The sequence below is a fragment of the Prionailurus bengalensis genome, chromosome D2 (genome assembly GCF_016509475.1).
Source record: "Prionailurus bengalensis isolate Pbe53 chromosome D2, Fcat_Pben_1.1_paternal_pri, whole genome shotgun sequence".
Classification (NCBI taxonomy): domain Eukaryota; kingdom Metazoa; phylum Chordata; class Mammalia; order Carnivora; family Felidae; genus Prionailurus; species Prionailurus bengalensis.
Window position 1 is genome coordinate 17,374,069 of NC_057351.1, and position 111,536 is coordinate 17,485,604.

General features: G+C 49.6%; 1 protein-coding gene across 3 annotated transcripts; it reads right to left on the reverse strand.

Moving 5' to 3' along the window:
* Positions 1 to 46,031: 46,031 nt before the first annotated feature.
* CAPN9 (calpain 9) lies at positions 46,032 to 91,107 on the reverse strand. 3 transcript variants are annotated; one of them, XM_043596331.1, is made up of 20 exons: positions 90,895 to 91,107; positions 84,009 to 84,078; positions 79,604 to 79,722; positions 78,014 to 78,147; positions 73,779 to 73,947; positions 72,802 to 72,885; positions 67,798 to 67,883; positions 65,365 to 65,442; positions 63,249 to 63,409; positions 62,086 to 62,243; positions 61,721 to 61,929; positions 58,810 to 58,846; positions 57,687 to 57,767; positions 55,911 to 55,968; positions 54,133 to 54,197; positions 53,588 to 53,656; positions 53,189 to 53,267; positions 51,964 to 52,080; positions 49,267 to 49,325; positions 46,032 to 46,414 (listed from the first exon to the last, which is right to left on the reverse strand). In XM_043596331.1, exons 1-20 carry the CDS (start codon positions 91,105 to 91,107, stop codon positions 46,388 to 46,390), a joined length of 2,073 nt encoding a protein of 690 aa, XP_043452266.1. In that variant the 3' UTR covers positions 46,032 to 46,387. The 3 variants fall into 3 exon arrangements, with proteins under 3 accessions (XP_043452266.1, XP_043452267.1, XP_043452268.1); XM_043596332.1 differs by lacking the exon at positions 65,365 to 65,442; XM_043596333.1 differs by lacking the exons at positions 79,604 to 79,722; positions 84,009 to 84,078.
* Positions 91,108 to 111,536: the final 20,429 nt, after the last annotated feature.

Here is a 111,536-nt window from a genome sequence, read left to right on the forward strand (position 1 = left end):
TGAGTCCTGCGAGTGAGCGCCCGGTTTCAGTACCAAGGTGTGTCTTTTTAAAAATGCGTTTCTGTCTCATACGACATCCTTAAGTGGTTTCCACAGCGTCCAGGGTAAAGCACGTGGCGCCTTATTTTCCCCAGGAAGATTCCTGCCAAAGCTGCGGCCTGGCCAACTTTTGGCTGGGTTTCTGCCAATCGCATTATGTCCCTGAACCTCTCATTTGGCCCCTTGGGGTTGTGGATGTGACCTTCCTACGTGGGTGACTGGCTGCGTTATGGCAAATACAGATTTCTTCGTGTACCATTTGAGGATAGTTGAAACGTCCAAGGGGAAAAAAAGGCTCAGAACGTGGCGGGGACGGAAAAGGGAACTTAGAAATCCCAGCCGGGGAGCCAGCCCCTCGAGTCAGCCACTGAGCCTCAGAGCCGGGCTTCCCACCTGCCTCCACTTCCAGCCTGGAGGGCAGTGCACTGTTTTAGAGCCCGCACTTGAAAACAGGGTTCCTTAAAAAAAAGAGAGAGAGAGAGAGAGAGAGAGAGAGAGAGAGAGATGTCCAGGTGTGAGTTTGTATTCGTTGACGCTGATGTGGCCAGGGAGGAACTGCACCTGGGGACAGTTAGCCCACAGTGATGTGTCTGTTCTCTTGCGAGACAATTCTGAGGCCTTTCCGACTTTCTCCTAAAGCCCGGTTATTCCTTTCACAACCCCCCCACCCCGCCCCCCACCCCAGGGGGCTGCAGGGGCGCAGGAGGTTGTTGAAAGCCTCTGCGTCACCCGGTGCCGCCCAGGGCCCGCTACCCCGAGTGTTTAGTTATCTCTTACGACAGGGCGTAATGTTTCATGATGGGGCAGCCTCCTGAGATGAAATGTAAAGTCACAACTTAGGAAATCCTCAAGCCGTGTGGCTTTGCTCCGCTTCTGAGAAGGAGACAGACGTGAAGGGGCCCGGAGGACACAGGCTGGCGAATCCCCATCCCGCCTGACCTGCGGATCCTGGTCGTAACCCCGGGCGGTCTGTGTAAAGATGGTCAGTAAGGAAAAATTCAGCTCTTAGGTTGGCCACCTCCTCCCCACCCTCCTGTGTCAGGATGAAGTCCCTAGAACCAGACGTTTATATGTATTATTTTAAAAAGACACACTTTTCAACTGAAGCCTGTATTTGGTTTTGGGGTGTCCCCCGCGCCCCCTTCTGCGCACCTGGGATTTAGCTCAAGGATTTAGCGTCTTGCTTCGGGTGACTGTGTTTCATAAACTCTCCCCCAGGAAGTCAGAAACCAGTTTCCGTTCTTCCCCTTGGGGGGGAGGGGAGGGTCCCCACCCCGCTCTCTGGGTTTGGGGGTGCTGTCCACTTGGGGACCCCAGCCCTCGCCGCGCGCCGGACCCCACGTGGATGTCAGAGCCCCCCTCCCTTTCTTTGATACACGTTTTCCAAAAAATGAAGAATTCTTACGACTTGTAACTTGGTTGTATTTTATATTAATAGCCTTTAATAAAGCCATTTAAAATATGTGAGGTGTGTCTGTCTGGGGGCTCTACTCGAGTCGGGAAGCCCCTCCGGATGACCGCTGTTGCGCACAGAGAAGAGAGGTTTGGTGCTAGTTAAGCAAGCGTGGGCTTCAAGAAGCCCACCGGGCACGGGCTTGACGCGTGCCCCCTGCAGGTTGGTGGGAGGCGGTGGCCGAGGTGCACAGGCCCGTAGCTGAAGGGTAGACCGGACCCCGGAGGGAGGGCTCCTGTGTAGCCCCCAGGTGACCAGGAAGCCAAGGCAGGGGTTCCCAGAGACCAGCTTATCGCATCCAATGACTGACTGAAGAGCAGATGGTATCTCCCAGAAAGCTTTCACCTTGAATCTGGTTGAAATGGATTTTCCTTGGAAAAAATAACAAGATTAAGCATGGCCGATGAACCCTACTGCATCCGTTAAAGTGCATGTGGTGAGTTACCAACTACAGATGGAAGGGAATTTAAAAAAAAAAATTTTTTTTAATGTTTTTATTTATTTTTAAGGCAGAGAGAGACAGAGCATGAGCGGGGATGGGGCAGAGACAGAGGGAGACCCAGAATCCGAAGCAGGCTCCAGGCTCCGAGCCGTCAGCCCAGAGCCCGGTGCGGGGCTCGAACCCACGGACCGTGAGATTGTGACCCGAGCCGAAAGTCAGACGCTCAACCGACTGAGCCCCCCGGGCGCCCCGGAAGGGAATTTTTAGATGTCAATTTTCCAGATCAAAAAAACTTTTAAAACTAATACCTCTCAGGAAAATGGTGATCCAGGCCGACAGACTTCTGCCTTACGATCCTGCACCGTGGGGCCTTGCTGCCTCGGGGGCCCAAGATTCCAGCAAGTGACTGTACTTGCTGACTTGCTGACTGTGGTGAAGGTTCTGAGACCCACAAGCATTCGGATTGTCGTGTAGACGCATTGTGAGAAGAGGCAGAATAACTCCCGGGCTCGTAGGTTTGACAGCTTAAGATAGTTCAGTATGTGATACTAATATCCCTGTATTACATACACGTATGTATAAAGTTTCTCTGCCGGAAGGAACCATCAACGTAGAGGCAGAATATACCTGGATGCATTGTGGAGGCAGGAGGAAGATGTTGAATCTGGGGGGACAAGGATATCCTCTGTTGGGGTGGGGGTATTCATGGTGCTTTTCCAGCATTTTCTCCGGTCTGAGCCTGTGCTCATATGCAATTTCCTGATGAACTTATCAGCCTTGCAGGTGCCTCGATACCAAGAGGGAAACACCTTGGGGGGTGTCTGCTCAGTGATTCTGAATCCAAAGTCAGGCAGCGAACGAGTGAGCAGCCCTGGATAGAAGATCAACTTCTGCGTCTAGAGTGGCAATACCAACTAGAAACTTAAGTAGAAACATACCAACTCCTGATGGCCGTCAAACACGTAAAGTATCCAGGAATCAACTTCAACAGGTATACAAAAACTTCTTTCCAACGGTGAAAAGGAGACAGAAGACGTAGAAAAAAGATCTGAACGATCCCGGGTGGGCTAATGTAGTGATATCAAAACGTTCATTCCCTCCAAATCATTTTGTAAGAGTTAGCGCAACGTGAACCAAAATCATGGTTGGATATTTTGAGAAATTTGACAAATTGGCACAAAGTCGTGGATGGAGAAATGATAGCTCACTGAGGTATAAGAGGGGGGGACTTGCTGTGTCACTTAGGAACACGTTAGAAGGCCATCGAAATGTTGTCTGTGGGTATTGGTTTGAGGATAGATGATCAGATCAAATAGGGTAGGGAGCTCGGGACAAAGCCGTGTGTATATGAGACCTCCGTTGAGGGTCAAAGTGGCACCACAGACTGGCAGGAGGGAGGCTCACCCCCGGGAGAGATGTGAGCACAGATTCTTACCCAACGCTGTATGGAAGATGGGCTCCTACTTTGGATTCTGCGTCTCCGTCTCTCTCTCTCTCTCTGCCCCTCCCCTGCTTGTGCTCTCTTTCTCTTAAAAAGAAAGAAACATTGGGGTGCCTGGGTGGCTCCGTCGGTTGGGCTTCTGGCTTTGGCTCAGGTCATGATCTCATGGTCCGTGAGTTCGAGCCCCGCGTCGGGCTCTGTGCTGACAGCTCGGAGCCTGGAACCTGCTTCGGATACTGTGTCTCCCTCTCTCCCTCCCCCTCCCCTGCTCATGTTCTGTCTGTGTCTCTCTAAAAAATAAATAAACATTTAAAAAAAACCTTTAAAATAAATAAACATTAAGAAAAAATTTTAAAAAAGAAGATGGGCTCCATTTGGATTCAAGACCAAAGGATAAAAGATAAAGGGGTAAGGCTAAGAGAGGGAAGAAGTGCCTTGTGACCCAGAGCAAGGAAGACTTTTTTTTTCAATGTTTTTATTTATTTTTGAGACAGAGAGCATGAGCAGGGGAGGGGCAGAGAGAGAGGGAGACACAGAATCCGAAGCAGGCTCCAGTCTCTGAGCTGTCAGCACAGAGCCCGACGCGGGGCTCGAACTCACCGACCGCGAGATCGTGACCCGAGCTGAAGTCGGACACTCAACCGACTGAGCCACCCAGGCACCCCAGGGAAGACTTCTTGCATAAAAGTTTAAAAGTACTAACCGTAAAGCAACGTATTGAGGAAACTCCTACCTGGAAACGTAGGATTTCTCTCAGCAAAGCACACACGGAGAGAGAGTTCAATGGATTGGTTGCCTGTGGGAGGATGGGAGGTGGGAATTAGGGCAGCAGAAAGAAATACAGCAGATCGGGGCACCTGGGTGGCTCAGTTGGCTGAGCGTCTGACTTCGGCTCAGGTCATGATCTCACGAGTTTGCAGGTTTAAGCCCCACGCTGGGCTCTGCGCTGACAGCTCGGAGCCTGGAATCTGCCTCAGATTCTGTGTCGCCCTCTCTCTCTGCCCCTCCCCAGCTCATACTCTGTCGCTCGCTCTCAGAAAATAAATAAATATTTAAAAAAAAAAGAGAGAGAGAGAAAGAAAGACAGCAGGTCTGGAGTGCACCAGTGGCGATCGCATGCCATAAGTGCCTGCTTGCATGAAATTTGCTATCTCTCATAATCGAGGTCTGTTCTGATCTCTCACTTCAGACAAGAGACTCATTTGTTCAGCTGGTGGGTTAGGTCAGAGGTGGCCCGTGGCCAGCATTGGTTAGCTCTTTTGTGGCTCGTCTCTGGTTGCATTTGGTGCCACCGAAGTTGCGCATCAGCCAACACCTATAAAGCCTCCTGGATTAATCCAGGTGCTTCTGTAACACCAGCCGGGGACCACTGAGCAGATTGGGAGGAGAGTGAGGGCAGGGGTTAGTGGTACCTGACGCCCTGGTCCTCGGGGGACAGAAGTCACACAGGCTGTGTGACATTGGGAGGACACTGCAGAGAAGATGATTCTGTCACTTGGCTGCCTTTACCACAGCCATCTGAAGTTTATGCCCACCAAGAACTCATTAGGCCATAAAACCATAGACAGTAATATGTGTGAGGGTCTCTAAAAATTATTTAAAATTTTTCTATGTTACAGAACGTGTGGAAAACACTGTCTACTGCTTTAACACAGAACCAACTTTCTTTTTTTTTTTTTTTTTGCAAGTCTCGTATGGTGAAAAATGTCCGGGTCCAAGTAAGCATGTGGGAATGGTCCTGGCTGGAAATGAGATCCAACTGCAAGTCTGGCAACCACATGGGCCCTGGCAGTTCTCTCTGTGCCGCTTCCCTCCCTCCACCCCCTCGTCGTGTCTCCCTCCGCCGATTCGGGCCAACACCTAGCCCCAGGGTTACAATAATCCATCCTTTGCTTCATAGTTCTTACCGTGTTGCAGCCCAGTGTTGGGCACTGTGCATTCAGTAACACAGTTACTCATGGGGCTTACATTCTCCTGGAGGAGGCTGACTGAGCATACGACCCCACAATTTTATGGTTGAAAACCACGGAGAAGTAAACGAGATTTCTGCTTCTAGCCATGATAAAGTAATCCAGATGAGACTTAACCCCCTTGTTATAAACCACTAGAACACTGGAGACAATAGGTGACAGACTACGCGTGGACTGGACAGCAGGCATTGCAGGACTGTGATCCCAAGAGAAGGAAAGCAAGGGGAGTAAGCCTTGGGATTGTCCTGGCTTTCTACCTTGAGGCGTTTTCTAGACCACGTTGCAGAAGCCTCACCCAGCTGAGGAGAAAGAATTGGGGGGCGGGGGGGGGGGAACAGATGGCTGGAATTTGCAGGAGAGAACTGTGCGGAGAAGAAGCTCCAGAAACATGCCTTAGGATTCCCCTTGGGTATGTTGGAGACAGTTTCTGGACTGCAGCCCAGCGAGGGGGGATCCGGACAGAGACTGGCTATCTTGCTGAAATGAAGAGAATGAGACTGGGGAGGCCAAGAGGGCTAGAACTGAAAAGGCAAAGTTCCAGAGAGTAAGATCTCCAGAGGTCTGCACAGGGGCTCCCTTAAGTCTCTGGCGAAAGCCATGGGGGCACCTGGGTGGCTCAGTTGGTAAAGTGTCTGACTCTCGATTATTGGCTCAGGCCATGATCTCGTGGTTTGTGAGATTGAACCCCGTGTCAGGCTCCACAGTGATAGTGTGGAGCCTGCTTGGGATTCTCTCTCTCTCTCTCTCTCTCTCTCTCTCCCCCTCTCTCTCTGGCCCTTCCCTGCTCGTGCATGTGCTCACGCTCTCACTCACTCTCTCAAATAAACTTAAGAAAACAAAACAAAAAGGCCTCTTTGGCCTCTTTGGCCAACCTGTGCATGTGTGGAGTGAAAGGTAGGCAAGAATGGCCTCCCCGAGTTCACATGAGGCCAGGAATCAGTCAGGTTCCCTCCAGGTAGAGTACAGGCCAAGTTGAGTCTGTGGGGCCCTCACCGGAGATCCTAGAAGAAGCTTGCACTAGAGACAGGGCTAAATTAGCCTTAGAATAAAGGATGCTCCTAAAACAAGACGTGAAAGGATCAAACCAATTCACAAATAACTTAGCTGCCGCCAGAATATGTCCAACTAGAACTCTATAGGAATGCTACCAAATCTAGCAGTAAACCCAAAATTCACACTGTTCAGCCAGCAATCAAAAATTACTAGACATACAAATAAGCAGGGAAATCGGACTCCTACACAGAAGAACAGCCAGTCAATAGACCAACCCAGAAACGACAGATGATGGAAGCAGCAGACAGGATTTCCCAGCCACTATTAATAAATATGATCCTTATCCTCGAGGATGTACTGTAAAATGTAAAGAAGAGAGGAACAGAACTGAGATGAAACTCCCTGAAATGATAATTTCACCGGAGTAGAATGAAATTGGATGATACGCTGCAGAAATCAATGAACGGGGAGACAGCAGTAGCTTCTATCCAAAATGAAGCAAACGACGGGAAAAATGAACTGCGGAGTCATGTGGGAAGATCCTAAGTGATCCAGTTACAAGTAATCAAAATCCCAGAAGGAGACGAGAGGGATGGAAAAAATATTTGAAGAAATAATGGCCAAAATTTCCCAAATTGATAAAAACTATAAACCCACAGATTCAAGAAGTTCATTAAGCCCCGGGTAAGACACACACACACACACACACACACACACGGGTAAGACACACACACACACACACACACACACACACGGGTAAGACACACACACACACACACACACGGGTAAGACACACACACACACACACACACACACACACACCCGGGTAAGACACACACACACACACACACCCCCGGGTAAGACACACACACACACACACACACACACGGGTAAGACACACACACACACACACACACACACCCCATGCCCCAAATAACTGAAAATCAGTAAGAAAGAGAACATTTGTAAAACAAAAACAAAACAAACAAAAACAAAACAAAACAAACAAACAAACCCAAAAAACAGCCAGAAGAAAAAAAAAAAGGCTTCTCCCAAGCTTGAGTAAACGGAGCAACATCTTTAAAGCGCTGAAAAGAAAAATAGAGTTATTGACCTAGAATTTAACAACCAGCAAAAAAAAGTCCTTTAAAATTGAAGGCAAAGTACTTTCTACACACACACACACACTGAGAAAATCTATCACCAGCTGGCCTGCATTACAAGAAATATTAAAGTTATTTGGACTAAAGGAAAATGATACTTAGAAGTTCGAATCTGCACAAAGAAAGGAAGAGTACAGAAAAAAGTAAATAGGCGGCTAAAAGCCTTTTTTTTTTTCAGATTTAAAAACTTTTAGGAAGATCGTTGTTTAAAGCAAAAATAATAACAATGGATTGTGACATTTATAACATGTAGAAGTAAAATGTGTGACAATAATGGAAGAGATGAGAGGGAGAAATAGAAATATACTGCTGTAAAGAGCTTACATTATACATAAAGTGATGTCATATTATTTAAAGTAAGACTAGGGGCGCCTGGGTGGCGCAGTCGGTTAAGCGTCCGACTTCAGCCAGGTCACGATCTCGCGGTCCGTGAGTTCGAGCCCCGCGTCAGGCTCTGGGCTGATGGCTCAGAGCCTGGAGCCTGTTTCCGATTCTGTGTCTCCCTCTCTCTCTGCCCCTGTTCATGCTCTGTCTCTCTCTGTCCCCAAAATAAATAAAAAACGTTGAAAAAAAAATTAAAAAAAAAATAATAAAGTAAGACTGAGAAGTTAAACGTGCACAGTGTAAACCACATAGAAACTGCTAAAAATGAAAGGACAGACGCACAGATAATAAATTGTGGAAGCCAAGTGGAATGCTAAAACGTATCAGAAAGCGGGAAGAGAGGAAAAATAGAAACCGAACAAATGGAACAAATAGAAAACATATAGCAAGATGGAAGGTGTATGCACAACTGTATTGATAATTATGTTACAATTGATAATGATTGATAATCATGCAAGTGGCCTAAGAACTCCAGTTAAAAAGCAAAAATTGGGGGCACCTGGTGGCTCAGTCAGTTAAGCATCCAACTCTTGGTTTCAGCTCAGGTCATGATCTCACGGTGCCTGAGTTCGAGCCCGGCATTGGGCTCCTGCTTGGGATTCTCTCCCTCTCTGCTCCTCCCCTGCTCATGCTCTCTCTCTCTCTCACTCTCTCTCTCTCAAAATAAATAAAACTTAAATTTTTTTTTTAAAAAAAGCAAAATTTTTAGACTGGATAAAAAAGCCAGTCCCAACTAGATGGTGTCTACAAGAAATGCACGCTAATACAAAGACACAGATAAACTAGAAGTAAAAGGACACAAAAGAATCTCCCAGGTAGCTGCTAATCACCAGAAAGCTGAAGTGGATGTATTTTTGTCCGACAAATTAGACTTAGTACCATGAATATTGTCAGGGGGTAAAAAGTACATTTTATCATTACGGGGGGCTCTATCAATAAAGAGCACATAGCATTCTTTAGCTGTATGCAGCCAACAACAGAGTTTCAAAATACATGAAACAGAATGAAAAAAGCAAAAAGAGAAATAGACAAATTAACACGTAGAGTTTGAGGTTACAACGCTTTCAGTAATTGATAGAATAAGGAGATGGAAAATCAGTGAGGATATAAGAGAATATCATTAATCAATTCGACATAATTGACATTTGTAGAACACTCTCCCCAGCAACCACAGATTACAATTTTTTTTCAAGGGTAGGTGAAAAATTCACCAAGATACAATACGTGCTGGGTCATGTAAGTCTCAATAAAATTAGGATTGAACTCATCCAGAGTATGGTCTCTGATTGAAACGCATTAAATCAGAGAATCAGAGCTGGAAGATGTCTGGAAAACCCTCACGTATTTAGATATTAAATATTATATTTTAAAATAATTCATGGGCCAAAGAAGAAATCACAAGGAAAAATTAGAAAACATTATGAACTGAAAATACGGCATATCAAAATCAGTGATACACAGCTAAAGTAGTGCTTAGAGGGAAAATTATAGCTTAAATGCTTACATTAGAAAAGAAGAAAGATCTAAGGCTTTTACCATAAGAAACTAGAAGAACAAGTTAAGCAAAGGAGGAAAATAATAAAGAGCAGAAATCAATTAAACAGAAAATGGTCCAGCAACAGCGAAATAGTTGATATTTCAAAATCTAGGTCTTTGAAAACAATTAGTAAAATTGATAAAATGCTGGATAGGCTAATTTAAAAAGAGAGACACCTCATTTACACACACATGCAATGAAGCACAAACTAGTAATATCAGGAATGAAAAAGGGACATCACTATAGATCCTTTGAATATTAAAAGGACAAGAAAAGATTATTGTAAACAATCCAAAGCCAAATCATATAAGTTAAATGGAATGGACTGCTTCACTGAAAGACACAACCTACTAAAAGTGACTCAAGGGGCGCCTGGATGGCTACGTCAGTTAAGTGTCTGACTTCAGCTCAGGTCATGATCTCGCGGTTCATGAGTTTGACCCCGCATCGGGCTCTGTGCTGACAGCTCAGGGCCTGGAGCCTGCTTCAGATTCTGCAGGAAAAGTGACAAAATTCAACACCCAATCATGAGAAAAGTTCTCAGCAGATGAGAAATAAAAAGGAACTTTCTCAACCTGATAAAGGGCACCTATGGAAATCATACAGCTAACATATTTGAGAAAGGCTGAATGATTTTCCCTTAAGATTAGGAATAAGCAAGGATATCTACTCTCACCACTTCCATTCAACATTTTGTTGGCAGTCCTAGCCAGCTCCGTAGGACAAGAGATATAAATAAATGGCATGAAATTGAAAAAAGTAAAGTTCTATTTATTTGCTGTTGACATGACCATACACGTAGGATATACATGTGGACACCTAAGGAATCCACAGAAAATCTACCAGAAAAAATATGCAAGCAAATTTGGAAATATCACAGCAAAGAAGGTAAATATACAAAAACCAATTGTATTTCTATATACTAGCAATAAATTGGAAAATAAAAATTTAAATGTCATTTACAAGATTATCAAAAAACACAGAATTATAATTAAATATGTGCAAGGTATATACACTAAAACCTGCAAAACATTGCTGAAATTTAAAAATACCTAACTAAATAATGAAATATACTATGTTAATTCTTCGGAAAATTCAATATTGTTAAGATATTAGTTCTTTCCAAATTGATCTATATCTACAGATTCAATGCTATCCAAATGAAATCCTGGCAGGTTTTTTTCTTATTGTTGTGATTGTTTCTGTGTAGAAATTGACAAGCCAATTCTATATGTATATGGACATTCAAATGACCTAGAATAGCCAAAACAATTTTGAGAAGAACAAAGTTAGAGGACTTAGTCTGATTTCAAGACTTACCGGTAAATCTACAGCATCAAGATAGTGTGGAATTAGCATAAGGATAATTAAGCAATGAGAAGCCCAAAAATAGCCTCAGGCATATATACTTGAATTTTGGGGGCAAATATGTCAAAATAATTTAATGCAGAAAGGACAGACTTTTCAACAAGTGCTGCAAGAATATCCATTTGGGAAAAAAAAACAAAAAACAAAAAAACAACTGTCTTGACCCTTACCTCACACCATATATAAACATTAACTTCAGATGGATTATAAATGGAAACAGAAAAACAAAAACTATGTCTGGAAGAAAACATAGAAGGAAGTGGTAGTTGTACATACTGGAAGGATGCTGGGAGAACCCACCACCATGATGTAGGGAGACTGAACAAATTGGCCCTGGGGAGGGTCAGGAACTAGGCAGTTCAGTGGGTCTCTGCCATGAGGACTCTGGGATCTTCTTTCTAGGATGCAGGAGAAAGTACACAGCACCACCTGTGAAGGAGCCTGCTCCCACAGCTCCCCAAATTTAAATCGGAATCTAAACAAACCTCTAGAGCTAACCTCCATCAATAGGAAAAGCCAGACGGGAGAGAGACAAGATTCATGGCACCACAGAAAAGCACACGGACAAGACAAGAATATGGGGTATTCTAGGGCTGTCAGCTTAGGCCCTCTGAAAAACAGGCTCCAAGATAAGATGAGCCCTGTAAGAGATGTATGGGGGAAATGTCTGTGAGGGAAAATGGGAAGGGGCTGGCCTGGGAGAACCACTGGGTGACAGTGCAGTTCTAACCCGTGCAAAGACAGACGCAAATGAGTTGGGTCAGAAAAGTCTCAGGGTATGCAGTGTCTGCATGGTCTTTCCCCAGGGTGTCGGCAAAAGTTGACTTGACTCCAGCCGCCTTCCAACCAGTTAGTAAATTCTGGGGAGAGAGACAAAAGAGAGAAGAAAGCTTTTGATCCAGGTGGCCACGGGATATAGCAGAGTGCCCAGATTCATAACCCACTCCCCACCCACGGTGGATGGTCCACTCTGGTCCGTGCTTCTTCTCAATTTGTGTCAACTGTCACCAGGAGATGTCAGGACGTATCACTCCAGCAGATCTCTGGAGAGGAGTGGGGTAGGGCTGGAGTTGGCTTGGAGGGATACCGCTTACGCAGTATTAACAGGCACTTTGCAATTTAACACTTGAATGTTTTTTTCCCATCAGCTCAGGTAAGTAGGTTCACTCACCTTGACCTACAGTGCCGGATATAGATGTTTGTCTTACTTAGGTCATAGGAGGTAATCTTCTTTACGTCCACTTGTCATCATGCTTCCCTAGAACTTCATGGGGTTTGCCCTTAGGCAGATCCTGATCCCAGAAATATCCCTAAAAGCCTGAAAGGGAACATGAAAAAAGGAAGCTTTAAGCTGATCTTAGCACGTGATAATGGCAGCTGAATTTTTCCCAACTCCTGGAAGGCTGGTCCCAGCTGAGTGGACCACGTGAATGGAGAGAAAGCTCTTGGTAGTTCAAGCTGGGAGCGTCAAGCAGGGGCTGGGCCCCAACAACCCAACCGACCTGATTTGCATCCACTTGAAGGCATGGTGAGGGACGAGGTGGCCTATCAGGACCCTTCCTCCTTATATTCCAGTTAAATTGAATGTGAATAGGCTGGTTTATTGAGCCAGACACTCTGGTGGAGCTTTTTTTGCACAGCCAATTTGATGAAAGACCTTTTGATTTTGAAGGAGCTCTTCGAACACAGCTGCATGAAAATGTCTGTATTACTATGAAAATCGCCCTTCATTGTTGATAAGAAGTGTGCCTTCCAGGGACCTCACCCCATCTCTCACTCCCAATGATCACCCCTAAGGTGGGCATCTGCAGTGGGGTGAGGCCCATGAATTGGTTGAGGATATGTGTTGGTTTTCTATTGATGCTATATAAAAAAAAAAACTCACCACAAACTTGGTGCTTTAAATTTATTATCTTACACTCTTGTAGGTCAAAAGTGGAATACACATCTCATGAGCTAAAATCAAGGCGTCATCAGGGCTTCATTCCATTCTGGAGGTCTGTGGGAGAATCCATCCTTCCCTTTTCCAGTTTCTAAAGTCTCCCCCCTTCCTTGGCTCATGACCCCCTTCCTGCATCTTCAAAGCCAGCAGTATATTTCAATCCCTTTGACTCTTCTCTTCTGCTTCCTTCTTCCACTTCTAAGAACCTTCTTGATGACATGAGGCCCGCTTGGAAAATTCAGGAAACGTCTTCCTGTCTCAAGGTCAGCTGATCAGCAGCCTCAATTCTGTCTGCAAGCTTCATTCCCTTTTGCTATGAAACAGTCACAGATTCCAGGGACTGGGACGGAATATGTTGGGGGTAGCATTAGTCTGCCAACCACAGGACATGGTTTTAATTACCTGGTAAGATCGCCAGAATGTTCCTGAGGAAGGGACGTTTAAACCAGGTGAGTAGTTGGAAAACCGTCGCAATCAGTAGTTTAGGCAAGAAGTAATGATAACATGTGGCCCAGATGGGCAGTGGTGGAGATGGAGAAAAACGGATTTAAGGGACATTTGGGCGGTAACTTGACAGAATGAGTCACTACTCCAGAGCGATGGGACCTATTATCATCCTCCACAAACACAGATGAGACCCTCAGTTTTGATTGGGAGGAGATAATGTCTAGATTCAAGCTGACCCGATCCCTCAGAGTCAAGGCCAGACAGGAAATAGAACCATTTCATCAGCAGTAGGCTCTTAGCCAAGCCTGGTTGTCACTGTCAGGTTTCATCCTACATATTATTTACCTGGGAAACAAAAGCACTTGATCGATCGTTTGCAAAGGTGGCTTCCAGCAATTCCTTGCATCCCTGATCACAATATCTGTCCCTCCCAGCAAGAGACGGAGTCCATTTCCCCTCCCTTCGGATCCGGGCTGACCCCCAGACTCGCTGTGGCTAAAGGAATATGGTGGAAATTATGTCGTGTGACTTCTGAGCCTCAGCCTCCAGAAAGCGGGCTGCCAATGCTCTTGCTCTCTTGAAGTGTTTCCACCCCTGTACAGAGAGTGGACTTCTGGTGGATGGGTGGCTTTGGAAGAGAGCCAACTCAGTCAGTAGACCAAGCCAACTGCCTTACGAGTGAGCAAGGACATCGGGACCAGCCGGTCTCCTGCTGGCTAACTGTCTTGGCTCAGGCTCTTCTAACGCATTACGGTTGGCCGGGTGGCATGAACCACGAACTTTTATTGCTTGAAGTCCCAGAGACCGGAGAGCCACGATCCGGGTCCCAACATGGTGAAGGCTGTCTTCTCACCGTGTCCTCCCGTGGAGGAGAGAGGGCTGGGTTTCTTCCTCTTCTTATGAGGACACTAATCCATCACGGGGGCTCATCTTTCATGACCCAGTTCCTGCCAAAGGCCCTGCCTGCCAACGCCACCCTATTGGGAGTTAGGGCCTCAACATACGAACTTGGTTGGGGAGGATGTAGACATGCTGTTCGTAACACCAACCGAGGAACTGAGAGGAACCGATCCAGCTGACCCCTGCCCAAACACCAACCCACGGAGTCACGAGCAAGTAAATGCCTGCTGCTGTAAGCTGCTGAACGTCAGTGTGGCTTGACGGACAGCCAGGTAACTCATCTGCTTTTCCCACGACTCCACCTCACCCAAAGCCGACAAGGAGGTTATGTTTTGAAAAGGGCGGAATACATACACACATACGTAGCAAAAAGCTGAAGCAACCTTGTCTAACCAGATAAATGCCTTGTGCAACACAAGCGCTCAGTGATTATTTGTACTGTGGTTCATTTAGTGATGATACACGGATAGATGCACAGCCCGCCCCACCCTTGGAGGGCCGTGGCCATGTACAAGGCACTTGCCTTCGTCTCTGTCCATTACTGAGATGACAGACGGCGCCCACCTGGGCTGTAGGCAGAGAAGGAGCCTGGGATGATGAGGAAGGCCCCTGACAGAGTTGCTGGGGGCTGGTGACTCTGTGCTAAGGGGGTTAGACGACCAGCGGGTGCACACTCCCCTAGTGCCGGAACCTTGGCGGAACACAGAGACGCCTTGACGTGCTATCCCTGCTCCTGGGAAGTCAGCTAGACTGACTGAGCTGCCGGTGGAAAGGAGTTTCCTGTTACCCTCTGCGTGACTGTAAGTCACTGTCAGCTACTAACCTGCACCTGTCAATGCTTGAGATCTAGAGAAAAGTCACAGAACAGAGAACAGGGGTGGAGGGTGGTGGGGAGGCTCCACAGAAGAAACAGGATTTCACTTTTTATGCTACTTTAAAAAGATGTTTAGGTATTTATTTTGAGAGAGAGAGAGAGAGAGAGAGAGCGAGCAGGGGAGGGGCAGAGAGAGCGAGGGAGGGAGAATCCCAAGCAGGCGCCAAGCTCAGCACAGAGCCCGATGTGGGACTTGATCTCATGAACCATGAGATTGTGACCCGAGCTGGTATCGAGTCAGACGTTTAACCAACTGAGCTGCTCAGGCGCCCCTCTGTGCTACTTTTGACCTGTCACCTCTTGGTGGAACTGCCTCGGGAAGCAAGTTGGCATGTTCCCCGTGACTATAGAGTGGTGTGTGTGGCTCATCATTTGTGGCTGAGACGGCAAGAGCTCTCTGATACTCCTGAATTACTCTAATAAGAGCTATCATTTATTAAACATCTAACAAGTGCAACTGACATTTTATTATGTGTCATTGAATCCTTATATACTTTAATAATTTATACTATATACTTTAATCCTTTAATACTACCTGTGAGGTTGGTATTTTTATTAATCCCATTGTACAGATCATGAAACTGAGGTTCATACTGGTTAAGGAACTTCTTCTCTCTCTTTTTGTTTAATGTTTTGTTATTTATTTTTGAGAGAGAGAGAGAGAGTGGTCAGGGGAAGGGGCAGAAAGAGAGGGAGACACAGAATCTGAAGCAGGCTCCAGTCTCCGAGCTGTCAGCACGGAGCCTGATGCGGGCCTCGAACTCACAGATGGCGAGATCATGACCTGAGCCGAAGTCAGACGCTTAACTGACTGAGCTACCCAGGCGCCCCTTGGTTAAGGGACTTCTTAACCACAGCTTAGTAAGTGACCAAACGGGGATTCAAGCCCCCGTCCATCTGACTTCCATCACTCGCGTGACCACTCGGCAAAGGCCATACTGCCCTTTGAACTCAATGATGTAACCCTTTCCTAAAACAGAAATCAGTTGACTCCGAAACGTCTTTGTGCTTCTTCTTTTATAAACATCAAATTCACTGAGCTGCAATTCATAAAACGTGCACATCCTTTCTCCTCGCAGAGCACAAAAGTTACAAAGAACTCATTTTCCTGAGCATCACGCTGGCCCTTCTTTTCTCCTGCTTATTTATTACAAAGTGAAAAATTAACCTGGTCACTTTCACACCCAACTTGCTTGTCGAGTGTTGATCTTTTTGTTTTTCCTCTTAAATAAAAGCCGTCGTTCCCTGGTCCTCCACGGGGTCCTCGGTGGCTTCTGCTGAGTGCCCACAATGGAGGCGCACTGTGGCCGTGCCTGTCACGGGGAGAGGGGACCCGTATCCACAGAACACCTCTGGGAGGAGAAAACACCACCTCCTCTCAGGGCCGAGTGGCCCAGCTCAGGAGGACGGTCACCAGAATATGCCACCAAATCAGCAGCGGGAGTGGCCGGCCCGGACCTGCTCTCGTCCTAGCTTCCAGAATTTTGTCCAATCATCTCCCCTCTGTGAGCTGCGTTACCCTTCTCTGCAAATTAGTGTGAGCATGTTATCACATTTTTGAACTTTCTGGCACAGAATAGTCACCCAGGCAGTGTTAGACGAAGCCACACTCCCTGATATCATGGTTTCGGGCCCGGAGGTGCGTTTAAATATGCCCCTCGCCAAATATACCTACCCATGAGACATTTAAAAATAACATTTAAAAAAACTTTTTTAATGTTTATTTATTTTTGAGAGAGACAGAGACAGAATGTGAGTGGGTTAGGGGCAGGGAGAGAGGGAGACACGGAATCCGAAGCAGGCTCCAGGCTCTGAACTGTCAGCCCAGAGCCCGACGCGGGGCTCGAACTCACGAGCTGTGAGATCATACCTGAGCCCAAGTCGGACGCTCAACCGACTGAGCCCACCCAGGCGCCCCCAAAATGACATTTTTAAATTGGATAGTGCTTTAGATGTTACAGAGCACATGTATTTATTTCAAAGCCCGGATTACACAGCCTAGGATGCATGTTAGAAACTTGTGTATCTTCAGACTTCCGAAATCTGAATATCCTGACAGGTGCCGGGGCCTGGCCCACATTTAGACTCCTTCTAACCGTGATTGCTGGGGCTCACGTGGTGGTCTGGTGGAAGCCCAGGCGCCCCTGAGGCAGACAGGTGGATGTGTGCATGATCTGGAAAAAGTAACTTTTCCTCCTCTGCTTCCTTCTCTGCAAAATGAGTCCAAATCATTGCATAGTGAGGCTTTGTTGTTGTTGGTTTTTAACGTTTATTTATTTTCGAGAGACTGCAAGCGGGAGAGGGACAGAGAGAGAGCAAGAGAGAGAGGGACAGAGGATCCGAAGCAGGCTCTTTGCTGACAGCAGTGAGCCCAATGTGGGGCTCGAACTCAAGAACCGTGACATCGTGACCTGAGCCGAAGTCGGATGCTCAACCGACTGAGCCATTCAGGCACCCGGTGTGTTAGCGAAGCTTTGTAAGCACAGGTTTGCAAACCCAAGCCCTTGGCGGGCGTCAGTACTCCCCACCTGGCTCTTGAGGTGTTGCAGGGGAGGTCGGAGAGGTGCACTGAGTCATGGCCACGTCCGGGGTGGGGTGGGGGGCTGGCCTCCACCAGTGGTTTGCAATCTGTGATTTTTAAATTCTTACAATTCCAAGGGGTGCCTCAGGGGACACCTTGAAGAGGCTGGCTGGTCAGTCTGACCTCTGTAGCTAGGGAGCCCTGATTTGATCTCTTTGCTACATTGGAGCTTTGCGTCCAGATCTTTGTTGTGGAAAAAGGTTCCGGTGGAAAAAAAAAAATCAAGGTTGGAGGCTACTGGGCAGTGTAAGCGCTCAGGTTGCTTTGGCTTCTCACATTCTCCAAGTCCTCTGAGCTGGCCTTGTGTAAGTGCACGGCTCTGCCCCAGATTACGTGGCCTTACGGAAGGGACAGAGCCGAGCTGTCCCTTAGATTAGCCACTGGCCATAGGTGGCTTCTCAGCACTCGACAGGGGCCAGTATTACTTGAGATGTGCCGGGAGGACAGGGTATGTACTGGATTGGGAGGGCTTCGTACAAAAAAAGAGAAGGTAAAATATTTCATCGATAATCTAGTTGTATCGGTGACATGTTGACATAATATTTTGGGTATACAAGGTTCACCGAATACAACCTTGAAATCACTTCCATCCACTTCTTTCTATGTTTTTTTTTTTAAAGTTTATTTATTTATTCTGAGAGAGCGAGAGAGAGTGCGAGCAGGGAAGGGGCAGAGAGAGAGGGAGAGACAGAATCCCAAGGAGGCTCCACTCTGTCAGCGCGGAGCCGGATGCGGGGCTTGAACTCATGAACCTGTGAGATTATGACCTGAGCGGACATCGTAAGTCAGACGCTTAACCAACGGAGCCCACTCCGGCACCCCCTCTTTGTACGTTTTTAAATGTAGTGACCGGAAAATTACAAACTTCCCAAAGAAGATACACAGGCCGAGAGGCGCATGAAAAGGTGCTTAACGTCACTCTCAGAGAAGTGGGAGTTAAAACCACAGTGGGATACCCCCTCGCACCTGTTAGGATGGCTGTGACCAGTCAGACAAGAAATAAGAAGGGGTCAGCGAGGATTTGGAGAGAAAAAGAACCCTCGTGCTCTGTTGGTGGGAATGTCAACGGGGTCCTTCGAAAAATTAAGAAAAGAACTCCCATATGATCCAGTAACTGCATTGCTCGGTATTTATCCAAAGAAAACAAAATCACTATCTCCAAAAGGTATCTGCACCCTCTTGCTAGGAGTATTTACAATAACCAACACGCCGAAACAACCTAAGTGTCCGTTCACAGCTGAATGGATAAAGAAAGCCTGGTGCACGTCTACAATGGAGTATCATTCGGCCATACAGAACAAGGAAATCCTACCGTTTGGGACACCATGGTTGAAACAGGAAGGAGTTATGCTAAGTAAGGTAAGTCAGATATTTACAAGACAGATATCATATGATCTTATGGATCATATAATCATTTTAGATACATGGGATCTCAAAAATACTGAACTCACAGGGGCGCCTGGGTGGCTCAGTCAGTTGAGCATCTCAGCTCAGGTCGTGATCTCACGGTTGTGAGTTCAAGCCCTGCCTTGGGCTCCATGCTGGGGGTGGGGCCTACTTAAAAAAACAAGAAATACAAATTTAAAAATTAAAAACACCGAATGCACAGATATAGAGAGCTGATTGGTAATTGCTGGAGGTGGGGAGGGCGGTGGTGTGCGAAACGGACGCAGATGTTTAAAAACTTGCGTCTGTGGCTCGCCTTGTATTTCTGTTGGGCAGCATAGTATAGAGCTTCCTCCCCTTCCGGAGTGCCTTCGCGTACCTTCTTCCGTCTGACTTGTACAATAGTTCTGTGCTGAGGTGGATGAGTCCTGGATGTCCAGGAGTCACGTGGACAGAAAGCTGAGATTTCATCCTGCTTCTGATCCCGGTGACTTGGACCACGTCTGTGTGTTCTCTGTAAAATGCGGGTTGCTGTAGCCACACATGGGTTCTTGGGAAGCTCAGACCAGACAAGGTACAGGACCCTCCAGTGCAGAAGGGGTGTCACGAGGATGAGAAGGCCCGGCCCAGAGAAGTGAAATGGTGTTCCCGTGCTGGGCATGAGACCTGTCCCTACTGGGCCAGCGTCCCTTCCTCTCCTCGGCGGGGAGTCCACCATGAATGTCAAGGTTGTACATCGGCTCCCTCCCAACCTGATGCTCCAGTGACTTGTCAGATTAATTTGAGAGAAGAGGGCCCCTACAAAGGGCAGATTTGCCCTTTGGCCCATCCCAACCTTTTGGGATTTCGAGTCAGAAAATAAACAAAACTGAGCTCAAAGAATTGGGCCAATTGGCCCTGGGTTAAGCAGCTTCTCGATGAAACAGCTTTGCTTGCAAATAAGCAAAGGGTTTTGAATCTTTACCAGGCCAACTTTCTTTCTTTTTAATGTTTATTTATTTATTTTGAGAGAAGAGAGAGAGTGTGAGTAGGGAAGGGCAGAGAGAGAGAGAGAGAGAGAGAGAATCCTAAGCAAGCTACGTGCTGTCAGCACAGAGCCCAACATGGGACTCAATCTCGGGAACCGTGAGATCATGACCTGAGCCCAGATCAAGAGTCGGACGCTTAACCGACTGAGCCACCCAGGCATGTGCGAGGCAGAGGCCGAGCAGCTGGCCAAGGGCAGCCTGTGACAGAGGTGGCAAGAGGTGGCTCCTGCACAGGTAAGTGGCCACGACATTCGCGCTCCATGAAGGAGTTGTCTCTGAAACACTGGTGGGTTGGACACACCCTCTGTCTGGGAGAAGAGTCAGCGGCCCTTCTCCTGGGTGAGATGGCCTCGGGCCGTGGTGCCTCACTCAGCCTTCCCTCATGTCCCATGGGAGTGCCAATGTCGGGGCCTGGAGCGTCCATTCCAGACGGCCCTTGGTGGAGGCTTCTGATGGTGTTGATGCATGGCTTGCTCCAGAGTAAGCAATCCAGGGAGCAGCCACATCCTCTAACCTGCAGCTTCAAACCCATCCCTGAGTGCTCAGGGTTGGGTGGGGAAAGGGGACACGGACCGAGACTCCTTCCCAGCTGCGTGACCTGGTGGGTTACGTGACCTCTTTAATACAATGGTTGCTGGATCAACCTCACGGGGTCGCTGAGAGGAAGGACGAGAAAGCTATTAACATAATGCCTGGCACGTAGTAAGCACTGGGCACCCAGCAGCCCTGATTTCACGGCCCAGGGAAGCAGTGGGAGGGGAAGGGGCGCAGGGGGGTGGCTGTCCTCTTGGTGCCTAAAAGAGATTTCTACACAGCTAGCCGTATCCCTGTCCCTCTCCTGGCCACCGTGTCCGAGGCAACGCCCATCCCCGAGGGATCCTCTTGAGCGAGGGCATGATGTCCTTGCGTGACTCAGCTCTGTCTGCAGGCTGCCCCCAGTGGGCACTCTCCTCTGCCTTCTGCACACCACCTTGCTGGCCAGGCTCCCCGAGGCAGGACCGGCTTCCCCGCTGTGCCATTTTCCCGACTCCCAAGGGCTGACTCTACAGAGGGGGTTCCTAAGTGCCTCCTTATTAGGACGCGTCACTTCATTTTTCTGCTCTCCAGGTCCCTCACGTGTCCTGGGGGCAAAATAACAGGCGTGTGAGGACGGGGTGAAAACATAAGGCCAGCAGGGCACACGGCAGCCACTTAACCCGCGTTATCGCCAGCAGCGAGCTCGTGGTGAGAGCAGCCTGAGATCGAACCCCCTGCGCCTCTCTCCCCCTGCGGTTTTGTGACATCCGTATTCTCTAGCTTGGATCACTGCTCACAGTTTCGCTGTCTCGGGATTGATCTTACGTAGCAGAGGCAAACCCAAGCCGCAGACGGATGTTGAACACGCTCCCGGTGCTAGGTGTCCCTCGTTTTTCTCGCCGCCTGCCGTTCTCGGCTGAGCCACCTGCCATCTTCCCCGAAACACAGTTCTGATAAGTGACTCCAAGGAAGGACCACTGGGCCTCAGAAGGCCCTGAAATCCATCGGGGAGATGGACTGGACGCAGCGGGAAAAGAAAAGAAGGCTCTGGGCTGGATCCTGAGTCTTGCTCTGCAAATGGCTGTGCCTCAACCGCTATCTCCAACTCCAGGAAAACAGACGACAGGGGTTTAACCTGCCGTCCATACTGAGGCTCCGGGGAAACTGAGAGCTCGAGAATGATGTGCATATTTTTGTGGGCCCATAGTGTTCTTTTCAGGTTCTCAGAGGGGTCCCTGACCCCGAAATAGAAGAACCACTCTACAGTGCGATCCCTAGGTTTCTTTCCATCACATACATTCTAGATTCTTGACTTACAGGCCCTCAATGCTGTCCATGGGTTTCTAACATCGATAGAGGTATTGTCCGAAACTGGCCCCTGTCAAGTAGGGCTCTCAAGGGCCCCCGGGGGGTGGAACTCTGGGGGGGCTTGGGGGGTGACTCTTGAGGGGACCCAGGTGATAGACGTGACTCTGAGGGGAAACCGAATGGGAGGGTCTGTTGGATCGCACTTGGATTTCTTCCTCGCGTCGTGGAAGAAAATGCACTGTCCAGAGTGCCGTGGTCTTCCCGAGTAGTTGGACACGGATGCTTCTGTTAGAGCCATTTCCTTTTGTTCCTGGGCCACAGGCTCTGGGCGTCTCCTTGGGCGGCAGCTGGCCCCAGGTCCCCTCTCCCTCATCCCGTCTTCAGGGTGCGATCCGGTGTGGAGAAGAAAAATGGTGCCCGTGGTAGCTCACTGTCCCCCTAAGCCACCCGAGCGTCTGGATGCACAGATAGGGTTTTGTCAGTTTTCTCCACAAAACCGTCTTTTTCCCTGCTGTCCTCAGGACAGGGCGGAGGTTCATAAGCAGAGATAGCCCGGGGCCTGGGAGACTCAGCCTCACAAACTGGATGAAACGAACAACCAATCTCTGGTGGCCTCTCTTGTCTCCCGCCTCCCACCCGTCGCGGCCAAGACCCTGGCCGGGCCTCAGTTCCGGGCCGGCCGGCCGCCGGTGGAAGCAAACAAAGAGAAATATTTGAACCTCCAGAGGCAAATGATCCCACCTATGGGTTCCCCAGTCTTCTGGGGAGAAAAGCCCCCCCCCCCCACTTGCTGTTTCTGGAAATCCAGGCCAAACCAGCCCGCAGTCCCCACGACTGCCAGCCCAGCCGTCCCTTGGACCCTGGAGCTGCTGCTTCAAGATTCACACTCTTGCAGGCTCGTTTTTTGTACGTTTTGTTTTTCCTCGGACAAGTCTTAGCCCCCCATTGAAAACAGGCCTGCCAGTTTGAAGATCCTTCTGGCAGGAGAGGTCGGGAGTTTTATTTTTCCACCCAAAGGCCTCACGGTTAATACCCTGCCAGACGCCGGGCGGCCTCACCAGCCGGAACCTAGCTGTCCCCGAGGACAGAGGCCATATTTTCCCTGGACAAGATGAGCAAGAAGGCCTTTTCCAGCAGACCCCAAGCTCCTGGGTCCTGTGCCATAAACTACCCCCGCGTCATTGACACTGGCCTTTCCACCAGCCAGGCCCGGGCCTGGGGCAGGGCGGGAGCCAGGCATCAGAGGAGAAGTAAGACGGATTCTTCCTCACCACATGGATGTCATCAAATCTTGGGTGGATTTTCTCGTCTCCCACACGGCGAAAGATCTCGTAAAGAAAGATCTTGAAGATCAAAGATCAAAGAAAGATCTTGAAGGGACAAATCCCTAGGGCCCTGACGCCTGGGGTCACCTGACCCCGGGGAGTCATCATCCCTGACCTTTGCCTTGGAGTTTGCCAGGACGCTCTCTCCTGTGACCTGGACAGAGCTGACGGCGGGCCAGGGCCGCATCCCCGCCCCCTGGTACAGGTGCCGCCTCTGGTCGCATCCTCCTTATACGGGGCCTCTTCCCCCGTCACCCACACCCGCTCAGCTCCGCGGGGAACCTTCTCGTTTGCCTTCTCTTCATTTGCCAGGTCCTCAGCCCTCTGCTGGATTTCCTGGCTTCTTCCGCCCCTCCCCCGGAGATGTACTCCCCATCCCACCCCCACTTTCAATTCCTAGGCCGTGGGGTCTCCTGCTAAAGCCCCGGGCCCCAAACCTCCCCCGACGGCCCCCTTGCTCTGGCCTCTGGGCTGCTGCACAGAGCTGCACGGGCCCCTTGACCCTCTCCTTTTTCCTCCTCTGAGGGAAGCCTCGCCTCCCTTCCCGTGACGGCCGGGTCGCCTCAGAGTCCCTCCCTCCGTCCCCTGTCCGCCCCTCTGCAGCTCTCTCCCTCCGTAGGCCTTTCCTCTGGCATTTCTGGAAAGGGAGGCCGCTGCCCGGCCTCAGCGCTCCTCTCCTCCCCTCGCCCTCGCTGCCACTTACGATGTGATGCGGGCCGGCCGTCTAACTCCTTCGTGACCTGCCTTCCTCCCCTGTGAGGGGTGACGCTAGTGCCCGCTCTAAGTTGTTCCTGTGAGGACCGAGTAGCAGGGAGCGGGGAAGGGCCCGGCCCGGAGTCATCGCCGTGAGAGAAAAGGAGTGAGCGCTGCTTTATTCCGGAACCTTCGGAGACGACACTGTTCAAAGCTTGTCCTCCGCGTAGTCTCTTAGTTCATCCCTCCCACCCAGGAGGACTGGCTTCTCTGCATCCCCACAGGACCGAATCCAAGCTTCTTGAGAGTGGCTTCAGGCCCCTCACAGGCAGGCGGCTTGCCCTGCGTCAGGCCCGAGCTCTGCCCTCACCGATGGCCGCCCCACTGTCCACTCCACATGCTTTTGTCTCCCTGTGATCTTGCCTGTGTAACTCTGCATCCTTCCCCCCCTACTTTTTTGGGGGTCAGTCCTGCCCCCCCCCCAGGATAAACCAAAACAAGGCTCCCTTTTTTTCTCTTCAAATAGTGTATCAGTTATCTACGGTCACAAAACACGGCACGAAAACACAATTCGGTAACTTAGAACAACAGGCATCTTTTTAGTGCGCAGGTCTGTAGGGGTGAGGGTTTTGGGGGTCCCAGCAGGCATGTCTGCAGTCAGGTGGCATTAGGACATCAGGGTGACCCGGCCACGCATCTCTCCTCTACCCCCAGGCTAGCCCAGAAGGTTCTTTCGGTGGGAGCAAACAAGCCCACATGCGTGAGCCCTCTCAGTCCTCCAGTTGGGTCCCATTGGCCGACACAGAGCAAGTCGCGTGACTGGTCCTAGAGCCAAAGGGGAGGCGGTCCTAGTGACGGGGTCAGGAGGGTGCAGTGTGGGGCCAAGGCAAGCACCCCTCCCCAGACAGCACGTTTCGCAACGTGGCTGGGAAGGCATCGGTCTGTCTGTGTTATCGTGGTCCATCGAGGCATCTGCCTCGCCCACTGGCCCTCAGGCTCCAGCTCCCGTGGGGGCAGGAATGGCGTTTTATTCACATCGTGTCTCCACCACTTAGCACAGGGCTGTCCCCCTGAGGTCCTCACCTGTGGTCGACTGAATGCAATTTGTTCTCCCATCTCAATCTCGGTCTCAAAGAGCTCGTTATGCTCTGCTTTTAAACAGATGTCCTCTCTCATCTTGAGTCAAGTGGCTTCCCTTGCCATTCTGAGTCCCCCGCTGACGGGTGTCACGTCCTCATCATCAAGTCGCTCGACTGTGCGGTCTGGAACCACCCTTCCTCCACACCCCCTTGCCCACCCGTAACTGGACTTTTGAAAGCCAGTGGGGCACCTTTTACCTCAAACTACTCATCCGCATCTCGAAGCCTCTCTTCCTTGTTAGCAACCTGTGGTTGTCTCCTCTTCAAAAGGTTCTCCTTCTGGCAGCATAAGACTGTGGACAGAGCTTGGCCTCCGGCCTCAGAGAGACCCATCTCTCTGAATGAAAATCAGACATTAGAGGGGCGCCTGGGTGGCGCAGTCGGTTAAGCGTCCGACTTCAGCCAGGTCACGATCTCGTGGTCCGTGAGTTCCCAGCCCCGAGTCAGGCTCTGGGCTGATGGCTCGGAGCCTGGAGCCTGCTTCCGATTCCGTGTCTCCCTCTCTCTCTGCCCCTCCCCCATTCATGCTCTGTCTCTCTCTGTCCCAAAAATAAATAAAAAAAAGTTGAAAAAAAAATTAAAAAAAAAAAAAAAAGAAAATCAGACATTAGATTGGAACAGACCAGGATTCAGTTCAGATCCCTCCCTCCTCCACACCACAAAACCCTGGGCCACAGGATGCTTCTCATTTTTCTCCGCCGGTCTCCTTCTCACTCTCTCTTTCTCTACCCTTCCAAGTTTCTCCTTCCTTCCGTGTCTCAACGTTAGGCTCCTTTAAGGTCCTAGCCTCTCAGATGTCCTCTTTTTATGCTCATTTTCTTGTGAGAGCTTGACTTGTCAATGGCTTATCTAAATTGGTATCTTCCAGATTTGAATGACCAACTCTTAGTGGGAATTTTCCCACTAAGGATCCACTCCCTCATTCCCACTTCCTGTCAGGCTGGTTTCACATTGGTACTCCATAATTACCTCAAATCCCAAATGGAAACAGGCTCCCCGGCCCGATTTACCCATCTTGGTTAGCCGTGCCATTTCCCTGCCCTTTCCGTGTTCACTCGTCCGCCATCTTTGTTTACTGCTCCCATTTTCTCTCTTCCGTCGGGCTTGGACCGGCAAGCCACATCTACTCTGGAAGGTTGTGGAAACGCTAATAAGTAATCCTTTATGGGTACATTTTCGACCCGCTTCCAAAGACAACATTACGGTATCTGCATTTATAGGGTGAGGGAATGAGGTACCGACTGGGTTTTGTCTGGGCTATCTGGTCAGCGAGACTGCGGGCAGTGCCCAGAGAGTTAAGGTGTAAAGGGCACAGAGAGAGACACCGAGAAACAGAATTCCCCGGGCTTGTCTTTTCTCCTCCTTGAGAATGACAAGCAGCACCAACCCCACGCCCGCAGTGAATGAACACAAGAAGCCTTGGCCTCTGGCCTTTTGACATCCTCACATTTGTGAAGGAGGGTGGGATTTTTTCCACTCCTGGCCGAGCTCTTTCCAAGAAAGTGATCTCATTTATCTTGGTGAAAGGCTTATTTTTAAAGTGCACATTTCATTTTCCATTATTTAATAGGCACATAATGTCCTTCAGCTTCCTTCTAAGTGCTTTCATACATGGGGATTATGTGCATTGTTCCATTTCATATATGCGCCTCAGTGAATCTCCAGATATTTCTTTCAGCGCTTTGGTGATAAAAATACGTTGGGCGATGTGGGCCTGTGGTTTGGTTTGTTTGAGGAAAAGTTTTAGTCTGGAAAATACATGCTGTGGACTTAGGAGCCGCGGCTGCGGGGGAGGGCTGGGCAGCAGATGATCGGGTGCCCCCCACTCCAGGCGGGGCTTGATGTGGGTGGGAGGGGTGGGGGCAGGACATGATGTCCGTGGAAAGTTATTTGTGGCACTTGGCAAAGGCAATAAGGCAGATTTTCTGCAGGCCCGGGGTGATAGGAGCTTGAAGTCGGGGAGAACCTTGGGGCTCAACTCTGAATACAATAGAGAAAAGTGGAAACTTACAGCAGGGAGCAGGGTGGGGAGGTCAGTGCATGGAAAACTAAGAGGTCCCATCAGGATAAGGAAGGATTCTGGCTAACCTGACCTAATAGGGTTCTTCTGAGCGCTGGAAATCAAGAGTCAGACACTTGGGGCGCCTGGGTGGCTCAGTGGGTTAAGCATCTGACTTTGGCTCAGGTCACGATCTTGCAGTTTGTGGGTTTGAGCCCCGCTTCGGGCTCTGTGCCGACAGCTCGGAGCCTGGAGCCTGCTTCCGAGTCTGTGTCTCCCTCTCTCTGCTCCTCCCATGCTCATGCTCTGTCTCTCTCTGTCTCTCAATAATAAATAAACGTTAAAAAAATTAGAAAAAATGAGTCAGACGCTTAACCGACTGAGGCAAGTGAGCTTTTATAAAGAGGAGAAAAAAATATTAATTAATCAAGTTCCCTTGACTCCGTTTCTTGGAAATTGGCCCTAAATTTTCCCAAGAAACCTATTTTTTCAAAATCCACCCCCCCTTCCCCCCACCCAAGTGTTCTTCGGAATCGCCCGATTGAAGTGTTCTTTTTATAGTCTGAGTGTTTTAATAAACTTTATTTTTCGAGCAATTTTATGTCTACAGAAACACTGAGCAGAAAGTACAGAAAGTTCCCATATATCTCTTCCACCCCTGACTTTCCTTATTATTAACATCTTGCATTGTTGTGGTACATTTGTTACGACTGTTGAAGCGGAGTTGATACATTATTATTAACAATGTCCATAGTTTACATTAGGGTTCGCTTTTGGTGCTATTTTTTTTTCTCGTAATATTTTTCTTTGTTTTTGAGAGAGACAGAGAGAGAGACAGAGCACAAACGGGGAAGGGGCAGAGAGATAGGGACAGAGACAGAGAATCCGAAGCGGGCTCCAGGCCCTGAGCTGTCGGTGCAGAGCCCGACGTGGGGCTTGAACCCACAGCTGTGAGATCATGACCTGAGCCAAAGTCGGACCCCCCAACTGACTGAGCCACCCAGGCACCCCAGTCCTGTAGGTACCTTCTGCTGTTTGTGGAAAGACGACAAGAATCCATTCAGAGGAGACTCTTCGGGCCTAGAAAAAAATGCCTGAGGCCTGAGGTGATGGACTGTTCACCTGAATACGTGTGGTGTAGGAAATTCTCTCTGGAAGACTCTCATCCTTGGGATGAACAACCCCGTGCACATAGCCACCCGTGATGGGGAATTACAAGTCGATGTTTGTGTTTCTCACCAAAGACCCCTCTGGTCATGTTCTCTCCAGAGGGCCCACCTTCACGACCCAAGTTGCATCTTTACTCGGAGTTGGAAAGGTCCTTGGGGAGCCACCGTGCTCCGCAACCGTCACCAAGCCCGGGGCCCTGGGCCGCTGGGAAAGGAGGAGAGGTTTTGGCGCTCCTCACGGGGCAGCGCGCTGGCTCAGAGGACTTCTGTGCTCTCTCCCCCCGCGGAGCCACTCTGCTCTGCCCGCACGCCCTGGCTCTCTGTTCCCTGGAAGAGTGGGTAATAGGATCACTCGGGGACCGGCATCCCCAGGCCGGCGTCCGCAGGGTCACTGCATTCAGAGGTTGCGAGCCGCCTCTGCATTTGCAGCCCGACCCGCGTGCAGGGCCTGTTTGTTGCAAGGCGCTTATCTCTCGGGCGCACGCTCGCCGATGCTGAGGCTGGCTCTTTGCAAAACCCATTTCTGCTTTGCCAGCTGCTCCCAGTTGGGCCGTGCCAGTAGGGGGTCTCCACGGAGACTGCAGGGCCCGTGGGTGGGGGGAGACGGGACTCCCTGCCGCCTGCCCGCGTCCTGCGCACTCGCTGCCCCTGTGCGCGTCCCCGTGCAACACCTCTCCCCCCACCGAGGGCCGCAGGGCCTTCCTAGGGCAGCAGCAGAAGCCGGCTTGCAGCTTCCCCACCCTTGCAGAGCCAGCCTAACGGCACCCTCTTCAGATGCCACGCTGCCCTGAGGCCTCACCCACTGCCATCCAGATTTTTAGCAACGCTTCCGGGGCTGGGGGGTGCGCCCACTGACGACCGCATCTGGTTCCCTGTTCACCCTTCACCCGCTGCTCTTGGCGCATCGCTTCCGCTGGTCCGAAGCAGGAGAGGTGAGTGCAGCCAGAGGCACCAGCCCTGGCCCCACCTCTGTAGACTGCGGGCTGCCAGGCGAGGTGACCGTAAACTATTTCGCACTGCCAATAGGAGAGAGGCCTGGGAGACGATCAGAGCACAGAAGGAAGGGAGAACCTTCCATTTCTGGTTCTGGCAGCGTGGCATTCCCGGCTGTTGTAAGAGCAGCAAGAAAGGCGTCATGCTGGAGCAGAGGTCAGGATGATCTGGAGGCTGGGAGGCTGGGAGAAGGCAGCGCCTGTCTGGTGTTTCCTGTCTTTGTGAGACCTTCCGTGGTGCACCAGCCCGGGAAGGCTCCTGGGTCCTGTAGGCTTCGTGTGTGGAACAGACACGAGTCTGGGGGAAGGTGAATTGTGTAAGGCGTAATAACAACCCCTCAAAGGTCTTCATGCCCTAATCCCAGAAAGCTGTGGCTATGTTATGTGACCCGGCAAAAGGGATTTTGTAAATGTACTTAAGGTTAAGTAGGCATTGTATTCTAGGTTTTCCGTAGAGTGTGGAATATAAACCATAGACTAAGTGCTAATAGAGCTTAAAACCAAGATTCACAGGGATCAAGCTTATTTCGAGTAACAGAGCTATGCTCCTGAACAGACCTCAAGAGTGTCTATAGGGAATACGATAACATTTAGCAACCGAGGTAAAAGTCATAATGTTTAGCATTCAATAAAAAATTATCAGTCATGCAAAGAAGTAGGAAAGCACATCTTGTAATGAGGGAAAGAAATCAATCCGTTGAAGCTGCTCCAGAGCTGACACAGATAATAGAATTAGTAGAAAAAACATAAATGTTGTTATAACTATACTCCATGTGCTCAGGAAGTTACAGAAAAGACGCAACCTGCTAAGTAGATGCGTGGAAAATGTAAAAAGACCCAGAATGAACTTCTAGAGATGAAAATCACAATGGGTTAGAAGAAAAAAAAAATACAGGATGGGATTAATAGAGCAAACAGTAAGCTAAAGCAGTACCTTTGAAGACATAACAAAAGAAACTATCCCAATGAGAGAGAAAAAAGACGAATAAAAAAATAGATCATCTAAGCTGTAGGACAACTTCAAGAAACCTTAAAGTGCTCAAAGCAGAATTCAAAGGTGAAAGGACAAAAATATTAGGAAAAAAAATAAAGACTGAACACTCTCCAAATTCAGTGAAAACCGTAAACTCACAGACCCGAGAGGTTCAATGGACATTAAGCACAAGAAACCCAAAGAAACTACAAAGGTACATTATAGTCACATTGCTGGTGGGAAGAAACTACAAAGATACATTACAATCACATTGCTGGCAGGGTGCTTGCTTGGATGGTTTAGTCAGCTGAGCATCCTTCTCTTGATTTTAGCTAAGGTCATGATCTCACAGTTTGTGGGTTCAAGCCCCCTATTGGGTTCTGTGCTGTCAGCTCGGAGCCTGCCTGGGATTCTCTGTCTCCTCGCTCTCTGCCCCTCCCCGACTTGTGCTTTCACAGGCGCTCTCTCTCTCTCAAAAATAAACATGTACACATTAAAAAACACATAAAATATATGTTGTAGCAAGCAATGCAATCATATATACATATTCTATATAATCTATAATAATATCTATATAATCGCACTGCTTGCTATAAGTGACAAAGAAAAAAAGTCTTAAAAGAAGCCAGAAGTTAGGGACACATCATATACAAGGAAACAAAAATAAAGATGAAAACAGCTTTCTTTTTTTTTTTTTTTTAAACATTTATTTATTTTTGGGACAGAGAGAGACAGAGCATGAATGGGGGAGGGGCAGAGAGAGAGGGAGACAGAATCGGAAACAGGCTCCAGGCTCCGAGCCATCAGCCCAGAGCCTGACGCGGGGCTCGAACTCACGGACTGCGAGATCGTGACCTGGCTGAAGTCGGACGCTTAACCGACTGCGCCACCCAGGCGCCCCTGAAAACAGCTTTCTTATCAGAGATATTGCAAGGCTCAAATTACTAGAGTTGGAAATGCCTGAGGGAACAATTGGATACCTTGCCTGAAATGAGCAAATTTTCAGGAATGCACAATCTATCGGGGCGCCTGGGTGGCTCAGTCGGTTGAGCGTCCGACTTCGGCTCAGGTCATGATCTCACAGCTCGTGAGTTTGAGCCCCACGTCGGGCTCTGTGCTGACAGCTCAGAGCTTGGAGCCTGCTTCTGCTTCTGTGTCTCCCTCTCTCTCTGCCCCTAACCCACTTGCATTCTGTCTCTGTCTCTGTCTCTGTCAAAAATAAATAAACATTAAAAAAAAATTAAAAAAAAAAAGAAATGCACAATCTATCAAAACTGACTCCCGAACAGAAAATTTGAATAGAACTCTAACAAGTTAACGAGATTGAATTTGTAATAATAAAAAAAAATCTCCCAACAAAGAAAAGCCCGGAAGTAGAAGGCTTTACTAGTGAATCCTACCGAACATTTAAAAACTTAGCATTAATCCTTCTCAAACTGTTCCAAAAAACTTGAAGGGAGGGAACATTTCTTGACTGAGTTTATGAAGCCAGCATTACCTTGATAAAAAGCCAAAGACACCACAAGCCAATATCCCCGATGAATAGTGATATGTAAATCCTCAACAGAATACTTGCAAACCAAAGTCAGAGGCGTATTATCATTATTCACCATGACCAAGTGGGATATACTCCTGGAATGTAAGGATGGTTCAACAAATGAAAACCAGTTAATGTGACACACCACATTAATAGAATGAAGAAAATAACCTCACATGGTAATCTCAAATGCAGAAAAAATATTTGACAAGATTCAACATAATTTAATGATAAAAACATTCAATAACTAGGAATAGAAGGGAACATCTTCCACATGATAAATCCATACATGAAAAACCCTACAGCTAACACCATAGTCAATAGTAAAAGACTAAAAGCGGGGCGCCTGGGTGGCGCAGTCGGTTAAGCGTCCGACTTCAGCCAGGTCACGATCTCGCGCTCCGTGAGTTCGAGCCCCGCATCGGGCTCTGGGCTGATGGCTCAGAGCCAGGGGCCTGTTTCCGATTCTGTGTCTCCCTCTCTCTCTGCCCCTCCCCCGTTCATGCTCTGTCTCTCTCTGTCCCAAAAATAAATAAACGTTGAAAAAAAAAATTAAAAAAAAAAGACTAAAAGCTTTTCCATTAAAATCAGGATAAGACAAGGATACCTACTTTCACTAATTCTATTCAACATAGTCCTAGAAATCCTAGCCAAATCAATTAGGCAAGAAAAAGAAATAAAAAGCACCCACACTGGAAAGGAAGAGGTGAAATTATCTCTCTTCACAGAGAGTCTGATCTTATACATAGAAAGCCTTAAAGATTCCACAAAAAACCCTGTTAAACTAATGAATGAAATCATCAAAATTGTAGGACACAACAAAAAATCTGTTGTATTCCTACACACTAGCAATGGACAACTCCAAAAGGAAATAAAAAAACCGTAATTCCATTTATGATAGTCTCAAAAAGAATAAAATACTTAGGGATCAATTTAGCCAAGGAGGCCAAAGACTTGTACACTGAAAACTGAAAAAACATTACTGTAAGAAAGTAGACATAAATGGGAAGATATCTTATGTTCATGGATTAGAAAACATAATTAAGATGTCAATACTACCCAAAGCAATCCACAGTTCCACCACGGTTCCTATGAAGGTCCCAAGGGCATTTTTTTTTTACAGAAATAGAAAAACCCATCCTAAACTTTATATGAAATTTCAAGAGTGATAGCCAACACATTATTGAAAAAGAAGAACAAATTTGGGGGACTCACACTTCCTGGTTTCAAAACATACTACAGAGCTACAGTGATCAAACAGTGTGGCTTCAGGATTGATGTATATAGACCAGTAGTATGGAATGGAGAGTCCAGAGATAAACTGTCACATATTTGGTCACTTGATTTTTGGCAAGAATGCTAAGGTCATTCAGTGGGGGAAAGGACAGTCTTTTCTACAAACAGTGCTGGGAAAACTGGATATTCACAAGCAGAAGAATGAAGTTGGACCTTTACCTTACACCATATACAAAGTTTGACTCAAAATGGACTAGGGACCTAGACTTAATGGCTAAAACGATAAAAACTCCTAGTAGAAAACAGGGGGAAATCTTCACAACACTGGTTTTGGCTTGATCTCTTGGTTATGCCATCAAAAGCTCAGGCAACAAAAGAAAAAAAAACATACATTTGACTTCATCAAAAGTTAAAACTGTTTCATCAAAGCATGCTGTCTGGAGAAGGAAAAGACAAGCCACAGAATGAGAGGATATGTTTGCAAATCATATATTGGATAAGGAATTAACATCTAGAATAATAACTTCTCCAGCTGAAGAATAAAATTTAAACAACCCAATTCAAAAAATAGGAAAGGACTTGAATCGACATTTCTCAAAAGAAGATGCTCAACATAATTAGTCATTAGGAAAATGTCAATCAAGACCATGATAAGATACTACTCCACATCAAATAAAATAGCTATTATCAAAAAAAAAAGGAAAATTACACGGGTTGGTGAGGATGTGGGGAAATTGGAACGCTTGTGGCATATAAAACGGTGAAGGCACAATGGAAAATAACTTAGCTGTCCCTCAAAAAAATTAAGCATAGGGGCACTTGGGTGGCTCAGTTGGTTAAGGGTCTGACTTTGGCTCAGGTCATGGTCTTGCGGTTTGTGAGTTCGAGCCCCCCGTCGGGCTCTGTGCTGACAGCTCAGAGCCTGGAGCCTGCTTCGGATTCTGTGTCTCCTTCTCTCTCTGCCCCTCCCCAACTTGTGCTCTGTCTTTCTCTCTCTCACAAATGAACATTTAAAAATTAAAAAAAAAAAAAACAACAAACCTAAGCATAGAATTACCACGTGACCCAACAATTCCGCTTCTAGGTGTATACCCCAAAAGAATCGAAGGCAGAGGTTCAATCAGACATTTGTCGCACACGCACATCCGTAGCAAGTGGCATTGTTTACGATAGCCAAAATACAGAAACACCCAAATCTCTGTCAACAGAACATGTGCTGCGTACGTAACTACGAAACACTGAGCCGCAAAAGAGAAGGAAATGCTGACACGTGCTACAACTTGGAAGAACCTTGCAAACGTAACGCTAAGTGAAATGAGCCAGATACAAAAGGACAAAACTTGCATTTTTCTACTTATTGGAGGTCCCTGGAATAGGCAAATTCACAGAGACAGAAAGTAGAATAGAGGCCCCCAGGGGCTGGGAGCAGAGGGAAATGGGGAGTTAGTGTCGAATGGCTACGGTATTTTTATCTGGATGATGAGAGTTGGGGTGATTGTGTTCAGCCTCATTCGCGGTATGGATTACCCTCCGTTCCCCACCTGTGTGTCCCGTGGACTCCATCAGACGGGGGCCTTGGCGGCCTGTCCTGTCACTTGACCCTCTGGTTGAGGAAGGCTTTTGCCCAGATGTCTGAGAGTCATCCCGTGGGCGCCGGGTCATCCTGCCCTGGACCTAAGTACCTCTTTCACTCTGCCTGTGGTCTATGGTCGGGCACAGTTCGAAATCCGTGTTATCTCCGTCGAGACTTAGGGAAACATGTTTCTCATTAGTTTCTAGGGGTAATTCTACCTCCTGTGGATCCTGGTTCTGAGTTTATACTGAGGCTGAGTCCTTAGTAGCAGGCAGTGCGATCCTTTGATAATTGTCCTGGAGCTGTTTGCTCCCTTGACCTTCGTCTCTCAGGTCAGCTCGCGCTAAGACTGCAGCGGGCCACTGGAGGTTTCCTGACTTGGGGAGGCCACCATTTCTGCAATTCTCTCCTTCCGTTTCCGGCCACTTACGGAAACGCTAGAATTGTATTTCTGAATTTTATGGGAGAAAACAACCCCTCGGATAGAATGATCAAGGCAGCTCATTCACGAATAACAAGGCAATTAGGACCTTCTCCTGCGTTTCATTTTGGCTGTCACTTCGACGTTACTCAGTATCTTTTATTGAATAATAAGTGTATTTATTTATTTATGCTGTTATGAGGGTCCATTTTGCTTTAAGATACGCGGCTATCATTGAGAAGAATAAGTGAGGTTTTTTTGGTTCATGATTTCTCAGGCCTAGCACACACAATTCCTGAGAAAGGAGGAGGAAGTATGTTATAGTGACAAACAGCTGTTGGGAGACAAACTTGGCTTTTGTTTTGACCCTCAGTATCTGTTTTCCCCTTTCTCCCTCAGCACCTTAAGATTTCATTTCTTTCTTTTTTTTTTAACTAGCAGTTTTTCTTTTCTTTAAAAGAATTTTTTTTAATGTTTGTTTTTGAGAGAGACAGAGAAAGAGACAGAGCACAAGCAGGGGAGGGTCAGGGAGAGCAGGAGACACAGAATCTGAAGCAGGCTCCAGGCTCTGAGCCATCAGCACAGAGCCCGATGCGGGGTTCAAACCCACAAACTGCAAGATCACGACCTGAGCCAAAGTCAGATGCTTAACCGACTGAGCCACCCAGGAGCTCCTATTTATTTGTTTTTGAGAGAGAGGGAGAGCACAAGCAGGGGAGGGTCAGAGAGAGCAGGAGACACAGAATCTGAAGCAGGCTCCAGGCTCTGAGCCATCAGCACAGAGCCCGATGCAGGGTTCAAACCCACAAACTGTGAGACCATGACCTGAGCCGAAGTCAGATACTTAACCGAGTCACACAGGCACCCCTAACGGTTTTTCTTTTAAATGTTTATTTATTTTTGAGAGGGGGGAGGGGCACAGAGAGAGGGAGAGAGAGGATCCCAAGCAGGCCCCGAGATGACAGCAGACAGCCTGATGTGGGGCGCAAACTCATGAACCGCGAGACTGTGACCTGAGCTGACGTCAGACACCCAACTGGCTGAGCCACCCAGGAACCCCTAAAAATATTGGGATAGGGGGCGTCTGGGATTGTGGGGCATCGGACTTCAGCTCAGGTTATGATCTCGTTGTTGGTGAGTTCGAGCCCCACGTCGGACTCACTGTTGTCAGCGCAGAGCCCGCTTCAGATCCTGTCTCCCTCTCCTTCTCTCTCTGCCCCTCCCCTGCTCATGCTCTCTCTCTCAAAAATAAATAAAACATTTTAAAATAAATAAATAAATCAAATTTTGGAATGGGTTTTAGAAATGTCAAGGCTTATAAGAAGCCTTGGAACAGCTCGGCGAGAGCCCCATGAATTATTATTGTGCGTAACGCCCTGTGATAATGATGCCACCCACGGCGACATATGTCCCTGTGCTTCTGGCTCAAGGACGTTCTGTTTCTGCAGATACAGTGGCCAGCTACTGGCAAAAGAAATATCGGCTTTGCAAAAAACAGACTGACTTTTATATATTTCTACCAAATGCAATAATAGAGGTAACCATGGGACAAGGTTTCTGTGGGACTCTTTTCTGACTTTGCCCGGGACTTTCAACCAAGCAACTGAATGCTGCTCGGAGAGGGTGATTTTTAAAAACTTGTAATTATTGAACACAGCACGCACGTTCCGTGGACGGCACGATGACCCTTTTGTTTAGAAAAAGGGACTGGCATCTGTTTTCTATCAACGTTTTTCACCATCGTGCTCCTTGCTTCAGCAAAGGCCACCCTGTGCGCTCGAAGTTTCTTGTATCTGGAAGGCATCCTGCCACCCCTTGGAGCAGAACACCGTGCATGCTCTTTGAGCAAAGAGAGCTGGTATCGCGTGCTAACAGACAGATGCTCAAGACGCCCTTTGTGTATCCACAAAAGCTAAGCCTATTGTGACCGAGCAAAGGGATCTAAGGAGCATGTATCTCGGGTCCGATTTCCTTTCCTCCCTGCTTGTGGTCCACATGCGTTAGAGACAGAAGGCCCAAACATGAACGTGGGCCAGAAGCTGTGCTGGGCACTTGGGGAACACAGAGGTGGGTAGGACTTGACCCCGTCCCCGCCGGTAGGTCATTCCTGGTCTACAGGGGACACCCACAGTGGGCAGGAGTGCACGCACAGTAGAGGCAGTACTGTGATCCAGCTAGGCTAGGGGATGGTTCCAAGCGAGAGGACAGAAGCCCGGCTCCGGGCTGCGTCCCGAGAACACGCTGAGAGGTGAGCAGGGCCCTACTGAGTTCTGGGCGTTTTCCTGGGAGCAAGGAGGAGGCCTGACTGTATTTGAAGCAGGAGGGTCACAGAGCACCTGTCATAGTTGGGAGCTGGGTGGGGGCACATGCAGACACGATTCTCCTCTGCAGTGTGCTGTCGAGGAGCTCAGGAGAGGCCGGGAAGGGGACACGGGGCTGGGTGCAGAAATGGTGATGGAATCCACGAGCACACAACATGAGGTGTGTGCAGAGTGGGATGAAAGTACTGAGTGCCAAAGACGCCAATGTTCAAGTCCAAACAGAGGAGAAGAGCACGGACGTGGGACTGGCAAGGGTGGCCGGGAAGGCAGGGGAAAGCCAGAGGGTAACCGTGCCCAGAGCGAAGGAGTGGGTTCATAAAGGAGGCATGGCCGGGAGCCTCCGGTGCTGCAGAGACCTCCCACAGGAGAAAGACCCCGGTGTCCCCGGGGCTGGTGCTGTCCCAGCACAGGTGCCAGCACAGTGGTGGGAGGAGGAAACTCCTTCCAGCAGTGTGTTGAGAAGTGAGCACAGGGGAGACCTTCTGGGTGGCCGACTGTCTTTGTAGAACCTAGAAGGTCAACTGTGAGGGCCGACAGAGGAAGCTAAATCGTATGGATGGTTGGCTTCTGATGAGTTTGGAAGACAGAGGAGCATGTTGACATGCTGAAAGGAAGGAGGAGGACAGAGAACTTCCTAGAAGCCAGGTCCTGATGTGGCCCGGAGAGACTCCTCTGGACGGTCTCCTTCTTTCTCCGAACGCTGGGCTTTGTCGGAAAATCAGATCAGTGAAGTCTCAGGCTGACCGGCCCCACCTCATCTGCATCCTCCCGGCCTCTCCGTCCACCCCATTGGACCAGGACTGAGCCACATGTGACTTGCCTTCAAAGCCCCAGAGTTAGAGAAGGAATCACATAATTGCACAGGGCAAGGCAGCCCAGAGAAGCTGAGTGATAGGGTTAGAATCACACAGCTAGCTGGAGGTGAACTGCAGACTAGAATACAGGTCTCCAGATTTTAAATCCAGGGCCACTGCGTCACATGATCCTACATTTGTTCCACGTGGTTCAGCGGCCTGCCCCCGGAAAGAGCGATTTCCCTCCTGGCGGGGTTCTATTGGTGGTGCACAGAGAGAGCTCCTCCTTGAGAACATCACTGGGCTGTGTTCTTCCATCCAGGGCCACCATTCAGGGATGGCGGAAGAGTCTCTAAGTCTCTCTCTCCTATCTGTATTTCTTTCACGCACTCCCTCTCCCTCTCTTGTCCCCTCGGCTCTTTGTCCCCTTCCAGAAAGGCACTGCGGGGCTGGGAAAGTGCCCCAGGCGAGCATCAGTGGCAAGCACAGCCTCCTGCTGATTCACAGCTGTGGTGCCCCCACAGCCCCCACACTGGCACTTGGCAGACCGTCTTGGCTGGCCATAGAATGGTGCTTTGTTACCATGAATGATCCAGAGTACTGAGTCGAGCTGGCACCACTGACCCCAGGACTTGTGCCAATCGGCATCCTGCTCTGGTACTTTCTGAAGCCCCGGCACCTCAGGGCACTGCGTGGCTCCACACAGGGCAGGGCAGAGAAGAGCCTGGAGCGTTTCAGATACAGGTGTCTCTGGCCCGCAGCTCCCTCCCGGTAGGGTCTGAGGGGTTTGGTCTAAGGATCTATGGGAAAAGATTTTCACTCTCTGGGTTGCGTGCAGCTCTTTGCATGTGACCACAGGGCTGCAACTGATGTCAGGGCTGGGCGGGGGGGGGGGGGTGCAGGCAGCCCTGTGAGCAGAGACAGTGGGGAGGTAGGTCAGCTCTGCTCTCTGAGGTCTCCCTCAGAGTCCATGCACGTCTTTATTTAGAGAATCCCCCCACCCCCCTTACGTTGTCCTTTATTGAGGGCTTACAACGCATCAAACACTGCTGTCACGTACAGGAATTTCAGTCCATTGGCCATTGTAGACTTTGCGTCCAGCAGAGTTAAAATACTCGGGGCACAGCCACCCTTCGTGTGCAAAGCTGGCCCAGGTCAGCAGGCAGCTGCTTGCACGCAGGGGAGGAAGTCCTCGCTGCTGCACGATAATATGTATCCTCCTCTCTGGACCTGAAATCTCACCGAGGAACATCACTCCTTAAGCTTAAAGCTCTCATGGTGCTTCAAAATGTCAATACTTGCTTTACAAGTTTACTTATTTATTTTTGAGAGAGAGAGAGAGAGAGAGAGAGAATACCAAACAGGCTCTGCCCTGTCAGCACGGAGCCTGATGTGGGGCTTGAACTCACGAGCCATGAATAATGAATGACCTGAGCTGAAACCAAGAGCGGGACGCTTAACTGACCGAACCGCCCAGGTGTCCCAAGATGATAATACCTTTTAAGTGTCATTAGTCATTTATACTATTATCGGAATAATTTTCAGGTTACTTAATAGCATGATAGAATCTCAAGGTTGAGAAGGACTTCACTTCCTCCAGCCAGGACTTGAATATCTTTATTCAGCTTCTGCTCAAACAGGGAGCAGTCAGGATTGTGTTCATCACTCTCAGCTGCCCGGTTTGGGTTGTTTAAAAATCTGTTTCACGGGGATGAGAAAACCAAACGTGTAGGGTTGTCTGAGCATTAAATGAGCTCTTTGTAAAGTATGACTTGATATTTTGAATGAGTAGGGTGAAATCAGAAAACAATCTTTTTTTCTTTAAATGAATTAATTTATTTTTGAGAGAGAGTGTGTGTGCAGGGGGAGGGGCAGAGAGAGAGGAGAGAGAATCATGCTATCGGCGCAGAGCCTGACGCGGGGCTCGAACTCATGAACCGTGAGATCATGACCTGAGCCGAAATCAAGCATCAGACGCTTGACTGACTGAACTACCCAGGTGCCCCAGAAAGCAACCTGATTTTTGTCTTTCGTTGTCATTCAAAGACTAGGTCTCATTCATCCCCGACCCTGGATGAGAAGTCGGGTGGGCCTCTTGCCGTCACTGGTCTTCCCCAGGAAATAAATCCGCTGGCATTGGAGGTCAAGAAACACACTCTCCATGGGGCGCCTGGGTGGCGCAGTCGGTTAAGCATCCGACTTCAGCCAGGTCACGATCTCGCGGTCCCAGAGTTCGAGCCCCACGTCGGGCTCTGGGCTGATGGCTCAGAGCCTGGAGCCTGTTTCTGATTCTGTGTCTCCCTCTCTCTCTGCCCCTCCCCCATTCATGCTCTGTCTCTCTCTGTCCCAAAAATAAATAAACGTTGAAAAAAAAAAAAAAGAAACACACTCTCCATACAGTAATTAAAATGTCTTGTCCAAGGTTCAGATGAGCAATTTGAAGCTGAATCCACTGAACATGGGGGTCCAAGCAAATGTCCATGTGGTTGTTAATGATTTGGGGTATCACCCTCGCAGTCAGGGAAGGAGTGGGGACCTGTCTGGAAATATACCTATCTCACTCAACCAAGCTGATGTCTCTACTATTAAAAAGTTGGAAACTAACGGACAGATTAGCCTACTTAAATGTACTCAAACTCAGCTCAAACTGTGTTTTGTGAAATTGATGGCTACCGCCCTAAGAACTCTTGTCCCATCAAAGGTGAGTGAAAGCAAGTATTCTTGAAACTAAGAAAAAACACGAACACGCATTATCATTTTGACTGAATTAACAGAAACCAGTCACTAAGGTCGATGGTAATTAATTCACTATTATTTATCTGCTTGTGCTCTCTCTCAGGTCTCTCTCTGGTCTCACAGATCATGTACTTTTTACTAAAGGCTTTATCGAGGTATTTATTTATTTATTTATTTATTATTTTATTATTTATTATTTATATATATAGAGAGAGTGAGAGACCGTGCGTGCGCATGCGAGCAGGGGAGGGGTAGAGGCAGAGAGAGAGAGAGAATCTTAAGCAGGGTCCACGATCAGCGTGGAACCTGACTCGGGGCTCAATCCTACAACTCTGGTATCATGATCTGATCTGAAATCAAGAGTCAGACGCTGAATGACCTGGGCCACCCATGCGCCCCTCTTGAGGTATAATTTAAACATCACAAAACACACCCACTGTAAGAGTACAAACAAATGCTCCTTAGTAAATGTATAGAGTTTGCCACGATCCAATTTTAGAATATTTCCATCACCCCACACTGTTCTCACGCTATTCCGTGAATCCTCACTTCCGTTTCTAGCCGCCCAGCGACTGCAGATCTGTTTTTTGTCTCTACGGATTTGCCTTTCAAAAGAGTTTTATGCACATGTGAAATTGAAAAAGCATATATCAACAGTTTATTTTACAATATTTACATTTCATTGTGATGAATTTTGTTAAACTATTCCCCAGTGGTGGGTTGGGTTCATTTTTCTTTCCGGCTTTATAAATAAATCTTCTACAGAGCATCATATACAAGTCTTGTGTGTGTATCATGTATTTTCATTTTTCTTAGGTAGGTCATCGAGAGTGGATTTGCTGATGTACATGGTAAGTATGTGTTTAACTTTTAAAGGAAACCCAACTGTTTTTCAAGTAATGGTACATTACTTCCCCCCCAGCAATGGATGAGGGTTGCAGTTTCTTTTTTTTTTTTTTTTTAATTTTTTTTTTTCAACGTTTTTTATTTATTTTTGGGACAGAGAGAGACAGAGCATGAACAGGGGAGGGGCAGAGAGAGAGGGAGACACAGAATCGGAAACAGGCTCCAGGCTCTGAGCCATCAGCCCAGATCCTGACGCGGGGCTCGAACTCACGGACCGCGAGATCGTGACCTGGCTGAAGTCGGACGCTTAACCGACTGCGCCACCCAGGCGCCCCAAGGGTTGCAGTTTCTATACATCTTCACCAGCACTGGGTGTTGTCAGTCTTTTTCATGATAACCATTCCAGTGGGTCTGTGTGGTATCCCACTATGGCTTCCAATGTGACAATGTGTGCATTTCGTTAATGACTGGTGACATTCAGCATCTTTTCATGTGCTTATTTCCATTGGCATATCTTCTTCAGAGAAAGGTCTGGTGAAATCTTAGCCCATTTAGAAAATTGGGTTATTTACATTAAAAAAAAAATTTTAAAAAGGGGAGGGCACCTGGGTGGCCCAGTTGGTTAAGCGTCCAATGTCAGCTCAGGTCACGATCTCACTGTTCATGAGTTTGAGCCTCTTATCGGGCTCTGTGCTGACAGCTCGGAGCCTGGAGCCTGCTTCGGATTCTGTGCCCCCTTCTCTGCCCCTCCCCCACCCTCTCTCAAAAAGAAAGAAATTTTTTTTTTTCAACGTTTATTTATTTTTTTGGGACAGAGAGAGACAGAGCATGAACGGGGGAGGGGCAGAGAGAGAGGGAGACACAGAATTGGAAACAGGCTCCAGGCTCTGAGCCATCAGCCCAGAGCCCGACGCGGGGCTCGAACTCACCGACCGCGAGATCGTGACCTGGCCGAAGTCGGATGCTTAACCGACTGCGCCACCCAGGCGCCCCATAAAAGAAAGAAATATTTTAAAAAATTAGAAAATCAGGTTGTTTGTTTCCCTATTGAGTTGTAGTTCCTTACATATTCTGGAAACGAATCATTTGTCAGACGTCTGATTTGCAAATATTTTCTTCCAGTTTGTGGCTTTTCTTTTTATTATTATAATGGTGTCTTTTGAAAAGCAAATATTTTAATTCCAATGAAGTCTAATTTGCCAAAGTTTTCTTTTATGAATTGTGCTTTTGGTGCCATATCTAAGAAAGCTTTGCCTAATTTAAGACCACAAAGAATGACTTCTATGTTTTGTTTTAAAAAATTGATCATTTCAGTTCTTACATTTAGGTATGACACATTTTGAGTCGATTTCTGTATATGGTATGACATGACTGTTTTTGTTTTTGTATATAGCTATATGGATATTCAATCATCCCAGTCCCATTTGTTGAAAAGACTATCCTTTCCTCCATCGAATTGGTTTGGCACCTTTGTAAAAAATCAATCGACTATAAATGGAGGCGTTTATTTCCTGACTTCTGCTTAATTTATCTGCATGTTTGTCTTTAAGCCAAAACCATACTCTATTGATTACTATAGCTCATACTAAGTTTTGAAATCAAGCAGAGTAAGTATTCTTACTTTGTTCTTTAGGTAGATTTTATGCACAATATTCAGGAGTTTTTGTTGTGCACAGATTCAGGTCATCTATGAACCTGTCAATAGGTTTACTCCTTCCTTTACAGTCTGTTTGCATTTAATGGCTTTTTCTTGCCTCTGTTACACTGGGTAGAACCTCTAGTGTAGTGTTGAACAGAAATGGTGAGCACTGATATCTTTGCCTTATTCCTGATCTTTGGGGGAAAGGATTCAGCCTTTTACCATGGCTCTTCCCAGTAAGTATGACAGTTGTGGGTTTCTTTTAACTGCCTTTTATAAAGTTGAGAAAGTTTCCTTTTACTCTCAGTCTTTCAAGAGTTTTGATCATGAATGATGTTGGATTTTGTTGGGGATTTTTCTGCAAATGTTAAGATGATCATGAAGCTTTTGTCCTTTATTCTCTTAGTATGGAGTATTACCTACATGCATTGAAACTTGTTTGATTGCCTAGTATATGATGTAACCTGGAGAATGTTCCATCTGCTTCTGAAAAAAATGTGTACTTATTTTAGATAGAGTGCTCTAAAATGCCTATTAGTCAAGTTGCTTGGTAGTGTTATTTAAGCGTCTGCATCCTTGCTGATTTTCTGTCTAGCTGTTCTATCAATTACTGAAGTGGGATATTGAAATATCTAATTGTTAGACTGTCTATTCTTTCAATTCTATGCATTTCTGCTTCATAAATTTTGAGGCTCTACTGTTAGGTAGTGTTACGTTTATAATTGTTATATATTCCTAATGTATTCACACTTTATGATCATGCAAAATCTTTATGATCATGCATCCTTGTCTTTAGAAATACTTTTTTCTGGAAGTTAATTTTGTTTGATAGTAATATCATCTCTCTGGGTCTCTTATGGCTACCATTGGCCTGGTATACCTTCCTCATCATTTTACTTCTAACCTATTTGTGTCTTTTTGTGTGAAGTGTGTCTCATGTAGACAGTAGCCATTGAATCTTATTTTTTTAATCCATTCTGATAATCACTGCCTTTTGATTATAGTGTTTATCCATTTATATTTAATATGATTATTGATGTGGTTGGATTTCGGTCTGCCGTTTTGTTTTCTATTCCTCATTTTTAAAATATGTTCCCCCTTACTGCTTTTGTGTTAAACAACTTTTTTCTAGGTATACCATTTCAATTCCTCTGTTGCTTTACTTCATTTTTGTTATTTTCTTAGAGGTTGCTTTACAGATTAAGATATGCATATAACTTATACCATCTACCTCGGGTTAATACTTGCTTAATTTCAGTAAAATATAGCAATATTGTTTCAATATATCTCAATTTCCTCCCTTTCTTTTGTGTAATTATTATATCTCCAAGAATGCTATAAACCCAAGGATATAGTGTTATAATTATCGTTTTATATAATCTTACGTGTTTTAACAAAATTAAGAGAAAAGAGGTTTAGAAAAGAGAAAACATATATGTATAGGCTTCTGTCTTTGCCCACGGATACCATTTGTAGTGCTGTTCATTTCTCCTGACACATTTGAGTTATCATGTGGTGTGAGGCCAGCAGATCAGGAGACAGTTGCTGTTGAAAAGGTAACCTGTTATACTCACAGATCCCAAGAGGAGGGGCCCTGCCATGTAGGACCATACAGAGACCCCCCAGGGTTGCTCAGGAAGTGGAGGGAGCAAGAGGAAAACATGGGCAAGAGTCTTAACTGTGGTTTCCATGGGAAGAATGAGTGAGGCAGAGTAATTTCAGCAGGCTCTGGGGCATAGAGGTGCCCCTAGTTGTATGGCACCTGGCCCCGTGGTGATTAGGGCTGGGGGGGGGGGGTTGGGTAGAGGCCTGGAGTGTGAAAGCCCCATAGAGGAGATGGTTGGGGTGTGGGCTCTGGATTGGGTGGCTTGTCAATGCAAGTTGTTTGCTCTCTCTGGGAATTGACTAGCCCTGAGAGGGGCAGTCCCCCCAGGGACAGCAAGGCCTCAATGTGTCAACGATCAAGTGCAGAAACTAGAAAATATGGCTGTTGCACGTCGCTCTTGTCCTGCATCCATTGCTGGGTGAGCTCAGGGAAGGGTTGGGAAGTGAGAGAGAAGACCGTGTTGCCCTGACACCTTCAGCCGGGGGGGCAGGGCTCTTGATGAGGTTTTGTTTCTACCTTCATGTTCATCCCAACCATGCTTCCTCCTTCCCTCTCTGAACACCTTTCCATGCCACCTCACCTGCCACAGGTATATAAATAAGAAAGCGAGACCTAGCATTTACTGAGGCCACATCTTATCATGTTATTTTCCATGATCCAGTTTGGTGGGATTTTCCTATGCAGGGTCAGGGAGCTAAAACAAGACTTCTCCACTCTGTTCTTCCCCCATCATGGTGGAAATGAATGCAATCCAGTCTGACCTGAATCTGGACTCCCGAGAAGAAATAACATTGCCTTTGGCATTTCTGACCCAAAAGCTTTAGACACAAAGAGTGTCTGGACTGGATGGAGAATTAGTTACCACCTCTTGGAGGAGGAAATAGAGATTTTCGTGTTGTTCCGCTCCTACAAGTAAGCATCCGGAATTCCCTGTTTGCCCCCAGTAAGCAAACACACCTAGGATGAAGAAAATGCTTAATTATGACATCACACCTTTCCCTTCTCATCCCCAACGTACTTACAAAAACATTGTCCTGTGGCGCCTGGGTGGCTCAGTTGGTTAAGTGTCTGACTCTCGATTTCGGCTCAGGTCACGATCTCAGGGTTTGTGAGTTCAAGCCCCGCATCAGGCTCTGCACTGACAGGGTGGAGCCTGCTCTCCCTTTCTCTCTGCCCCTTCCCCACTCGTGCATGCACACACATTCTCTCTCTCAAAATAAATAAGCTTCAAAACAAAACAAACCAAAACCAAAACCAAAACATTGTCCTGTGTCAGATGTTTGAGTATAATGATGGATGCTCCGTTGAAGCCAGGGTTCTATGCACCGAGTTACACTTTGGATAATTAGTAGTGGGAAGAGGTGAAGAAGGAAGGGGGAATGCCTGAACCTGAAGGTAAGGCACCAGCCATCTTCGGGAAGTGATTGTACAGAGAAATAGCATAAAATCCGAGGTCAGAGCTGTGTCCATTTCATTCTTCCAAGATCAAGATGGTGGGGCGGGGGGAGGAGAAGGTTGGGTCATGGGAGGAGAGCTCTACACCAAGAAACGTTCTGAAGTTCGTGGTCCAGAAGTCAAGACTCAGCCGGACAGAGTGCGTCCTTGCCAGGGAAGCCTCAGATGTTCATTGTCAGCTTGATGAACTGGGAACAAAAAGGAGAAAGAAAGAGAAGGGCTGGTTATCCCTCTCGGTCCCCGCCAGCACTGGCTTGTTGAATCCATGGCAACTCTGCTATGCGATTGCCTTGCCTGCGAGTATGGACTTCTGCTTCGACATGAAATATTAAAAAAAAAAAAAAAAAAAAGAATCCTCAGCACTTTGTTTTCCCAGAGGTCCTGAGTTCTGAATTGGCTCAAGTCAAGTGCAGACGGTGAGAGAGAGGGAAGTGTGTTTTCTCCTGGCAAAGCAGACAGCCTTCCTGAGGCTCTTCAGCCGTTTCCTCTTTGACGAGGGCCCCCCTCACGGTGAGGACACAGGTGGTCCTCCATCATGTGGAGGCTGCGGGCTCAGCATCCGGGCTCTTTACAAGTGAGCTGGTGGAGAAGTTGCATGCAATTCTCATTTCCTCCATCCTGCCTCTGCCTCCCCACCCCCACCCCAGCTTTCCTATCACAGCATGGTGACGTGGGGGACCGTGCTTGTGTGAGATGTTGTTTTCTCTCCTCTCTGCCCCTCTTCCTGGGCACAGCACGTGCCGAGGCCAGGGTCAGGGAAGGCGGCTGGGTGAAGGATGACGCACAGGCTCTTTTAGCAGAGTAACTGTGGGTGGGGCCAACCCAGGCAGGGCAAGGATCCATTGTTACCTAGGTGGATGGGGGAGGGGGGTCCCAACTGTGGCTCTTGAACTTGGCCGTATATTGGACTTTTCGGGAAATTAAAAAAATATCAATGCTTGGGCATGCCTGGGTGGCTCGGTCGGTTAAGCATCTGACTCTTGACTTTAGCTCAGGTCATGGTCCTAGGGCTCTGGGATCGAGCCCCACCTCAGGCTCTGTGCTGAGTGTAGAGCCTACTTAAGATTCTGTCTCCCTCTCCCTCTGCCCCTCTCCCATCCTCTCTCTCTCTCTCCCTCCCCCACCCTCTAAAAAAATGTATCAATGCTTGTGCCCCACCCCGAGAGATTTGGACTTACTTGGTCTGGGTCATGGCCAGGCCACTGGGGTTTTGAAATCTCCCCCAGGTGATGCTAATGTGCAGCCGGATTTGAGGATGATGGGCTTGCAGGGAGAGAGAGGGAGAAGACTCAAAGATCTTCGACATCTCCCTGTTGTCTTGGAGGTGAATAAGGGGCCGGGGGCGGGAACTTACACGAGATGGCTTGGGTCTGCCGAGGGGAGGGCAGACAGGAGAGAGAGCTCATTCCAGCCCCCACACCCGTGGACACTTGGTTTGGAAATGACACCTTGATGCTGAGGCAGTGCGATGCTTCTATCATGCATCTGGTGGCCTTTGGCTTCGAGGCCTTTGGCTAAGAGGGTATTGAGTACCACACCTGCCCACTCTCCCCCCGCACTGGGGACAGGCGGAAAGTGTCCTTGGCTTAACAGAGGCCAAACCCTGACGAAACTGAGAAATCTGTCTAGGAGTCCCTCTTGTGTGATACGCACAGGGTGAGTACGCACGTCTTTCTTTGGAATCCTCAGGCTAAGGCCTTGATCTCTCTGCCAATGGCGACGCCGAGGCACAGGGCAGGTGAATGCGTCAAAGCACGGCCCACACGGCCATCAACCTCTTCGTCTTGATAGTCAGTAAAATGCAACCCAAATCCAAAGTTGCTGTTGAATTTGGAAAGGAGCCGAGTGTCTGCGGTGTGAATGTGAAAGAGGCAGGGGAGGGGAAAGGGCCCAAGGATGGGAAGGAGACACAGGCTGCCTCCTTTGCTACTGTTAAGTTCAAGGGAAGGCAGAGCTGGAGCGGAAGACACGGGGAGGGAAAGGAAAATAATGGGAAATAAAAATCGTGGGAACCATTGGAGGAAAGCGCTCCATAATTTTCTCCCTCCCTGCCTTGGGGCAGGAGGATGACCAGCCAGCACTTGCAAACCTTAGTACGGGTAGGAATCCCTGGGGATCCTCCTAAAACAAGATCTGACTCAGCAGGTCGGGGGTGGGGCTTGGTCCTCTGCATTTCTTATTTGTTTGCGTGATTTTTTTTTTTTTTAGTTTTATTTATTTTGGCCACATATAACTGACATGGAACACCGTGTGAGTGGAGGACGTACAACGTGTTGATTGGATACGCTTATATGTTGCAGGGGGATTATCACGGTGGCGTTAGCGAACACCCCTTTTAGGTCACGTAACGGTCATGTCTTTTTTGTGACGAGAATAGTGCAGATGGTGTCTTTTAGCAACTCGGGGGCCTATGGCAGTCCTGTGGGCTGTCGTCCCCACGTGGCACTCTGCTGTTCCTAACCAGCTCGCCTCGGTGAATGCCCACGCTGCGGGTCTGCAGACCACGCTCTGGGCAGCGGGGAGAGGACTGTCTACACCTGGGGCGCCCCTTCCGAGCCTCTGAAACTCTGATCCGTGTTCTGCCCTCCATCGCTTTGGCTGTGGTCAGCCCCTGTCACTGGCACAAGCTGTGTCTTTCTCAGGGTTTTTGAGGTGTGTGCGCACGTGTGCATAGAATCATGAGACCCGCAGGACGGCATGAGCAAGGGGAGTGAACAAATTGGAGGCTACAAGGCAGACAGGCTGAGGAACCCGTATGGCAGAAGGCAGAGAAGCAGTCAAGGTTTGCTGGCTCACTCTGTTCAGGTGATTAAGCTCTTTATGCCTCAGTTTCCACTTCTGCAAAACGGGATGCTATGAATCCTTAGCTCACAGGGCTCTGGCAATGATCGCATGGACTGCTAACCGACGGGTCCCTAAACATATTAGCAAGTTTACTGTTGTCACTGCCCCCGTGGCTCAGTGTAAACTTCACATTCAGTCGCGCATTGAGCAAGCGTTTACACAGCATGGGCTCTGCCTCGCGCTGGCCGGATCGTACCTCGTTTATGTTGAGATGAATGAACTCCTTGTTCTTTGTACTGAGCGCCTGGAACACCCCTAACGGAGAGAGACATGAGAAAGGCATCATTGTGGGGACGGTTCCTTCAACAGGTTGAAGGGTTTCCTGTGACCTTGGGGCCTGCCGGGCTGCTGGTGGAGGAAATGCTCCATCTGGTGGTGAGCACGGGTCTTCTAGAACAGCAGGCCAGACTCAGGCTGACTCCGCGGGGATCTCTCGCGCCTGGGGGAGGCTCTTGAATTCCTGGGATGGCGGAGCTGGTGGCCTTACCATTGGGTGGCACCTGTTGTCATCTACAGTGTGCCAGTCAGCCGGCCAGCTCCCGGGCCCCAAACATCTCCCCTGTGCTACCTTTTTGGGGAGCTACCGATCCCCTGCAATTTACAGACCTCCTCCCCAGAGAAAGAACACACGTACATAAAGTTTTGCCTGAGTCTTGAGAGCCGTTCAGCCTCCATGAGCCCCTTATAAGAACATGAGCCCCCAGCTGCTCCCACACATAGGAGCAAAGGTAAGACAGAGAGCCCTCTAAGCTGGATGCCATGGCTGAAGCGCTGAATAGCCTGGGGGTTACTTTCCTCTCTGGGCCTCAGTCTCCCCATCTTAGTCAAAGTGGCCGAGCCACTCAACCCCGGCTTCCCCTGAGAGTCACCCGGGAACTTGAGAAATACAGCAAAAGGGGGGAAGGGTGGCTGTCCTAGAACAAAACAGACAGGGCCCGACAGCCCAATGCAGTTGGGTACCTCCCGAGACCGGCAAGCCAACGTGGAAAGACGGCCTGCGGAAGTTGAGCAGGGGCCAGGTCTTAGATGAGGTTGAGGGCTCGCTGAGAGCCTGCCTGTCAGAGATATCGACAGGGGAAGGGACTCAATTTCTGAGGTCTGTTATTAAATAATTCAGGAAAAAAGGATGCGTTAGAAGGACGTCTGAAAGATCAGCAGAACGATCGTTGCTGAGGCTGGTATAAGGCCCTAGAACTCCCTGGGGGAATTTCTATAAATACTGACACTGTGTGTCGCCCCCCGGATTCTATTCAGTTGGCCTCCCGGGCAGCCTGGTCATCACAAAACATTATTTTTTCTTTTAATCCCCTTCTCCTATTGTGCCCGTCCCCCCCACACTCCCAGGTCATCAAAAAATGCTAGCCCTTCCCCGGGGGCGGGGAGGGGCTTTGTAGTGGGTGGCAAAGCTTGGAAACACGGGTGCAGGGCACACGGGGACCGATCGTCATTCTTTCTACCTATGTATGAGTAAAAATTTCTAGAGTAAAAAGTTTAAATGATCCTGGGGTAAAACCCTAGCCTTGATATTTTAAAAACGGTCTCCAGGTGGTGAATCTAACGTGAGGATCCCGGAGTAGAGGGTGTTGGGGCAACCGTGCCTTCTCCCTAATAGTCCTCCGTTGTAAGAACACGTTGAGCACCCCTTCCTGGGAAGGATCAGCTCAAGGGGACTCAGGACAGGGGCAGTTGAGAGAAGAGAAGCTACCAAGTCTCATCATTTTTAGGTCGGTTTTGGCCACTGCGTGATTGTACTAAGTGACGATCTTTCAGGAGGCGCCTTCCTAAAATGCACCTCTTACCAGCCGCTGGTGACCGCCTACAGAAGACGCAACCTCCCGGCTTGGCGTACAAGGCCAAGGACCTGCTTGCCTCTCTCAAAGCAACACGAGCAGCCAGCAGAAGTGTCTTGCTTGTCTCCTAAGCCCAGCCCTCCCAGGGATGACAGCCTGGTGGAGACAGGCTTCAGCAGGGAATCACCTGTGACCTAAGCGGCACAAAAGAAGCCGAGGGGGGAGCCCCAGCGCCCTAGAACCGAGGAGCACGGACCCTTGCTCCGTGTGCCTTGAAGTCACCTAAGCGAGCACCCTTTAGAAAATGCCAAGCGGAACGGGGCCCTGATCTGCGGGGCCCAGCGCAAAATGGAAACGTGGGGCCCCCTGTACAAAAATGATTAAAATTCAAGATGGCGACATCAAAGCATTAAACCAAGCGCGGGCCTCCTCAGGGGTGCATCAGCGTGCATCAGCGCATTTCGCTCCCCTCCCCCAACCCTGACAGCCACCCCGGTCCTGGGTTACAAGCCCCCGGATGCGTTTCTTTCAGCTTCAACTTTGTGACAGTGACGAGAAACTATGAGCCCCAAGGACCCCCTGCACATAATCTCTTGAGTAACGACTCTTGTCTGGGATAACTGGGTCAGCGTTCAGACAAGGGTTTGGACAAGACAATGTTGAGTACAAGACACAAAGGTAGGGTGGAGGGAGGGGGACGGAGGGAGAGGGAGAAGGGGAGGGACTCCCCTGGTTCTGTGTGCTGTGATAGATTTGACCTCAGATGGGGCCTTCCTCAGATAAGAGGCAGGAGCCCGCCCCCCCCCCCCCACCACCCGTGGCCCTGTCCTCCCACGAGGACATTGTGAATGCACTCGAGGAGAATGGCTCTTAGCAAGCGGAAATGTGCTGGGCCCATAACCCACAGGTCATGCACGAAGACGCCCCCACCCCCACCCCTCAGTTAACCACACACAGCACAGAGATCACACGATGACAGCCGTCTGTGGCCTATCCTCGCCAGGATTTCTGGCAGGTTATCTCTCACCAGCTCTTGGAAGGGAGCCCAGGGGTCATGGCCCCCCTCCTGGGGGCCCAGGGGGCGCAGCCCCGACGACACTCACGGCTCGCGTTCTCCAGCCGGACCAGGCAGTTGAGGAAGTCATCAAAGCCGAGCTGGAGGTTCTCGTCTGTGTACCTGAGGACAATCAGCTGCAGGAGGCGACCGCTCAGCTGGAAGCCTGCGGGGAAGAGCGAGGAGACCCCAGCCCGTCAAAGGCCGGGCCCCGCGGGTGCACCTTCGGGAAGCGCCCGGCGCTCTGTCCGAAAAGTGCGGGTTCTCAGGCCCAGCGGGGGGCTGCCGTCCTCAGACACTGCGTGTGTCCACTAGCTGACGATGTTTCTGGATGTTTGGTTTACCTGGGAGGGAACCACATTAAAAACTCTGGCAGGGCTCGGGGGGCCTGTCTGTGAGGCATGCTCTGTGAGAAGCACCACGCAGCTTGGCAGGGGCTGTGGGCTGCAGTGGCCTCAAGGCCACGGCTACGTGCAAAGGACGGCCAACCCCAGACACTCAGACCGCCATGGTGGGGACTGTGGGAGGATGAGAGACGCCCCCTGGATCCCGTCCTTTGTGTAGGGAGCTCGTAGATGTTAGGACTGAATCATCTGGTTTGGATTCAGTCTGCTGGTGACAAAGCCAGGGACAGGGTGGCAGATGGCGGAGGAAATCTGTGAGCTCCTCCCTGACCCCCAACCATGGGATCATCCATGATAATCACTGTCCTAGAGTGCAGTTAGAGGCTTGGAAGCACCACGGCCTGCCACCAAAGGGCCACACGTGCCCCCGCTTGGCCAGGAAGCTCGGCCAGAGGCTGAGAGAGGGGGTGAGGCTAAGTTCAGCCCTAGTGGGTACATTTGAAAGACTCCAATATTGCACAGCAGTTTAAAACACGGGTCCCGGTGTGCGGGAGTGAGTCCTGAGCCCGAGGCTTGCCTCCGGCACTGACAGGGCTGTGCTCTTAAGAAGCATGAACTCAGGGGCGCCTGGGTGGCTCAGTCGGGTGAGCCTCCGACTTCGGCTCAGGTCACGATCTCACGGTTCGTGAGTTCGAGCCCCGCGTGGGGCTCTGTGCCGACAGCTCGGAGCCCGGAGCCCGCTTCGGGTTCTGTGTCTCCCTCTCTCTCTGACCCTCCCCCGTTCATGCTCTGTCTGTGTCTCAAAAATAAATAAACATTAAAAAACATTAAAAAAAAAAAAAAAAGAAGCATGAACTCAGGTTAAAGACCGGCCACCCTCCAGGGCTCCAGAAGCAGGTGGCTTCTAGTCTCTTCTAGGCTTTTCTTTACCTGTGGCTTTCAGGGCGGTCCGCAGCTCATAGGAGGACATGGTGCCAGACTTGTCAGCATCGAACTGAAGGAACAGGTTCTACAGGGAGGGCAGAGGCATTGAGAACCAGAGGGCACCCAGGGGCGCCAGCCAGCGCCAGCCCGCGCGGGAGGACAGACTCCTCACGGGGTCGGGCGAGGCCTTCAGAACAGGCGGGTCCCTGTGATTTCCCTTTTCAATTTGGGCGCCAGCGCTGTGGTTCTTTGGTAAGCCTGAGACGTGACCTTGGGAATGGAAATTCCACCATAATTACTTCCCTTCTGCCCTCTCCTGGCCGGCAGCACCTTGACCGTTTAGAACCCCCTCCTGCTCTAGGCTCGCACGATCCCCAGAGGCCAGGCCCCGGCCGGGTTACTTACTCTCCACTTCTGCAGCTTGTCCCAGAACACTTTGAACTCCTCGAACTCCAGCTTCCCGTTGCCGCTGGTCTGTGCCGAGAGCATTAAGGAAGGAAGGGAAGAAGGCAGGTGAGCCGGGCTTCAACCCGGTGCCTCGTAGGACTCCAGAGATGAAGGGGCAAGGGGCTGGCCCCGGGGGACTGGGGACACAGATCCAGGGCTCTCAGGGAGGCGGCTTAGTTACAAACCATGCATCTCTGAAGAATGAAAACTGCAGGGGTGAGATGGGGAGGGCACCAGACGGCTCGAAAAAGCACATTATAAAAAAAACTCCCTTTATTCTCTTAGAGAGGACCCCAAAGTGGTAACAAGATCCCCAAGTCCCTTCAAAATCTTCCCCCCACTGGCCAGTTCGGGCCTCTTGATTCGGTTCCAATTCTAGGGGCGGCCATCTTGGGTTGTTCCCCGAGGAGACGCCTATCCTACCCGTGAAGGAGGTCACATTCTAGAAAGGTCCGCACTGCAGGAAAGCACAGCTATTTCTGCCCGTGAACTTGGAAGGATACGTCCGTTAGAGAAATGATGTTTTTACAGGAAATCAGGCTGAGCTTCTTGAATTTGACGTCCTTTTCTGAAATCACACACGAAAGCAGAATTCATGGGGCATGTGATAAGATAAACCTATTTCCAGCGGCTGGAAGTCCTACGGTGTGGTCAGATCTGGGGCTGGTGAGGGGGACACGTGGTCACTCCCAGGATGCTGGTGACAGTGGAAACTGACAGGGCCCTTTGTGAGGAAAATTTGCTAAATATAAAAAAGATGCCTTAAAAATGGGAGTATCTTTCCGTTCCTTATCCTAGTTTTAAGACTCCCAAGCAGGGGCGCCTGGGTGGCTCAGTCGGTTGAGCGGCCGACTTCGGCTCGGGTCATGATCTCGCGGTCTGTGAGTTCGAGCCCCTCGTCGGGCTCTGTGCTCACAGCTCAGAGCCTGGAGCCTGTTTCAGATTCTGTGTCTCCCTCTCTCTGACCCTCCCCCGTTCATGCTCTCTCTGTCTCAAAAATAAATAAACGTTAAAAAAAAAAAAAGACTCCCAAGCAAAGAATTACAAATTAAGATTTTTTTTTATCATTTGGTCATTAATAATGGCAAACATTTAGAACAGAAAGGGGCAACAATGCAAATGTCTCCCTGTGAGGAATAAACGACACCTGGTATATTCTTACAACAAACATTATCTGGCCCCAAAAGGGATGCAGTGATCCTGGTAAATACTACAACGTGGATAGATTTTGTGAATGTTATGCTAAGTAAAGAAGCCCATGAAAAAGGACTCCCTATTACATGATTTTTTTTTTCCTAAGTAGGCTTCATGCCCATGGTGGAGCCCAACACGGGGCTTGAACTCACGACCCTCAGATCAAGACCTGAGCCGAGATCAAGAGTCGTCGGATGCTTAACCGACTGAGCCACCCAGGCGTCCCACATGATTCTTTTTATATGAAAAGTCCAGAATAGGCCAGCCTAACAGAGACAGAAAGTAGATAGGTGGTTGCCATGGGATGGGGGCGATGGGGAGTGACAGCTACTGGGTACAGGGTTTCTTCTTGGAGTGATGGAACGTTCTAAACTTGGTGGTGGTTGCACAATTTTCCGAACATCCTAAAACCCGTGGGGGGTGAATGGTATAGTAGGTGAATTATATCTCAAAGCTGTGACATTAAAAAATAAAATTGTCAAGGGGCACCTGGGTGGCTGAGTCGGTCGAGCATCTGACTTCGGCTCAGGTCATGATCTCGAGGTTCACGAGTTCAAGCCCCGCATCTGTGCTGACAGCTCAGAGCCCGGAGCCTGCTTCGGATTCTGTGTCCCCCTCTCTCTCTGTCCCCTTCCCCACTCGTGCTCTGTCTCTCTCTCTCTGTCTCTCTTTCAAAAATAAATAAACATTAAAAAAATAAAAAATAAATGAAAATTGGATCTATCACTTAATGACAATTATGTGTGTGCACATATATCCACACACTGAGAGATACAGATGACACATACATGAAGATACCCACACGTATCTTAACAGTGGTTATTTATGGGCAGTTGATTATTGGTGGCTTTGGTCATTGTCTTGGGGCTTTTCTGACTACTTTAGAATTTTCTGCCATAACTGGCTTCGTTTTTGTAATCAGGAAAGAAACAACAAAAGCTATTTTTAAAGTCTACCTAAGGCCAGCCCTGGAAAGCAGGGAACCTGGGAGAGCTGGAGGAGAGCCAGGAGGTACGCAGTCACAGGTCACACGTCCCCTCCATAGGAGCCCTGGGGTCCCCGATGGGTGGTGGGTATGAGCACTTACTCTTTCGCAGCACAGCGTTTAAAACATATTCCAGTTTCTCTGCAGTTACCTCCATATCCTGTGGGAGGGGAGATAATTGCTTTTGATGGCCCATAGCACCTTCTTTGTGAGCTGCTTCCAGTTCTGAGCTTGATTTGGCTCAAGCAATAGCCCGGCCCTCAAGGACCTTGCCACGGGCCCGTGTGCCCACGTCGTGAGTGACTGCAGCCTGCTGAACTTCTCAGGGACTATGGTCAACCCAGAAAGGACGGGAAGGCTGGGCCCCACAAGGCAAGCTTCCCCACTAAGCTAAAGTTCCCAGGTGCTTATGTCAGAGCACATTTATGTCTGGTTCTCCAAGCCTCTGTGCAGCAGAACCGCCTGGAGAGTATTAGAAATGTGGACATGGATTATTCCCATGGATTATTTTCAAAACCTCCAGGGTGAATTTCAGAACCGCTTCTCTAAGGCCGTCTGCTCAGTGCGCTAAATCTCGGCCTCGAGGACACTGAGAAGCTGGTTAGAGATGGGGAGGTCCAGGCCCCGCCCCTGACCTCCTGGTGAGGAAATCTGCATTTTCCCAGGATGCTCAGGCGATGTGTCTGTACGTGACTGAGCAGCGTGGACTTAGGGCTCCTCTGTCCAGGGTGTTGAACCAGCATGCGAAACGATCACCTGTGAAGTTACTTCCGCACACACCTGCCCAGGTTCCACCCCGGAGCTTCTGAGGCCCAGGTGCTTTTTGGTCGTCAGTACAGTTTGAGAGAATCTCCTGCAACGTTCCTCACTTCCCTTTCCAACCCGGATCTCCAGTTCCAGCAACTTCTGTCCCTCCTACGCTGGGAGGGGGTGCTCACCCAGGCCCGTCCTCCAGATGGCATCAGATGCCGGAAGTTAACCATTCACTCCCTTCCCCACCCGGCCAATCAGCCCCGGAAGGAGAACGGATGGCTGCTTTGCCTGCACGGGCCCCCACTTTCCTCCACCCAGACTGTTGTCCCCAGGTCTCCCTGACCTCCCGTTTATGGCACTGCTTGAAATCCCACTGTTAGGGCTTCGACCCCAGGGGCAGGTGTCACACGGGTTTTACGATTCAGGAGCCCCATTGGGGCAGGAAGCTAATGAGGTCATTAGCACCGGCCATGAAATGGTTAACTCTATTTATGGCTACCAGGGAACACAGGTGGGGACAGTTTCTAGGAGAACGGAGGGGGCCGGGCCAGGAGATACCCAGGGCCCCCAACAAACAAGCTAAGTACTGAGGGGGCAGGGATGGGGTCGGGGTCAGAGAGCGGGAAGTGAGGGACAGATCTTCTCCTTCCCCAGTGGCTGGCCCCGGCCCGAGCTGCCAAACCTGGCCACGCTGCTGATGTCACTGGACAGAAATCATGTTTGCAATTTAACGGTGACGTCCAAGCAGCGCCACCCTCCCCCGGAGCAGAGAGAACATTTTAATGGCGGTGGTGTATGGGTAGATTTCAATGAGCCACGTCTTCCAAGCTGTCTCTAGCCTTTCACAGAACACCTCTGGGCTGGGCTGAGCTCCTTTGGGCTATTACCCCAGGGACAGTGGCAGACCGGCGTGAGAGTGCGGTGGGGGAGGCGGTCCTGAGAGCCTCTCAAGGGACTGGGGCTGGTCTTCCAAGTGACCTGGGCTGGCCTCACGTTGGAACTAGGTCCGCCAGGCCCCCGGGAGGCGTTGCTGACCAGCACCCTGCTGCATCCCTGGGCGGAGGAAACCAGGGCCCTGAGCTCTGCAGAGGATCAAGGCCGAGTGCAGCTTGCGGCCAGCCCTACCTCGCCGGCAACTTGTTCAAACAGGGCCCGGACCTGCAGTTGCTCCTCTGTCTCCTGGCCAGCTGGAGTCGGCTTCGGAGGCTAAAAAAGCAACCAGAGGAACTCACGTTGGGCCCCACGAGAAAGGAACTTGGCATTTGCTTTCCCAAAGAGATAGCAAGAACAAAAGAGGCCCGCCCTGGAGACGGTGTGGCCCCGTGGGATACGCTGGGACCTCGCTGCTGTCTGGGGCGGGGTGGGGGTGGGGGACAGAACTGGCCACCGTCTGTGGCATTAGGAACAGCGTCCTGATTCCTTGCAATGGCTCTTGAGAGGGAGAGTCTGGAAGGACTCATTAGTGGGACTTTGCAGGTAAGAGCGACAAAGGAGGCCAGAATCCTGACCGAGTTGGGGTCCCGGCCAGGGTGGTCACGGCCCCCTGTCTGACCCTCACCACTCTTGACTGCTTGACTCTTACTTGCTTCACCATCTGTGTTGACAGGTGGTAAACTCTTTGAGGGCAGGAGTCTGTCTCTAGCCGGGAGCCCAGGGCCTCGTGCGTGGAAAGAGCTCAGTAAATGTTTTGGGTGTTTTGTCCTGTGCGGATCCGAGCTGACTTGGGAAGCGTCAGACTGTTCCGGCTACACCTCAGCACCTCTCGAAAGTCTCAGAGCCCTTGGACAAGTATAAAACCCGCCCCTCCCTCTCCCCCTCCCCACACACGTATCATCAGGAAGAAGTAACGTGTTGCCCTAAGTCCGCTGTAAAAGAATCTACCAGCTACTCTCTTTTTCCTCTTATCGCTTATTTTTCTTAAACTGAATGCGCTTTAAAGATAATCCATCCCCTTCGGAGGCAGCAGCCACCTCTCAGGGAACAGAGCGAGTTGGTCAGCACAGAGAAAGATCGGTCCAAACAGAGCTTCCTTCCGGGCACCTACCTCGTCCCCGTGCCTGGTCCTGGTGGGATACGAAAGACTTAGAAGGTACAAAGCCTCTTCTCCAGGAGGTTAGAATCGAGGTACTTACCTGATTGCAGATAAGACACTCCCCAAACTCCAAAGTTTTGAATGATGCTGTGACTGAAGGAAGCTTTCAGGACAGACACTGAATCCCACCCTCCAGAGTAACATGAGAAGGCTCACCTCGGGAAGGTCAATGTTCACATCTCCATCCATGTCCCTGGGTGGGGCGGGGAGGGGGGCAGAAAACACACCGAGTCACTTGTGGATTCACTTCCTCCCTAGGATCTGTAGCACTAACGGGGGCCCAGAGGGCTTGGAAGGCTCTGGCCCATTGAAGCCGTTCTTTTTCCATGATGTCTATGTGTCACAGGGTCTGCAGACCCCTGCGTTGACCTCCCTCTCTCTCCCCTATCACTCAGACCCTGCCCAGCAGGAAAATGAGAGGGAGGCAGTGTAACCATCAGCCAAGGAGAACTCGTGAATCCTGAACTTCTAGAAGTAAAAGAAACTACCAGCTACCACCGCCTGTTTCCTGGATGCGCTTTCGCAAGGGATATTTATGAAGTGAGGGTTGGGCTGTGTGTGTACGCGCCTATGTTTGGGGAAAAGAGGAAAACTAATGGAAAGGTTTATTTTGCTGTTCACATATTTAGGGGAACCGATAGTGTTTGGAAAGCAATAATATTGGCAGCAGGAGGGGGCTTCAGCTTTTAGTGAGACAAAAACATTTGGAAGAATCCAATGTTACAGAGGAAACTCGAAGCACTCCCCAAGAAAAACTGCTAAAAATTCAGAGGGAAGACGCATAATCAAACATTAAAATGGAGCCCAGATTTGCGGGGGGGGGCGGGCAGAACTGGCCGCTGCCTGTAGCATTAGGAACTGCAGACTGAGTCCTTGTGAAGGCTCTTCAGGGAAGAGTCTGGAAGGACTAATTTAAATTAGTGGGACTTTGCAGATAAGAGCGACCAAGGAGGCCAGACTCCTGACCCAGTTGGGGTCCCGGCCATCCCCTGGGCATGCACAAGAGAACCCTTTCAGAACTTTTTAATTGTTTAAGATCCTCTCAAGAGGAAGAAGGCCAATGGCAGAACTGTGATTCTTCAGTTACTGAGCTACAGAGCTGGTGTGTATGCTCGAGATCACAGCAGACGAAAGTACTTCGTTTGGAGGCCCCTGGGTGGCTCAGTCGGTTAAGCATCCGACTTCGGCTCAGGTCATGATCTCACGGTTCATGAGTTCGAGCCCCACGTCGGGCTCTGTGCTGACGGCTCGGAGCCTGGAGCCTGCTTCGGATTCTGAGTCTCCCTCTCTCTCTCTCTCTCCCCCTTCTCTGCTCACACTTTGTCTCTCTCTGTCTCTCAAAAATAAATAAATATTTAAAAAGAAAGTTAAAGTACTGTGTTCAGGGCAAACGTGAGTATGGACCCTATTTCTGCCATGTGTGAGCCTTCTATGAATGCCCGGGCTCTGATCTCACCCCACTGTTGGGGCAGGGAGCATAAAATGTGGGATGGGCACAGCCTGGTCTCCCTCTCTTGTTACGGCTGCCCACAAAAATCGCCCATCTTCACGCCTCTCGTACAGGTGCTCTTGCGTGAACAGACACGGGGCTCGTAGGGAGAAGGCCGGAGGACAGCTCTCCAGCAGGATTTTTTAAAAAAATTTAAGATCTTATTGCCCCTATTTAGCTGATGGGAAAGAACCACGCCTTTTGTAATCAGCTCGGGAAACCCAGCCAGACTTGAGAACCGAGAGTATTCTCAACGCCCGCCACCAGTCCAACTCCATGCCACGAAACACAAGATAAAACCGGAGGCCACGAAGTCACCGCTGACTCCATCTTGTTTTCTCAGGTCGGTCCTCAGTGGGGGGTGCATCTAGCTCAAATACAGAATTCTCTGCGATCCCTCGAATGCCTCTAGAACGTCGCCCTGATGGCGAAAAGGGCAGCAACGGGAAATTTTTTCTTAGAAGTATCTGATACGGTCTAATTTTTTGCTAAGACGCTGCAAAGGGGAGGCGGCAGAAAGTTGGGTGTACAAAATGGAGGGCAGCCTTGGGTAAGGTAAGCACTTGACCATTGGCTTTGGTGATTGTAAGTGCCTGACATTGCGTTCTGGACTGTCGAGGCATCCATTTCAAAGACCGTCATCTCAAATAAACACATCGCGAGCGACATGGCTAGATAAAAAGCCCAGCTACCCCACCCATGAGGTTGCCCCTTTTTTTAGAAAGCTCTGGTAGACCATTTGACCCACTGCTTCCTTTGCCTTCAAGCATTTTAATTCACCAATAGTGACCCTTTTGAAACTCTAGGCTCCTACCCTCGACCCCAATAAAGGCAGAACCCCAGGCCTGTGCGCACGCTCTCTCTCTCTCTCTCTCTCTCTCCCCTCAAGATATTGCTGTGTGACTCCAGGGGTGCTGTGTACCCTCCAGAACCTGTGAGCAATAAACCTTGTCCTTTCCAAGTTCCCTGGGTCATTGCTGAGATGCGTCTGCCCTCAATGTTGGCTCCAGCTGGGGAACCGTCTAGGGGGGCTCACCACAGGGAGTACGGGCCCAAGTGAGTGCCCTCAGATGTTCCCAGCTGATGGCATCACTGTCCCTAGGCTGAGACCGACGACCCCAAACAACTTGGCAATATTTATTAACTGACGCTGAAAGAGCAGGTCGTGCTAGAAACTTCTAGAAACCTGTTCTAGAAGGAACTGGTCATTGTAATAGCCACCCCCCTTCACTTTGCTCAGAAATAAGTCCTAGCATTTCTAAATGTGGGTCCCACTCCAGAAGCTTCTTGGACATAGGGTTTGGAAAATGAAGCGCTCCACCCGAGGGGGTCTGGTGAGCATGATTCTGGAAGTGGTTGGAGAGAGCAGCTTTTCAGTGGCCTGTTTGAGGGAAGGAAGGAGCAGAACCAAAATAGAAATGTATCCCACTTTGCAAATGGGTGAAGAGACCTTCCTGCCTGCTTTCTCAGGTGCGTCGTGGAGAAGAGAAGAAAGGGGTCAAGGCTCCAACAGTCCCCTGGTGACTTCTCGGGGATTGAACCACTAAATGAAGAGGGATTCTTGAACCTGTGACTCACTGGGTGATAATTTTCTTCTCCGTAAAGATCCTCAGGCAGAAATCAGCTTCCTGATGGGGCTCAAAAGTGCTGGGTATCAGGATATACTCCCCAGGGGGCAGCTGGAAGCGGTCGGAGACTTCTCTCAGGTTGATGAACGTTTTGCTTCTGGCCTGGGAAGCATGGTACCTGAAGAAGTCTTTGTTCAGGTGTTCGTCTTTGCGGGGGCTCTGCAGTGGGAACGTAAGAGGGTGGTTCTATAAGGAGGGCCATTGGTCTTGGGTATTTGGACACAGTTTGGGGACTGACCATTGAGTCTCAGGCATGTGGCTGAGAATCCAGCACGTAGGTGGTGGGCTCTAAAGCTCAGCTTGGTTCCTACCCACCTGGTAAATGGCATAGCCAATGGTCAGCATGTTGGCACCAAACCTCTTGAGTTTCCTTCGATCTTTCTGCATCAGGGCCACAAGGAAAGTGCAGTCTTCCTGCCCCTCATCTTTCTCAATCAAGGACAGTTTTATCTGTGGATTGGTCCAGAAGGTATCTGCCATTGAAAGAAGTGAATTATTTCGCCTTCCTTTAGAAAAACACAAAGGACACCCCCCTACACACACACACACACACACACACACACACACACACCATCCACCCCCACCACAACCTCCCAAACCCGAGAAAGTCATTCATTTCTTCTCTCCCTGTTCTGATGGCCTTCGTGCCCCACTTCCCATAATCCCAGTGAGAATGCCAAGTGCTCTCCCTTTTCATTTCCACCTTCTCTTGAACCATTTCCCACAGAACTTTTAAAAGACATTCTTCTGGGTCTACTCAACTACAGTTCCTTCCGTCTTATTTTGTCCATGTGGTATTTCAAAGGAGAGTGCGGTGCCCTTGGAGTTGTGCAACTGGAACAGAATCCACCCCACTCCGGCTCCAAGGGTGAACGCTGAGTGATTTACGTTCGCCCCTGTTGCCTCGGACAACTGGAACAAAGCCAACCAGCGTGTAGTATTCACCAGGCAATATGGGCTCAAGGAATTCCCAGTAGAAGGGAGTTGAGGACTACTGTTGGATGACCCTCGGGAGCTCTCACTTTTCATGCAAACGAGGGCTCAGGAAGCCCTGAATGCTGCTGCCAGCCCTCCTGTGACTCTCAAGAAATCCAGACTGAGGAAAAAGTCAACAGAGGGAAGAGGGCAGAGCAGAGGATTACAAACAGAACTATGCCTGAAGGCCACCCCGCTTCTCCTCTGAATTTTTCAGTTATGTAGGGGAAAAAATCCCTTTTTATTGCTAAACTAGCATGAATTGTGTTTTCTATTATTTGTGCTGGAAAAGAACCTAAGTGGGAAAACAAGGGAGTTTCCTCGAGCAATTCTTATCCAACTTCCTGCTCCTTCTTTGCAGCCCTCATCGGCCATCTCTGAAATCCTACTGTCTAAACTCTACACTTCAGGCTTTCTCCAGGGTCCTGGCCCTGATCCACTGACGTACCCCAGGTTGGACTGGACACTTGCCAATGACAGAGAGTGACAGGTGGACGACCAACCTAGAAAATTGCGGCAGCCCCCGGCGGTGGAGCCCCGCACCCAGCTTCCTTGATGGACCGTCACCTCCCATTTGTGGACAGCATCCTCCTCCAGGGCGTCAGGAGTCAGGTTGCAGATTTCTACCTTGTCAAAGTGGGTCTTGAAGTCCCTAAACGCCATCCTACAACAAGGTGGAGAGACACCAAGGCGTAGGAGGTGATGGTGATGCCATGATCCACTCAATCGCTTAATCATCTAACCGACCACTAGTGAGTGTCTGCATCTGTCCTCAAGACTCAGGTGTGGGCAGACAGAAAATGCACAAAGGTAAGGAAAACCCAGAGCCTCTGTACTCAAAATTCAAGGTAAATGTATCTCTAATTTCCAATTGAATGGCTTGTTAATCTCTCAAGCTTGTGGATCCTACGAGTTTTCCACAAATTTCTTTGACTCGTGACCTCATGGTTCCTGAAGCAGGCCACCAAAGTTCACCCATCAAAACGGGGCCAAGGACTGCCACCCACTCCTTCCATCTAGAGTGGGGTGTAAGCAGTGATGTGTGGGTCAAGGCTGTTGGGAGTGGGGGTGCCTTCTCCAACCTTTCCTGTTTTTCCTCTTCTGCTGGCTTCCTGCAGGTGACTGTGTGACCCCAGGGGAGGGGGGAGCCATACAGAAGAAGGGGCTTGGGTCCCTGAATCACTGCACAGAAAGGGTCACCCACAGAATAAGGGTGTCTTCCTGGACTGTTATAATGAGTGAGAGATAAACTGTATTGAATTTGAGTCTTTATACATCTTGAGTCTATTTGTGACAGCAGCTGGTGTTACCCTAAGTCATTGGTGCCTTGAAGCATGGAGCTGCCATGACCGAATTCTAAAATCTGTGATATCAGCTTAGCATATGGGCAGGTTTCAAGGACATATTGGAGATAGAAAATGGATATTCATGTTAGGAATGGCAATATATTTATTAAAACTGTAAAAATAGGGGTGCCTGGGTGGCTCAGTCGGTTAAGCGACTGACTTCGGCTCAGGTCATGATCTCGCGGTCCGTGAGTTCGAGCCCCGCGTCGGGCTCTGTGCTGACAGCTCAGAGCCTGGAGCCTGTTTCAGATTCTGTGTCTCCCTCTCTCTGACCCTCCCCCGTTCATGCTCTCTCTCTCTGTCTCAAAAATAAGTAAACGTTAAAAAAATAAATAAATAAAACCTGTAAAAATATGGAAGACAGAGGCTGTGCTCCAGGGGAAGAGAATGGAAAAAGCTGGAATATTCATACATACCGGTTTTTGCTTAGGGTGTTTAAGAAGGTATCTAAGAAAGAGGTGAGCTCAGGTAAGAATTGACTGGTTTGCTCACCAGGGAATAAAGCTAGAAATCCGAAATTTGTGGTCTTACACAGGGGAAGAGCCAACTGTTTTCTGAACCCCACAGGAAGAAATACGATTTAAAAAAAAAAAGCTTCTAGAGATGAAGGTCCATTAAAAACTTTCAGTTAGGGGCGCCTGGGTGGCTCAGTCGGTTAAGCGTCCGACTCTTGATTTGGGCTCAGGTCATGACCTCACGGTTTCGGGGGATTGAAAACCACGTCGGTCTCTGCGCTGACAGTGCGGCTCCTGCTCGGGATTCTCTCTCTCCCTCTCTCTCTCTCGGCCTCTCCCCCACTAGTGCATGCTCCCTCTCTCTAAATAAATAAATAAACGTTAAAAAAAAAAAAACTTTCAGTTACGCGAAGAGATTCTACCCTGTGGAAAGTCCAGATTAGGAATGTTTTGTGCCCACTTCAGTCTATATTCAACTCTCAAGGTCGCTGCCTTCAGGGGTCCTTGTCATCAAGTGGGGCAAAGGAGTAGCCCGGGGAGCAGTGGGGCTGCCTGCCTTCAAATTCATGGTGCAAACTCGGATGATGGGTAGTTCAGGGGAGGGGTGCCGGGCTGCAGACCCAGGCTCGGCCGCACGTACAAATCAAATTCTCTGCCAACCTGGGTGAATGCGAGGGGGTTGAGACAGATGCATTTGCTTTACCAGAGAAATCAAACAAAGACAGACAAAGGAAACATGCAAGTAAGCCAAGGGCCATAGGGCACTCTCATACCCATTATGTCGTTAATACAGAAAGGAAAACAGGCCAGCACCGTACCAGAATTCCCCATCGTCGAGAGAGGTGTGACACAGGCGCTTCTGCTCAGCTGCCCCGACCGAAAGCCACTCGGAGGAACTAGGGATAAGCAAAGTCAGGCTTTAGGTGGAGGGTCTTGCACAGCGGCCGAAACAACACTGGCCTTGGTGGAGAGGAGTGTCCCTCCTGGGGAGGCAGGGTATGCGGCCATGTGGGGAATGGTCCTGGTCAGAGACTGCTCCCTGGGCCCCAGAAATGCCCCAGGGGAGCTGGAGGCTGGTTGAAAAGTGAGCGTCCAAAAGCAGCCGATGGAAAAGGCCCTTGGGGTCATTTGAACCTCCTCCATGGGGGATTCTCATGGGGCCGTCATAGGATGTTGAACACCAGCAGGGTAGCAGAAACTTCCAACTGGAAGCCACGAGTGGACTGAAATGCGTGCCCGGGAGCACCTCCTGGCCTCGCCTCTTCGTTTGTAAGCGACGTTTTGACAAGTGATGGTAATAATGCCTTATGTTCACCTGGGCTTGAGATTCCACACCCCAAACAGCTTCTTTACGTGACCGTGCTAGGAGGCCAGGTGGGGATCTGTGAGGTTCACGGGCCCATTTCGTGGACCAGGGCACCCAGGTGGGCAGCCGTCACCACCCGCCTCCAAACCCAAGAGTTCCACCTCGCCTCCGAGTTCGCTGTGTCTCCGCGACCCCCGCGGCCACCCCCAGAGAGTTCAGGCCGAGTCACCACCACCGTGGTGCTCAGCCAAGGCTGCCCACCTCACCCACGCCCTGCATGGGCCCCTCCCAGGAGGAAGGAGCCCCTCTCCAGGTCCAAACAGGGTTGGAACAGCAGAACTAAGAGCCATTATTTTCTTTTTGAACCATTACCTTCGATGGGGCTCACCCCCCTGATAGCGGGCAGACTGGCTAAGGAGCACTTTCAGCACTTCTGTCGTAACAGGGGGTCGGGATCAGGAATCAGGATGGGGACCTGCCCTCCATCACCCCAAGGCTGAGCGGGAGCGGCTGGCCTTGACCCCAGGAAATGCACTCTCCTTATTTCGCCCTCTGCGTGTTTCGCAGGAGAAGGAGAAAGGGGCCCCTTGCTCTTTTTCACCGCGCGTTCTCTAAACTGAAGGACGCGATGAGTCTACGCAGGATAGGAAGCCGTCTCGTTCATTTGGGTTTCAGTGTTTCTGTGCTTTCCATTTCTGCCAGGAGAGGGAGGCTGCTCTCTTCCCTCCTGTGATGCTGCTCGGGTGTGAGTCCATCTCGGCCACAGCTCCCCGGCTCTGAGGAGGCAGGAGCCCCGGAACCGGGGCGGCAGGTAGGGGCACAAGAGCAGCCATGGGAGGCCTGGCCTCCGCGGGGGCGTGTGCTGTGCCCTCGGGCTGGAGTCAGGGTAACGGAGACACAGACGCGCTGACGACTGTGCCGCGGTGGCTTTGTTGGGAGCAGAGGACGAACACGAGCTCAAGATCTATTCAGGTTCGAGACTAGCTCAAGATCTATTCCGGTTCGAGACTTGCCGGAGGTCTCCCCAGGGCCCCACGAGCCATGAGCGGGCGGGGCTGGGACAGCAGGACCCCAAGACGGCAGGGGCAGGGGCAGGGTGGGCCCCGCCCAAGCATATCTAAACATTCCCTGGTCCCCGTCACCTGGGCCGCTTCCCGAGGGACAAGGAGGGGACACACACCTGCAAAACAAAACTTTCTTTATAACTGGGGACCAAATAAAGAACCCTGGCTGACTGCTCTGTAATGGATGAATTTCCTGTCTCGCTTCCTCTGTCTCTCCACTGGGCCACCGGGCCTCTGGCCGGCGGTCACTGACCAATGAGAGAGAACCCCGGAATGACCTGCCTGGTGATATTTCAGGGATCCTCACACCCAAAATACTCATTGCCACCCCCACCCCCACCCAAAACACATACATACCAAATATCAAAGCTACCATAATTGGAGATCAAGCCTTTCACAATGCCATGGGGATATGAACTATTCCCATGGGAGGGAATACATCCACTGACATAAATACAATTATTGGAAAGTTTAAAAAGACATTAGGGGCACCGGGGTGGCTCATTCGGTTAAGCGACCGACTCTGGCTCAGATCATGATCTCGCAGTTTGTGGGTTCTGTGCTGATGGCTCAGAACCTGGAGCCTGCTTCAGATTCTGTGTCTCCCTCTCTCTCTGCCCCTCCCCCACTCTCCCTCTCTCTCTCAAAAATAAATAAACATTAAAAAAAAAAAGTTTAAGCCATTATAAGGGTGTTCCATTTTGACTACATGATGGGCCAGAGGGCTAAAAAGGGAGGAAGTAAGGCCACCCAGAAGCAGGACCCTGAACAAGAGTCAGGAGGGAACTGGGAGCTGTAGACCAAGGGCCCCTTCTTCATACATCTGCACAAACCAGTGCTGGCCCTTCTGTGCCCCAGAAGGCAAGGAGGTGGGGACTGACCTGTCACTCCAGGACCCGTTCCACTCAACCTGGCCCCAAGGGTTCCGGACTCTGATGAGCTCCACGTTCCGGCCTTGGAAGTTTACCTGGAGGGGAAAAACACCAGGGAGATTATGTATTCACGTGTGGACCTCAGAGTGCTTCACCTCCAGCCCGGGCTGGATTTACTGAAAGCCTCTTGACTGTGACACGCTAAAGCCATGTCCAAACTCATCAATTCTTTTTTTTTTTTTAATTTTCAAACGTTTGTATTTATTTTTGAGACAGAGAGAGGCAGAGCATGGGTGGGGGAGGGGCAGAGAGCGAGGGAGACAGAATCCAAAGCTGTCAGCACAGACCCCGGTGCGGGGCTCCAACTCGTCAACCACGAGATCGTGACCTGAGTCCGAGTCTGCTGCTCTGGTGACTGAAACTCATCAACTCTTCACTGGCCCTTGGAATTTTCTAGTTCCTAGCGAACATAATGGCTAGCGTTACCAACACCGTTACACCAGTCACCCACGATGGTTGCACTGCAGCTGGGAAATAACGTAGAATTATAAATAACAAGAAACTAGTCCACATGAATCTTCAGATGAACGAGTTTTCTCTCTGGACTGGAATCTCCCTGGACGCGGAGACCAAGTCTTATTTATCAGTGTACCCTCAGCGTCTAGCACAGCGAGCGGTAAAGAAGAGGGGCCAGAAGTACTCATGGAGTGAGTTTTCTTCATCCTTAACATCTTACTCATGGGTCAGTGAAAAGTATGCAAGCACACACAGGAAATGCAACCAATGAATAAACAAAAACCACTTGCAAGCCTTCGGGATCCAATCTCCCCCCACTTCCAGGTGTCAGGTGAAGATTTCTGCTGTCCATATGGAGAACCCTTGGGCCAGTAAAGAAGGATGATGCAGTCGTGGCCTTCATGCTCTGCCCTGGACCAGGAGAGAGGGCCAGTGCATTTAGAAAGATTTCGGAGGAAAGACAGAAGTAAAAGACTTCTGTTCATCAGTGAACCAGAAATTTTAGCTCAAAACTCTTTACCCTCATGCACTGGGCACAAATTATAGTTTTGGCGTGTAAAAATTAAGTTAGTGTAGCCTCTCCAGGGTCCAAGATGCAGCCCGCAGCTCATCATCTAAGATGTCCATGAAGAGAATTGTTCACGGAAGGTAAATCCCTTATTGGTGGAGAGAAAGGAAAAACAACTGAACAGATGTGATGAAAGGTTTCTATTTCTTAAAATAATATTTGGAAGATGTAACATTAAAAAATCACCCGCCAAAAAGAAAAAAACCACCCGCCTACCCAAGTGAGTGATTGGCCAGGCATTATGGGTGGGAAGGAGGAGGTAAGAACACTTTGCAAACAGTTTTAATTCTAAAGAATGCAACTGTATCCCCTGGTGAGGAGGAAGGACCGGCTTCCTTCTGCATGCACTCCTTACTCCCCACTCCTCTAGACTGGGTTTCTCAAAACATGGGTGGCAACAGGAGGAGACCAGAAGTGCCGGTGTCCTCTACAAACCGGGTTTGAGACTTGTCCAACAGAAGCATGAAGTGGGCAAAGACAAGCCTTCGGACTTCGTTGAACTTGAACCTGAGAGGATACAGCCCTTGGCTTCTTGTCCTCCTCTTCCAGGTCATCCCCTTTGCTTCTCTTTCCCACGTGTCCCCCCAGGAGCGCTTGTCCAAACCAAGCACTCCCTAGAAGTCAGGGTGGTGTGCATGTGGGTCTGGAAGCCCCTGGGAATCAGTTCCACCCTGGACTATAGCTGCAGAGAATAGGACTTTTGAAGGTTAATTTTATGCGTCACCCTGACTTGGCCACTGGTGCCCAGATATTTGGTTATACACCATTTTGGGTGTGTCTGTGAGGGTGTTTCTAGAGGAGATTAGGATAGGTAGACTGAGTCAAGCAGATGGCCCTCCCCAGTGTGGGTGGACCTCATCTGATCAACTGAAGGTCTGAATAGAACTACAGATGGTGGAGGAAGGGGAGAATTCACTCTGTGTCTAACTGCTGAGCTTGGACTTTGGTCCTCTTTTGCTCTGAGACCAGGACTTGTACCCTTGGTTCTCCTGGTTCTCAGTCTTTTGCACTTGGGCCAGAACATCATCCCCAGCTTACAGATGGCAGATCACAGGACTTCTCAGACTCCATAATCATGTGACCCAATTCCTCATTATCTATCTATCTATCTATCTATCATCTATCTATATTTTTAAATTATTTTTAAAGTATATTTTAAGAGAGAGAGAGAGAAGGAGAGAGACAGACTATGAGCTGGGGAGGGGCAGAGAGAGAGGGAGAGAGAGAATCCCAAGCAGGCTCTGTACTGTCAGCACAGACTGTGAGATCATGACCTGAGCCAAGATCAAGAGTTGGGCACTTAACCAACTCAGCCACCCAGGTACCCCTCATCTATCTATATCTTTTTTTTTATTTTTAAAAAAAAAATTTTTTTTTCAACGTTTATTTATTTTTGTGACAGAGAGAGACAGAGCATGAATGGGGGAGGGGCAGAGAGAGAGGGAGACACAGAATCGGAAACAGGCTCCAGGCTCTGAGCCATCAGCCCAGAGCCTGATGCGGGGCTCGAACTCACGGACCGCGAGATCGTGACCTGGCTGAAGTCGGACGCTTAACCGACTGCGCCACCCAGGCGCCCCTCATCTATCTATATCTTATTGGTTCTGTTTCTCTAGAGAACTATGACCAGTACAAGACTTATAGAATTAGGGTAGAAAAAAAAGAAAAAACAAAGCCCAGGCTCCCACACCAGCTAAACAGGGTTGTTACTCTGGTGGAATCACATGTTTCTCTCTCTCTCTCTCTCTCTCTCTCTCTCCCCCTCTCTCTCCTATTTTGCTCTTTTGAATTCCAGCTGTCTCTCATCCTTTAGATGAGACATCCTCAAAAATATCTGCAAGTGTGGTTTAGACTGTGATGCCCTGAGGGTTGCTTCAAGATTCACAAATCAATCAGTAGGATACACCACATTAATAAAAGAAAGTATAAGAACCGTATGATCCTGTCAATAGATGCAGAAAAAGCACTTGCGAAACACAGCATTCATTCTTGATAAAAACCCTCAACAAAGTAGGGATAGATGGAACATATCTCAACATCATAAAGGCCACATATGAAAGACCCACAGCTAATATCATCCTCAATGGGGAAAAGTTGAGAGCCTTTCCCCTACGGTCAGGAACAACACAAGGATGTCCACTCTCACTGTTACTATTTAACGTAGTACTGGAAGTCTTAACTACAGCAACCAGCCAACAAAAAGAAATAAAACGCATCCAAATCGGCACGGAAGAAATCAAACTTTCATTATTTGCAGACAGCATGATACTCTACGTAGAAAACCTGAAAGACTCCACCAAAAAATCGCTAGAACCCATACATGAATTCAGCAGTTGCAGGATATAAAATCAACTACAGAAATGTGTCGCATTTCTATACACCAATAATGAAGCAGCAGAAAAAGAAATCAAGGAATCAATCCCAATTGCAATTGCACCAAAACCAGTAAGGTACCTAGGAATCAACCCAACTAAAGGGGCAAAAGATCTTCACTCTGAAAACTATAGAAGACTTATGCAAGAAATTGAAGAGGACACAAAGAAATGGAAAAGTATTCCATGCTCATGGATTGGAAAAACAAATTGTTAACATGTCAATACTACCCAAAGCAATCTACACATTTAATGCAATCCCTATCAAAATACCACCAGCATTTTTTGCAGCGCTAGAATAAACGATCCTAACATTTGCATGGAACCACAAGGACCCCTGAAAAAGAAAACCATCCCGAAAAAGAAAAAAAAAAACCTGGAGTCCTCATCAGGGAAATACAAATCAAAACCACAATGAGACGTCACCTCACACTTGCCAGAGTGGCTAAAATTAACCACACAAGAAACAACAGGTGTTGGCGAGGAGGCGGAGAAACGGGAACCCTCTTGCGCTGTTGGTGGGAAGCAAACTAGAGCAGCCACTCTGGGAAACAGTATGGAGGTTCCTCAAAAAAGTGAAAATAGAACTGACATATGATCCAGCAATTGCATTATTAGGTATTTAACCAAAGGATAGAAAAATACAGATTGGAAGGTGTACATGCACCCCCATGTTTATAGCAGCACTATCGACAATAGCCAAACTATGGAGAGAGCCCAAATGCCCATCGGCTGATGAATGGATAAAGAAGATGTGAGATGTATAATGGAATATTATTCAGTCATCAAAAAGAAGGGAATCTTGTCATGTGCAACGATGTGGACGGAGCTAGAGTGTATTACACTCAGTGAAATAGGTCACTCGGGGAAAGACAAATACTATATGAGTTCGCTCATATGTGGAATAAGAAACAAAACATGAAAATATGGGAGGGGTACTCTTAACGAGATCATACTCTTAACGACAGAGAACAAGCTGAGGGTTGATGGAGGGAGGGAGGGAGAGAGGGAGGGGATGGGCCAGATGGGTGAGGGATATTAAGGAGGGCACTTGCGATGAGCACTGGGTGTTGTATGTAAGTGAGGAATCACCGCATTCTACTCCTGAAACCAATATTGCACGGTATGTTAACTAAAATTCAAATTAAAAACAGAAAAAATAAAATTTTAAAACCCTTGAAGTCATTGGCAGTCGGATACATACAAATTAAAACAATGACGCAAGACCACCTCATACCCGTTTGTTTGGCAAAATGCAAAGACCGGCTGTTGGCAGAAATTTGAGGAGGGGACAATTTGACACGTGCCCTGGTGGAATCGTAGCGTGTTGCGACCATTCTGGAGAGTAATCTGGCACTATTTAGGCAATTAAATACACGCCTCAGATCCCGCAATCCCACCTCTGGGCATGCATCCTCCAAAACGTTTTGCCTAAGTGTCTGAGGAACCATGTTAAAAAGAAAAAATACATATAATGTGATGCACTAAATAAGTACAAGGGACTAGCACGACCGAGGCTATTCCTATACCCTGTCCACAGGGGTTCACATCGCCTACCTGGTCAATTCCTGTCACACTGTAGGCATGGCCCTTAATGAGACCAAAAGGTGTCCGGGCTTCAGACTCTGTAGCATTTCGGATCTGGAACATGAAAAGAGCACCGTTGGACCCATTGGGGACCTTAACCCTTCCCTCCCTGCCCAGACCGAGCTCCAGGCCGGGGCTGGCCCCTTCGAGCCATGTGCCTGAAGCATAGCCTCGCACCAGGGTGAGGAGACCCTGAATCCCGCGACAAGTTCACTGTTTGCCCCCAAACAGAGCAACTTGACCGCCCCCATCATGCAGTATGGCACAAGATAGAAGATCCCATACACCCAAGAGAGGATAGCCGGCATTTAGCAGTAGACAACCCTATGTCACACGCCTGAAAGCGAAGACGAAATGGATAATTTAGTAGCAAAGAATACATGCCCAAGGTCGACCCAAGAGGAGACAGAAAGCTTGAACAGGACTCTAGCAACCAGCTGGGATAAAATTATTTGCGTGTGTGTTTGCACGCACGAAGACATTGGAGAAATACTGTCAGAGTCCTCTCTACAGATACAAATTCTTTAATGATATACGAAGCAAAAAAAAGAAAACAAATTCAGGCAAGTATAAAGATTCCATTTAGTAAAACCAAACTAAACTTCTGCTGTGGTTGTGTATGTATGTGCATGCCTGTGTGTACAAAGAAGAGCGGGGCGTGAAGGGCACACACCCGGTGTCACAGGGCTGGGACTTGGGGAGGGAGATAGGGATTTGCCTTTATAGATCGCACGATTGTCCCACTGGCTACAGTAAGTACACCCCAACTTTGTAATTTGGAAAACATGAAATTAAAACCTCTGTTTTAATGAAAATAAATAAACATTGACACCACCCTCCCACTGCCTGAAAGTTATGTTCTTCCTCACCCGGGACCAGGGCAGCTGGCCCAGATCCCCAGCCCCAGGACAGCGGGGGGCATGTGAACAAGCCAATGAACGACTCACATCAATGGAGCAGCCCACGAGAGAGCCCCTCTTCAAAGCCTTCTCTAGAATCTCATAGAAGTTCTCTGGAGCCTCTTTAGTTGCAAAGGTCTCTGCTACACCCCCGGTGAAGTCTTCCATGGCCTCGATGGCGCTGCCTCCCTTCAGAGCCTCGTAGCTACCGCTCAGCCTAGAAGGGCGGCAAGGAAGCACGGACACCGTTGCAGGGAACCAGGAAGACCACCAGGTGGCGCCTCTTGGCCAAAGATTTTCTAACTTGTAGGGCCCGTCGTTCAGGGCCTTGCCCTGGGTGGGTGGTGCGGAAGGAAGATGGGAAGCAGGCGTAGGGCTTTACCTGGAGCTCCAAGGATCCAGGCTTTCTGTGAGACAGGCAGTTGGCTGTGGTGGTAAAGGGCGTGGACTCTGGTCCCTGACCGGCTGCAGGTTCAAGGGCTGGTTCCACAATGTACAAGCTGAGTGCTCTGGGGACACCTCCCTTACCCAATGCTTCAGTTTCCTCATTTGCAAAATGGGGGTGATGGGTGGTGTATGCTCCCTCCCGGGACTGCTGTGAGGTTTAAATGAGTCTCTCTCTCTCTCTCTCTCTCTCTCTCCTCCCCTCTCTCCCTCCCTCCTTCTCTCTCATCTTACACACAACAGGGCTTGACCATGAAGGTGTCAGCTATATGTAGACCTGAGACAAAGTTGAAGATCTTTTTCTTCCTTTCTGGTCTTGCATAATCCCAACCTTTTTTCTCATAGTTGTATTTTTTATGAATATAAGTTTTATTAATATAAATTCATATAAGATAAAGCCCTATGCCTGCTTATATATTATATATAAATTTATATTAATATTATTATATTAATTTCTATTAATATTAGTTGTATTATATTAATATTATTAATATAATAAATTGTATTAATATAAGTTAATATAATATAATATAATTAATATACGTGCACACACACACATACACACACATATAGGCATCCTGCTTGAATTTTAAAACAAACTTTCCCATTTAGAACAGTTTCAGATTTAAAGAAAAAATTGTACATAGTACAGAAAGTTCCCATCTACCCCCACCCAATTTCCCCTAGCGTTAACATCTTACGTTAGTGTGGTATACTTGTTTCCAGTGACTGAACCCATACATTGTTATTATTAAGGTCCTTACTTTCTTCTTATGTCTTTAGTTTTTACCTAATATGCTTCTTCTGTTCCAAGAACAGGATATCCCATCCAAGATATCACATCACACTTTGTCCTCATGTCTCCTTGGCTGTGACAGTGTTTCGGACTTTCCTTGCTTTCTATGACCTTGACAATTATGAGGAATACTGTCGGGTGTTTTGTAGAATCTCTCTCAATTAGGATCTGTCTGTTGTTTATCTATTGGTTAGACCGGGGTTATGGGTTTGGGGGAGGGAGACCACAGAAGGAAGGTGTCCTTCTCATCACGTCACATCCAGGGTCCATAGCATCACCATGACTTATCGCTGCCCATGGTGCCTTGACCACCTGGGTGAGGTCGTGCCTGTTAGGTTTCTCCACTAGACAGTTACTCTCTCTCCCCCTGTCCACGTCGTCCCCTTTGGAAGGATGTCATTACGTGCACCTAAGGAGCAGGGAGTTTTGCTCAACCTTAGATGACTTGCAATTCTTCTACAGGGTAGATTTATTCTTTTCTCCAATTTATGTATTCAGTCATTTGTTTATATCAGAATGGACTCATGGGTATTTGCTTTGTACTCTGGCTTATAATCCAATACAACTTTACTTATTTTGTTCCTCACAGTGTTCTAGGTTTGGCTATTTTCAGCTTCTCCAGCTGGCTCCTGGGTCCCTTTGACATAACCCCATCAGTGTGTGTGTGCGTGTGTGTGTGCGTGTGTGTCTAAAACGTGTTCTCACTCCTTACTACTGCAAGATGCTGTAGGCACATCTTATGAATTTCCCACCCCTGTCCTACAATAAGCCTTATCTCCACGGAGCCTTGGTTCCTTTCACTGGAAAATGGTATTTAGAGACCAAGACCCGAGAAGTAGGAGTGCTTGTTGCTGTGGGGCTGCCATTCTTTCTAGGCCATCTCTGCTGACAAAGTGGGGAAATAATGTATATACACTGACACTGTATATATACATATATCTTTATGGAACCATCTCTTTCAAACAAGACGTGAGTTCAGCCTGAGTCGCCAGCCCTAACCCATGACAACATGCATTATTCCAGCCTCCTCCCCTTGCTTCTTTGTAACCTCCTCTCTAACTGTGAGGAACCTAGCTCGACCACCTGCCTTAATTGTTCAATTCACAATTATATACATGTATCACATATTATATATGAAACATATATATTACAAAACATATATATGATACATGTATATATGCATGATATATGTATTATATATACACACATGTATAGCACATATATCATACACACACACACACACACACAATTATATATGTATAATGGTATCAGAATGTTGTCCTGTGCCCCATGAGAAACAACTTTATCAGCCCGAGTAGAATGCTCATGTATAATTCCTCTTGCCGTTAATCTTACAGACCCCACTCATCTCCACCGTTACTCAGGTTAGCTCCCTTTTCTCCTACCCTCCAGTGAGTTTGTCTCATAAATTTGTGATATAGTTAGATGAAATGCATAGCCCGCATTTCATCCTGGGATTCTTCACCCTTCTCGATGATTTTTAAATCTTCTTGTATTAAGCTTCATTGTTTGTGCCGTAAAGGGTTATGGGCTTGGTAAATGAATGGCATCATGTATTTACTATTACAGTATCCTACAGAATAGTCTCGCCACCCTAAAAAAAGATCCTTTGTGCTCCACATATTCATCCCTACTCCCCTCTGTCCCTCCCCCTGAACTCCTGGCAACCACTGATCTTTTTATTGTCTCCATAGTTTCGCCTTTTCCAGAATGTCATACAGTTGGAATCATACAATATGTCGTGTGTTCAGACTGGCTTCTTTCATTCTGCAATATGTGTTTAAGATTCATCCATTTCTTTTCATGGCTTGATAGCTCATTTTTTTAAATCACTAAATACTGTTTCATTGCCTGAAAGTACCACATTTATTTACCCATTCATCTTGAAGGACACCTTGGCTGCTTCCAGTCTTTGACAATTGCGAATGATGGGGCTAAAAACATTTGTGTTCAGGTTTTTGTGTAGACCTAAGTTTGTATCCAAGTCATTTGGGTAGAAATGACTTTTTACCCGACTCATCTACCAAGAAATGTGACTGATGATTCATTAGGTAAGAGTATGTTCAGTTTTGTAAGAAACTGCCAACTTGTCTTCCAAAACGGATGACCCATTTGGGCCAGCATGGCTCCCTCCGTGGCCATTCATTGGCTCCCCCCACCAATGAATGAGAGTTCCTGTTGCCCACATCTTTGTCAGAAATTGATGCTGTACGTGTGTGGTGGTATTTCGCTATCGTTTGTAATTTACAATTTCCCAGTGACAAATGATGTTGAGCATCTTTCCATGTGTTTATTTGTCCCCTGTCCATGTTTTCTGGTGAGGTGTATCCCAATCATCTTGGGCCTCTTCTAATGACCAAAAACCAAACACAGATTTTCTTTTTTAGGAAACTTATTCTTCACTCTTTGAGTGAATACCCTTCATATTCCACTGACTCCTACAAGCTGGAATTCTTGACCCAAAGCCTTTTCCAGGGCTTCCGGGGGAGGATTTCCCTGTGCTGGGCTCACCGAGAAGGAAGCTATGCCCACCCAGCCCTGGAAAGCACAGGCTGTGGCCCCTGGAGGTGACGGTTGCACAATAATGTGAATGCACTGAATGCCACTGCACTGTATACTGAAAAAGGATTAAAATGGTCAATTTTACCACAGCCCAGATGTTTGAGCTGTAACAGCGCTCGGTGGGAAGTCGGGAGAGCCAAGATCTGTCAACACATCCATAATTTCTTCCACCTCCCCTCCCAGCTCTTCGGAAGGCCAGACTCGTGACACAGGGAGAGAAGAGGGATATGTGTCACCACTCTGCCCAAGGATGGGCACAGCTAAGCCACGATAGGAAAACTATCCACACTTTCCTTTTCCACCTCCGAGCCTGACCGAGCCCCAAGAGGGTTGGCCACACGGAACCACACCTGTGAACTCTGTGTCCCTTGTCATTGAAGCTCTCTGAAAAGGCTCTAGGGATAGAGACCACTTCTTGGACCTGCCTGGCCCTTGGCCTGGCCCTGCAGGGGACACTCACTTGGCGTAGGCTTTTTCCAGCAGGGCACTCCAGAACTCTCTGTGGTCGGCCGAGTGGAGGAAGATCAGGCGGTCCCTGAAGGTGGGCAGTCGGTCATCGATGACCACATCCAGCCATTCGCTGTGCTGCCAGAACTGTTGGCCGGATGGAGATGGAAACCATGGGGGTGAGGCACAGGGGAGGTCCAGCCCCATCTGTAAAGGCTTGGCTCTTTCTCCCACCCTGGGCTCCCTTGGCAGTTCCTCCCTCAGGCCAAACCTCCCTTAGGGTCTTGAGGAAACTCACACGTGGGTTCCATGATGGGTCCCCTGGACTTTGTCCACCAAGCATCCCACCCCACCGCTGGCAGTGGATTGGAGACCCAGTGTCGACCCATCAGAGCCAGGGTCACACGTGGACACTGTAGGGTGGGCCGAGTTAGCTCCTCTCTCCCAAGCGAAGGGGGTCGTGTGGGGTTTGCTCCGCTCCTGCCCAGCTCGCGTCTCCATGTCCCTCTCTCCACCAATCGCAGGTTATCTTGGATGTCCCTGCCTCTTGAGTTGCCTCTTTGCCCGGGGGCGGAAACTCTATAACTGATCTCTTTTGGCCATTCACACGCAGAGAGAGGCTGTGGTGGGGCACACTCGTGCCAGGTGTGCCGACACCAGGTGAGTGTGCGTGCACCCGTATGTACGCGCGCACGCGTTCTTGTGTGTTCACACACGTACCCATAAGTGAGTCCAGCTACGTGTGTGAGCGCATATGTTCACATACGTGTACGCGTGCATTCGTGTGCATGCATGCACACGTGTGTGAGTGCATCCATGTCAGAACTCAGATTGCCGGCCTTGGGGACGGAGGGGACGGGGCTGGCCCAGGCGTGTCGGGACAGAAATGCGTGCCTGCCCCGTGCTGCCCCCTTCATCGGATCCTTTTAGTTCTGTGAACACCCCACGAGCTCGACATCAGTCCTTGTTTCTCCAGACAGCTTGTGAAGGCCGGGGTCCCTAGGAAATCTGCCTGAGGTCACCCACATAGGCACAGGGACGGGCGGGCGTCCGTGGGTGGGCAGCTCTGCACGGGGACTACGGGGAGAGGTGGGGAGAGGAGAGGGAACAGGGTGGAAAGAAAGCTGCAAACCGATTCCCAGGCAGGCCGTGCCCACGTGAGGCTCTGCGCGGGTCCCACGGGGGCGACGCGTGTCCTGCCGGGACCCCAGCAGGTGACGTCTCAGTGCTTCTCTCTGCTTCTATTTCTTACCCTCACACACGTCTCCAAATCTGTGCTTCTTCAATAAGGAGAATCTCTCGGTTTGAGAAAAATATGAGAAATAATCCAGTCCCTGAGAGGTCTAAGGGTTTTAGGCCATTTATGCGGAACGCACAAGATATTCCAAAGACGAAAACCTGTAGCGTGGGCCTGCAGACTTGCCAAAGTTCTACTGGATATATTCCGAACGCGGTCCTTTGAGTGCGTTTAGACGTTAGCCCTTGACAAAGCCCAGTTTGGGGTGCGGCTTTCCCACAGATGGGGGCGCGTTCCTCCCGGGATTACCAAGCAGCTGAAGAGGACCCCAAAGACCTAGCTCTATCGGTCAAGGCCCCCTCTTACCTGGAAGTGGAATATCCCTGCATAACCGGGTCCAAAGCTTTGGTCCTGGGGGACGACTCGAACCAGAGCTTTTTCATTCAGTGTCAGGGAGGCGATGGCAGCTAATAGCCAGCAGTCGCCTGCGAAATGAAGGCCATAAATCACAGTTTTCATCGCCCAGTTCACAGTAAATTGGGAAACTCTATACGCCAGAAGGAGAAGGGGAGGCGTTCCAGATGTGGCCGCGTCTTTTCCGCGTTTAAGGAAACGGACAGAATACCACCAAATACCTCTGCTCCCCACCCCCCCCACCCCCGCCACCTTCTGCCTCCCTTCCTGGCTCTTCCCTTGCCCGGTTTATCACGCACGGCTGTTGTCGGCTGGCCAGCGTTATGGGATACGCTCACTTGGGTTTCAGACATATGCTCCATTATGCATCAGCTCTGTGCGGTTCCAGAGACTTCCCCTCCAGAGGGCGAAGCCTCCATATGTCAGTGTCAGCGTGCGCTGGGTAAATAGGCAATTCATAAGCGCAGCCCAGGAAATTGGGGGGCCCTCAGAAATAGCCCTTGCAAGTGCCTGGGGAGTATATTTACGGCACCGAGGCCTCCCCACAGCCCAGACTCCGTGTAGTTAGAGATCACAGTAGCTCCAATTATTATTTTTTAAAATTGTCTTAATGTTTATTTATGAGAGAGACAGAGACAGAATGCGAGTGGGTTAGGGGCAGAGTGAGAGGGAGACACGGAATCCGAAGCAGGCTCCAGACTCTGAGCTGTCAGCCCAGAGCCCGACGCGGGGCTCGAACTCACGAGCCGCGAGGTCACGGCCTGGGCCGATGTCGGACGCTCAGCCGACTGAGCCACCCAGGCGCGCCTCCAATTATTTTTCATTGTCAAGATTTGCTGACTGATCTACGGATTTCTGCAGCGATGTCTTCATGATGACACACATCTAGAGGACAACTGCAAGGTGCAGTCAGATCTCAGACCGTACTGATCCGCGCTGTACCAGACGGACGCAGCCACTTGCCCGCGTTGAGAATGGAATGAGCCCCTCTCTTCATTGCTGCTTGGGAACTAGGGGTGAGCAGATATTTGGAAGTATCCATTTAACCAACGGGAACCCCTCTGTTTTCTCCCAGATCTGTTTGCCATAGATACCACCACCGTCGTTGGAATTCAAGACCCCGTCGCCCTCAGCCGGGATTCCCCGGGGCTCACATTTCTGGAAAAGACCATATACCCCATGACCCCTTTCTGATTGTTGTGCACAGGCAGGAGAGACTCACAGAAGGCCTAGCATCAGGGAAACGACTCCCAGAGTCGCTCTGCTTCTGGCTTTCCCTACGGTGTCCCCCAGGGGGCACATGCCACAGGTTTCGAACGCCTCAGCCGCTCTTTGGCAGCCTGGGGTCCGGCCTTGGGGAGATGGTAATGAGAAAGGACACAGGATCATTTGTTCAGCAAGGTTCACTGAGTGCCTCCCGGGAGGTGGTCCCTGCTTTCAGCTCTGGGGTCTGATGGAGGGGCCCCTGCTGTGGGGCTGACCTCCTCCCCACTCTTCTCCAAGTTATGGCTTCGCCTGGTGCAGGAAAATGCCTTTCTTTTCCTGAGAGTGTGGCAGATCGTGTCTCTTCAGCCAGGAATGCCCTGAGCGTTTGAGGGAAGAGATTCAGAAGCCGGTGCTATTCACACGACTTAAACCAAAGGGGAAGACTCAAGAGCAGAGCAATATTGCTTTATCTCTGCTGGGCCCGTACGGATGCAGGGTATTGCTTATCCCAGCGCTATGCCCAGAATAAGGGTACCCTCTCAAGGTCAGTTTGTTGGGCAGCCGGATGAACAGACAATAGCAGGCAGGGGGCCGCCAACCGGGAGAGGTGGGAGATGGTGATGTTCTAGCTTGTATTTTGGGTGACAGACTCACAGCTGTTCATTTTATTGTTAGCCCTCATTGTGCACACATATGCACAGTATTTGGAAATAATAAAATTGTTATAAAGTACTAGTTACAGGGGCACCTGGGTGGCTCGGTTAAGCCTCTGACTTCAGCTCAGGTCATGATCTCGCGGTCTGTGAGTTCGAGCCCTGCGTCGGGGTCTGTGCTGATGGCTCAGAGCCTGGAGCCTGCTTTGGATTCTGTGTGTCTCTCTCTCTGCCCCTCCCCCCCTCATTCTCTCTCTCTCTCTCTCTCTCTCTCTCTCTCTCTCAAAAATATAAACACTAAAAAACTAAAGAAAACAAAATAATAGTTACAATCAACACCAGCTAAGGTTAAATATGCAGTTGTAATTCCAAATGGGTGTTTGCACTCCTGTGACAAACCAAAACTTTGAAACACAAAGAAGCCTGTACGATGACTTTCTAAGCGAGGGGGCAGTGAAGGGAGATAGAGGAAGAGTTTGGGGGTGAGATGAGAGAGAAGATGAGGAAGGGACAGACAGAGTCTCCCGGAGAAGGCTTACCCTCAATAAATGAAGACCAATCTGAATGTAAATAGTTTCGGAAGGTCAAAGTTCTAGCTAGGCTGTCTAATTCTATCACCTATGTACAGTTGACCTTTAAACGACATGGGGGTAAGGGGCACCAATCCCTGGCACAACTGGGAACCCATGTATAACTTCTGGCTCCCCCTAAAATGAACAACCGGTAGCCTACTGTTGACTGAAGGCCTTAGTGATAAGTCGATTAACACATATTTTGGATGTTACATGTATCCTGTACTGCACGCCTACAGTAAAGTAAGCTGGAGGGGCGCCTGGGTGGCTCGGTCACTTATGCGTCTGACTTCGGCTCAGGTCATGATCTCACGGGTCGTGGGTTCGAGCCCCACGCCGGGCTCTGTGCTGACAGCTCGGAGCCTGGAGCCTGCTTCGGATTCTGTCTCCCTCTCTCTTTCTGCCTCTCCCCAGCTCGTGCTCTGTCTCTCTGTAATGTTATGTGTAAACATTTAAAAAAATTTTAAGTAAGGTAGAGAAAAGAAAATGTTAGTAAGAAAATCATGAGGAAGAGAAAATCCATTGGCAGTACAATACTATATTTATACAAAAAAAAAAACCATGGGTAAGTGGACTCATGTTGTATTATTGTATCTCTCTTTGTATCTATCATCTATGTATCTATGTATCTATCATCTATGTATCTTTTATGTATCTATCTACCATCTATCTATGTATCTTCTATCTATCTTCATCATCATCATCTATGTATCTTATCTATCATCTATGTATCTTCTATGTATCTATGTATCTATCTATCATCTATCTGTGTATCATCTATCTATCTATCTATCTATTTATCATCTATGTATCTTCTATCTATCTACCTATCATCTATGTATCTTCTATCTATCTATCTATCTACCATCTATCTATTTATCTTCTGTGTATCTATGTATCTATCTATCTATCATCTATGTATCTTCTATGTATGTATGTATCTATCTATCTATCTATCTATCTATCATCTATCTATGTATCTTCTATGTATCTATGTATCTATCTGTCTATCTATCATCATCTATGTATCTTCTATCATCTATCTATCATCTATCATCATCATCATAATCTATGTATTATCTATCTATCTATCTATCCATCTATCATCTATCTATCTACCAACTATCATCCCTCTAGGTTTGTGACTCTGGGTTCAATGTTTGGGTAGCTGGGTCATTGAGCATGATCAGCTGTGAATCCGGGCCTCATAAGCTTACAGCTCCACTGGTTTGTTTTTTTTTTTTTAGAAGGTCTTTTTTTTTCATAAATAGAATAAAGGTAAACCCAGTCCAATGTTGGACTAAATCCTGAAATGCAAGATCCAATGTAACTGACTTGGGGGTACTCTCGGGTCAATTGTAGGAAGGAGATTGTGAAGCTCGGGGGTGGGGGGTGGGGTGCCCCAAAGTCTGAGCCCCTGGGCGGCATAATGGTTAAGAGCAAGTTCAGATCCCGACCGCCTGGCTATCGCTCCTGTGACTCACGTTACTTAGCCTCCCTCAGCGTCGGGTTCTCATTTATAAAATTGGGAGGGTCACTGGGAGGGTGACATGGTGACGAGTTAATGCAAGTATTAGCTGTGTCATGGGGCCGGGAGCCAGACCAGCGTCACCGGGCATCTCTGTTCTCTGTAAACTCCTGGCTCGCGAGCCCCACACCGTAGGCACATCCGCCCCCAGGGAACAAGAGTACAAGTTGCCCAGGTCTGCTGGGCTCCATCTGGGGGCACAGACTGGCAGACTGGGAGGGAGGAGAGCAGGAAGCAGCAGGGGGCAGCAGTGCTGTTCCCCCAAACCCTGTGCCCCTTGGGTTTCCAGGGTCCCGTGCTGCCTTTGTCATGGAAGCAGCTCAGAGGCCCTCTCCTACTGGCCCCTACGGGTGCTCTGTCCAACCCCCCTCTCTCCAGGCCCCATCTCCCCCACTTACCAAGCTCCCCCTGGCAGATATCTGTCCTGGTGGCCCCTCCAAGGATGAATTCTGGGTTTTCCACTATTTCCTGGAAGAACAAAGGCGTTACTGAAGTGAGGCCCGCCACGTCCTGGGCCGGTGTGCTTGGAGCAGGTGCAGGGTCTCTCTCCGTTCTGGGAGCAGAGGGCTCTTTCTGTATTTGATTCTTTTCCTACGGAGGGATGCCACAAACCTGGGCCTGTCTCTGGGAGACATCCCTCATCCCCTGGGGAGAGGTCCTACCTTCTGCGAGGTCCCTCAGTGCAGTCCTCTGGTCAGACAACTCCTGCCATGCCAGGCTGCAAAGCAGGACCAGGAACCGAAGGTTCCCTGGGCTAGGAGTCAGGGGGGGCATGAGTTCGAATCCTGACTCCTGGCTTATGGGCATTACACCTTCTGTGGGCTTCAAATGCCTCATCTTAAAATGGGGTGATACAGGGGCGCCTGGGTGGCGCAGTCGGTTAAGCATCCGACTTCAGCCAGGTCACGATCTCGCGGTCCGTGAGTTCGAGCCCTGTGTCAGGCTCTGGGCTGATGACTCGGAGCCTGGAGCCTGTTTCCGATTCTGTGTCTCCCTCTCTCTCTGCCCCTCCCCCGTTCATGCTCTGTCTCTCTCTGTCCCAAAAATAAATTAAAAAAAAAAAAAGTTGAAGAAAAAAAAAATAAAATGGGGTGATACAGGGGCAGCTGGGTGGCTCAGTCAAGCATCCGACGTCAGCTCAGGTTATGATCTCACGGTCCATGAGTTTGAGCCCCGCATCGGGCTCTGTCCTGATAGCTTAGAGCCTGGAGCCTGTTTCAGATTCTGTGTCTCCCTCTCTCTCTGACCCTCCCCTGTTCATGCTCTGTCTCTCTGTCTCAAAAATCAATAAAAACATTAAAAAAAATTTTTTTTAATGGGGTAATACACATACCACAGACTGGTGTCTAGGATTAAATACAAATTTCCACTCTCCCCACCCAGCTTCTTTCTTTTTTAAAATATGTATTGTGCGTACATATATATATGCAGTAAAGCCTTGGTTTGCGAGCATAATTCGTTCTGGAAACATGCTTGTAATCCAAAGCACTTGTATATCAAACCGGACTGCCCCATAAGAAATCACGGAAACTCAGATGATTCCTTCCGCAACCCAAAAATATTCATATAAGAATGATTACAATACTGTGATATAACAAAATAAGGAAAATGCAAAATACAAAGAAAAAAATAAATTAACCTGTACTTCCCTTTGAAAAGCTTCGTGGCTGGTGTGAGGGAGACGAGAGAGAGGAGGGTTACTGTGTAGGACGACTTTCACTATCACTGATGGAATCAGGCTGTTTGTTGGTTCAATGGAATCCTTTTTTTTTTCTTTTTTTTTTTTTAACATTTATTTATTTTTGGGACAGAGAGAGACAGAGCATGAACGGGGGAGGGGCAGAGAGAGAGGGAGACACAGAATCGGAAGCAGGCTCCAGGCTCCGAGCCATCAGCCCAGAGCCCGAGGCGGGGCTCGAACTCACGGACCGCGAGATCGTGACCTGAGCTGAAGTCGGACGCTTAACCGACTGAGCCACCCAGGTGCCCCTGTAGAATCCTTTTCTTTTCGTGCAACTTTAACAAGGAACCTAGCCAATGACCCAGAATGAAGCAAAGCATTCCTAAGCTCACTCTTGTATGGAAAAACAAAGGACTGTCCTCAGGTGCTTAGAAGCGACAAAAAATACACGAGTCCCAGTTGCGGGAACTTTCCAACATCCTGAAAAATCTCTGATTTCTGTCAAACACCATGGCCTGAGACTGAGCATTTGAGCATGGGAGACGATCACCCACAATCCTGCGGTGAGAGACAGAGAGACAGAGAGAGACGAAGAGAGACAGACAGAGAGAGAGAACCATTGGCTCAGTTGTGGTCATGTGACGTTGGGCATCACGTACTGCCTGTATTGCAAGACATTGCTGGTTTATAAAGTTAAAATTTATTAGAAATGTTTGCTCACCTTGTGGAATACTCACAGAACAAGTTACTTGCAGTCCAAGGTTTTACCATTTATATATATGCACACACACACATATACACATGCATATACACACTATATAGTGGGAGATATGTGCATATATCTCTCATGTCACTTTACCTCAGTGCATTATATATATTCTATTCTATAGTTCACATATTATATTATTGTGTATACATAGTTATTTATACATACACTTATATATACAGAGAGATACGCATAAAACATGAACAAAAAGGCATTTGAAAGCAATTGTATAAAACTCATATATTCTTTCCAGTTTTCTGGGGCACCAGTCTCCATTCCTGGCACGGACTATGGCAAAGACCAAGACAGAGAAACCCCCTGCCCCCTGCCCAGTGAGGGGGGACAGACCGGAAACAAGCGAGCAGATGTACAAGTTCAGGAGCGCTAAGCACCGGGATGGAAAGTGATGGCGTGAGGCGCAGGCTATTTTAGCTGGAGCAGTCAGGGAGGGCGTCTGGGAGAAGCAGGCCGTTGAGTAGGGAGTCGGGTGAAGGTGCAGGGAGAGGAAACAACAAATCATAAGACAGAGAGGAAAGTTCTGGCATACAGCAGATGCTTGGCCATTTAAACTGGATCTGAGTGCAGGCTGAGTAAGGGGCTTTCCTGCTTATTTCCAGAAACAGGACTGGAAGGAGAGGTCCTCACCAGTCCCGGGGTGGATGCCTCAGGGGACAGCTCTGCCCTGAAGGGGTTTCCTCAAGCTCCCCGGGACCCTGCTGCTCCTCTGGCCCGTGTCCCAAACAATCACCAGAGGATGGCGATTTCTTTGCGGGGAGGAGGACTTCTCAAGGCAAAGAGCCAAAGTATACAATGATGGTGCTCTCTGCAGCCCGCAGGATGCGCCCGCCAGGCACAGTGACGACCCCCAGAACATCTGGGGGAGAGCGCCGCTTGGCTTCATTTCCCAATATTTCAGGAAACTCGGGCCAGGGGAAGGGCAGGAAGGGCAGCGCAACGTGGTGGGGGGCAGCTCCTCGACCAGGCCGGTGGGGACCCTCTCACACGCGCTGTGTCCCCTCCGTGAGCCCAGTTCCCCAGGGGGGTTGCAGGCGGCTCAGGGCCGGGCCGTGGGAAGGTGAGGTCCCCGCGGTAGCCCTCCCCGATCAGCAGAGGGGCTCGGCGCAGGCCATCTAACCTCTCCAGCCTCTGTCGCGTGACACACAGCCCGCCCTCCTCCACCTTGGACATTCGGCGCCAGGTACGGAACGTGTATTGGAGCCCCTGCCCCGAAGGGGCACCCGGGGGCCTCCCACGGCGCTCCCTGCACAGCCAGCCGCCATCAGGGGGCGCTATAGGGACCCAGCAAGCAGGACCCCCACTGCCGCGGTGGCTCACTCCCATAGTGGATGCAAAATGGACTGAAGCTTGGCAGATTCTGCCCAGCAGGCTGTGGCAGGTGCCGGACTGCCTGGAGGCCAGACGGGCAGTGGGCGACGGGCCCCGCCTGCTCCCCCTCTCGACCGCCCCCTCCCCCGCCTCCCGCCGGCCCATCCCCCCCACTGCACCCACTAGCCCGCAGCTGCCGCGGTCTCTGGGCTGCATCTTGCAGTCACTTGTTGTCCAAGAGACTTTTATCGAATTGCATCCAAACTGTGGTTTGATGGAGGAAAATACAAAGGGAGAAGACTCAGAAACTGTCACCAAGTGAACACCCATCAGCCAGCCGGTGTCAAGCCCGGGGGTACCCGGATGCGTGGCCAGGACAGCGGTCCCTGCCGGGTGCCCGTGAGCGGTGGGGGGGGGGGGGGCGTGGGGGGGGGGGACGGGGACAGGGGGCGGGCGGCGGTACGGGCGCCGTCCTGGGGGTTCCGAGGATGCGCATGCCCAAGGAAGGGGCGCCGCGCGGCCAAGTGTTCGATGCCATGTGCCGCGTGACCGCACGTGTTGACGGATGTGAGTTTCACGCGTGTGAAACGTGTGCGACCCGTGTAGGCGTGGGGCACAGATGGCCCGTGCGGACGTCTCAGGTGCGTGCTGGCTCTGTGTGTATCTGGGTGCGCTGCCTGTGCGCCTGGGGTTCGTTCCGGAGGCATGTTTGCTCGGGGCCTGTTTCGTTCACTTGGTACATCATCAGGGGCTCAGCCCCACGCATAGACTTTTCTGCACTAAGTAATCAATTTAAAAGGGGGCAAAGTCACAGTTCTAACAAATTCGGAGAGGCCGGGCCCTATGATTGACAGGGGTGTGCTTCCCAGGGCCGTGGAGGTACATGGGGACACGGGGCTTGGGGGGGGGGGTGGTCTCAGGACAGCCCGCGGCCTCTGGAGGCACAGGGGTAGGGGTGAGCCGCCTGGGCGAGGCAGTCATGGCCCCATGCCACAGTGTACCCAAGCTAGAGGGGTGTGGGCATCTTTACAAGGAGGTGCGGCCCGGGGTTTAGGCTGCGAAGTGAGGGAGGGGATCACAGAAGAAGAAAGCAGATGGACGCAGGCAGACAGGGAATCGAGGAGAAAAAGGCCAGATGAGACACTTGTGATCTAAGGAAGTCGGGCTGCGGGGGCCCAGGAAGACAGGCCCCTGGTTGACTGCACCATGGCCCTCCGTGCCCGAGACCCGCCCCTCCCCACTCAGACCCCACTCACGGCCCTTTCCAGGCGGCCCCCTGGAGGTGATCTCACCTTCTCCCCAAGCAGAACGTGTCACACACCCCCCCCCACCTCCACTGCAGGCCCCCAGGTGATCCCCTTCAGTGCACCGTTGCCCTGGGCTCCCTGGAGGGCAAGGCTGGCTGCGGACCGCCCTCTGGCTTCTCTGATTCCGGCCGCTCCTGTGCTCATGCCCGGCCTGCAAAGCACAGCCGTGTTTGACAAGAAGGTGGTGCTGGGGAGGGCACCCCGCCCCGCGGTCCCCCTGGGCAGCTCCGCACTTGCGGCCCCAGCAGGCACCACCGGCACCCAAGCCACACAGGCCTTCTGGAGGGACGTTGCTGCCATTTCCCTGCTGCCCCCCGGCCCCCGGCCCTGTGCCAGGGACCCTGGACCTCCGTCCAGCAAGAGGAATATCAGTCCTCACCCCCCACCCAGGCCCTTGCTCCCGATTTCACACAAGTCTGCAAAACCCCTCGGAGAGGAAGCGGAGAGGTGTGTTTCTGGGAATGAGGACAGAAGGGAAGGTCTGTCTCAGGTGCACGCGAAGTGAAAGGCAGAACAGACTCTGAGATTGAGTCCACAGGAAGGACAGCAACCCAGTCGACCTGAGTTAAGATAAATAAAGACGTCGTTGGGGCCCTCGGCCGAGGGCAGAGGGGCTGGGGTGTGCCGGGGGGCTCTGGTCTGTGGGTGGCGGCCTCACCCATCATTTGGGGCAATCCCAAGGGAGATCAGCAGCGAAGACGACTAGCTCCTAGAGCTGAGCTCTGGGACTCTGGAATCCCTCGGGGGTCCCGGTGGCCCTTGTTCCATGGGGGGGCCCGCCTCCGGGAATGGGAACAAAGGCGTTCCCCGCCCTGGCCTGTGCGCATCAAGCTTTCGTGCTGGAGAAAGTCCAGCTCTGGCCAAGAGAAGGGGAGTTGTAGGCAGCGGAATGACAGGTGATGCCAGAGGGTGGAGGGGCAGACTGCGGGGGCAGGGCACCTCCTGGGCCCGGGAGGTGATGGTGTCCAGGTACAGTGACAGAGGGCAGCGATCACAGTGACACTTATTTACAGGCCCCTTTCTGCGTGCCCTACACGTTAGCACAGGAATCCTTGCAACAGCTCAGCATGGGAAGCAGCATCATTACCCCCCCCCACCACCCCCCCCCCCCGCTTCTGTGGAAGACAAAAGACCCCCCAGCAGCCGGGAGGGTCTTGTTCCCCCGGTTGGGGGTGCTGAAAAAGCTGCCTCTTCAAAGGTCATGGCTTTCAGGGGTACCGCATCCCGCGACTCATCGGTGAAGGGCACAGACCCAGGTGGGCCTGTCACCCCCACACCAGGCGACTCTGAGAGCCCATCCCAGCTCCAGAGCGCCCCGTGCGGCTGGCCGAGGCCTTCGTGGGGCCCTATCCCAGCCCCCCGGGGCTCCTTCCGCCCACCCCTGCTCGTCTTTCCACAGGTGTTGGCCCCAAGGGCACCCATGATAAACTGACAATGTCCTGCGGGCACTCTTTGTGGGGGGGGGGGGTCCACCCAGCGTCTCAGCCCAGCCCTTTCTGTGCTCGCCCTGCCCGTGGCGACCCGTCCCCACGGGAGCCGCTCCCAGGCCAGTCCCCGCCTGGAGGGAATGACGGCCAGCGGCGCCCGGGCAGAGGTCAAGGCCTGACTAACCAGCACAGCAAATATTGACTCCTCGTGCTGGCGCCCCTGGGGACCATCTCCTCCAGACTGTTGGGGGTGGGGCAGCTCGGAGGCCGGCTCCCCTCCGGGAAGGCAGATGCGTGGTTCCGGGAGAGAAGCCCTGTGTTCCGAGCGTCCTGTGCATCCCCTTACTGAGCACTTGCTTGCTGAGCGACTGTCCATCCACACCGAGCACCCCGGCTGTGGCCAGAAGCTACAGGCACGTCACGTGTGCCCATGCGGCGAGAACGTGTCACCGGAGACTTGGCTTGGATACGTTTTGATCCCCACTTGCGGCCGACTGACAGGCCCCTCTCTGGAGCCGGGGCCCAGTCCCGGGCTCCCGTGGGTGGGAGTCAGAGAGCTGAGGGTGGGGTGTAGCCAGACCCCCGGGAGCATCCCTGACCTGCCCATATGTGCCCCCTGTGTGTCGTTTCCCGTGCAAACCGCCCAGCATCTCAGCAGTGGACTCGGCCGATGTGCCTGGCAGATGTGTGTGTGTGTGCAGCCCGCCCTCCCAGGACCCCCTCTCCTGGGCTGCTGAGCCCCCCCCCGCCTGCACCCCCCGTTCCTGCTGTACTCACCCCCGGCCGTTTCCACACGAAGGGGATCTGGGGCCTCTCACTGTAGAAGAGCGAGGAGCTGTCGGCTGGGAAGTCTGCGTCCTCAAACAGGATGCCCTTCTGCACACACTCCTGCCTCAGCTGCTCGAAGCTCTGGCCCGAGGAGTGGGTGGCGCGGGCGTCCTTGGGAACCGGGTGCTTCTGGGGCCCTGGGGCCCGATAGAGGTAGGGCATGGCTGCTCCCCTGGCGGGTGGGCTCCCGATAGGTGGGAAGAAGCAAGGGGACTGTGTCAGCCAGGAAGGAGCCAGCTCGGGGGCACCTGGGCTGAGTGGCCCTTGGCCTCCACCTGTTTGCCTGGGAACCTCCCCGTCACCACGGAAAGGAGGCACGCCCTGATGGCAAACTGTGGAGAGGGCTCTCTGCCCTCCCTCCCAGGGCGCCTGCAGACCCAGGGGGAGCAGTGAGCCTGGGCCGATTCTGCTGAATGCACCGGGGAGACCCCGTGGGAGAGAGAGGATTGCGTTATGGGGAGAGAGGGCAAAAGGGCCGCTGCGTGAAGCCCCTGGTCTTCTAAGCACTTTACAAGGATTTCTCTGCGATTCTCGATATAGTCACGGTCGGCGTTGGAGTCACGGGGTCTTGCGTTAAAAGCCCGGGACGAGGGTTTTTACAGGACCCCCCAGTTCCCAGGGGTTTCGGCTTAGTTCCACACACTTTCTGTCGGGTGGACCCTGCCTCTTGCTGTACAGGGAATGTGTAGACCTCAAAGTTGTGACGCGTGGCTTGAACTTCCAGTTTTGTCTAGGGTGACCTTGGGCAGTCCGTGCCTGTTTTCTCGGAGTCAGGACAACAGCCAGGCAGACGGGTGTTGACAGTATGAGGGTCATCCATTTCTGGTGGCACCTCCGTCAAGGAAATGATCACCAGCCCAGGTTTCTGAGAATTTCCCCTTCAAGTGCCCCAGGGGAAGTGAAATTCAACACCGACCACGCCGTTTAATGTGGGGCCTTCCCCGCGCGCCAGGAATTTGGGTCCTTATTCCATTCCCATTACGTGGGTCTCTGGACAGGGGTCTTTCCGCCTGGATCTCTCCCGTGGACTGAAAGAACCAGTTTTGTGCTTTTGGGTTTTGTTTTGTTTCGTTTTGTTTGTATGTTTCTTGTAATAAGTTCTGTCTGCCGGTCTCCAGCCCAGAGACACGGGTGGCTCTGAGCCCCGTAGGCCGCACAGGGCCCATTCGTCATTTTAGCTGTATTTCCTTCCCCTTGGCAGAACAATCTGCTGAAGTGAATTCTAAATTAATTGATCCTTAGCGGGGCCTCGGGGGGCCTTCCAGTCCCTCCCTCCTCACACTTGGCCTGCAACGAATACGTTTTGCTCTCCTTTCTCCAGAGCAAGCCCGGGTGTTCGTGCGTGGGACAGAGGGATCCAAGGATCATATCTGGGGGGGGGGGGGGGGTGTCTGTGATGCCTCTGAGCAAAACTCAAAAACCAATGGTCTGAACCCTCACCCGGGTGCAGCCCCTTGGTCCTCGGACTCCAGTGGGCTCGGACATTACCGCAGGGCAAACGGGTCACAAGTACACAAAACAGATTTGATCCTGTACCGGGGGTTGTCCTGTTTTCCACACCTGGCTCAGCAGGCGATGGGTGCCGTTCAGGGCCGGCCGCCTGCTGTGTGGGGAGGGGTGGAGGAAGACACCAGAAGGCAGGTGAGCCGGGGCGCGTGCCCGGTGTGCAGGTGGGAGGGGCGTGGCTTGCGCCAGCCAGGGGCGGTGGGAGAGACTGGTGGGAAGGGACAGGTTCTTTTCGGAGGATTAGTAGTGTCAGGGCTTCCTCGTGGGGTGCTGGGACCCCGACCCGAGTACAAGAACGGATGAGGGGTAGACCTAGACGTTCAAAACTTTGGATACGATGGGAGGAAAACACCCTCCTCCTTGCTGGTGGGAGTGCAGGGTGTAAACTGTTATAAGCACTTTGGACTGTGGCTTATTAAAATTTTTTTTTCAACGTTTATTTATTTTTGGAACAGAGAGAGACAGAGCATGAACGGGGGAGGGGCAGAGAGAGAGGGAGACACAGAATCGGAAACAGGCTCCAGGCTCTGAGCCATCAGCCCAGAGCCCGACGCGGGGCTCGAACTCACGGACCGCGAGATCGTGACCTGGCTGAAGTCGGACGCTTAACCGACTGCGCCACCCAGGCGCCCCATGGACTGTGGCTTATTAAACTCCATCAAAGGGGGCGCCTGGGTGGCTCAGTCGGTTGAGCGGCCGACTTCCGCTCACGTCATGATCTCCCGGTTCCCGAGTTCGAGCCCCGCATCGGGCTCTGTGCTGACAGCTCTGAGCCTGGAGCCCCGTTCAGGTTGTGTCTCCCTCTCTCTCCCTGCCCCCCACCCCCCGGCTCGTGCTCTGTCTCTCTCTCTCTCTCTCTTGAAAATAAATAAAGATTTTAAAAATTAAAAAAAAAAAATTACAAACGCCCAGACCCCCTGAGCCAGCCATTTCCTCCTAGCAACTTCTCCAGCAGATAGACCCACACCCATGCAAAGGGAAAGACGCTGCCCGCTTATTCATTTCACCGCCACACTGTTGACTTTAGAGACCAGCAGGTTCCACGGTGTCAGCACGGAACCGTCTGTGGGGCTCGAACCCTGGCTGGTCTCTCGGCTCTGCCGCCTCCACCCGTGGTCAGGGCAACGCCTCGGTGGCAAAGGTGACCCTTCCTTCTCAGCCGTGGAAACGGTCACGGCCGGGCTGTCCAGCGTCATTCGAACCCCCTTCTGGCAACTAGGGAGTTTCCCCTCTTAGAAACCCCACCCCACCCCATTACCAGGAACATTTCCCACTTCCTCTCCGTGCCCTGTGGGAACTTTTCTTATGTCCCCGGGCCCCTGGACACCCTGGGACTTCTGCCCGGTCCTGAGAACCCTTGTGGCACCGTGTCCACAAGCCCTGGCCAGCGTGCTGCCGCGCGAGGGGCCGCAGGGAGAGAGGGTCCAGCCATCTCGGCTGCCCAGAGCCATCCCAGCTCCGCTGTGCCCTTCCAAGCCAGCTCTGGTGGAGAGAGCAGAGCCCGCCCAGAACAGGAAGCCTGGCTGAGCCCGATGTGAAACACCAACCACGGACTCATGAAGGACAATGTGCTGTTTAAAGCCCTTCAGCTGGAGGTGGATTGTTACGCAGCGAAAGCTAACTGATACACCTCCCAGGAAACAATAAATATGGGGGCCCATCATCCTGAGGTAGCCAGGAGCTCAGCATGACTGGGGGGGGTGGTAAACACCCACTGGTTTGGGATTTAGCATTGAAAAAAGATCCCTGGGGGCGCCTGGGTGGCTTAATGGATTGAGCATCGGACTCTTGATTTTGGCTCAGGTCACGATCCCAAGGTGCGTGGGATCGGGCCCCACGTCTCTCTCGTCCTCTGCCCTGCCCCCTGACTCACGCGCTTTCTCTAGCTAAAGAAAAAAAAACAAGTGAATAAATAATTTTGAAAAATCCCTGTTACGCATCATTTTCTAAATCAGATCAATTTGGTCTGGGGAGCCTGGGTGGCTCAGTCGGTTAAGCGTCCGACTTCAGCTCAGGTCATGATCTCACGTGAGTTCGAGCCCCGCAGCAGGCTGTGGTGCTGACAGCTCGGAGCCTGGAGCCTGCTTCGGATTCTGTGTCTCCCTTTCTCTCTGCCCCTCCCCTGCTCACTTTCTTTCTCTCGCTCAAAAATAAACATTAAATAAATAAATAAATAAATTTGGTCTGAGCTCCCAGTCTGCAGATCTGATGAGAAAGGTCAGTTCAGTTCGTTTTGGGGAGGGCTCTGCTGAGGGTTGTACAAGGTCTCCACAGGTCGACCCAGGACGGCTGGGGGTCTCTCAGGGCAGTCCGCTGGGGCTTCCTGGCCTGGATGAGAAAGCAGAACACCAGAGCTAGAGAAACTCTCCCCTGTGGCATTGATCCCCTTGGCTCTGTGAGGGTGTAAATTGTCCTGACCCTAATTCCGCTGCGTAAGATCCCTTATCTCAGATGTTAATCCCCGCCCCGATTCTCCGCTGGATCACCCAACGGAAACATGGATGGGGGTGAGTCTGGAAGATTCCTTCCCTCGTTTCCAGAGATACTATGGGGGATTTGCTCTGCAAGGATCTGAAGGATCCTTTTATCCTAAGTCCAAGCACCACATCGGGCACCCTCTGATGCACCAGAGGAATTATCCCAGAACATCCAGGCAGAACACTCAACTGTCCTCGATCGTCCCCAATCCAGGACGCCTCACAAGTACTTACACAGCCTGTCCCAGGGTCCCGGGATGCGTCCAGCTTAGCTTTGAGGAGCCCTTGGATTTACTGGAACGTCAGACATCATGAGCCTTGATTTTATTTTGAGCTCACTTTTAGGGAGACTGGAATAAGGGAGGTCCGAAGCCCCAGGGGACTTTGAGAACAAGTCACATGGCTCTGGGCATGAAAAATGCGGAGTTGGGAATGTCCTAAAGCATCTCCCATCGTGTAGGAGGAAGGACAGTCATCGGTAGCCACAGGAGGTGATTTTCGTGCCTGTCCTACAGGTTCCTGTCACCTGGGACTTTTTTCTGCCCAGTCAGCAGAGTCCAAAGACATCTGTTGTGTGAGAATCTACAGCTAAGATTCTCTGGTTGTCATTCGCAACCCTGCCGGCTAGGCTGGCCCAGGGACGCCAAACCGGAAACCCCAAAATAATCTATGGTCCCTGCTCATTTTTCTAGGCTGAAAATCCACAGTTTTCACCGAATTCCCCAATGAGCTTGTTGCCCTGGAGTTAAAAACCACTCATCTCCAATGTGGCATCCACGTCTACTGCTGTTGTGATTTCTGAGATTCAGTAACACAAAACGATAATCAGAACCAAAAAGATACTTTCGCCTCACATCTATCTTATTATTATCAATGATATCATCTGATTGGGCATTCACTGTTTTACAGGGAACACTGATGAAATCATGGCTCGAGAGAAGCAGGAGCATAGTGACCAGAGCATCATTCTTGTGAATTACTGCTGACAAACAAGGTTCTTTGCTACCAGAGGTCAAAGCTTGTGTAGCTTTTCTGTAGCTGAAAGGGAAGGAATAAAAAAAAAAAGAAAAATCCTCTCATCGTAGGCATTTGCACATTTTCCACGATGCTGCCGCGTTTATTAAAATAATTGATTTAATTGAAAAGACCCCCATTTGCGCCCTCTCGTACATCACACACCCAGCTGCATGTTGAGTAATTGGCACGGATTTGATTTAATGCCCATCTCTTTCCGTGGTACAGGTTTATCTTCCTGCGTCTCATCTTTCGTCACTTTTCATTTCGTCTTTTGACACATCGTGTTCAGATTCTCGTAAGTTGTATTCTCCCACGTTGGGAAAGGCGCCATTAGGCAGCAAACACATGCTACGTTTGCGCAGGATGAATGGCTCAGGAGAAGAACTATTTGTCTCCTCTGAGCTAATGGCCTTCATAAAATCTCAGAGCAATCCTTGTGCTCCAACTTGCAAAGGGGATTTATTAGCTCAGGCTCCCATGGAAAGATAATTTATAAAGTCGCTGTCAGTCCTAGCTATAAGGACATAAAAGAATATAATAATTGCTTCTTTTTGATGGGGTTCTTGTCACCAGAGTACTGTGGTAGGAGCTACTACAGTTACAAGTTCGATTACGATGTCTGATTTATAAATAGAGGTTCCTGCTTATCTTAGGTAATTAAAAAGTGCGTGAGCTTCTGGGGACGTAAAACTTTGGAAAATGGTCTAGCAGTTCCACAAGTGATTAAACACAGTTACCGTGGGACCTAGCCACCCCATGCCTAGGCATCTCCCCACCCCCCAAAATGAAAATATATGTCCACACGAAACCTTGTTCATGAGTGGGTATAGCCATATTATTCACAGTAGCCCAAAGGTAGAAATAATCCATATCAACTGCTCAATGGATAAACAAAATGTGGTGTAGCCACACAGTAGAATATGAGCAGGTCATAAGAAAGAATGAAGTGAGGACACTTCATGCTCAACTGCAGAAACCGTGGAAATGCTGTGCCAACTGAAAGAAGCCAGTCACAAAAATCCACATATTATATACTATAGACCGAACGTCTGCGTGTCCCCCGCCCCCCACTGCCAAATTCATGTGTTGAAACCTAACCCCCGATGCGATGGTATTTGGTGGTGGAGCCTTTGGGGGTGGTTAGGTCATGAGGGTGGAACCCTCATGAATGGGATCACTGTCCTCTGCAAGAGGTTCCAGAAAGCTCCTTCATCCCCTTTACCATTGGGGGCGCAGTGAAAAGACGGTCATCCGCGAACCAAGAAATGGGTTCTCATCAGACACCCGATCTGGCGGTGCTTTGAACTTGGGACGTTCTCAGTTTCCAGATCTGTGACAAACGTTTGCTGTTCAAGCCACACAGTCTGCGGCATTTTTGTTACCAGCCCAAGTGGACCAAGATATTCTAGGATTCCGTTCACGTGGATGACCAGAATAGGAAAATCTGTAGAGACAGCAAATAGGTTAGCGGGTGCCCGGGGCTAGGGGAGAGCAGGGGGTGGGGGTGATAACTATAGGATCCGGGGTTTCTCTGCTGTGATGAGAATGTGCTGAAACTGGCTGTGGTGATGGTTGCACGTACCTAATAAACATTGTTGAATTGTGTCCTTGAAGTAGGTGAATTGTGTAATGGGTGAATTATATCTCACTGAAGCCGTTTGTGGAAGGTGTATGTGACTTCTGTGCTTCATTTTGCCCCTGATGTTGTTTTATAAAGTTATGTGCTGCAAATGTGATTTAGGTTTTAATGACAACAGTAAAAGCGGTACAAGCAATAACCAGCACATAGGATTCCTGGCCATCCCCTGCACGCAGTCCTGTACGTTCTCCTTCAAGTTATGCAGATCAGTGCATGTAAATCAGGCAGAAAAGCGTTTACCAGCAGAGCTCGGGAGGCCCAGAAAATGGACAATGGCTGGCATTGGTCCAGGGCGAAACTTGTGGCCCCATCAGGAAGTAGAGCTTCCAGAGTTTGCAATTTGGCCCCAAAGTACTGCTCGCAGAATCCCATTAGATAGTGTAGAGGCGTGTGGCTGACTTAGGAAAAATAAATCTGGAGCAGAGAAAACATTTCATTAAACCCTGAATACGCAAGTAACATACTCCCTCCTTGCTCAGCCCCTGTTTGTATTTTGGACCAGTGTTCATGCTCCAGATGTGGTGAAAATCCTGGGGAAACAGAAATGTTTGAAATAGTTTTTCTGATCGAGACCAAAACAATGAGAAATCAATCAAGTTAAAAAAAAAAACCAGGGGCGCCTGGGTGGCGCAGTCGGTTAGGCGTCCGACTTCAGCCAGGTCACGATCTCGCGGTCCGTGAGTTCGAGCCCCGCGTCGGGCTCTGGGCTGATGGCTCAGAGCCTGGAGCCTGTTTCCGATTCTGTGCCTCCCTCTCTCTCTGCCCCTCCCCTGTTCATGCTCTGTCTCTCTCTGTCCCAAAAATAAATAAAAAACATTGGAAAAAAAAAAAAACCAAACAACTTTGCGTTAAACCTTTACATATAAAGAATCTGTTTCAGAGTTCGGAGGCCGAAAACTATTTTAGGGGCTGAGTATTTCTAAACACACACGTTTTCTCGGCTGCATCAATAGATGAAAGATACGCAAAACCTTTGGATTTAGGGTAGCGTCTTTCTTTGAGTTTTGATACCCTTTTCCAAACTCCCCTACATGTACATGAGGCATTTTTATTTCATTTTTATTTTTAGTTTTTTTAATGTTTATTTAGTTTTGAGAGAGACAGAGCACGAGCAGGGGAGGGGCAGAGAGAGAGGGAGACACAGAATCCGAAGCAGGCTCCAGGCTCCGAGCTGTCAGCACAGAGCCCGACGTGGGGCTCGAACCCACGAACCGTGAGATCATGACCTGACCCGAAGTGGGATGCTCAGCTGACTTGAGCCACTCAGATGCCCCGTGGCATTTTTCTTTTAAATGGTAAAGTCAGGGTCCTGGGAAGAAATAGGCGATATACCCAATGAGAAGAGTTTAATCAATGAACTATTTACCAAGCTGTGGGCAGGGAAAACACAATAGGTTGAGCTGGGGCTCAACCTTGGAGCAGCGGAGGCACCTTTGGAACCTCCACATCTGGGGGGGGTTGGTAGGGGGGTAGTTCCAGGATGGGGGTGGGGGCTAGGCAGGAGCTGACAGAAGAAGGTGCACTCCCCGGAGGGACTCCTATAGCAATCAGGGGCTGCAGGGGTGGTGGGCAGGATAAATAATGATCATCTCCCCTGCTGGCAACAACCAACTGGAAGCCTGGCCAAGGGAGCCCTGTGACACCATCCATGTAGATCAGCCTCCCGGGGGACAGAGCAGGGCGGTGAAGGCTGGAAAGTCCATCTAGAGGGACAACCGGATCAGCCAGCCCAAGACCCAACTGCTCAAAGGGGTTTGGGCCTCCGATAGTGGGGCAGGGCCTGGGTGGGGGGCCGAGCGGGACAAGGGTGGCACTTTCCCCTCATGTAACCTCTGTACTGAGGTTTTCAAAAGGACCGTCGATGAATGTTGACAATGATCTTAAAATAAAAAGTTAAAAATAGTAAACACGGCTTAGAAATCATTTAGTTAGAGGTAAGCAATGACGCCTTGGGTCTGCTCTACGAAGGAGAAACAGCCTAGCCGATTGTTTTATAGAATGTACGAGTTACATTCTTCACCGGAGACTTTTTGTGGTAAAATACGTGTAACATAAAAGTTACCGTCTTAACCATTTTTGAGCGTACAGTTCACTGGCTTTAAAGTACATTCACCAGGGGGCGCCTGCGGGGCTCAGCTGGTTAAGCATTCGACTCTTGGTTTTAGCTCAGAGGGTCATGATCTCGTGGCTGGTGAGTTCGAGCCCCGCTCAGGCTATGCCGGCAGTGTGGAGCCTGCTTGGGATTCTCTCTCTCTCTCTCTCTCTCTCTCTGCCCCTACCCTGCTTGCTCTCTCTGTCTCTCTATCTCAAAAATAAACAAACTAAAGTGCATCCAAAATGCCGTGTTGACCATCACCCCCATCCACCTCCAGAGCTGTTTCATCGTCCCAAACTGACACTCTGTGCCCATGAAACAACAGCTCCCCATTCCCCCTCCCCCAGGCCCTGGCAACCACCATCCCGCTTTCTGTTACTGCGAACTTGACCTCCTATAAGTGGAATCACACTGTATTCGCCCTTTGGTGAATGACAGTATTTCACTCAGCACGATGTCTTCAAGGTCCATCCATGCGTAGCCTGTCTCAGAATTTCCTTCCTTTCTGAAAGCAAGCAATCTTCCATTGCGCATACATCCCGCTTTGCCTATCCGTTCACCCATCGGTGGAGACCTGGATTGCTTTCGCCTGCTGGCTGTTGTGAACCAAGCACAGGGAATATAAATGAAACGAACATAATGCAAACACACTCATACACAAAGTCCAGTGTGTGCCTGTGACCCCACCGGGGGTCATCCATACGACGACGAAGGATCATCCGTACGAGAGAAATAGAAAAAACGTGTGCCGCGTGTGTAAGAGACGGGATGACGGAGCTTCGACGGGTTTGAGTTCAGCTCCATAGAAGTGGATCCCAGGCTGCTGCCTGAGCCCTGCCTCTCACCTCGAGGGTGAGGGTGGTGTCCCTGAATGTCTGGTAGAATAAGTCTTCAGAAGGGGGACTCCGGATAGACAAAGTAGAAGACAGGGCACGGGGGTGACCAGTGGGAGGCCAGCCAAGATGAAGACTCCAGTCCTCATCATAGTGGCCCTCCAGTGGCCCCACCAAACCAGATGTCACAAGCGGGCAGAGCCTGGGGTGACGCAGTTGTGGAAATCCGCGTGATCAGAAGAGTTCACCCCGTCTCGCCTCGTTGCCACGTTTTCCAGAGGAGAAGTCGGTCCTTCAAATGCTTCCTATTTTCACAGAATAGTAAAGGTGCCATTTTGGCATGACCCGGTTTATTACCTTGTCGCGAATGAGACAGCTTTTTGGGGGTGCGGGTGCAAACAAACCTCCTGGTAAGAACAACAGCCTTATGACCAAAGGGGCTCGTGGGGTTTCCTGATGGCATTTTTTCACAGGTACTTGCTTTCGCAAGCTTTAGCCTTTAGATCTTTTGTCTGTTTTAAACTGGGTGAGCACGTACAGGGCGCTGGGTGGCTCAGCAGGTTAAGGATCTGACTCTTGGTTTCGGTTCAGGGCATGATCTCACAGTTTTCGAGTTCCAGCCCCACCTCGGGCTCCGTGCTGACAGCGCGGGGCCTGCTTGGGATTCTCTCTCTCCCTCTCTCTCTACCCCAGGCGTGCTCTCGCTCTCTCTCTCAAAATAAACTTTAAAAACTAAACTAAATTAGGTGAACGTGTAAAAGTGTGCTTGGAAACAACTAGTAACGACCTGGGTTTAGGAGCTGACAGAAATATCCTATCATTTCAATCAGAAGGAATTTTCACAAAAAAGGGCTGAATTTTAATAGGCCAACTATTTGTTTGAGCCCACCCACGCCCCGGGTTGGTTTTAGGTACCTCTCTGCATTCCTTGTGCTCATTCTGTCCACCGAGAAAGCCAGGGCTGATCCCTGTTGGTGAGCACACCGATTTTTAAGACCTCCCTGTGGCCAGACACTGTTCTAGGTGTTGGAGATATTGCAACAAACAAAATCAACGCTCAGCGAGCTCATCATACGTAAAGCAATACACAAACAAGATAGTTTCATGTGATGCTTATTGGTACAAAGGAGAGAAAGAGGTGTCGTGGGATAAGGTGGGAAGAGACGTGTGGGGCCAGGGTGCTTCTCTGGGGTGCTCACGGAGACCTCCGAAGGGAGAAATTTGAACTGATAGGTGAGTAATGAGCCACTGCTCACAGATCTAGGAAGAAATCATGCTCGATAGCGGGCCATATATGGTTTCCGTGTCCAGGGGTTCAGGAATGAGGTCAGAGTGGTTGGAGCCCAGAGGACGTGGGGCATGTAGTGAGTGGGGCTTAGAGAGGAAGGCAGAAGTCAGGTTGTGTGAATGGCTCCGCGTGGCAAGGATTCTGATTTGTCACTAAATGCAAGGGCTGCCATTGGAGAGTCTTGCTCCTCGAGCGAATACGATGTGATTTACACGGAAGAAAGAGCTCACTGCGTGCCGTGTGAATAACAGATGGCAGGAAGCAGGGAGTCTAAGAAGGTGGCCAGTGGGACATCCGGGGGAGCCATGCATGCATTCGACCAGCGGTGATGGGGCACCACTGGGGACACTGAATCAGAAACAGGGTCTTCTCCCAACCCAGAAATTCTCTCCGCAGAGTAGTGGAGAAAGAAAATACTTTGATGAAAGAATAAGCATTAAGCCCGAATGTGATGGGCATCACAGGGAATCCACGAAAAGATTGCCGAGCAGACACGACCATTTACACACATGTTCTCAAGACAGACGATAACTGGTCCTCAAGTAAGAGGACTTGATGGCACTGTTGGTCACGCAGAGTTCATCTAACTTTCCCTGGTAACTGGGGTGACCATCTGTGTTAGCTAAGTGGCTTTATCCAAAGGAAAGACACGCTTCTCACGTCTGTATGACGGGAGGTAATTTCATAACGTGGAGCCAGGCGTCACGCACGTTAGTCTCCGACTGCACACAGGGCCTGGGAGACCAGGGTTCTGTGGCCCTTAATGTTTGCATTTCAAAAAGAAGAGAAAGTGTTGGCAATGACAAGTTTTCTAGAAAACAGATGGTGGGGAGATCTCTTCTCCCATTCTCAACAGGGAGAATGGGGTCTCTCATTTATAATCTGAATTTGTCCTTACAGGGCCCTCGGTGTGTGGGAAACACTGCCCAGGAGCACGGGGCGGCTGGGCTGCGGACTAGTTGGGCGCCATCAAGCTCTTGCTGGCTATGGACGAAAGTCCAGGGACAGATGGAAAATGGAGGTCAAAGGGCAGTGTGGGAGCCCAGCGAGGTAGATGGTGGGCAAAGTGCACGAGACAGAAACCCTATAGGGCTCCGGGTCGGGTGGAAGGTCAGGTTGGCTTTGCGTTTCTGTTTGTAGTCAGCCCAGCCAATTTAGCTCCTTCTCCAGCCTATTGGCTTAAAAACCACATCCCCAGCTGCCCTTTCACGATTGGTAGCACACGGCGTGCCTAACGCTCACATATGTTAACCCATTTCATCCTCATTACGACTCTTGAGATAGGAATTTTTCTACTGGGGATGGCAGAGGATGTAAAAATCAGCCTGCTATGTTCCCTAACCTTAAGTAAAGAGTATATGACACGAGAGCAAGAATAATGCAGGTGCCCTAAGCGCTACAGCACGTATTATATGGTCTATCCTTTTCCCACGTGCCCTGTTATGGATCATGGAAATGAACTGGCAGATGTGAAGTCTTAGAAGGGTGACCTGTACATTAAAAGTGCTTAGCAAGCAGCAACATCTTAGAGTTGTTGCTATGATTCACGGGTGACATCTTTGTGCATAAATAGGACCTCGCCAGCCTGACATAAGACCCTTGAAGGCTGAAGAACTTCCTGTATTGTGCCTCCCAGTGGTAGGGCAGGACCTCATACAGAATACGTGCTCAATAGTTGTTCACAAACGATGAGGGTTATTGGTCCCTTAGAAATGGCTAGAACTTGCCACCCACCCCCCACCCCCCGCCACCCTGCCAAAGCACGGTGTCTTTCTGGAGGATAAAAGTTCAACAGAACTTTGTATGTCCTCCTCAGTTATTTACTTAAGGTTTCTCTTACTTCTCGAGCCTGTATTGATTATTTGAATTTTGCTAGAGAATTGTCATTATCACTTAGGTTTTTATGCATCCGGGCATAAACCCTTATACAGTATTCTCTCTCAATTTCCTAATGTCCTTTGTAACTGCAGTCTGTTTATATGTGTTCAGTCAATATTTACTGACAGTCTGATCGATAGTTTTGGCTTATGATCATGGAAGAACCCAGCAAGCGTCGTTGGGTATTTGTCTCCGGGGGAAGACATCTGGGATTCACAGCTTGGATGCTTGGTGTTATGTGATGGTCTTTCTGGTCCGGCCTGGGAAATCACTGAAACCGGTTCAGGTATGAGAAGCAGTTCTTGGCACAGGGGATCCCTAAGACTGGTGCAAGGAGTTGAAGAGAATTGTATTTTTCTCTGGCCTACCATCTTGAGGAAGAGAGATCATCCTCTTTTGGGCATCAGAGTCATACCCGAGCACCACGGTGGGATTTTAGGGCCCTCCGAGGCCCACAGGGGTGCCGATTTCATGCAACTTTGCCGGAAAGTCCGACCGTTCATCAGTCACAATGCCACCTTGACTCCAGAAGGCCGCCATTGTCATGACCATCTAGGAGAAAGGGAGAAGGGAGGACTTCCGGATGCCTGATCCAAATTCCTTATTCCTTACTTGGACAGCCATGGCGTCTTCTGGGAAAACGCCTTGAGATCCAAGGGAATGACATGAGGTGGAAAAACAAGGATTGGGGAGAGACAGCGGCTGAGTTCCCTCAGTAAGGCTCTGTGGGATGGGCAGGGGAGAAAAACTGAAGACGAGAGGGAAAACGAGATGGCTGGTCCTGGGGATTGCTTGGAGCTCTGTGATTCCTTCAGTCTGAAGAACAGACACAGATGACTCTTGACTGAGTTATGGAGCAGGGATGTTTGGAAAGGGTGTGAGAAGAGATTCATGCACCTGTCAGACTCCCTACTGTTGACTAAGGATACAACAAAGTAACGGAAGTGGTCCGCCCAGCGAAATGTTCTTGTTTGTTTGTAAACATTGTAAGTACAAACCAGACCGAACCCTTTTCTTCTTTGGCTCGTCGCATGACATCTTAGACCAAGCCCTTATGTCCAGACAGCTTGACCACTTGCCAGGGAGCTATTTTTACAAGGCCACTGGCCCCGCTGTTGGTGGGATGGGCAAAGCAATTGTGGTCGCTATGTCTCTTCCTAAGGAGGTTTAGCTCTCTCCACGACAACGGGGGGGGGGGGGGAGGCCCCAGTGGTGACCCAGGGGTCCCGGCCTCCACTGTAGGGCTGGCTCTGGCCAGCAGCCTTTGCCCACGCTCCTCCAGTGCCTGACTCTCCCGCCACTCCCCCCCCCCACACACACACTCTGACTTCTCCCCTCCTTCCTGTTTGCAGTTGGAAGTCACTCCCTAATCGTTCTCTTCCCAAATTTCTTTGCGAAGTTTTCCATGGCAGAAAAGCTGATCATTAAGCAAATACTATTTCTGGCACTCGGTTTTCGCAAGAGATACGTCTCAGGCCCAGAAGGACAGCATTTCTGTCATCATAGCTCTGGAGCTTTGGTGGGAAAAGGGTGACAACATTTTTCCATTGGACAGCCATTCGTTATCTAAACTTATTAAATGGGGAGCAGTACTGGGTTCTGTAGACTTTTCCCAACCACACGGGTGCCAAAAAAAACACTGGAGTCCGGCCACATCGCTGCAGTAACATAGGCGCAAGACGGTCTGCAGGGAGAAAATAGACTTAGAAAGTAATACCCCCTGCATGTTCGTTCATGGCACCTCCGTCTACTGACACAGAAATGGAGCCTGTCCAGAAGCATCTCTGAAACGCAGAGGAGCCCACAAAACAAACTTAGGACGCCCGAGAATGTTCCCTCTTCAATAAGAATACTGTAGTCAAACTGCTGTGACTACTGGCGACTTTTCATTGAAAACATATTTTCTGGAATAAAAGCCATTAAGCCCATTGTAATTCACTAATCAATTTCTATTATATAGCGTCGTTAAATCGTCTTTATTTTTCTTAAGTTAATGAAACATTTTCCTTTTTTATTTCTCAAAAGGGATTTTCATCAGGATAAATTCTTTTCCATTTAAAATTTATCGTGAAGAGCTGATTAATCAATTCGCTCTGGTCCTCATCAAATTGTCTTGATTACGGCAGCTGCTACCCAGAGTTTCCTTTTGTTTTTCTCTCCCCTACTCACCCTTTGGTCAAGTCCAATGTCTCAGGCAGATCTGAATTTGCCAATGGTATTTTTTAAAAATTTTCTGTCGATGACAAAGTTTGTAATGGGGAGTTCTAGCCATCGTCTGGATAGGTTATGTAAATCCTTTCTACCTGTCCTTTTCATCATGGGGTGGATAAAATAGGTCATCCAACTTTTTTTGAGTCCTTTTGTTCGGAATTTTCTGGATAGTCCTCCATTCATGCCGGCATAAAATAATAAAATTATACACAAAATAGGTTCTGTAAGCACAGTAGATGGTTTCCAACGCTAATATTCAAAGAAAAGGATGACAGACAAGTACAGATCTATTACCTTTGTCACTGACGATCTGAATTAACGACATAGGTTAGGTTCAGCAAACTTTTTCTGCAAAGGGCCAGGTAATAAATATTTTAGGGCCATCCATACGTTCTCTGTTGCAGCCACTCCACTCCGTGGTTGCAGCCTGAAAGCAGCCATAGACTGTACGCAAACTCATGAGCGTGACTGGGCTCAATTAAAACTTTGTTATTTATATTTTTTTATGGAAGTGTAATTAACATACAATGTTATGCTGGTTTCAGGTGCCTGACCTCGATGCAGCAACTCTCGACATTACTCAGCGCTCAACACCGTAAAGCCACCCGTTTGTTCTCTGTGTTTAAGAGTCTGGTTTGTGTCTTGTTGTATTTTTTCCATTCCTCACGTAAGTGAAATCGCACGGTATTTGTCTGTTTCTGCCGCACGTATTTCACTTCGCACGATGCTGTCCAGACCCATCCAGGTTGTCACAAATGGCAAGATCTCATTCTGTGCCTAAACTCCATTGTGTGGATACACCCCATCTTCTTCACGCACTCATCTCATCAATGAACACTCGAGTTGCTTCCACAATTTAGCTATTGTAAATAATGCCGCCGTACACATAGGGGTGCATGCATCCTTTTGAATTAGAAAGAAGTGTTTTCCTTCTTTTCAGGTAAATCCGCAGTAGTGGAAACCCTGCCTCAGATGACATCTCTAGGTTTAATTTTTTTTTTTAATGTTTATTTACTTTGAAAGAGAGAGCGAGAGAGAGCGCGCGAGCGAGGGAGGGAGGGAGGGGCAGAGAGAGAGGGAGACAGAAGATCCGAAGCAGGCTTTGTGCTGAGGGCGCAGAGCCTGATGCAAGAGGCTCAGATCCACGAACCGTGAAATCATGACCTGAGCCGGTCAGATGCTTAACGAATGAGCCACCCAGGCACCCCTCTATTTTTAATATTTTTGAGGAATGTCCATACTGTTTTCCACAGGGGCCGCGTGAATTGACATTCCCACCGACAGTGCACGAGGGTTCTCTTCTCGCCACATCCGTGCCACCACTTGCTAGATTTTGTATTTTGATTCTAGCCCTTGTGATGGGTGTGAAGTGACAGCTCACTGTCCTCCAACAAAACTTTATCTATAGAGCTGTGCTCCAGATTTGGCCCGTGTGCCATTGCCTGCCACTCCCTGGAACAGGTTAATGTTGTTCTGTTACTTATTTTATCAAAGGATCCTTGACTTGCTGGGGTTGACCGTAGACTAGGATGGATAGAGAGCTCTTGGAATGCACATTAGAAATGGTTTCTCTTCGCCCAGCCTCTCAGGATCAGAGCCTCGTACACCAGCAATATGTGTATCAGCAGGGTCATACCCAGTTTTCTTAGAGGAGCTCATCACCCTGTGGAATTAAGTCAAGAACCGTAAAACCTCCTGGGGAGGGATAAAGGGAAGATAATCGTTTTTCCATCCTACTGCAAGTGGAGGCAGGGGCACCCGGCTGGCTCAGTCGGTTAAGTGTCTGACTCTTGATTGCAGCTCAGGTCATGACCTCCCGCATTGCTCACGGACCCCGCATTGCTCACGGAGCCTGTTTAAGGTTCTCTTTCTCCCTCTCCCTCTGCACCGCATCCCCCCCCCAAAAAAAATGGAGGCAGAATGACCCTCCAGACCTTCATCACAGGGTTAATTACAAATGGAGCATATTGTACGACAAAATAAAAATTAATTGCAAAGCACAGCATGATGCTAGCCTTGTTATTCATCCCAGGCTTAGAGTTTTCATGAACCTCATCTGGGCACAACAGATGAGGTTCTGAATTTAACTGGGAAATTGTTACACTCTAGACTTAGAATATTCCCGTAAATACAAAAGCTCCATGCGCAACGCGGGGCTTGAACTCACAACTCTGATATCAAGAGTCGCGAGTTCTACCCAACCGGGCCAGCCAGGTGCCCCATGTATCAACTGTACTGAAAGAAAGAAAGAAAGAAAGAAAGAAAGAAAGAAAGAAAAGGAAGGAAGGAAGGAAGGAAGAAGAAAGGAAGGAAGGAAGGAAGGAAGGAAGGAAGAAGAAAGGAAAACCAAATATCCAACTCAAACAAATGTGAAAAGGAAACCCCATTACAAAGAGGCTAAAGTTTGATGGGAAATTTACTGCACTTGGCAGAATTAAATTTTTGGCCTCTAGGTGGGAATGAAGGTTATGTTATTAGGGATGAAGTCCCTATTACTAGCTGAACAACTACACATTGTCATCTACAAACGCTACTATTGTGCTCAAACAAGCAGAGGTCCAGAGACAGACAATTGTTGGCGCTGGCTGGGCAGCTCTGGGCCAATCAAAAGCTCAGGTTTTCTCTAACATTCTTAGTTTGTCGGCCTTTGGTCTCTATGTTTGTTGTGTCGCGGCTGCAAGATGGCCGGCCCGTCCGCGGACGTTACCCAACATTTGAGGGAGGAAGAAGGGGTAAAGTCTGAGCCACCGAGTCTGCTTACACAAGGAAAGCAAAAAAGACTCCCAGAAGCAAGCCGTCACATTTCTGTTCGTGTCTTACCAGCCAGAACCATCTTACTTAACCACTGATGTAATTAATGGTTATCGAGGAGGCTACGAAAGTGGCTCATTACTTTTCCCAATTTCCACGCGGATGTGGACAAAGGACAACGGTGTAAGGGGAGAGGAGAGGTCCACATCCAACAGTGTTTGGCATAAATTTCATTGCTACTTTTTACAACAACCCGGAACTGGATTCACTTGCTGTGTCACTTAACATTGAACCGGGTAGGAATAAATAACCCACTGCTTATGTGTACAACAGTCATCGGTGACCAGGAAAAGCCATCTGTTGGGCTGTCATCTCTGAAATACGCTCCAGTCCCAAGATTTCTCAGACTTTCGTTATCTCGAATCCACGTCTCCTCCAGCCCGATCTTTGCTGCGTCTAAATCAGCAGCCGCACCCACCATGCAAAGGCTGCGTACGGAGGTGTGCGGGGCAGGGTCCAGGGCATCCTGTGATGTCTGGGAGACCTAACAGGGAGAGCAGATGCCTCCTGGTGAGGTGGGGGAGGGGGACTATTTTGTTTTATTTACCAGGAGTCTAAAGCCCACGTGAGCTGAGAAACCCGTCTTCGCATTTGAGTACTCTTTATTGGAAGGAGACGGACTTCCCCCTAATGACCCCATTTTACAAACTGGGAGCCCCAAGAGCTGGTCTCCTGGCACAGAGGAGCAGTGAGGAGGACTCACAAGTCGTGGAACGTGTCCTTGTCATAAAAAGAAAAACTTGGACGTGGGACAGGGCCCGCCTCCCGGCTCCCTCCCTGGTTCCAGTAAATGACGTGCTGTGTAGTCATGTGTCCCGGACCAGGCACATCCGTGGGACAAGAGCTCTGATGCAGGCAGAGACAAGTCCCCCGTGAAATCATTAGTTTTGTCCGAGAAGCAAAAACAGAAACCCAGTTCCTGTGTTTACCCCTCATTCGTTCCTTACTTCATTCTACCTGGTTCAGAGTCCGATTGCATCACGGACATAAAGAAAGCATCTCCTACTTTCCCGGTTTGGCTTTGTTTTGCTTTAGAGTAGGAGTTTGTGTTTGTCCCTTGGCTAGCTGGTTGGTCAGGAGCGGGGAGAGGGGGAGTTTTAACTCAGACTGATCCTCAGCTCAGTCCTCACCACAGAGTGGCCTTGACCCCCAGATGGCATCAGCCTGAGTGCATCGCTGCGGCCAACGCTGCCTGCTATCCATGGCTCCCTTCATGGACCCAGTTCTGAGGGATGGCTTACTCAATTTCATGGCCAGTATTTCCTCTTTGTTCAACAGCTTTCCTGGAGCCACAGATAAACTGTACCTAACTTCCACTGATGGAGTGAACACACGAGAAATTGTACCTGTTATTAAAAGAAAGAAAGAAGAGGGCGCCTGGGTGGCGCAGTCAGTTGAGCGTCCGACTTCAGCCAGGTCACGATCTCGCGGTCCGTGAGTTCGAGCCCCGCGTCGGGCTCTGGGCTGATGGCTCAGAGCCTGGAGCCTGTTTCCGATTCTGTGTCTCCCTCTCTCTCTGCCCCTCCCCTGTTCATGCTCTGTCTCTCTCTGTCCCAAAAATAAATAAACGTTGAAAAAAAAAAAAGAAAGAAAGAAGAAAGAAAAAGAGAGGGAAAAAGAAGGAAAGAAAGAAAGAAAGAAAGAAAGGGGAAAGGAAAAAAGAAAGAAAATAAAAGAAAGAAAGAAAGAGAAAGAAAAAGAAAAGAAACAGGAAGAAAGAAAGAAAGAAAAGAAAGAGAAAGGAAGAAAGAAAAGAAAGAGAGAAATTGTACTATCGAAAAGAAATTGTTCTAAATCTGAACCAGGTCAAAAGTTGATAGCCTGTTTGAGTGGCTACTTCTTCTGGGAATAATTTACGGTCTGGATAAAATGCCCTAGCAATTTTCTGATTTATTTTAATGAGCTTAAAAGCCCGGCATCGAAAATTCACCCAGCCGATGGTCAGCCTTGGGAGCTGATTAATGGCCTTTAACCAATCTCGAAAAAAGTTGACGCAGACATCCTTTACTGTGTCCAGCTTAACAATGATTGCTTCCTTATTTTTTCCCCAATAACCTGTCATTACCAAGAGCGAAATTTCTGCTTAGAGACCTCTCTCCACCTTGCAACAAGTCTGAAATGAACTTTGACGTGTGTTGGAACCTCTGAGACGCTGCTTTCAAATACACTAAAGCCTGTAATTGTGTGGCAGGCACTCTCAGGACTGAAGAAATTGCGAGAAGGGGGGAATCGCTCCAAGGGACTCAAGGGCATGGTTTGCAGAAGCTAGCCGACAGGGCGGGGCAGAGGTGGCCCGGGTCTAGGGAGCCGGTGAGCACTCAGAGGCGGGACGCTTTGGATGTTCCCTTGAGGCCAGGCCACCACCGAGCCATGTGGGGCCACAGACAAGTCACTTTTGAGGGGGACTTATCTATACAAGCAAATTAATTTTAAAATTATGTGACAGAATTACATCCCAGAATTCATGGGCCACCGTGAGAGGTAGTGACTTTTTTTTTAATGCAGACTTAGCACGGTGGTTACAGGAGAGGCAATTATGGCTCTATTGTCTAATCAGTGAATGCAAAGGTTCTTCGTGTTCTTTATTGTCAAGTGTGACATTACTGGATAATTTCCTACCCGCTGCAGCACATCGGTAGCGCCTCAAGCCTGTTTGTGCTGAGGCAGCACAGACCTTCCCGCCTCTGTAGTTCCCCGACACCACGTCATCACTCTGGAAGCTGTGTCCTCAGTGGCACCATCTGGGGATGCTGGCTCCCAACGACTCACCAAGGTTGCCCTGCACTTGGTTGATGATGACAAATGCAAGGGGGCAGTCTGAATTAGAATCCTTTTT

Excerpts from the sequence above, each read along its gene's own strand:
- CAPN9 (XM_043596331.1), bottom strand. The coding sequence starts at position 91,107 with ATGCCCTACCTCTATCGGGCCCCAGGGCCCCAGAAGCACCCGGTTCCC. Across the intron at positions 67,884-72,801 it reads GTGTGACAGGAATTGACCAG|GTAAACTTCCAAGGCCGGAA; the intron begins GTAGGCGATGTG and ends TTTCCCCTCCAG. Across the intron at positions 46,415-49,266 it reads TTCATCTCAACATAAACGAG|TTCATCAAGCTGACAATGAA; the intron begins GTACGATCCGGC and ends TTTTGTTCCCAG.